This window comes from Musa acuminata, chromosome BXJ1-5 (assembly GCF_036884655.1).
Source record: "Musa acuminata AAA Group cultivar baxijiao chromosome BXJ1-5, Cavendish_Baxijiao_AAA, whole genome shotgun sequence".
Classification (NCBI taxonomy): Eukaryota; Viridiplantae; Streptophyta; class Magnoliopsida; order Zingiberales; family Musaceae; genus Musa; species Musa acuminata.
In genome coordinates, this window is record NC_088331.1 from 2164729 (window position 1) to 2304518 (window position 139790).

Below are 139790 nucleotides of genomic sequence, written 5' to 3' on the forward strand. Positions count from 1 at the left end.
TGTCCTCACTTTGAATAAAATATTGACTTTTTTGAGTTGACATGATTTGACTCTTAAAATTCTTGAGATTCAGCATGTTGGACTTTCACTTATCATTAAAATGAAGAGAAAGAGTATGAGGGGGATGGGAGAGGCCTTATCAAAATGAACATTGCAACTAGAGTCAAAATAGAGTTTTATAGTATTATAAGTGCTTAATCGATTGGATAGTATTTATAGCATTTTTAGAAAAAAAAATTCCTAAAATGCACCAAAAACTAATTGTTGTATGTTTGTTGGATTTTTTTAAATTATATAATAACTAAAATATCTTTACATACCTCAAACAATCGACTATTGGACCGTTAGGCTCAAATAGTCAATCCAAATAGTCCCAAACGATTGGTCAATTTTATTTTAAAAAAAATAAAAATTATTTATTTGAATCAATACCATCGGTTTCATTCAGTTCCCACAAATCATAAACTATAATCAAAACATCTAGGATAGATTTTGATTCTATTTAAAATTGATGAATCATATAATCGATTCACTTTTGATTCAAATGAAACTAAGATTACGAGAGTGTTTGGGGAAGAAAAATGATCTTAATGTGGATAATCTAAATTAATCGCTATATTTTCAATTTGGTTTTATGATGATTATGCTTACTTATTAGAGGTAATGTTACATTTCTACGACTTGAGTCCATCTGATCAAGTTACAAAAATATCATCTTTACTCATAGGTATTGTTGATGAGGTGTCATTTCTTTTTTATAAAGATAAGATTAATTGGATGAGATTTTAAATCACATCATCAAACCAATATTTATATGTATATATATATATATGTATGTATATGTATATGTATACATATGTATATGTATATATATGTATACATATACATTTGTATATACATATACATATACATATACATATATACACATATATGTATATATGTATATATACATATACATACACATCATGTTTTACATAAATTCAACTAAAAATTTTAATCTATATGACATGATTAAAATATAGTTTTAATCAATCTATAATAATTTCAACATCCATGCGCATAAACAATAAGTTTGAAAAGAAGTTTAACAAAATTCCAAAGAGGTAGTATCAAAATCAATCATAGATCGAATAATGTATTCACCACTTATTTTTGTGAAAGTTAAAAAAAAACATAAGCTTGAATTTGAAATAGAAAGTAGAATTCATCAATACTCTGTCCATTATAATTCATAATGATAATAGTCAAAATCAATCATCTTCATCACTTATCATTTTAGAAAAGAATCTAAATTTAAATTTAAAAATGAAATTTTTAATAAATCATCATATTGATAATAATTATTTTTTAAAAATATTTTTAGAATATAATTTAACAAAAAAAGCTATTTGAGCGGAATTTGAATTTGAGTTGGAGTTCAAATACTTAATAGTTACTCAAATTAATCAAAAAATTTTCAGAAATCCATACCAATCGAATATAATTAAATCGAATTAAATTTTGTAATGAGATATAAAATAAATATAGTTATAGCTTAATATCGAATTAGGGTTAAAACACATTAATAGTCTGACATTAACGAATATTTTGTATTATCAAACACAAAAAAAAAACATAAACTCGTATTAAATAAATAAATTTATATTGTCTGTTACAATAATAATGTATATAATTATAAACGAATAAATACACAAGAAATGAAAACACGTCGGTTTCGAGATAAGGGAACAGGAAAGCCCTTGATGTCTCCATACGTATATAATTTGTAGCTTTTAGTAGTTTTCTTTCTCTGCCGTCTCCCTTTTTGCCCTCTTCTCTCCCCTCTCGCCTCCGAACTCCGTCCTCGCCTCCTCTCGCTCGCCGTCGGAGCCGAGTGGGTGAAGGTTTTTTTCCCACCGCCCTTCTCTCTATCTCTCTCCCGAATTCCGGCTCCTTCTACTGCCGCACCGCGCGCCCGCGCCCCACAAGGTAGTCGATTTAGATCCGTGTATCGGCTCGGGCTTCCCGTGGATTCGTTCCTTTAGCCGGCCGATTGGCCCAGGGCGTGCCTATTAGGGCTGATTTATCGAATCGATGGGGTTCTTCACTCGTTTCCGATGTGGGTTTCCCTCGTTCGTTCCTGGGCCGGCGGCGCAGCTGGGGACGTCGGCTTGCGGTCGATTTTGGTTAGAATTTGGTTAGTGGAGGCTTACGATCGGGGAAGAACGAGAAAAAAGGAGAGATCGGATAGAGGTTTAGTGGTCTAATTGGATTCCGTGGGCGTGATTGGGGTTTTTTTAGGAGTCCTTTCTTACGGGCGTGGACTTTAGAAGAATAGGGGATTTTTTCACGGACCTTGTTTTATCGTTTAATTTTTTGAGCTGCGTGTTGGGTGATTTTGTGCTTAATGCTTCAGTTCTGTTTTGTATTTTCAACCTATTGTTTGTGGGTCACACGAAAACTTCGACTGCTTGTTTATATCCTTTTGTCTTGTTCTCTTGCATGTTCCTAACCTGTCTCTATTCTTTTGGCTCGCAGGGGAAGAAGAGGACGGTTTCATAATTTACATCAGAAATAATCTGATTGGTTTGGGCAATGGCCGGAACTATTACAGAGGATCATGGGATGAGCCTTAGGTATTCAGCCACAGAGGGAATGTTGAGCGAGCAGCGTTGCCTGTCGGGTGATTCAATTACAGAATGGCGGTCTCGTGAGCAGTTCGAGAACGGGGCACCTTCCACTTCACCCCCTTATTGGGATACTGACGATGATGATGATTGTGGTGTGCTATCTTCCCCTTTCAACTGGTTTATTTTTTTTTAAATTTGAAGTATTCTTTTTGCAATTATATCATTTTGTTTAGATTCTTTAAACTAATCAGTTTAGAAGTAAATGTACTTGTTGATGGACTTGTGTTGTCATTCACTAAAAAGTTATAGTGCATTGTAAATGCTGATTTGTATTGCTTTGGAGCTGAATTAAACTAGTCATTTGGAACTAAAAATACTGAATTGAATTAGTCACTTAGAATTGAATTTCCATCATTGCTTTTGTGATTTCAAAGGATGAACATGATTTATTTTTGTTGGTGTTGACGACACATTGTCAAATGAGAAGGAATAGCGAACTCTTCGTTTTCTGTTCCATTAACACCCTTTTGTGCCAACTGTAAATTTTACATACTTTTCTCCCGACCATGCATATCGGTCAATTGATCAGTACACATCGAATGTTTGGAAAAATGGTTGAAAATTTATTTGAAAACGAAAAAAAACTATTTTCTCGTACTTTCTTGGTATTTAAGTTTAAATGCAAAAAGAATCAATAGAAATTCTAGGCTATAAGGATCAAATATAGAAATTGTTATTTTTTTTATTCATGAAGAATTCTACCATATGATCCTTGGTCAAAGAAAGTTACTTCCATTGATCGAAGTGTCCCCTTACCTACAATGAAAAGAAAGAGTTGGAATATTAGATTAGGTATCGAAACTCCAAGATTTTGAGCAAAATAAAATATCATGATAAGATTAATATATACATGATTCTACCACAAAATTAAATGACGAGACTCCAAAACAGTAGATCGGGGTCCTCAATGTTTTGAAGTAGTATCTTAATATTGTATGTCTATCGGACCCAAACTTGGAACTGCTCTTATGATAGATTATACTTGTAAATTGTGTGCCTTTAACGCATCAACATGGTATTGATGATTACCTTATTATTATTAACTACACGTGTAGTAGGAGCCTCCTCAGGCATGTATGACAATGGTTTGTACGGCTATGGAGGTTGGAGCACATTGGAGTCTGAACGATTTGACTCCCAAAAGATTGATCATGTTCATACATCTGTTGGCTATGAGATCCTTCATAATAGATGAGCTCCTATTGATGTCAACACTACGGAGGGCTCCATCATATCTGTCAAAGTTGCCGAATGCCTTCGTTTTTTAATCCTTCTGAGTATAAATGAGAGGCACTGATCTTTGAACTCCTTGATATGAATCCTATGTAACATGCATAAAACATTGCTCCTTCATTCATGCCCATCAAGCTTGAGTAGGCAGAATAATTGATTGACCATCGTTGTTGCCACCGTCAGTTGATGCACTATTGTACCCATTGCCATTATCTCCTTGGACCTCACAAAGCCCTGAACTGCTAGGGAGATGATGTCTCGTTACTGAATTGAAACCGTTGTTCATCAGTCATATCCAAATTCAATCAGTGCGACTGTCGTCCCCTTCCCCTTTGCGCGTTGGCTGGACAACAATGATTGTGATATGCCACGCCATTCACTAGACTGAACTCTAGATGTGCGATTGCCGAGACAAGGTGCTCATCTTCCTATGTGCCATGTCGTTTCTCTTTTTAAAAAGTCTTGATGTTGAGATGGATGTAGGGGGCTTCGTGCCTCATTGAGCAAAGGATTACCTAGGTTCTCTGTTATGTGGATCCAATCCAACATTGGTTTAAAATCTTTATTTTATAATTAGAAGTCAGAAGGATCAATTTCTGGTTCCTCTGCTTGTTGACGTAGGAACAATGCACCCCAAACACATGTTGTAGTGCAAATAGACAAGCTTCTTTATTGGGCGGTTGCAGCCCTTTATGTGAATTAAGGCGAACATCCAGTTGTATTATTATCCTTTCATTATGCGTTATTCCGATGACATTCTTCTTCCAGTAAAGTTACCATGTTTCTTGTTAGTTCATCTTGTGATGCAACTTTTCGTTCAGGGCCAAAGCCGTCTGAGCTCTATGGAAAACATACATGGAAGATTGAGAATTTCTCAACAATAAACAAAAGAGAATTGCGAGGTGATGCATTTGAAATTGGTGGTTACAAGTGGTAAGAATTTAACTATCAATATTTATGTCTCTTCCAATTGATTATTTCATTTACTATAGGCATTTGCATTGTTTTGCTATATTCCTTTCTTACAATTGTTGGGAGTGTATTTAGAAAAGTTTTATTGTTATTGATGTATTGTCAACCCTTAGAATTCTTGTGCTGGAGTTTCCAGCCGAGTTTAGGAAAAGTAGAAATTTGTTAAAGGATACAAGAGCCAATCGAGCCAGCGAACAGAATTCCAAAATCAAATAGAGCAAAGTGAAAATAATTTATCCTAATTAAAATAAAAATCAATTACTGTTTTATAGTTATCATCAAAATTTTGTCATATATAGTTTCCATGGCCAATATAATGTTTTATATCACATATTACTGCACATCTTAGGTGCCTAGGAAGATCTGTTGAGTTTTTCTGATGACCTATGATTTGTGAAAGTAATTTAATTTTGGTTAGCCACCTTTTAATATGATATTTGAATGTTCTTTTTATCTTGGGATTCATATGCTTTTATTTTGAGAAAAATATTCCAAAAAGATGCTCTCTTCAAAATTAATTCTTTTATTATGTTTAGGTACATATAATATAAGTATACTATACATGTTTCGAGTAATCAGTTGGTACTGACCGAATACCTGGTCATATAGGTTGGTGCCAATCAGTATATGTTCTCTTATTATTTTTTCTAGTGATATTAGGCAGTGTCAGTTGGTCTACTGCCTGGTTTACAGGTACCGTATTGGTTCTCCCGTTTATGGAAACGGGTATTGGACTGACATTTAAATCCTTTATGTATTGTGTTAAATATGATGTTGTTTATATCTATGAATTATTGGAGAAATTTATTACTACCAGACCATATAAGCCTGTTCTGATGATTTTTTTGTAATATATTTTTTGGTGACATTGGGTGGCATGGTTTGGTCAACTCCGATCAGATTTTTACCTAAACCAGCATACGATTTTCAAATCCTTGACGTGTTGTATCAAATATGTTCATGTTTATATCTGTAAATATAGAGAAAGTTTATGTGCTCTGACACATTTTATCATCTCTTACTGTAACGGAGTGAAAAGATGCTTATGAGTGGCTTTATTTTATCAATCTGACATAGCGATATTGTTGCTTCTACACTTTGGAGAGTAGCAATTCAGACCCAAATTCCTTCCTTATTTTTCCTTCCAAAAGAATAGAGGAATCTATTACGATTTCAAACATCTACCGAAAGACCTGTGTAGGTCATCATACAAAATGTCAGCGAGACTTGGGTTAAAGTTTTCCTCCCACAAAAAGTTAGATCTGGTCTCTCTTGCTTTAGTGGCAGCTCAGTGTGCTGCACGATTACATTCCTTGAAGTAAAAAGACACAAAACTTTGAAGTGTATCGATTAGTCTGTGTGTGTCCGCAAGTATATGCCAAATTCTCCATGGTGGATTTTTTCCATGATCCAACACCTCTTGGATGGTAAGTGCGTCAGTTTCCAACTGGATCCTGAAATGTCCAAGTCGGATGGCAGCATGTAGGCCTTCCCAAATTGCTAATGCTTCACATTGAATTGGGGGATGGAAGGGTGATATGAGTGACCGGCCAGCAAGCAATGTCGTATAGTGATATCTTAAAAAGAAGCCTGGGCCAGAATCCTGCAAGAGACATGCCCCATCAGTATTAACCATTAAGCTTGGTCCAGCCTGGGGGAGGTGGCTGCCAATTCGGCCTGGGGAAGGGAAGCTACTTGATATGCTTAGTTGAACATCCTTTGGTTCTTTTCAAATTCTCCTAATGAGATGCCTAAATGAAGAAGATAATCAACCATATGTCTTTTCTATCAATAACATTAATCTTGCTGAAAAATTTCATAAATCTGCAAATTCTGTTTCTTTTAAACATAAGTGACACAATTTTTAGTATTCTGCTGTATGATTGTTTTGTTGGTCTGTACATTGTTCCTTGATAAATATTTCTAGGTGTTTTCAAAACATTTTTTTGTCAATTTGGCATGAAGAAATGTTTTATTATTGGTCTCCCTAGGAAAGTGTTGCACAAGGTTCAAGTCATGTCAACAGCCTTGTTCATTTGGCTGCCCCTTGTAGGCAAAAATGCTGCATAATGGTTATACTCATAGGAAGTTCACTTTTTTTTTCATAAGATGATGAAATTTCCATTTTGTGGTGGTACGGAAGGATATAGCCTGCAGTGAATTTAGATCTCATCCTTGGTAGCTGAAAACAGCTAAGATCCTCATCTAAGATGTTTCAATATGTTCAAAGGAGACCGGTAGATGTTGTGGCTAGATAAGATGAATCAATTAATACTAGTGGTATTGAGGAAAGGTAATGGGAGACCTAAGCAATCTTTACTAGAAACTTTAAAAAGAGATCTAATGCTAGACATGCCCTTGTACAAAGCTCAATGGTAGGAGAAGATCCATGTGGCTGACTAAAATTTGGAACGGCTTGTTGTTGTTGTTGTATCCTTGGCAGCTGAAATGACATGGCTATTATGACATCCACAATCTTGAATCACTACAATCTATTGAGTATTATTGACATGCTTGCTTATACAAGACATATCTGATAGAGTCTGTCTTCTAAGTAAATTTATCTGTAGTTATCAAGTTTTAATATTTGCTTAAAATTTTGCAGGTTCATTTTGGTCTACCCACAGGGTTGTGATGTCTGCAATCATCTTTCTTTGTTTCTTTCTGTTGCTAATCACGAGAAACTTCTGCCAGGTTTGCAGCCTGTTGTATTGCTATTCTCATTGGTTCATACAACTTATGTTGTAATTTTCAATGACAAACATCACAATGCTTTTATAAATTTATAAAATTGGCAGGTTGGAGTCATTTTGCACAGTTTACGATAGCTGTAGTTAACAAAGACCCAAAAAAATCAAAGTACTCTGGTCAGTCAAATAGCAGAGAATGTTAATTTAAAAATGCTCTCCTTAGCATCCACTAAGCTGTTTTAGGAGCTTATGCTGTTGAGGAAATTTGCAGATACATTACACAGGTTTTGGAAGAAGGAACATGATTGGGGTTGGAAAAAATTCATGGAGTTGTCAAAAGTTTATGATGGCTTTGTTGTCGCTGACACTCTTGTTATCAAAGCCCAAGTTCAAGTTATTAGGTACCTTTGTCCTATGTTAGTTTCATATAATGCTTCTAATAATAATTTCTAACTTGATTATTTTAGTTGACTGAATCTCATTGTTGAAATTAGGAATCTGCAATTGACATGGATAATGTGGACTATCTAAATTTCTGTGACACACAATTGTTGTGGTGGAAGTGGCTTTGAGTGATACTTGGCTATATAATATCGACCTTAGATTGCACATTTGTTTTATCTGTTGTACTTGTGAACTTAGTGATTTGGTTAACTGCCTTTTTAAATATGAATCTGCTCCACTCTTGCTAGTCCCATATGGGTATTTATATATTCTGTCTTATTTTCATAATTTTTTTTTATAATATTGTTACTCTGGCTTATTCAAACTCTTCATCTGGTCTTATGACCGAGCATGAAGTAAAAAGGTTCTTTCTGGTAATTAGTAAGGCCAAATTGGGCTTTTGGTTTCAAACTTATTGAAAGTGGGTGGAAAGTGGCAGGGTAGTGTATCGGAAAGTGATGTGGATGAGATTTAGGAAGAGCCAACCACATCTATGCAATTTCTAAATAGTTATCGTGACAGCAATTTAGCCAAGGAGTGTGATTTTGAGCATAGTGTGGAAGTGTTTGAGAGCAATGAAGCTTCATGGTCTGTTCTTATCAAAATTAAGGATGAATCTTCACGTTCATAGGAACAATGATTAAGTAGATGAGAATAAGGCTTTAGAACAATTTAACACTTTCACTCAAATAGTCTGTCAAACTTTAAAATTGCAGCTGATTGGATTTTAAAGTGGTCTAACTTCTAGAAAAAAGAGTCCTTTGAACATTGCTTTCAGATGATGCTTTTCCCCTGAGAAAATAAATAGAGAAAACAAATAATTAACACTTGGTGAGGAATTAAAATGATATGTTGATGATCGAAATACAAATCATGTATAAATGGTATTTAGTTGTATAAGTTCTAAGTAATTAGAAACAGTAAAGTTCTAACTGACTACTATGATATAATCATAGCATGAGTATTTCAAGGTGACAATAACAGTTTAATGAGGAAGAAGGAAACAACATATATGACTATCTAACTGGTGGACTTGGCTGTATACTTTGCTCAACTATATGCAGCTGCTTGAGTATCTGTGGCTGTATGTATTTCATATATAATTATGCCGCATGGTACAGCAGATTAGTTCTTGTTGCAGGCATCCACACAATTTGCACAGGATATGTGGCAACAAGGACTGCTTTTTAAAAAACACTAATAGTCATCTCCTTTGGTGCTTTATTTTTATGCTTCCATATTATTCCTTGAATCAAAGGCTCTATGTCTTTGTGAACCAATGTCTCTTTGGCTTGTCCATGCAATTAGAGTTTCTTTGAAAGGTCTGGTTTATCCTGTTTTGGCAGTCTTGCAGATCCTTTGGTCCTGATTTCAGTTGTTAGATGTGGTTTAATGATCATTTTTCCTGCAAAGTTGCTTGAGACATGTTTAGTAATGGTATACTTCTTGACATTACCATGCTGCTATTGAAATCCAAATAAACCAACTGAACTGAAGTACTGGTCGGTATGGACCTGTTGTAATTTTTGAGTATCTACCTGGAGACTCTAATGTCGTGTCACATAGGGCTGCCAGTTCTGGGAGAACAGCAGGCTCTCCATTTTTTGGTTCTCTGATCATCCTTCTGTTACACATTTTGTAGTTTCCTTTTAATTTAACCTCGTTTTCCTTCTGAAAAGAATTGGGTCGTGATGCATATTTTGGTCCATATGCCTTGAATTGTCATAGGACACTGTGTTTAGTATTTAATTAAGACGGGTACACAGGTCCCTTTTTACATCAGAGTTCAAAATCAAAAGCAGATTGAATGGCCAATCCCTTTTCAGATCTGGTTAGACTAGACCTATAGTGTCTGGCATGTTTTGCCAGCTAGTTTGCAACTCTATTCTATCCTCCAAAAACATGAGAAATTTTATATTTCCCATAATGGTTAAGTAGAAAGAAAAAAGATATAACTACAATCAAAATAGTCCAAGGTGGATTAGTTTTCACTGTTTAACAGGTGACACTGATTCTTCAAATCAATCTCAGTATGAGTCCTTTGGATGCCCTCCTCCAATTGCAGTCTTTAAAGTTTAAACCCTTTCTAACTGTAACTGCTTTGCAGTATAAAATAGACATGTTCTCCTCATACTTGCATCCACAGAACAAGCACTTAGCAGTAACATCTCTGATGATAAAGCCTGGCCTTCCCTCCACCTGGTTCCAACTTCCAACAACCTTCTCCATTTAGTTTGCACCAGCCAACAGATGGTTTAACCCAATAAGGTGACAGTTGCATATAACAACTTGTTGTTAGCTTTGCAACATAGTTTTGCTCTGTATATCTAATGGCAGTCATACTATCAAGTTCCTCGTTGAATTGTGACTTGAGTTTGAATAGGTCATATATTGCATCTTTTTCATTCATAGTTGATAAATTTATTTGAAAATACTCATAACCATAGATTTTCTTTGTCCTTGAAGTTTTGCAATCATGGTTATCAGTTATCACTACCAGTTCAATAAAGATGTTCAAAATTAGGTGAGTGGCACACTTTGTCACATTTGCCACATTGTTTTCCATTTAATTTTTAATAAACATCATGTGGTGTTTATAAGCATGTATATCTTTTTGATGAAAAGAGAGCCAAGAGGTTATTGAATTAAAAAGACAAAGGTTAGCGGCATAAATTTTTTTGTACCTGTATGTGGGGTCATGTTTTTATAGTTTGCTTGGTGCATTATGTTACATTTACATTGGTATATATTCTGGGAGTGTTGTATTTTGAGGATTAGCACCATTTGGATTTTTTTTTTAAATCTCTTGATAGGGATGCAAAACCAAGTATAAGACTCTTACATGATGTTCCATTTAGGTACTCTGGGTTATGACTAAGTAAATTAGACAGGAAACATTATCGTGCTAAAAATTTCTTCGTTCAATGTTTTTGACCTTGGATACAGAGATGTCCTAATGCTTGTGTCTGTTCTAATATGCACAAATATGGATAATTGGTCTTCATCTGGTTTCTGTTGAGAACAATACCAACTTTTCCATGTTAAATGTGACAATATGTTGTTTTAGTGATTTCATTTTTATTATTGTACATCCATCTGCTTGGGTTTCTTTTAACATCTTTTTGAATGGAAATTTGTATTATTCCTGCTTATAATATAATAAATTTACCTGTTCATTAGTACCCACTGTTGATATTTTCATATTCTTTCTTAACTTTTGCATTTGCTACTTCAGGGAGAAAGCAGATCGACCTTTCCGTTGTCTTGATTGCCAATACAGAAGGGAACTGGTTCGAGTGTATTTGTCAAATGTAGAGCAAATTTGCCGTCATTTTCTGGAAGAAAGAATAGGCAAGCTTAGCAAATTTGTTGAAGATAAAGTCAGGTGGCCCAGGTTGGAACTTTACTGGATTTTTGTTTTGATATGAGGCAACGATTACCTTTTAATTTTATCATAATTTTGCTACATGTGGTTCTACTACCTGCAAATTCCTTTTTTAGTGGGTGCAAACTTGTGATGAATATTGTCTGGGTTTTGTAGTTTTCGTGCTTTTTGGTCAGAAACCGATCCAAATGCGAGGCAGCACATGTCAAGAGACAAAACAGATGCTATATTGAAAGTTGCTGTCAAGCATTTTTTCATAGAGAAAGAAGTTACATCAACTTTAATTATGGATTCTCTATACAGTGGGCTGAAAGCTCTTGAATTCCAGAGCAAGAACATGAATGGAAGAGATAAATCAGTAGACTTAGAGGAATTACCAGCTCCTATGGTACATGTTGATAAAGATTTGTTTGTGTTGGCTGATGATGTAATCGTTTTGATCGAAAGAGTCGTATCAGATTCATTGTCTCATCAGCCTTTGCCTTCAAAAGATGACAAGTGTTTGCAGAACCGTATAAAGGTAGGTAAAAAGAAACTATTTAATGTGCAATTCTAGGTGAATTCATTGTTCTCCTTGAAATGCTTGATTTTTTTATGTTAGTGGCGGTGCCAAAGAAGTTTTTCTATGTAATACCATGTGATATATCTAGGTTCATGCGTTCAGATTCCCCTTTTAGTATATATATGTACTTTTGGCTTAGAGAAGTTTCTCGACTTATCTGACATGTTTATCTCCTATCTTATATTCCAGACTATTGTGTAAGGTGTTTGGGTTTGATTCTCACAATCTGACCACATGAACTGCATGACCTCTGTATTCTTCCCAATGGTGGCAATACAAAATAGACGTATCTTAATTTGGAAGGCTTTCAATTGATTTATGAGATTCTAATATTTAGTTTCAGTATCATAGAGATTTTTAAGTTATATGGATTGAAAGATCTCAAGGGATTTTTTGGCACTTAAGTTAAGCCAATATAGCATTTAGATTAGGCCCTCAATAGTTGTGATCACCAAATGAGAGGAGAAATGAGTGTCTGGTTTTGTTCAGAACACCTTCTAACTAGGTAACTAGGGCTTCTCTCCTTCGAGGCATATAAGTTCCAATACTTGATATCTTGTGCTGTTGCAAATAGTATTAAAGGGAACCATTGACATTGACTTGGCAATCTAATTCAGGTTGCAGTCATCAGCAGTAGAATTTAGGATCTGGTGCTCGTATTCAATTGATCTGCAGATATCTCTGGTCTGCCAAACCACTCGTTTCTTTATTAATGAAATATAGTTGTATTTGACAGTTTTGACCCGACAGTCAAATAAGAACTTTGCTATATAATGCTTCCAATTTCCCCTTTTTCTTGTGATACATATAATCAGTAGCTTCACATTCATGTTACCCTGTTCCTTTTCTCACTTCTGGCTTTTTCTTCTTTTTCATCCTTTCTAGGTTGAAAATTTTTGCTGTTTGGTTTCCATTGCAACTAGATCTAATTTAACAAAATTAACATCATTGTCTCTAATCATCATTGTTGGAAGTTGAAATTTGGTGCTTGTAGTCAGTTGATCTGCCAAAACACGTGGCTTTGTTAATGGACTCCAGAAGGTTGTGTCTTGCAACTGTGACCTTGTAGATGAATTATTGCTTTTCCATATAATATGTACCATATTTTTTTCCTTTTCATTTTGTTTGGTATATACTCAATAGCTGCACGTTTGAGTCACTTCTGTTCCTAATCATGATTCTTGATGTTTCTTTTTATGACCTACCTGTTTGAAATCTTTTGCTATTCAGTGTTTGATTGTAACTATCTTCTTATATATGATGCAATTAACAACATTATCCATCTTATTTTTAGTTCCTTTAGTTTATGCTTTACAAAAACAAAGAAACCTATTTGATTCACAATATCAGACTAATGTGTACACCCATTCAATTTACATGGTTGTGCATTTTGTCATACATTAGATTTTGGCTTTCTCTTTTCACAGTATCTTGCTTTAGGATATGTTTCACAAAATATTAATTTCTCTTGTTCATGAAGACCCATCTTTCAGATCTCTATTGCTGAATATATTTCAATCATCTTGCATATGTAGGATGGAAGTTCTGGAGATGAATTTAACAAGGCTTCTATTGAGCGAGATGAAAGGCGACTTATGGAGCTGGGTCGCAGGACTATTGAAATTTTTGTCCTGGTTCACATATTCAGGTATCACTTATCTTCGGCATTATTGACTAACATTTTTTAAGAAAGTTTCAAAGCAACCTTAACTTTGGTACACTAAAGATTCTTTATGCAATTACACATTGGCTGCATATGGCATTGACATTCCTAGCCGGTTTCAGATCAATTTAATCAAATGGCTATGGCAAGTCGGTCAACTGGAGTTTAAGCATGTAACTGCAAGCGATCCTAATACTTCTCTAACTTAAGTCATGAATTTCAAATTTTATGGCCTATATTCTTGTTCAGGATTTACAGTTTGGTGTTGTTTGATGATGTCCATAGTTTGTGCTTTCCATCTATGCAGATTGTCTGTGGACTAATCCTACAGTATCCTTGTTGTCCTTTTAAGTATCTTTGTTCCTCGCATGTTGTTGTCAGCAGTAGGATCGAAGTTTCCTACCAGGAGGCTGTTGCTTTAAAGAGGCAGGAGGAGCTTATTCGGGAGGAAGAAGCAGCTGGCCAAGCTGAAAATGAGCTTAAGTCTAAGCGTGGTGTTACTGAAAAGGAAAAGCGTGCAAAGAAAAAACAGGTTTACTATTGAATATTAATTCATCAAAGTTTAACACAATTGATCTTGTACAAATTAACTTTTCATCTATCTTGGATTGGGTGACTACTCTTGGGTTTCCCACCTGGGGTTATGGGGTATCTCATTGGGGTCTGTTGCTAAGTTCTATATTTGGCATCCAGGTCACGTGCTTTGAGTTTGATGTATGTTTTAACATCTTTCATTGATTGTTTGTTTTATAAGGTATCATCTAGGATACAGTACGAGGTATCATTTAGGTTTTTCTATCTTGGTTCAGATGAATTTCGTAGCTGATTGTCTTAACTTCAGGTTATGCTTATTCTTTTGCAACTGGACCGCAATCTGATTTTACTTTACATGTGATGTGTTTTCACATTTGGTAGGTGGAGTAAGCTTAATTATATTAACATGAAACTAACTGCATCTCCAGTCCACTTCTGTAATTGTTGTGTTTAGCTTTATTTGTTGTGTTGCAATTGCTTCCTTAAAAATTCTTATAGACATTGGTTCTTTTTTTTTTATGTTCGTGCTGTTAATTTTTGCAGTGGAATGGACATATAATAGTTTGTTGCTTTTTTTTTAAACTGATGTTTACCTTTTTTTAGTTATCTGTAACAAATTAAATTAGATGAGGTTGTAGTGCACTTAATTTTGTTGTTTTGCTTATTCTTCTTTCAGGCTAAACAGAAGCGTAATAGTCGCAAAGGTAAAGAGAGAGGAAAGGATGAGAGGTGTAATCAAGTACCGGAAAGACTTCAACAGGAAACTCCATCGGAAGAAAGGATTTCAGATAGCTTCCTCCAACAGGAAATTCCATCAGTAGAAAGGATTTCAGATAGCTTCCCTTCTGAGCGGGTAGAATTGGTTACTGAAAAGATTGGTACCCTGGAAGATGCATCTGACGTGTCTGACACTGGAGATGATGTCATTGAGGTTCTGCAACCGGGATCAAATGACAGAGATTCCAGTCCTAGTAATTGGGATATAGATACATCAGAAACTCATCTGGCCGCTGAAGCTAGTGTCAGTGATGTACAAAATGGGCAAAGTGAAAAGAGGAGCCAATCTGCAATGGACGACAGCTCCTCAACATGCTCAACTGATTCAGTCCCCTCTGTTACCATGAGTGGACCATACAAAGGAATCACTTTACAAAGCAACAACAATATCCAGTCTCGCAACAGGTAATTTGCATATGATGCATATGAGCATATTTTGTAGTGACTAACTCCTGGAGTTTTTAATGAGTAATGAGCCGTATCTTCAGAGGAAAAGGTCGGAATGAGGAAACACATGAACGGATGGGTTTAACTAATGGTGGGCATATTCCACGATCTGAAACAACTCTTGTTGATGGCCATTCACATGATGTCACTGGCAGCAAGGTCTCACGACCTGAATCAGAGGCCAGTGTATTCTCCCTAAAGGGTGAGATGCAGCGGCTTGAGAAAAATCTAGCTGAAAAGGTGAAGTTTATTCTTATATTGAAGTTTTACCTTTATTTAGTGGGTTTTATGATCATAACAAACTTAAATATGTTTCATAGGTTAGATGCTGCTTCCTGGATAGTTTTAGATTGTGATATGCTATGCTACGTCTTCTTGATCTAGTTTGCTAAATAATTCCTAGAGGCATGCACAAAATATGTGTCTTGGAGCTTTATTATGGATAGATTGGTTCTTCTGGAATCTGGTATATTGTGGTATACTTGCTAATATTTCTATTATGACCTATAATTTCTTTTTCAAAAGATAGGCCATAAATGTTCTATGGTTGTCCTACTATGCATGCAGTAGTTTTCTTGTCTGTTTTATTGCTTCCATGACTATAGTCTGCATCTGTGCTTGTTATTTACATTTATTTATGGGTGTCAAGTTTCTCATTTGTTTTTTAAGATGGATCATTTTTTTTTTAACTCCTATTGCTTGGTGCGGCTTTAAGTTTAACTAGTATTCTTTATTGTGTCATTCTGAATTTGCATGAGAACATCTGGGTCATTGTCTCTTCATGAGTTGGTTTTCTCTCGTTGCCTTTTTGACGAGTCTTCTTGAAGCTATTCAACTGGGGTAATATTTTTCATTCGAGCAATTGCCATATACATTTTTATCGGTTCTCTCAGCTGACCATTCTTCATCTTGGTTGGTGGTTTTGTTTGCCCTTTTTTATTAGGATTTACATGATGAGGATGTTTGTTATCTGCACAATTCTCTTATTTAGAGTTTACATTCGGTCATATAACTCTGTACCATACTTGAAGTGTATGCCTCTGTATGAACTTGTGGAACATTGGGCATTTTTGGAGTAGAATCATGTTAACTGGATTTGACTGGAATCAAGTTAATTTAAGCTATATCTTATTGTCTCAGGAGGAAGTTGCTTCTCTTCAAAAGAAACTAACTCCCAATGATCAGGTTGATTCAGAGAAACATTCTTCTTCACCTAGCCTTGGTAAAAAGATATCCAACATTCCACAGCAGCCTAAGCAGTTGTCTGTGATAACCACCTCCGTGGCTGTTTCCACCACTGCCACCATCTCAGTGGAGCCAACATCTTCTAAAGAGCAACCATCAAGCAGCACTGCACAAACTGATAAGGTTCCAGCTATTGCATCAAGATCACCCCCAATTGTGTCCAGTATTCAGTCTGAAGCTCCGAAGCAAAACACACAAGCAAAGATTAATGGTCCACACCAATTCAATGCAACATCAAGGCCTTATAGTGCTCCTCTCATCCCAGCACCAAGGCCTACTGTGCCCATTCCTTCCACAGTTCAAGCAGTACCTCTACTTTCACGCTCTGTGAGTGCAGCTGGTCGATTAGGCAATGATCCTTCTCCAACTGCCCCAAGTTTCGTTCCACAGTCATATAGAAATGCCATAATTGGTAAAAGCACAAGTGCAAGGGGATCTTGTTTAAATGATGATACTACATCCTGCAGCCAAAGTGTTGCTTATTCGCATTCTCCATCAATGTTTTTATCATCTACATCTATGCTTCCACCTCAGACTCCTACAAGGATGGAGCATCCATCACTTCGGCATGGATTGACCTTTGGTTGCCTTAAGCCTGAAGTAGTCCACAGCCAGCACCTTGGGAGAGATGACAGCTACCATGAATCCAGCAGCAGCAGCAGTCAGAGTTTTGGCTCAAGTCTCGGGGATAGCATGGGGAAGCTCAATGTTTATGGAAAATCACTTGCACAGAAATATCCAGCTGAGAGTGCCTCCAGGGTTACCCCATATCATGTCCAAGGGACGACGGTAGGGGATGAGTTCCCCCACCTTGACATCATCAATGATTTGCTAGATGATGAACAGAACGTTGGAAGGACAGCAAGAAGTCCCCAGTATGCCTTCAGTCGGCAGTTCTCCTTTCCGGGTAATTTGTCTTCCGCCGACACCGGGTCACTAGGTAGCTCTGGCCAGTTTGAACAACTGGATCAGTACTATGATGAGGGCTTCCATAGGGGCTACGGTGCATCCAATAACCCTCCCGAAGGGCTGAGGGATGGACGAATGCAGCAGATGGATCTTTTGGCCTATGCTAATCGACAGTTTGATGGACTGATGCGGAACCAGCAGCCTTATGGAATTACTGATCTATCGATGCTCGGCCTGAGGGATGCAGATGTGAATGGATACTCTTACCAGCTTCAAGACTATTTTGCAAGAGGCGGGAACGGATACTTGTACCGTCCTTGAGGTAGGTAACCTGAGAGCACATATGATCATGTGGTCTTAGTAATGGTTATAATTTGAGGTAATTTATTCTTCTGAGCTTTGTTGTGCTGTAATCCTCACCTTTATCTTTTTTTGTTCATCTCCTTAAAGAATATTTGGTAGAGGAAGATTCTGCATTTCCTCTTTTGTAGTAGTGCATCTGCTTTTGTACCTCTCACGAGTCTTTTCTCTCACACCCTTAGAGAAGACAAAACCTGAACTAATCTGCTTGGGTAGAATGCTGGGTTTTGGGCATGCAAGTTAATGTGGTTAGATTTTTAACGATCATCAGTGGGTGTGAAAAGGCCAAGGATATGGGTTGAGACATCTCCATGGTTAGCATAATGTCCTATTGTGTAGTTGATGGGTTTTAGATTTGAGATCAGGAAAGAGGGACTTGCAGAATTAATAGTAGACAACTCACATTATATTTTTCTTTAATCGTGAAATTTTGTGGCCGGTTGGACAAACTTTACAGTAAATGAGTTGTGGTACACTCGGATTCCAGAATTAATAGTAGAATGTACTCAATTAGACTATAAAATCTTTTGAAAAAAAAAATTGAGTAATTATTTGTGTTATATTTTCTTTTGATGTTTTTGAAGTTAGTTGGCCAAATTTTATGTTGCTACATTCGTCAATAAATTGTGTTGCACTTGATTGTAGCATCAATTATGGTATAGTTCATTTGTATCATAATCCCGTATACTAGTGTTGTGCAGTGCGGTGCAGAGCATTTACCGAGTGTAATATCATGAAGTTCATTCGACGTATCTCAATCTTTTGACGTGAGGTGTTTTTTTTTTATATTATTTTATTTTAATTTTTATGTGATTTTAAAGTCAAATTTGATGTATTTACATGTTAATTTATATTTGTAATATTATAAAATTTGTTAAACTCATCTTTATATGTTAATATAGCAAGCAAATGTGATATAAATAACGATTTGACTAGTTTTAGGATATTTAGATAATTTTTGAGATTTTTTAAGTCACATTTGGGGGTTCACATTCAAATACTATAAAATCATGTAATAATCCTTGAGTGAAGCTTTTCTAGGTAACTTGTCCTTTATTGTGAAATATGTACAAATCTTTTAAGTAACATTCAAACTCACATGCAAATTATTTTATAATATCTCGAGACCTTTAATAATGTTGATAATTATGGTAAGTGGACATTGTAATTTGTTGAAACTTAGGTACAATAATTTTCAATGGAATTACAACGTTTTATTTTATAATAAATAAAAAAAAATAAAAATATTAATGTTTTATTAAAAAATATGATAACAATAATAATTTGTAAAGTCTAATTATTAGGAATCCACTATAAGGATCTTTTATTGTAAATATATATATATATATATATATAGTTAAATTATAATTTTTATGAAAGTTACTATTTTATTAAATACGTAGGCCTAAAATTTAAGATAATATGAAAATAAATAGCTATCATTATTTACTTTTAAATAGAGCAAAACCATTCGGAAACTTTCAAATAAATTATTTCATGAAATCTCAAAGTAAATAATAAAATTAATAATTAAGTATTTAAAACTCGTTCGTGATATCTGGTTTTGAATAAAGCTGTAGTGTTTTGTTTTAGTGATAAAACAAATCGTTTGTCTATTCAAAAAAAATATTGGACTTTTTTTTATCATCATTCTTCCTTCGTCTATCACCATATAATCCATGAAGACCTCTGATGGTCGACACAATTTACTCACAGTAAGAGTTTTGAATGAGTGATAATAACCCGACTTAGGCTTACATCAATTGAAAAGTACAAAGACCTTGTCAGCAAGCGTCAATAATCTCTTCTCTCGTAGACATCATCTATATTTGGGGATCCATCGGAAACTAATCAAATGTCTCCCATATAGGATTCTAATTACTAAAGGAATATTATATGCAATTGGATCATTGATTTAATCTTAAACTATCACGTGAGAAGTAATTAGTCAAGAATAAAATCTAATGATGTGTACTGATAGTGATGATTGATAATGATGGGATGTGTGTTGACATCAGTTCTTCTATAATAGTGATCCATGCCTTGATTTGACTTGACGCGCCTGACCGAGGGTGACCAAGACGATGATCGGGCCACGCCACGCAAACGCCCACATTGGTGTCGAACGCTATCGAAAGTACGGGCTTGCCCTCTGCAAGCGAGCACATCATGAAACAGTAAGCTTCCTTATAAAAACCCTCGTGTTCTGCTCAGGGGAGAGAGAAAACAAAGATAAAAAAATCCGGGAGAGAAAACAAAGATAAAAAAAATCCCCTGTGACTATCTATTAACTGGATCGTCGGAAGGGTCGGGTTGAGCTTCCCGACCTGACCCGTGTGTAGGGACGAAGACGAAGTATCTCCCACTACGTGCCCAGGCGAGGAGTACATTTTTAGAGGAAACGACCTTCCCGTCCCGATCGGACTGTCGCAGTCGGCCACCCCAATAGTCCCAAGGGTCGCTCGATCCCCGATCATTCGGACTCGAACCCAACCACGTTGGCCCCGAGGCTACGGCATCATGTTGTTTCCCACAACATATACATTTTTTACAATATTATTAATAAGATATTTCAACATCGTATATGTTATATAGGCGGGAACAAATGATGAAAATGTCAATCAATAACTCTTATTAGAATTCAATCAAAATTTTAATATATTTTATCCTTAAAATAAAATGAATAAAGCGAAGAGATTGATTGAAATTTATGTTATACGTTTAGTTATACCATATAAATCATTATATATATATATATATATATATATATATATACGCCGCGGACGTCCGCATCGTAAATTTTACGTTCGCAGGCCGCACGTATGTCTCGTACGTGCGCCCGTCACCCAACCCCAAACTCAAACCCAAACCCCAAAACCCAACGCCACAGAGATAAATACGACCGTGCCCTCTCTCTCTAATCCTTCGTTTCTTCGCCGCCGCCCGAGTCCTTTCTCTCTCTCTCTCTTTCTCTTACTCTCGAATTCGTCCGCCTCGCCGTCGGATCTGTTACGGCCGTTCCTCCATCGGAAGAATCTCACCGCTGGAAGCCGTAAGCCCTCTTTTTCTCGTTTTCATTTAGGCGGTTTTCTTCTTCTGGCAGAGTAGTTTCTTTGCCCGTGTAAGTATCCTAGATGGAGATATCTAGGGTTTTATTGATTGTTAGTTGAGGTTATTCTAGGTTTCGATGAACTCATTGCTTTCTCTGTGTTGTACCGTCTGTTATGGAATATGTGAAAGGTAGTGCTGCGTGGATGCTTGGTCTTTTATCAGAGTTTACTGGTTTCGCTTGTCATGGTTTTTAGCTCACCAGAGGGCAACAGATAATACACTTCGCAGTGTATAACTTCTTGTTTGCAGCAGCTGACGCTTCTTGAATTGTGCATGGCTCAAAAATCGCCGTAGATCTTCGGTTAGAGGAAAAGAAATCATCATAGTTGCATGTTTGATTAGTTAGATTTTCTAAATTGGTTTTTGGGGGTGCTTAAAGTTTTGATGTTTGTGATGTCTTTGCTTGACAATACGTGATACACTTGCAGCTGATCCCACATTCTAAACTGTAGAGACTAATTTCTGAATCAACAAGGACAGTGTCTAGGTTCTGATTGCATCTGCTGGCACCTCTTGAATTGTGCATCGTTTAGAAATTTCCATTAGCCCTCTTGTTAGATGAAAAGAAAAATCATAGAAGCTGCATGCTTGGTAAGTTGGAAGTTCTAAATTGGTTTCCAAGAAGCTTAAAATTTTGATTTTCGTGGTGTCTTTTTCTTGCTTGGGCTTTTAGCTTCCTGACATGCAAATGGTAGTGTTGGGCATCTTAAGTTATGGAAACCTAGCTACCATACAACCTTAGGCACTCTGAACTCATGCGCAAAGGTAGTGCATTTTAAGGTCAAATATTAATATATTTTAGGTGGGCAGGCAAAGAAAATCCAGTGTTTCTTATACTGTAGTTTTGTTCGTTATCAATCAACGTGTTCTAAATTTTGGAGGCTTGCTGTTAAACCTTTGCAGATCGGTAAAGGTTGCAGAATTGATATATTGATGAAATGTTTCTTGTTTTTCTCATGAATGTTTAATGTTGACTTGTATCTTTTTTGCCTGATGGCCATACGTAGAAACATACACTTCTGTATCTGGCTATGACTATGTATACAATTGGAAAGTTGAGAAATATAAGGATTTGGGGCAGATAAAGAACTGAAACATTTGCCATGATGAATGTGAAAAAATATGGAAAAGGTCATATTTGACATATTTATCTGGGACCACTAGTTTCAGCTACTTTATATGATATGCTTGTGCATCATCTATTTTTTACTAGTTAGTATCTTAACTAATTCTGAAGATTGGAATGTGGTCCCTATTTTATGCTTTCGCCTTCGGTGGTGAAACAATTTCTATATATTGAAGAAAACTCTGATACCCCGTTACATCAGTATAAATTGAAAATTTGAAATTTGAAACTGAGGAATATTATAGTGGAATGCCCATTGTGTTTGTAACATCTCTTTGAAGTATTAACTAGAAATAATGCATTTTACTTTCTTCGAGATGCTTGTTCATCTTGATTTGCTTTTGTTTTTGTTTCGAATGTGAAATTCCACAATATTTTTCATAGGATTGCTGCTTCGTTTATAATTTGTTAGATTGTAGATGTTGTCTGCATTTTTCTTGATCTTCGTTTCCTGCTATAGTCTGATTCTGTAAATATGTTATTTGTGGATACACCATCAATGCTGTCTTCGGCACATCTTTGTTGTTGCTTTCTTATTCTTGATTAAATTTTCCTTTGCTACTTTTTGACTCCTCATACACATTTGTCATGTATGATTATTTTAGTTAATACAACACACTATGGATGGCCTTCCGGAGAATATTGTGGAAGAAGAGGTGGCTGTAGAGACTGAGAACTCACATGAAACCAAACAAGAGCATGACGATTTGACGGCAACTGAAGCTGGTGAAAAGAAGTGGCCTGGATGGCCTGGAGAGAGTGTTTTTCGTATATTGGTTCCTGCTCATAAGGTAGGTGGTCTCATTGGCCGCAAAGGAGAGTTCATCAAAAAATTGTGCGAGGAATCAAGAGCTCGGATTAAGATCCTTGAAGGACCTCCTGGAGTGGCAGAAAGAGCAGTAAGTATACTGTTAATTTGGTGGTCCCCCCCTTTAATGTGGGCACTATAGCCAAGTATCTGTTATTAGATACTTTGAAGTCCTTAGCCTTTAAGAATCCTTTAATCGTGACAGATTTTCTATATCTTGCCCTTTTCTTTTTGCTGAAACATAGAATTTGTTATGCTGTTCATATATATCAAGCTTTTCTTATCCCGGACATGTGAAAGCATTTCCTCATTAAATTATTGTGTCAGTGTATATTTGTTATTAGGTGTTTCCCTTTTTTTTGTTCATTTGGCTTGCGGAATTGTTGATTTGTAAAGCTTTGACTGCTTGTGGGTTTTGCTTCTTCATCAAGCTATTGATGGTTGGTTCTTTGTTTTACAATATGAGCCATTAATACTAATTTTTCAAGCTAATTAAAATCTCAGATTATCAATGAGGCTGCATGATCAAATGGTCCATATGTGTATCTGAACTTTAAGTTCAATTTATTCAGTCGTTCATTGATTTTTTTTCTGAATGACTGAATTATTAATTCATTGGTTGGGTGAGTTCATAATTGTTTGAATATTTGTGATGCACACAAGTAACCTGTAGCTTTTGATATTTTAGGCACAACTTCCATGGATCATTTTTATGAAAGGTTCAACAATTGAAGCTAACTTTTTGGAAGTATTTGATAGTTTAATTCTGTCTTTTATCCCCAAGTGCATGTCATCAATTCCTTGGGATCGGTATGGTTATGCTTGCTATTCTAAAACATCGAGTTTATGCTATTCCACATATATCTTATTCAGCATGTGAAATTTTGAATTATTATTTTTTTGTCCTTGCCATCAGAAGGAAGCTAGGTTTCGATTTCCTGAGGAAATTGGTTTAGGTACATCTGCGGTTTTAGTTGAGAACTTGATAGTTGTCCTAATAAAATAAATTTGATATTAAACAAGCAAAAAAGCCTGCTGAAAATAAAAAGATCTGAGATAGCCATGATTTTAATTGCCAAATAATACTTTTTGTTGACGATCTAGCACATTTCACTATAGTGTCAGCTTATGTTGATTAAAATTGACTCAAAAGCCCTGTCATTTGAGCATAAGCTGCATGTTGTTAATTTATTAAGCACATGTGTTGTTAATATAGTAATCTCAACCTTATCAGGTCGATTTTAAGAAATATAATTATCTAACATCTATTGCAAATAAGAATGGAGTTTTAGAAGATTCTCACTACTAGTGAATAGAATCTGCTAAACATTGTGTCCATTAGATCTTCTTGCTTTCTGATATGTTTCTTAGAATTTAAAGTTTGTAAAGCGTACAGAATCTTTCATCGATAAATTTGTGAATTTTTAAATATTCAATTTCTCTTAGTTTATATCATCGACAGAAAGTTTATATTGAATTGATTACTTGAATCTGAATTTGATGGTGTAAAGGATCTAGCCATCTTGGTCATACTTGCTAAGTTGTGAACTTAAATCTTTTCGTCAAATTTCATGGGTAGTAACTCCTTAAAATACTTCCAAGAACATGTAGGTTGGATCTTGTCAACAAGCTTGTTGGGACATTTCATATTACGGCTCTGTTGTTGATGTAGTATCTTATCAACAACCTTAAAGGCTTCATAAAAAGGCAAATAGACTGTTTGTCACTCAGGAACAAGAGTCATTATGAGATGACCTCAATATGGCTTTCCAAGCTTTTGATCTGAACTGGGTGAATTAATTCTAGTGTATAATCAGATTGCCTTTTGATTTTTGTATTTATCCCAGCTGGATGTAAAAAAAATGGCGAGGGGTTGTTATATTGCGAGAACTATCAAATAAAATTTTGTTATGATCTTTAATCTTTTTTAATCTTAATGCTCATCTTTTCTTTCTGCAAGTACTTCAAATATAGACTAATTAAATAATATTTTCTGAGAGAATAATCCAATATAATACAGTGAAAATATTACCTTAGATAAACACTTAAGATTCCCAGATTCGAACCTTTAGCCAATGATAATTAGATTAATCTTGCAGGTTATTTCTTCAGACTTAAGGCAACAAAATCATCCTTGTGAACCAAAATAGAAGAACAAAGATCCAGTTTGCAAAGATCAGTTGTTGAGCATCTGTGCTGGATTTTATCTAAGCCTACACATGTTGGATGACCATCAAGCTTCACTTTGTTTCTGGTAATTTCACAACCCGCTTGGTTGTCATTTTAAGAGGAGATGAATGCATTCTTAATAAGTGAAAAAATGTGTGATGTGAAGACTACTATAGGTATTTTTCAGAGCCAAAATATGTATTAGTTGAGAATGGGAATGTTACATGTTCAAAGCAATATTAATATTAATCTAATATTTTAAGAAAAGGAATCAGATGTTCATCGGTAGTACTAATTAACATGTTGATACTTGTAGATGCAAATCTTCAGATTGGTGGAATATTTAGAAAACAAACGTTTGATGCTTGGTTTACATTTAAATATAATGTTAGTATCAAGTTGGAAAGGATATGAAACGATGTCAAAATAAGAAAATGGGTAAAGATCTATGTTTCTAATGTTATATTCTCATGAGCCATATAGTATGATGCAAAAATAACAGTAACACAGTTAGTACTTAGTAGTAATCAGGTGGAAACATTAACTGCATATGAATCACATTTTTATGCTTATGTGAAAAGGATATGCAGCTCACATGGTACTCTGCTCCTTGTGACACAGTAGGTTGTTTTTTTTCAACACACATGAAATTGTGGAGTCGCATAAACTTTTCTGATTTATAGGGGTGAGCCTACAAATACACTGACCCTCCCTAGACTTAGTATTGGCAAGAATGTCATGCATGAGGCTACCCTGCTTAATTCATATGGTTTTATGCTCATAGACGACTGCATACATTCCATAAACAAAATTGTGGAACACTGATGTGTTCTCTTGACGAGGGTTGGACGGAATTGCTGTAGCATTATTGATGTTTCTTTCTTGACTTGTAAGCCTGTAAAACTTGTAACTGTATGGAAATGCATGAATCATTTTCTGTTGGTTTAAAATATGTGGATTTAAAACTAAATGACCTAGTTCTTCTAGAGGACATATTAATGTTCCGTAGTATAACCATTCTATTTCATCATGTCTCTTGTTGATCTTGGTCCTTGGGGACATAGTATAATTAATTTGCATGTGCATTGCCTTCTTAATAGAACTGAAATGATTTTCCATCTTGTTTCATTAGTTGAATGGATTATGTTTCTTATCTGATTGTATTATGTACTCAGAGTGTGTCAGTTGGAGGCATTATGTTTCTTATCTGATTGTATTATGTACTCAGAATGTGTCAGTTGGAAGGTCTTTTGCATAATTTATTGTTTTTACTCAATATAACTTGTTTCTTGAAATTTGTGAAGGTAATGATTTCAGCAAAGGAGGAACCTGATGCTTCCATTCCTCCTGCTATGGATGCTCTTCTCAGAGTTCATAAATGGATAATTGATGGTTTAGACGGGGAGTCTGGTCGTGCTCCACCAGGTTCTGATAACACAGTGTCCACAAGATTGCTTGTGTCTGCTACACAAGCAGGAAGTCTCATTGGTAAACAGGGAGCAACCATAAAAGCCATTCAGGAAGCTTCTAGTGCTACTGCTCGTGTCCTTGGTATGACCGTGCAAACCTTTTTGTATTTAAAATCTTTTTTTTAAGCATCGTCTACTGCATCTAGCTAGTAGGTCCATAATTGTTTCCTTTGCAACTTATTCTTATTTATGCTTGTTGTTCTTGTGTTGTCCGAGCTTGTCTCATTAGTAATTAAGGTTTTGGATTTTTGAGGGGCTCTTCAAATTTAAAGATGTAGAACAAATTTAAAATCTGATTTGAATCTGTTGTGCCATATTTAGCTAGTAGGTCTTTAATTGCTATGTTATTGTTCTTTATCACTGAGAATATATTAGTTTCATTTTTTTTATGTTTGTTAGTTTCTCAGCATAATTCCTATTGGTTCAGCTACTCTAAAATTTCTCTTATGTTTTCTTGTGCTTGACAGCTGAGAGAAATAACTTGTTCAGAGCCTTATGTTTACTTGTCTTGTTTACACCATAATATCAGATCTTGCTTGTTTGAAACATTTCTATCTTGGAATGGTATTGATTCTATGTCTTATCTAGAATAGAGATCACAACTGATAAGGAATAATAAAACCTATTGAGAAATTATGGATGCACAACTTACACACTGAATTGATTTACTAGTTAAAGGAGTGATGAAGCCTGGACTGGTTCAGTTATGTATGATATGGTTTGCGGTCATATCACTTATAATGGGAAAAGTACAATTGATTAGGAAAATCTTAATCAGAAAGCCACATTTATCTAGTTTGTCTATGTATATTCTATAAAGAACCTATTTGGCATGATGTAATATCATTTTCAGAGCCAGTGCCATGCTCCGGGACTACATATTCTGAGACCGATGGTCTCTTCTGCAATGACTTAACAATTTAGGGCATGAAACAGGAACATTGATTGTAGACATTTTCATATTAAATGACAGATCCAGTGCAGTTGGCAGAAGTTTGGTGCAGCTGTAGTGGTATAAATCCAATGTCAAAAGATAAAAAACTTTTGAATAATTAGTCACTATAGATTTTAGATTCTAATTCAGGGTTCTGATTAAGGTTTTTGGGTTCATACTTTGAAGTGCTTAGCTACATCCAACATCGGAATGACAATTCATAATGACTAGTGTTTGCAATATTGTTTGATGTACCTTTCAACTACGGTTGATTTTTCTGCATCTTTTTAACAAATTATCAAAAATTTATGCCTGATTAGCCTTTGAGTTGGACTTGAGAGTACATTGACACAATTCTGTGAGTGGTGAGCTCATTGGGTAGCGTAGTTCTCAATTTTACTCATGGTTCGTTTTACTGGTCCCTACTGATGTAGTCGTCGATATGATACATATTGATGTACTGACATACGGTACAGTGAGGCATACCAACAGACCAGTATGTACTGCCCATATTGGTCTTTTATCGGATCGGTATGTACCGCTCGTATTGAGCGATACGTCATGGTATGGTGAACCTTGATTTGACCCATACTAATCTTTGGTTGGAGTAGTATGGGTCCAGTTCGTACCAGCATACATACACGATTTGCCGATACATGCTGTGGTACAAAAAGGAAAGAGGAGGAAGGAGGGGGGATACATAGGGCTGACACATGGTATGACGTTAAATGTTTTGGTACTAAAAGAAAGGGGAGAGTATCGGGTGGGCTAGCGACATTAGGTGGGCAATGAAAAGAGGCATGAGGAGCAAAGCATGTGTGATAGCATTTATTCCGTAGCCAGCTGCTCTTTGTAAAATATTGCATGCGTTTCTTCCTAAGCCCATTGTTCCTTGAAAAAGTGACCCAGACTACCCGCATCAGAGGGGTCTGCATCAGTGCTCAAGCCCAAAACAATGAATACGGCCTCGTAATTAAGGTGATAACTACCTATCTGGGCAAAACCAGGAACCTTGCTAGGTGGTATTCGATTGGCCCTCAATTGTTTAATTCACCAATTCAGATAGACACAATATTGCTTTTAAATTAAATATAAAGTTGCAAGCTGCTGACTTTGATCCTGAAATGAAGAGTAGAATATTCCTTGAGACCTTAATTGTGTAAAATCAAACTTTGACAGTTGGCTTGGATCGGTATGAAATGGGTGATACATACCGGTCAGGGCGTGACCCGATATACAGACCGCCTACGTCTCAGGTGGTTTGGTCTGAATCTTAAAAAATAAAAGACATAACATGAGCCCACATGGCTCCAAACACGAGCCCATCCTGTTTCGTCTCGCCCATTGCCCATCGTGCACCGTTGGCAGGTAGGCTTCCTCATCCTCTTATCCTCTACCTCCTCTCCATCCTCCTCTTTCTCTTTCGTCCTCTTCCTCTATCGTCTCTTCTTCTTCCTCTTTCTCCTTCCTCCTCTTCCTCCTCTTCCTCCTTTGCCTCCTCTCCTTCCTCTTGCTCTTCTTTCTTCATTGCCTCCTCTTCTTCCTTTCTCTTCCTCCTCCTTGTTTTTCTCCGCCTCCTTTTCTACCTTCCTCCATCCTCTTGCTCCACTGCCCTTCCACTTCTTCTTCATACATGAAACAGCATTCCTGACGTGAAATAATAATTTTTTTGGCATATTGAAACCCTCAACTCATCAATTCATGTATGATTGTGTTAATATTTTTTCAGTCTTATCTAATGGTAGGCACAACTCACATAAGGTCACTTGGTAACATTTATAGGGTAATACAACATGCAATAAGACTTGTAGGATTCTGGTTTAGATATAATGAGAACACAGAAGCTTTTGAATCCATATTAGGCTAAATATTGGTCCTTTAATGCTAGAATGTAGATTTAGTTATGTATATTGTCTTGTATGTTTATGATCTATAAACTGCACTTTAAGGGTTCGCTTGATCCTAGTCACCAATTTTTCTTTACTCTCGAGGAATCACAATTTTGTTTTTCTTTTCCTGATATTTTTGTATGATGACCATGATATGTGTTCCGGAAGGCTCAAATTGTGGATCCAATCCCATTAACGTTATTTAGTTCTATAGATATAAGTGAATAGAACATAATATCTCTTGAAGTTTCTACTTCGGAATTCTTCAACCAAAGCAAAAACAACAAATATACTTTGCAACAAATAGAAAGTGAGTTCATAATATCCCTGTTTTCTGCTACCATTGTTAGTAGTAGCATGGTTGATTATGAGATCATAATATTAATTCTGATATAGCAAAGAACTTAAATAAGTAATTTAATGTGGGTCATGATGCAAAATAATGAACCTATTAAATGTTATCTATCCCATTTACCACTTTGCCCTCCAGGGTGCACACCACATGACATTGCATACAATGATCCAAAGTGTTTCTTGTCCCTGGGTAATATTCTTTTGATACAGTGAAATTTTGTCACCAATATGTGACATCTTTTAAATATGTGAATGGAGTTATACATGAATTGACATTGACCATATTGAACGACACAGACAGGCTGTCAGATTGTAAGCAATATCAGCAGAATTTGAATTAGGATTGGCTTATATATGAGACAAATAAAAGTATGAGTAGTGTGCTTCTAGAAATTGATAAAATTATGCATGCTGAATATTGCTTTTCACCCAAATTGCATGTTGAAATATATCATGAGATGATTAAGAAAATTTTGATGTATATATATTTTTTGAAGTTGTAATAAGACAGAAAAATAGTATATTGCAGTGCCAGTTTATTTGGGTAATAATCTTATATATGAAAAAATATATTGTTCAGCAAATGTATCATTGGTTAGTCGAAAATAGACATGCAAATTTGGTGTCATTATTTTTGTTTGTACATGATGTTTGACGTCTTCTTAGATTCATGAACCCATGTCCCTTGTTTATTTGCCTGCAGACAATCTTCCTCCTGTTGCGCTGCCAGATGATAGAGTTGTTGAGATACAAGGAGAACCAAACGGAACACATAAAGCAGTTGAACTAATTGCAACTCATTTAAGGAAGTATCTAGTAGATCGCAGTGTTCTTCCTTTGTTTGAAAAGCGTGTAAGTTGATTTTCTCTAGCATGGTACTGAAAAAATTCTAATTGTGCAATTTAACGAACTTGTTCAAGTTTTACTTTTCTTTTGATGTCTTGTGACTTCAAACTTGTTGTCTAGTTGTCATTGTCAAATGTGCACATGGAACAGAACATGCCCGCCGCTCAAACTTGGAGCCAACCCCAAGGTCTCCCCCCTAATTCTGGTGGCTTAGGCTATGGTGGCAACCCTCAGTTCATTCCTCCACGGCCACATCATAATTTTTACCCTCCACCGGAACGTCCCCTTTTAGAAAAGCAACCCCATCATGGTATATCTTTGTATGGGCAAAACACATCTCCAATGGGCATTCACTCGGCAGCAAATCAACATGCACCAACAATGATTTCTCAGGTAGTCTATGTTCTTCAGGCATTACCAAAAGCATGGGCAATTGTAACTGCTCTTTTTGTGAATATATTTCAATTACATATTTCTGATGGATTCTTTACAGGTTACACAGCATATGCAGATTTCACTTTCATATGCTGATGCTGTAATTGGAGAAGCTGGTGCAAATATTAGCTACATCCGTCGTTCTAGTGGGGCAACCATAACCATACAAGAATCAAGGGGGGTCCCAGGAGAGATGACTGTTGAGATTACTGGCAGTGCTACACAAGTTCAAACTGCTCAGCAGTTGATACAGGTACAGTCCATAACCCTATATCCTGGATAATCTATTTTTTTTATGTTAGATATATTTAATTATTTTAATGAAAAACTCAAGGCATGCCTTGTTACCATGTGCTTTTGCTTTGCAACATGGGTCACCAAGGTTTGAATCATGAGCATATTTTTTTTATATGTAGGGGGTTGGCTGCATGTATTACTCCCTAGACCCTGCAGGGACAGAGCCTCATGCTTTAGGCTGTATGCATTTGTTGTTAAAGAACTTTCTTATTTCCTTGGTATTTCATGTTGGAATTTCACCAACTCAAGCTTTATTATTTCTTCTAGGTTTCAGTCAGCGGTCTGCTTATTTTTTGTTTGCTACTTGCTATTTTTTAAATCGAAAGAAAGTATATGGCTATTTTGTAATTTTATTCATTTTTAAACTTTTTATAGTATATAGTTTTTTTGGTCCCATGTATGTCTATCCAGTACATTTTTTTGTGTATTTTATGCATGTATTTAAGGTGGCTTCTGTCTTCTAAAGAACTTCTGCTATTTTGGAAGATATATATCATAAATCTGAAGAAAATATGTTACTAGCACAATATATGGCTATTGTTTGCTACTTGCTATTTTTTAAATCGAAAGAAAGTATATGGCTATTTTGTAATTTTATTCATTTTTTAAAACTTTTATAGTATAAAGTTTTTTTTCCCCATGTATGTCTATCCAGTACAATTTTTGTGTATTTTATGCATGTATTTAAGGTGTCTTCTGTCTCTAAATAACTTACAATGCTTCTGCTATTGTGGAAGATACATACCATAAATCTGAAGAAAAGATCTTACTAGCACAATTGGCTGAAAAGAGGTGGGAGAAACATGAAATTAATCTATCCTAGAAAAGAAGCTTGGGGCTGCCATTTCATGCAGATTATAAGCAAATTTTTATCATCGGTACTTCTAATATTTATGTGATTGACCATTGGGTCTATTGTACCCTTATCTGCAAGTAGCACAACTAAACATGCCTATCATTCGTCATCCTTACAACCAGGGCAGTTTTCTTTTCTAGTTGTAACCCATGTACCACATGAATTTTTTATGATATACCTCGTAACCTTTGCTCTTGTTTTTACTGTTTGAGGCCTGTGACACTATATCTTTGCTTACATTGGGAAGTTGGATCTAGCTTTCAACTTTGACAGTGTTTAAACTTAATCCTATTAGGTTGAACCATTCATTGGCATGGAGTAACTTTGTACAGTGCGTGCACACAATTCTCCATGTTGGCCCCATGAATCTTATTGCAGTGTGCTTGAATCATCCATGATTTTTTTTTTATTTTTGTGGTTTGTGAAGTCCAGATGAAAATAAGTGTAGATTTTGGATTCACCTTTCGGAGAAAACTAGAACTGAATTGTATGCAATTGTTGTATGTAAGACAACTCAACAATGAATGTCTTACATGACGTTTAGAACTCATGATTAGAAAGTATCCTGCTAGCATATTGGAGATGGGAATTTGATTGTTATTGGTGGACTTGTCTCACTAACAAAACTAGTATAATTGCATATGAGGGTTTTTCCTCACTTCTGTTGATTGTCTTTTACCTCATAAATTTTTTTTACCTCTAGCGGGCTAAATCATCTGTTTATGTTGCAGAATTTCATGGCTGCAGCTGCAGCTCCCCAGCCGAGCACAGTAGGTTCCAGCGATCATGGTTACAGTTCATATCAAGCTCATGGCCCGATGTACGGATCTCCGGCCAATGCTGGACCCTATGGTTCCTCAACCTATGGAGCAAACTATGGGTATTAGGGAATATTTGGAAGGTTTAAAGAGTCGACAAGCATGTCCGGTCCACTTACCCTATAAAAAGACGGAGTCTGTAGATGGGGATTTAGTTTTGGATTTTTATTATGGTCCTCTTGTTTGTTTTGTGCCAAGAGATAATTTGATGACATTCTTGCTGTATCGTCGTGTGCTACAGTGTCAACTGGTCGGGCCATCGGTTGCAATGAAAGCACATTGCAGGTTGTGAATCTTTGATGGATCAATCATTTGGTGGCTGATTGGATTTGTAGGGTAGAGAAACGGAGCGAAAATAAAAATTATTTGGTGTCGTCGTAGTGACTGTTGCTTTCTTTATCGGTAGTGCAAATTTGGGAAAAAGAAAGAAAAACTAGTGCTCGGTAGGGACGGGAAGAACCCGTTTTTCGCCTGTGGCTTGTTAAGCCTATTGTGTGTCTCGACTAAAGTTATATGGACGTGTTGTTTCATATGCCAAAAACGATTAGTTTCTTTGGGTTTCGAAGCACCAGTATGACTTGGTTAATGCACAAATGCTAGCCGGAGCCTGGAGCTTTGGAGAACGTCGATGCTTAAGTATCAACGTTGATATGGTCGGATCCGGATGTTGTCGGGTTGAAGAATGTAAAGTCCGAACTAGTTTGCTGTGTTGGGTGGGTGACGGCAACCCAAACAAACACAAGGATAGCACGTAACAACTTAATTTATGGGTACTGATAAATAAAATAAAATAAAATTCCCATGGCATTGGTGGGATCAGAAATTAATTTAAGATCAAATTTTCCCGCTCCCTTTCCGGCCTCGTCAGGTTTGCCACTCCATATAAACCCCCAACCCCAACACCACCACCAATCCCCCCTCCATTCTTTCTCTCTCTCTCTCTCTCTCTCCATGTTCGTTGGATTTGGAAGCCGACGGCGGACGATTCTGAAAGCGGATCACGCAAGGTGAAGGTCTCGTTTCTCGCCTTTTCGCCAGTTCTTGATCTGACCGGTTGATTTCTTCATTTTGTCTTGGAACCAACGATTTCAGGAGGAGGAGGAAGAGGAGCCTACCACGCGGTCTGCCTCGTCGATGCCTCCATTGCCGCTGCCCTGATGACCTCTCTCTCTCTCTCTCTGCCTCTCTCTCTCTCTCCATGTTCGTTGGATTTGGAAGCCGACGGCGGACGATTCTGAAAGCGGATCACGCAAGGTGAAGGTCTCGTTTCTCGCCTTTTCGCCAGTTCTTGATCTGACCGGTTGATTTCTTCATTTTGTATTGGAACCAACGATTTCAGGAGGAGGAGGAAGAGGAGCCCACCACGCGGTCTGCCTCGTCGATGCCTCCATTGCCGCTGCCCTGGTGACCTCTCTCTCTCTCTCTCTCTGACTCCTATTTCTTTTTCTGTACGCCACAAATTATTTAGGGCTCGTACATGAATATAACAATTTGATGCAAAGATAGCCGCCCCTCTTTTTTCATGGGACGCAAAAGCATGAAAGGTTTTCATTTTCGATGTCATGGACAATTTCTGACAAGTACAAAACCATCGCTGCTACAGATTAACATAGCTATTGTGGATCTGACATGGTAAAAAAGACATCAGAGAGATCAGCTGTCTTTTTAACATAGCTGCAATTTAGATTATAGTTTCGCTTAGGGTAGATTAGTCACCAAGCATGGTGGGACCGTTTAATACACGTGGATGTAGAGTTGTTATGGCGTCCAAACAGATCCAAATCGGTATCAGATAAGAAATACAAGGATTTGAATTCGTAATATCCCATATATATGTATAAGTCTTTATAGTCAATTGGTCATTTTGATAAAATAAAAATAGTTTATTTTTTTACATTAATGCCGTCAAAAAGCTCTCTAACATGATATAAGCTCTGTCACACCACAAAATAATGTTCCAAAGGTGTAAAATTATCTTAAATAAAAAAATATATAATTATCCGTAATTCAGGATCCAAGATATAATATTTGAGAACACTAAACATATTAAATTCTCATTTGTATCTATAGAATTTGTATAATTTATAATCATTCAATATATCACATCACTCGATAACTCCGTAAAATCTAAGATCAACTAAAAAATCATTAATAATCCATTTATAAACTCATGAGAGTAAGAATTAATATAATCATAAAATTAATCATTTATCATAAGTTTATATCAACAAAGAATTTCAAAACTTAATATTTTAAACATTTAAATATGAGGTCTTTTAACCTTTACTACAAGATATATCGATTTGGATTTGTTTGAAAATACATTATAAACAAAAGTGTACTTTTACACTGAAATCATGTTAAGTCACCAAAGATTTGTCAAAATCTTTTGGCATTCCTTTGTCTTAATCCAATCCTTAACATTTCAATGAGTAACAAATTAATCTGAAAATTTTATGTCTCATTTAATACAAATGAGAATTTGACACATTTAGTATCCTCAAATGGTATATCTTAGATCCAAGTTTAGATTATGTATGAATCATAATTTCTTGATTAAAAATAAATTTATATTTCTTTAATGTTATTTTAAGAGTGTGACAGTAACACATAACGATGAACCAAACAACCCAAATTGGTTTGGAGTCCACGATACACATGTTGGGCAATTAAAATTCACGTCTAACCAAAATCTATCTTAATAAAACACTTAAAACTCTAATCAGAATCTCGAGTACATGTGGATGATCTAAACGTGTGAGAGAACATTCATATGTTACGTTACAAATTTATAACTTTGTCCCGCTGGACAATCATTTATTCGTGAGACCAACAAAGAGAAAGTCATGGTGATAACTTGAGAGTCACACTTACCATAGCATGACGACAGTTTCAAGGGTGTCCTCACAACCCAAATCCACAACTCATTCTGGAAGATTGTGACGCGGCTGCTGCTCACAACACCATAAGTTGGCATTTCAGCCAATCTATGCACCAATCAAGGCTTGACCTGTACAGAGTCAGTTTACATTTAGGCGACATCAATACATTAACACCCATAGATTCATACCAGATGTCAGGAGGTGGTGGGGTAAAAGGATTGACCGTCTCAAGCTCTCTCCAATGATCTGATTATGGGGTAGCAGTCTAATAAACAACCTATCAAAAAGAAAATCAAGAACGAAATTATATGTAATAACAAAAGATCGAGGATGATATATATATATATATATATATATATACAAGTCAATATCGATCAGTAATTTTGTTGTTCTTTTTCAGATATATATATATTAGAAAAAAATAATAATTAAAATTTGACTGTTTTACGTACCTTTATCCTTTCCTCTTTTTTTTTTTTCATCTTATGATGCAGCGCTGACCTCAAAAGCTATTCTCATTTTGCCTGCTCCCACCACCCGTTTTTTTCTGTTACACATTCAACACCGTCTCCTACAGCTTCGGATCTCAAGCTCCATGTGATCCTCAGGCCACCATTCCCAAAGGCATGCATCCTCTCATTAGCTTGACCAGTCTTGTGGATCTCCTTTCCTCTTGACCTCTCCCTGATGCTTCCTTTCTCGTTGAAACTTCTCTAACTAAATCACCTCCGGCTCCACCTATCAGATGGGAGCTCCAAACCTGTCCTCTAGCTCATTGCCATCCCAACTGCCAGTACCATCTCTGCAGCGCAGCGCTACTGGCGACGGAGGAGGCAGCCGCAGATGAGGGATCCGCAGCCGGTGCTTGTGCTGGCCGAGTCCGGGCGGGTGGAGCAGCTGGAAAGCTTCCCCCATTATGTTGGTAACTATAAAATCAGAATTAGATACATGATTTCCTCAGTCACACATACCTTTGAATAACATATCTTCGCATTAAGAAAACTCCATAACACAGTAAACATTATTTAGAACATCAGTAAGAGAACACCCATTATCATACTGGAGCTATATTTTATGATACCCCAATTATGATACTGAAATCTTATGATCTTAAGATACCCATTGTAATATTTTCCTCCCTTAAGCCGACGAGAACCTGAATCCCATCCCATCCTAGAAAAATGACAGGGAAACAGAACAGATGATAAAATGAAAACCATGACTGGTTCATATTCGACGGACCCACGTCCATGCATTGTACCTGTTTGAAAAGCTTTTCACCTGGTCCTCCTCCACATTTTGCATTTTGTTTACTGCATCGTTTGTTGTCTCTTCCAAGGGATGACATGTTCTGATGGTGTAATTGCAGCTAGGCAGATGGGGATCGAGGACGTAAATGAGTGTCCTAACCTGTGCAAGATGGCACATGATTACCTAAGGAGAACCAAGGAGTGCGAGGACAATTTATTTGCCTTCTTTGCAAACGACCCAGACCATGAATCGCTGTATGTGAAGCTAGTCGAGGAGCTGGACAAATGCATTCTTGGTTATTTTGCTTTCCACTGGAATCACACCACTCCCCTGATCAAACAGGTAACAACACAAGATATATTAGGAAAATTTTATAGCACATACTCACCAGACAGTAATGAAGCCCTTTTCACATATGCAGTGTTCTCCATGATAGATTGTTGTATATTGTACAGGTATTAAACGCTGATAGCGAACAGAAAATGAAACTCAAGAATTTTGTTATGGAAGCCACAAGGTAATAATCACTATCTCCCTTAATTCTCGTCCACCTAACTTAACAAGGAAAAAAATACTAATTCATAACTCTTGAGGACTTTCTTGGGACCCAAAGTTATTATTTTCAGTGGAGTACAGAGCAGTTGGGTCGAATGCTCATTTAAAATGGCAGTTTCCTGCTCTGCATCTCCATTGCGCTCTATCACTTCGCTTTTCACACAGTTCTAAGATGCATCATCCAGAGTATCATTCTTTAAAAATTGAATGCTTATCACTGAAACATTTATTTTGTACATTTGTTGTTTGACCCAAAAAAATGTTAGTAGTTTAGATGAACTTGCCAAAGGAAACACTCACCAGCTGAACATGAGGATAATTTTCCGGATTGTATTAAAAACTCTTCTCATCCCATGTTGCGGTGAGGTTGGGCTTGTGGTGGAGCCACATGAGATGCGGAAGCTCAATGGTTCTTTGGTACCTGTACCTGCGCTCATAGAAGAATGATTCATATATTAATATGTCAAGGAGCAAATGTGCTGCTAACTCGCAGTTGCTGGTGGGAGGCCATGGTTGTCAACCAGTTGAAGGCTGACAATCCCTGTTGTGTTGCTTGACGAGACACAGGAGCTATACCTCATGTTAGCTTTTGTGCAGTGACTTACAGCAACATAGCACACAAACAATAATAATAGAAGAAGCAGGAGAGAGAATACCACATGCAAGACTTTTTACCGGACCATGCTCCAATCCATATAGCTCTATTATCAGGACAAGGCGGCCTTCATATGATTCACAAAACACTGTGTCTCTTGTAACTGTACCTGAAAAAGTCTCCTTGCAGTGAGTGTTTCAACTAAGACATATTCTATTAGACACCTACAAAAGAAACCCAAAAAAAGATGACCCCATTCATGGTAAAATGTGGAGGAAAAGTAATGGTAGATCATCTCACCACTGTTTGGTGTTTTTTTGGATGTAAAAGCATTTCTATACTTAGTCCTCATGATGTTATCACAAGAAAGCTATAGTTTTCTGAATCAGTTAACATACTTTTAAGCAAATCAAAACTGATTCACTAACATAGTGGTGGTAATTCTCATGGTTGAACACAGGAAACTAAGATTTGAAAGGGTGACAAAAGACCTGAAGGTCACAAGAGTCATATCGACATTGGTGGAGGAGATGAAGGCCATTCGCATTGGAACCCATGATGAATCCCACTGCACTGATGTGATGGTTCCGGCAGCAGTTGCTGATCGGAGCCCTGTTCTTCTTCTGATGGGTGGTGGGATGGGAGCTGGCAAGAGCACTGTGCTCAAGGAAATACTAAAGGAGTAAGTTCTTCTTTAATTCTTTTAACATCACACTAAATTAAAACAGACCCCAAATGTAATAAGGGAATGATAAAGAACAGAGATTAAAAAGTACAAAAACCATCACCAAGTAAACCAACTTTAAAGAAGCTTTCATTTGATGTTCAGATTATATACAGTATGCATGGCACAAAGTAGCAGTCACCATGTGCATCTTAAGACCAGGGGGAACAGTAAGATCTTGTCGGTTCATGAGGCCTACATATATAAACTAGTAATAATTACTCGTTTCTTGTCACTGAAGCAGTTCATCCTAGCATATTCTGCTAACAGTATAATGCACTAAAACTTGGCGAAATGCCAACTCCTTGACTGTAATTTCAATAAAGTGGTAATAAAAAAATAAATGAAAAAAAGACGTCGGTTAATTAGAGACCAGAAGCAAAATGATACTTGGTGAAAAAAAAAAGGGTAAAATAAATTAAAATTTTTAAATTTTAAATCACTGCATTGACAAGCATCTCCAATGTTGGGTAGCACTATTAGACATACACCAGTATATCAGAAGAGTTGATTATTAAGGTATGGTCTGAGTAGAAGAGTTAAAAACAGCTAAAGATGACAGGTGGGATGCCCAAATGTCCCATGTCCTCCACTCAAACAGCCAAGATCAAAAGGACAGTAATGGTTCTAGGTCACATTCAAACTAAACAAGTTAAAAAACTTCAGATCAACAATGTATCTAGTTAGATATATCTGATCCTGATATGACTGGAAAAAACCATATTTGTATCTGCTTTTCATCAGTTAGATATGCATAGTCTTTTATCATGATACGTTGTTACCCGCATATCAGAGCCTTCTGGTCTGGCGCTGCAGCAAACACAGTGGTGGTTGAAGCTGATGCGTTCAAAGAGACGGATGTCATTTATCGAGCTATCAGCTCCAGAGGTCATCATGATGACATGCTCCAGACTGCTGAACTGGTATTCCTCTCTCTACTGTTCTTTGTTTATAGATTTTATTCCTTAACTCTTCTGCTTTCAGTTATTCTTCTAGAGGAAAACATATATTAAATATACATTAAGATAGTTAAAGCATCAAAATCCCATTTGCTTTGCTTTGAAACATTAGAAACTGTTCCTGAAAAAGATTATGACATCAGCATCAAGAAGAAAAAAAAACTACAATTGATGTAATAATATTTTTCTTATCTATTCTATATCTCGGCCTGTCTGTAATCAATTCATTTGGTCCCCATAGAAAATTCCTATTTTATTAGTCTATTCTTTCGTTATTTCTCTATGCCCTCATTTTCTTGAATTCAAACCTACAGGAAAATTTTATGATTGCTCTTTGTTTGCTTGAACTGCTCTAACAAGATACTTATTATTGCCAGCAAACTAGATTCCACAATGATTTTTTTACTTAGATTTGCCTTAATTAAAAAGTTGACTCAAACTTGAGAGGATTGACTCCCAATTATGAAATTATTAGAAAAAAATAGATTTACTCTAGTGTCATTTCAAAGTTGAGTGATGCTACATAACTAATATCATAACTCTTAGATAACAATGATGATTAACAGAATAATGAACACTTTTGCAGAAATATAAACAAACATGATTTTTTTTTCTAACTAGTCCAGGAGCTAAAGACAAACCTTCCGCTTGGAGCTTAGACACCACATATCACATACTCCATGACTATCAAATCTTCCGAAACAGGGAGGACAGACTTCTGATTCAGCCTAGATGTGTGTAATTTCCTTCGAGTATGGATCTGATTCTCAGTTCATTCAATCTTAGACTAGATTCAGTTCCATTAATCTATGCCTACAATCTAGTTAAACATGGGTTCTCTGAAATCCATATCAGATCAGATATCATCAACAGAGTTTAGAGAATATAGATCAATATCTCTAGATGTGTGTAATTTCCTTCGAGTATGGATCTGATTCTCAGTTCATTCAATCTTAGACTAGATTCAGTTCCATTAATCTATGCCTACAATCTAGTTAAACATGGGTTCTCTGAAATCCATATCAGATCAGATATCATCAACAGAGTTTAGAGAATATAGATCAATATCTCCAACATCAATCAGTAAATAATCTGATGTCATCCTTGTCCTCCTCATGGTCTAAGCTTCCAGAATAAACTGAGCTCACACAACAATTACAAGCAGGTCCATCAGTCATCGACAGACGCAGCTTCCTCTCTACTCGTGACTGCACTGAATGAAGGTCGAGATGTGATCATGGATGGCACTCTCTCCTGGGAACCATTTGTTCAGCAAACCATAGCCATGGCACGGAATGTACATCACCAGCAGTATCGGATGGGAGCTGGATACAAGGTTGCTGATGATGGGACCATCACAGAGAACTACTGGGAACCGGTGGAGGACAACCAAGAGAACAATAAGGGCAGTACAAGGAAGCCTTACAGGATAGAGATGGTTGGAGTTGTTTGTGATGCCTACCTAGCAGTAGTCCGAGGAATCAGGTATGACTCTAAAAAAACCCTACTCTTGAATCAAACCCAAACGTAACAATTTATGCCTTGGGAGGTTCATGCACCTAAATTGAATATATATATATATATATATATATATATATATAGGATTTCTTGGGTCATAAATACCAGATAACTAACAGAGATGAATAGAGACAATCAATGTGGACAGGAGAAGTACATTGGCTAGTTGTTCTATCCTGAAATTTTCGACCATAAGGTCATTGAGCTGAAAGTTTCCAAGCTCAACTCTATGATGTCAATGACAGGAGAGCTATAATAATGGGTAGAGCAGTTAGAGTAAAATCCCAATTGAAGTCTCACCAAAGGTTTGCTAATGCCTTTCCAAGATATTGTCAACTTGTTGACAATGCCAGGCTCTACTCAACCAACTCCATGGGATCTGCTAAGGTTTCTTCCTCTCTCCACTTTTTTCACTTGAAAAAAAGCAACATTCAGCCACCATGATATCTTGATACAGGGTAATATAGTATTGGCTTTCATGCTGTCTGCAGCTGATAGGTTGGAAGGATGGAAGCAGCAACCTATTGGTAGACCCACAGGAGATCATCTGTCTGGAGAAGCTGAGCAAAGTAAATGAGGATGCTAATTCAATCTATCAACTCTACCCACAGGAAGATACTAGCTCCGGGTCTGGTTTCATTTGGGATGATATGGTGATGTCACCAACAAGAGAATCAATCCAGCAAGAGCTTAAGGCAGCTATTAAAAGGATCGAAAGTCCTGCATCATGACGAAAACTGCCAGAAGTCACCACCTCCCCTGTCAACAACGTCGGATATAGATCATCAATATGATTGAAGCAAGTTATAAAAATCATACAGATCAGTGTCAAATCTCTAATTATCAGCCAGAGTTCTATTGTGCAAAACTATCTTCAGATCCTTTACCATAACAACCAAATAACAATAGTAATGAACTGTCTCTATCAAGGAATAGTAGCTCTTCACATTTTGGCTTCTAAATCTTTTTTTCACATTCTGATTCTCATAGCAAATAAGGAAAATCCTAGTGATATCTGACATCAAACCATGAAAGTTCTAATTTAAAAACATTAATCCAAATCCTAAGGACACCTACCAGGTATGTTTTAGTCTATCAAAAATTCTAAAACTGAATAGTCTAAAGTCAGACTCATAATATGCAAATAATAGAACAATGGCATTATAATTCTTCACCCACTAGGGCATGTCAAACTACTTAAATAGAATCCTAAAGTTCAAAACAGCAGCTAACCCTCATGTAATAATGAAAATGAACTGAATAATGTTGCAATATGAGTTCAACAATTGGTATCAATGAAATCAAATTTTCACAAAACTTGCATTTTAAAAGTCAAAAGAAAAATGTAGCTTTCAACCATTTCAAGTAAATATTCAAACTTTTTAAAATGTCATATGTGCCTGAAATATGAAAATAGAAGGGGATATTAGCATTCAGATCTAATAATTTGCATGAGAGCCTTTACCAAATTAAATACCCAAGATGAATGCCAAACAAGAATAATTGTCTCCAAACAGAAGGCAGAAATGCCTAAAAGTTCAATTTCCCAAGCATACTTTTCAAAATACAATATCCAAAATAAACTTCCTTGCACCATAGTATAATCAATAAATTAAATCATCCTGACCTGTATAAACAATAAGTGCAACAACTGACAACAGACTAGAGGACCCAGGAAACTTGCTGCTATATAATTAGCAAAAAAAAGACAATAAATTCAAAAATCAAATATGCTAAATGCTTGCCATGTGCATTCCTTGATACAGATGGGGACTGATTCCAGAATTAGCCAATGAATGATCCTGTATTTTAATGTAATCCCACCAAGATATCGTGCAGTAATGGAGTATGAAGCTGAGATCTCCTCATTGGGAGCCATCTTTTTCTTATCCTCTTTTAAATCAAACTCTACCTTCAACCAGATTACTACAAGAAACTCCCACAGCTGGATGCTAAACTTGATAGATCATAACCATTTCACAATGGCCCTCGTTGTACATTTATCAGAATATCAGCAACTTGCAAGAACCTTAATTGAGACACAAGAAATCCTCTCTCTTTACAGCCATTGCAATTCTCACCTGGGTTCCTAGCCCCAAAGAAAAAGCTGATCTCTCTGTATAGTTAAAATATTCTTGCAAATCATATATTGCTTACCGGAATCATTTTTAACAAACCTAACCCTTTTGTTTTCACTCCAGCAAATGTATGAGCTACCAGATATCCCTTAGAATCAAACTCTCCCAGAAAGAAAAATAACAAAAGCTGACCACAGGGGAATGCATCGTGAGCGTCCTTCAAGCACTTTACAAAAAACAACTAATTGCATATTTTATATGACCACCTTAATTTCATAAGTGCTTCCAGCTCAGCTAGTTTGAGTATATTAATTTAACACTGAAAAAATTGTCACTTAGGTCTTGCTTCTCAGGAACAATAATAATAAACTATGTATTAACAGAACTAAAACATGACTTGTTTAACTGGCCGTAGAACTGGTTCCAACAGTTGAAAGTGCTACTCGTCTAATGCCCACCACAACTAGGTCCAATATAGATCTATTGCAAATTGCATACAAATAGACTTCAGTAGGTTAAATATTGAGATATATTTCAGAAACCATGCTACTTAATGACTAGGTCCAACTGATCATAGAAACCTACAAACAATAAATTTACTTCATTGAGAAATCAAGCAATTGCATATCTGCTTATCAGAATCCACCTGCTAGAAACATCATAGTAACCATCAGCTCTAGTAGATCTAAGATAATTTTACGAACAAGTTTTAACTGACAAGATATTATCTTTCTCCTAGAAATTGTGGGCAATCCATGCTAGGTCAGTGGTTGGCCAAACCAATACATACTGAGTGATGTTTATGGATCCGACCAAGGATTGGTGCCAGATAATGTAAGTTGGTACATATCAGAATTTAATTATTTTATTATTTTTTAATGATACAGGTTGGTGTTCCACCAACTATATTTGGTGATGTATTAATCCGATTGCTGAAACTATGACACTAGCCACTTGGTACCAATCTAATATAAGGCAAGGTAAGGTGAGAATTATAGCGTAATTAGGAGGCAAGATCACAGAACAGTCCAACACAATCAATATGAGCATAAATTTGTATGCTCAGAGAACTAGTACAAGCTTGAGACAACATTTTGATCTTTCTTTCTAAATCGAAAATGAAAAGCCTACCATTTTCATGTAATTGATCCTTCCAGCTAAATGCACTCTTCAATGGTAACCAAAAATCCTGACATTCTCTGACGGTAAACTCTTCCCGGATAAATAAACACCCACCAATAAATAAACCCCTGACATTCCCTGACTGCAAAACTTCTTGAAATGGATATGGCATGAACATGCAATATAAGCCTGCTCCAATAATATCAAAAACAAGAAAAAAGAAAAAAGGGGGCAAAACTTCTTGAATTGGATATGGCATAAACAAGCAATATAAGCGAGCTCCAATAACATCAAAAACAAGAAAAAGAAAAATAATGATGACACGCAAAAAGACCGCTCCATTCCCTTTTAGCTTAAATTCTTAGTATAATAAGCACTCTCATCACATGTAGATGACAATTTTCTACCGCAAGTAACAATCGTACACCCCCATTTCCTCTGCTGCCTGCCGCATCGTCAAAACTCAGGTTCAAGTCAAAACCCCTTGGAACATTATTCACATTATCTGATCCAGTCCGTCGAATACAGAATCCCGATGACCAAGATTACCGTAACATCCAAGTTAATCACCAGAAACAAATGGAGAGAGATTGAATCCACGAGTTTCAAGATAAATCCGCCCTTTACACTCGAGAAAAGGAAAACGACACAAAGTTATCTCGCGTTCGTTGACAACAAACGAAACTGAACTCCGCCGAACTACTCGATCATGTGAAAACGTAAGCGATGATTACCAAACAAATGCACGACGAGATCTAGCCAGATACCTGGTCTTCGCTCTTTATTCCGAGAGCCAAACGAAGAGGACGACCACCGTTCGAGGGAGACGCTCGAAAGAGCGAGACGCTTCTAGAGAAATGACCTCTCGAACTCGAGCCGTCGCCAGCTTTCACCATCAACTGATCGTGTCGTCCCCTCCAAAATGCTCTCCGTGCCTCTTTTTACCTCCTCGGAAGCACTTTTAACTTTGAATTCAACGACCTCAGTCGCGACTTAAAAGTAGAAACCTCTAACGACAAGGACGTACGCCGCGTCCTACAGTGGTGGCCCAAGTAGTGTTTTAAGTCGTCACTCTGTTGGCATCCCTTTCGGTCCACGCGTCATGTGTCTGAGCGACACTTTTCTGGGCCCTTCGGATGGCCCACCATTTGCTTTTCCTGTTTCTTTTCTCTTTTTGGCATTCCAATACTTTTTTCCCAAAATAAAAGACTGTATATTCCAATATTTCATATAAGCTATCGAAAGGTAACAGATAATTATAACTGAAACAATTTCAATAGGAAACGGATTCCAACAAGTCAGTTTCGACGCTCAAATCGTCGTCCACGTCGCCAAACATGCCGTCTCATCACTGACCACGTGCACCCTCAAGCAAACAAAGTGGGCCCAAACCGACCCCGAATATAATTCCAAAGATTATAATATTTCTTAAAAGAAAAAAACATTGGCATAGCTGCTTTGTTAGCACCCTATTCTCTTACCACCTAAAAGCACGCGATTCCACGCGTACACTCACCCACCACACACCGCCCCATTTACATCGACTGCCCCACCACTCCCTCTTCTCCTCCTCCACGTAACAAAGAGGAGTAAGAAAAAAGAAGAAATATTAGTAAAACAAGAGACATTTTCATTACTGGAAGATTTCTACTTCTTCGCCTTCTTAGCCGCCGCCTTCTTGACAGCCGGCTTCACGGTCTTCGGCTTCTTCGCGGCAGAGACCCGCTTCGTCGCAGCGGTGGTCTTCGCCCGAGGCGCGGTCTTCACGGCTTTCTTCCCGGGGACTTCCTTCGCCGTGGTCTTCCTGGCCTTCGCCGGCCGCGCCGCCGATTTCGGCTTCGCTGGGGACTTGCGCTTTCCTGCTACCTTCGGCTTCGCCACGGCCGACTTAGATTTGGTCTTCACCGCCGCAGCGACTGTTCTGGCCTTCGGCTTGGCGGCAGCGGCGGTCTTCGCTTTAGCCTTGGGCTTCGCCGGGGCGGAGGCCGATTTCTTGGGGGCAACCGCGGACTTGGGCTTCGCCGGTGCAGGATGAGCGGCAGTTGAGAGCTTATAGGAGCTCTTCACTTTGGTAAGCTTCCCGGCGGCGGCAAGCTTCTTCAGTTGGACTAGGAGGATCTTGCGGAAGTTGGACGGAAGGTGTGCCTTGTGCTTGTCCTCGATGAACTTCCCGATCGCGTACGGGCTCGACCCCGTTCTCTCCTTGAGGGCCGTGATCGCTTCCTTGATCATCTACAAACACCAAACAAAACAACTTTAGGTCTACAGAAACGGGCAGATCGAAGATAAATTAGGGCTTCGAATTGATGGGATCCTCACCTCAGCATAGGGCGGGTGTGCGGAGGGCTTCCTCGGGGCAACAGTCTTCTTAGCCTTGGCCACCTTGGGGGCCTTCGTCTTCTTCGACTTCGCCGGCTTAGCGGCGTCAGCGGGGGCATCCTCCTCAGCCGGCTGGTCCGCCGGGACAGGATCCACGATGGGCTCTTCAATCGCGGTCGCAGCGGTGGCGGTGGCGGTGGCGGTATCCTCGGTCGCCATCACAAGAATCCCTCAAGCTCGAGCGCAGTGAATTCTAGCGTATCGTAAGCGAGGACGGAAGCTAGTGCGTTTGCAGCGAGGCGAGAGGAGAGGAACGGGAGCGCGGTTTATATACGAGGAGCACGGGCGAACGCTGAATGCTGATTGGTCCGCGGATGCCGCACGCGGATCGATACCGCGGCCTCGGTTCAAACTTGGGCTCTTAGATTCATAATCATCAACGGTCAGAAATGGCCGGTATGTTGAAGCGTGGATGAAACTTAAAGGAAGGGGATAATAGTGACTTGGGTTCGGTTGTGCTTCTCTCCTCACTTTGGATGGGAATAACTTAAGCTATAGTCAATGGATTCCATTGATGTTTGAATCAGGTTATAGCTATGGATCGTAGCTTTCCAATGAGCATAGACTTGCATGAATCAGTTGAGGGATCATGGAGAAATTTAGTTCTGAATGTGTCATGGTCTGAAGTCGGTTTCCATGTGAGCTTGGTTAAGATTTGGAGCTCCAGAGTGAAATGTGTGGAGCTTTGATGGATGCTTGTGATTACAGATGATAGTAACAAAGAAAAGGGATCGATGGTATTTGGAATCACAGAAATTGACCGAGATTTTGATAGGTTAAGATGTCTTCAAAGACTGTGTAACTCACACATCTTTCATATGAGTCCCATGCTTGTGTTTGCATGGATGGAATTGCATTTCTTTCATGCAGGTAATTATTTAGATAATTACCAAATATTTACTAGAGGATTTACCTGAAAAGATGGAATCATTATTTAGTCATTATGGCTTGCTGTATATAACAGTATATCTGCATGATACTGTGATAGCTAATAACTGTGTGTGTGTTCTAAGATATGATCATTGGAATGTATGTTTCATCCTGCAATTGACTTATCTGATTCTAAAAAAAATCCAACATGTTTACAAGTATTGAGTTTTCCTATCACAAAATGGATGGAACTTTCAGATTTGTGTACAATAGTTTGCACTTCCTGATATAGATTTTCATGACTTGTCACAGAGCAAAGCATAAGGTGATGGAAGGTTCTTGTTCATTTTAGCTTTCATAGAGATGGATCAGTAGTGTACTTCTGAATCCACAACTCTAAGAAAACCGAGAAATTTGCTGGTAATGCCTGTGGATTTGCTTCTGAATCATATAAAACCATGATGTTTTTTATGAAGCTGAAATCTGTTTGTACCAGAGGCAGCATTGAAGCTCACTGGTTTTCTCAGCTCATTGTCAATTCTTTCACCTTTGGAACTGTTTCATCTTTACATAGAACTGTCAAAAGTTTCAGAAAGCTTTCATTAAGTATAACTTATGCTGGAGATCATGACTCTAACTGGAATAATGAGTTTAATTAGCCAAAGTATATTAGAATAGCTGATGTCCACTAGGGTAGACGGTTTAGGTATTCGGGTTTTTTGTCAAGAGATCATGAGTTGAAATCCTCTTCTTAACCTGTTTCTGATGAGCAACCAGTAAGAAGATGAAGAAAAAAGAAGTGGTTTTGATTAAATCTGCAACAAATATTGTCTAATTATTTTTGTTCTGATAAAAGATAGGGAGAATATAACCTTAGATGTGAGATAATGAATTCCTTAACAGGTTGACAGAAACATTTTTCATTTAATTACAGATATTATTTTGTATAGAACTCAATTTAAAAAAAGAAAAGAAAAGAGAGAGACAGATCCCAAGGAGTTAAAATTTTACTACTTATTGTTGTTGTATCCACCTTATTAATCTAATCTTGGTTATATTTCTAGGTGTGAGAATGCCAACCAGTCACTCCTCCACAATTAATAAAGCAGCATTCTGGTCTCTTTTCATTTCCAAGAACTCTTTTCAGAAATAGAGATGATAAAACCATGCAGATATACTTGCAATACAATTATAATAATAACAATTGTTTCAATTGATTTTGAAGCAGAAAAAGAAGATAAAATGGTGAATCACACACAGAATATACAGACAATCCAGTAGTAAAACCAAATACTTTTCTCTTCTTCAAAGCTAAAATGACACCATAATGATATGCCACCTCATTTATAACTGCTAAACTGAGGACAAATTGGTGTTTCATGTGAATCAAGAACATACCACCACTTTCACAGCACAAGTTGTATGAACAAGAATACACTCGTCGACTGAAACAGGGTCTGCTACATCGTAAAGCACAGAAGCTGAGTCAGATGCACAAGGAGGGGCACCTCAGACGCAAGAGGTAAGTCCTGAAGAATCAACCGGCAACGGCCAATTCGATGTAAAGGTTGTTTGGGATTGTTGGTATTGCTGTGCATTCACTAGGCTGGAACCCTGCGGCGCCTGTAGCCTAGCACCACAACAAACTCTTTGGCCGAGGTGCCAATAACTGCCTGCAGCTTCTGCAATGAGCCCCTTCGTACCCATTGTTCTACTAAGTTGTGCAGAGACAATGTGGGCTTCACTGGTTCACCGTGACATGTGATTTCCACCTGCAAACACCAGTTAGAGAGTTGAAGACATGCGAGCTTATCGACCATGGCATAGTGAATGCAAGATATGTCGATGTTAAGTTAAATCAGTCGTACTTGTGTTTTTGATGTTGCTTATGATAACCATGTATGTTAAGAAAAGCTAACTATACAGACTAGTAAGGAAAATATACTTCAACAGAACTATAGTGGAATGCAACCTGGGTTGGCTTAAAATTAAGTTTGGTTCTTTAAAACAGCTCGCTATGAACCAAATAAAACTCAAGCCAGAAAATTCAAAATATATGAACATTCTTTCTGTTATGTTGCATTTTTTTTATGTTAAACAGCACAAATAAGTTTGGTTCTTTAAAACAACTCACTATCAACCAAATAAAACTCAACCAGAAAATTCAAAATATATTAACATTCTTTCTGTTATGTTGCATTTTTTTCATATTTTAAACAGCACATATTAATAGAATTGATTCCTCACTATCTCAAAAACATTAACTTTTTCGATATAAGTAATATATATTGGTTTTAGAGAAGACTTACCTCAGCTTCACTGACAAGATTAAGCTTGGTGACAAGATACTTCTGAATGTAAGAAACAGGTACGTTACCATCTCTGGGATCAATTAAAAAAATAGAACAATTAAATGGTTGATATACAAAATGCTTGAAAAGAAACTATTATAGAATCATATCGTGCTAAAAATATGGTACAAGAACTTACACTTTGTTGATAGTTACATTACCTATATTGCATAGGAGTTAACTGGATGACCAAATACAGCTAAAATAGTTAGCCCCTTCATAAATTAATTATGCAATGTTGTGCATGTCACCAATAAAAGATATGGTTATATGCTCCATTAGTTAATCAGGAAAATTTTGATTGTTTGCTTTCTATATCCTTTTATCAGACTATCTTGCTCTGTTCTTTATTACAACTTAAATATTATTGACAAATGTATTCACCAAAAGACTTGGTACACATTTTACATAACTAAAGGAAATATAGCTACATTCCAGCACAATTTTGAAAATATTTAAAATGAAAAAAAGGAAGATTAAACAAGGGCAAATTTGCAATTATTAGAGTCACACAGTTGCATGAGGATAAAATTCACTCACTTTATCCTCAAATAACTAGTTGATATCTGGGGCAATGAGGAATCTCCTGTCCTGAAACCATTTCACATGAGATGAGTAAAAGGACAATCAAATATAAGAAGCATGTGCCCTGCAGACAATGAAATATATAACTGCCAAAAGTCAAGCTTCATAACTGGTCAAAAGTTGCAACTAAGGAAAACCACAAAGGAGTTATCATCCTCCGATCACTTTGAGCATTTGCAGCATGAGGCAAAATTTGCACCGAGTTTTTAAGGTTCCTCCTTTTCTTGCTGACTCCTTGCAACCTTTTGGCTTTTACTGTCACTGGAAGCAATTGATCACTCTCATTCTTCTCATCCTTCACCTCAGACTTGTGAGGATGTTCCTCAACCCTGGTTTTGTTAATATTTACTTCGTTATCAGGAACATGTCTTTGCTCTGCTTTAGAAACAAGATTCTGCATACTGGACCTACAAGATTTTGTTCTATTTGCAGCTTCAACCAAACAATTTAAAGGCTTCCAGAGCTCCGCCTTATCCTGAAGGGGCTTTCCACCATTCTCTACATCCTTTTTAGCAGTGTTGCTGGATATGTCAGCACCCAAAGAAGCCTGAAAATGTAAACATAATTCTACAAAGTGAAAAAAAAAGTTTAAAAAGGACCACTCAAAGTTTAAGCAGCAAATTTATTTAGCCACAAAAGAAAACAAAATAGTATGTCTTTTACCTGTCTTCTGCTGAGGGACAGCCTACTCGGGTTTCCATTTGAGCTTGACTTTTTTGCCAACTTATCAATATCATTATCCTCATTTATATTGGATTCACTAGTAGCAGGACTCCGTCCATGAGATGTGGCAGCCCTACTGCCAACAGCTTTTCTTCGCCTTCCTGTCAGGCCTGTCTGTGCAGCTATTCGGGGAGTGTTCACCACCAATGAGGAAAGTGATATTTCTTTTCTTCTAACAGGCAATGTAATGAAAGGAGAAGGATCAGGAGCTCCAGCCTTTGCTTTTTTGAAAGGAAATATCTTTGCTCTCAGATCTTGCAGATTGTGGTCAGCTCTGTGAATAATCTTAGTATTGAGATATGCATTAACAGATAACTATAGCAGTATGTTACTAAAGTAACAACTCAAACAAGATTGCCCATGTGTTAAGGTTTGACAAGAATCTAAGTCTAACATTCTTCTTCCTATGTCTGGTGGAACAACTAGATATTAGTTTATCAGAAAACTTGACATTATCCAAAAGCATTTTTCATTTCAGTCAATTATTAGAGAAGAAAATGGCTACCTTGTTCAAACTTCAAAGACAACATGCCCAACCATAAAAAATTAAAAACATAAATTTTCAAGGTTTTAGACCAAAATATGAAGCTGAAGTATATATCACAAAATAAAAAAAATTCCCTTGCTTCTCAAAGAAAAGAGCAATTGTGAAAGCTACATCTTAGATGCTAGAAACAACAAGAAACCTGTAGAAAAACTCCAAACACCATCGAGAGTGCTTCATGACTCTTGCCAAAATACAGGTGGATTGTGGACCATTTATATAGCGGTTTTAAGCAATCATGGCAGCTGTCAGTCATAAGAGGGCCATTACTATTCAATACATTAATATCTCTTAGTCCAGTTCAAAAAGTGGTGATATTGAGATGAATGACAGTATTAGTTTTAAAGACAGTGTCTGTAACACAATTGCATATGCACATCATTAAATATGGAACTCAGTTGCTTGGTCTCACCATAGCATAGCAACGAGAGGTAATGGCCTTCCCTTTACCCACAATAAATATCAACTGGATCTAAAATAAATCTGAAAGTCAATGTAAATTTCTTATAATGCCCTTATCTTAATTTGTAGGTCAATTGTTCCTCATATTTTCTATAAGCAAGTCATTTAAGAGAATCTCCTAATGGAAAAAAATATGAGCATTAGTTCGTCATTGTATAGCTAAATGGTCTCATCTATCTTTCCTGATGTTCCATGGTGAATATGGCAGCCAATTGCATGATATATCAGATAAATCATACAATGGGATTAGATATGCTTGATTTCTTATACGAATAACTTAAAGACTTATACAATCTAGTATCTTGGCAAAAGAGTCTATAGACAACAGTTAAGGAATTCAATCAGAACTTTCAAGATATATTGCTACAAGAAATTTCACGTGACATTCTTCATTGCTAGATTTTGCCTCCCAAGCATACCATGATTTATTTAGAAATTTTTCAAAAGATTTCCATGTATTTCAAAATTAAAATTTTAATTTGCATAATCAGGTGGGCAAATTGCAGTTTCCAAATGAAAGAAAGTATCCTATCTTCTGTTGAACCATCAAATATACTGTCTTAACTATAGTGAAATGCTATCTGGTCGAGGCAGGTGAATGGCATCACAATAATCAATACGACACTCTCATCTAAGTCTAACTACCAAAATCTAACCTATACACAAACAACATTCTGAGAGATGTGGTTCTACTTTAATCAACATTTATAAGCTTCACTTGCCAACAGCATCCAATAGGACTTCAGAAATTTGGATTGTTCATTAACAAAGATGTTTTACTTGAAAACAAGACTCTTCTGAGAACTGGTTAAGATAACACTTAAAGATCTCTATAGTTGTGGGCATGTAGGAAGGACCTTCCAAATCAACATACATAGGTACCCACCAGACAAAATTGCAATTTAACGTATAAGAAAAAAAAATCCAATTCTAATGGTAAATAGTAATACATCTATGACCCTTAAACCTAATAAATGAAACAAAAAAAAGATTAAACAAAAGACCTATAAAATAAGTTCACTTTAGTTTGGTGGCATGATGCCTTCATGAGGTATTATCACAATAAACAGAATGCCTCTTCTAAGATGCATGTTCAAGGACTGAAAAAGCCCATTAAATCCTCATTCATGGGTCTATATCATTTGATGGACATATATCAGGTAATCAAGAAATAACAATAAGGCAACAAGTGAAATTTATTGAAGAAGCAATTACTAACAGCAAGATGAACAACAGTGTCCTACACGAAAATTTACTAGAAAGCTCGATGATAAAAGAATTACGTAGTTTGGCAAGTCGTGTTGGCATTAGGAATCCACACCATGCGCATTTATGAAAATCTTCATCCAATGTTAGTAGTACAAAACAAAATTTTCTGACATCTTGCATTGGGACTGGCTCTCTGCGCTCTTTCTTTAGTCTTCAGAGAAGAAAACAAGCAGATATTACTAAGAATCATGCAACTGAAGATCTCATAGGTTCTCCTATACTGTGGCCTTAATGATGAATCCGACCTTCTCTAACATATTCATCATTTCTATCCTTCCCAACTGTTATAATGCATCTATCTAATACTCAGCTTCTTTTGAACTTCACCTTGTTCTCTTAAACCCTTTTCTGCCTTAGATGAATGAACTAGTAATGAGGGCCGTGATCATATGCTGTGGTATAGTCCTAAGAAAAATAATGCAAGGTAAAGGTGCCCAGCATGCAACTTCTTGCTGGTATTCAGGGAATTTAACTCATTTTCTCTTCATGCTAAATTTCCAGACCAATATCCTCTTGATTGTCCTCGATATACATTTTTAGCAAGCATTCACCATCTACAGAACATTCTCTCAACCAAATGAACAGAACAGCACCACATGCATTAAATGTGACCCATGATAAACCCCTTTTATTCAAGACTGAATATGAAGTACATGTTAGTAATTTCCCATCATTGGGACAGTTATCAACCCTGTTATTCAGCATAGTGTGACAAGATTTTATGGTGTTGGGTGCTTCTAGGTTTTCCATTAAAACTCTCCATGACTGTTTAAACTTGTCAACATCCATCAATAATAAAGAAGGGTAAAGTAGTAGCATCGAAGAAAACTTGGGCTATGCCTAATCTCGAAAAGCAAATAATTACACAAACTTATATAAGTTCTACAACTCAAAAAGAGATTAACAAGGCTTCTGGGACAAATAAAAGTAATAAATATAGCAAAGTCAAACTAGGAAACCATGTAACATAAAGTTTTCCAAGAAAACCAAATTTACCTGAGCTTTTCTACAGGTAGGCAACCCAGATGAATACCGCATACAGGGCAGAAATCTGCCTCTTCTTCATTGAGTTTGTCATATATACACTTCCTGCAAACTGTTGACAAGTACAAATATCAAAGTGATTAAATGTATCTCGGAGAAGTCATAAAACAATCTTCTGACTTTGAAAATCTAAAAATCTAGTACACACTTCCAATTTAAGTGACCAACACCAACCAGATGCAATTGCAAAGTGTGGAGGGAGGTTATAATAGATCAACTCGAGGGTGCGAGAGAAAGAGAGGTGTTAGCTCTTTAGTCAGATTGTTACAAAAGGAAGTGGAGGAGAATAGCCAAAGATAACCACACAAAACATAATGCAAACATGTACACAGAGATTGCAGCAAATAATCACATAAAAGAGTATAATGGTCAATCCATTACTCCAACACATATTATGTTTATGAAAAAAAATGATTCGAGGATTCTGTCCCTACTTCCAAGAATATGAACAAGATATACAAACTATAAGCTTCAGCCGTAAAATATTAGCAAAAGACCAAGCATAAAAATCATGAACTGAATGGGATTCAGTTGAGGATATCTAGATATCTTAACCACAAGATCATATTACAGTACTTCTTCAGAGTTGACCAATTAACAGAGAGGATCAAACAAGCAAGTAAGAGAAGTCTATGACCGGCATCTATGATCAGGTAAGAACTCCACGTCAGCTCAATAGTTCAGCACCTCGCATAACAACACAAAACAATCTCAACTTCCCTCCCGGATAAGGAAACATCTAAAATGTTGCAAAAGAAATACTCGTCTATACATTACCAAAGATAAAAACCCAGTTTAAATCACTGCATGCATTGACGTCCCTTGCTTCCTTGCTAAAAAAAATACAACTTTAACCCGGGAAAGCCACTCGATTGGAACTAACGGAGACCAAAAGAAGACAAAGAAAATGCTATGTACTGCATACGAAAACCAGTAATCATTTCTCCTGCCTCATCATGGAAGCAGAGTGGAAGGCACGAAACAACACAGACGCCAGAACTGGCAACCAGTGCATGCGACAACGAAGCCTCATGCCAAAGCGGAAAGGTATTGGAGACCTCGAAAGATACCAAAGATCCGGCCTTTGTTCAGACGCTTGCTTGGTTCCGATATCAAGAACTAATAAGTACGCAAATCATTAACACGAAGAACATCATGGACCCAAAACAATAACGTAGAAGCAAGATCGTAGAAACCCAACACCACGGGGCAACCACGTAGTATCACCGAAGAAAGCCACTGACCGCAACCTCAAAGGATCCGAGGGATAAGAAACCCAAGTAAGTGGAGGCGAAGGGGAGAGGGGCGGGGGTTGACTCACACGTATGGAGGCACTCGGATATGGTGGTGGCGTCGCGGAGGAGCTTGTGGCAGATGGGGCACGTCATGCACGCGACCAGAAGCTTCCGCTTCACCTTCACCACCTGTCCCGGCCCCGCCGCCGTCGCGGCCTCCGCCCCCGTCCCCGAGGTCGTCATCTCCGCCCTCGCCGCCAGCAAACGGCCCCTCGTCACGCCGCCGCGCTCCTACCCTGCATGAGTGCTCATCGCAGCCTAGGTCGCCGTCGACGGTCGTTCCTACAGCTCAAGGCGCAGCATTGACGGACGAATCACGTGCAGCAGCAGGGAGCGGCGGGGATCCGACGAGAAAAGCCAAACAAGATAAGATTTTGATGGGAAATAAGGCACGAGGGGGACGAAGGAGCGGCCTCGAGGAAAGATTCGGGGAGGAGCGACAGGGGTTTGGAGCCACGGAGGAGGATCGAAGGCGGACGAGGAAGAACGCGAGAGAAAGGGGAGAACCGGATGGTATATATGAAAGAGAGAATTAGGAGGAGGTTGCCTCTTTCGTTCCTCGTTCGAGCTTACTTCGCGCAACCCGCATCGCTCACCCTGAGAAGGAGGGGCAGCGTTTCCGTGAGTCTTTTCCATGGGTCCCATCGTCATTTGCAATCATCGAGCGGGTAGCCGAGTTCACGTAAAGTTCAGATTGGTGGGGACAAGCATTGGCTCTGGGCGAAAACAACGTGTCTTGGGGGCTGCCCTCGGGTCTTTGTTGCGCCAGGGGCTAACATACGCTGTGGAGTGCGGTTTTGGAGGAATAACGGGTAGAATACCCGCTAATTTCATGCTACCGGATCCGAAATCCGATTAGCATCCTCGTTATGTAAGTCCGAGTCCGACTCGAATAATTACTTTCCTACCTGAACATACCCGAAACCTAATCAAAGGATGTCGGACTCTAATCTTAAACGGTCGGGTAGATGTAAGTAACCCATACAAACAAACAAAAAAGCGATTTCATTAATAATATTATTTTTAATATCTAATAATAGAATACTCGTGGCCTATTATTCGGTTCGACTCATCAAAAACAAATCAATTTGATTTGAATTTGTTTGGGATTTAGTCTAATTTTCTTAATACATGCATACGTAGATAAATACATACCAAACATATTTTATATATTTAAAATTTATATATTTGATAAATAAATAAATAATAATGTGAGAATAATTATCAATACACCTTAATATTATGTGCTTGATATGTCAATGTTATATTGTTGTGTGGTTGACACGATTGTGTCATATCCTTGGGATATAATAGGAATATATCAAATCACAAAATCACTTTGACATAAGTTACAAAGTTTAAGTAGAACAGTGCAAAACTTATTTCATAATAAAATATTGAGATAGATATAGAGTGTACCATCCTAGTCAGATAATCAAAAAATATATTAATATATATAACCTTATGTTTCTAAGTTTTTCAATCAATCATAAACCTTCACTTTGTTAAGGTGTTATAGATTCATTAGTTATTGATGCTGGATATAGGAAAATTGAGATTGCTATTAACGATCTCCATTTTGTTATTAATTTTTTTATTTTTATACAATTATCTAAAAAATATAAAATAATAATTTTATTGAATACAATCCATTAATTATTAATCATATTCTTATTTCTCATAACCCCTTAATTATCATTAATTATTAATCATATATATATATATATATATATATATATATATATATACTATCGGTCTTATCCAAACCCATCCCGACGTCATCCAACGCAATTCAATGCAGCCCGGCCCAGCTTAGTCCAATACGTGGCTGAATGATATCCGTCGATCCGAGTCTTGAACGGCGGATCTTCAGTCTCCAAGCATACCTTCGGCGGATGATATTTTTATTGGCCTTCCTACGACTCGGCCGGCATCGCCACCGCTGTCTTCTCTAATCGCTTCGCTCGCCCGCTCAAATGGCCCTTCTGTTGTGTCCGCCTCTGTCTTTGAATGCCCAGCGGCCCCTGAGAGACCTGTCATCGCTCTCTCTTCTCTCGAACCCTCGCGTCGTCTCCGTCCGCAGGTTCGCCTCTTTCCAATGTCGATGTTCTTATGCTCTTTGCTTTCTGTCGTCAACGATCCTTGTTTGTCGAGGACAAAATATTTCGTAATGCGTAGCTGACTCTATCGAATCATCATTATGCAATTTGAAATTATCGTGGAGAACCATCGTATTACGCTCATCGTCTTGATTTATTGTCGATGAAACTGTCACAACTTGGCCGGATAACATAATTGATCCAATAATTTTATTAAGCTCGAACTAATGATCCAAAGTCAGTGCTAGGAGACCGATCTAACCCTTATGTCTTCTACTTTCGGTGTAGAATTAAGGGCCTGATATCCTTGGCAACTTAACGTAGTTCAAAATCAAATCCTGACAGGGTGGTTCCATATAATCCTTATGTCTTCTACTGCTTTCGTTGTGACGTCCAATCTAGCGGTGGCTTTGTTTAATCCACGGATAGTCCTTCTCTTCTTGAACCCCTCACCATGTCCAACACATATCACACTGTAACATGCCCTCTAGTCCCGTGCTTTTTACTATATCTAATACTAGGTCTCTCACCATGCTTAATACTAGGTCGGATACCATTTGTCATGACTTGACCAAATGAAACACTGTCCCAGTAACTTTGTTGAGTCTGAATCATAAACTCCAAAAGCTTTTGTCCAAGTTAATGTTAGTACAGGTAGTCCTTATAAGTCCATTCAAGTCATATTCTACTTCGGATGAGGGATTAAATCGGGTATTATAGAAACTGTTGGGATTAGTTTTTTTTTTTTCATATTACATCATCTTCTTGCATGGGTGCTTATCGGTTAAGAAAGAAAATTTTAAATATTAAGGAGATTTCAAGGCACAGGCAGTCCACTTTGTTGTGGATTGGTAGTTTTTTTTCCCTTTCTTTATGGATCAACTTGATTATAGTTAAGAAGAAACTTAGAATTTTGATGAGAATCTCAAAGCACAGGTGGACATAATTTGTTCTCTCCATATGAAACAATTTGATTATAGTTAAGGAAAGAAAAAATTAAAATATTGATGAGAGTTTAAAGGGACACACTGTCCAGTTTCTTGTGCCCAAGTGGTAGTTTTCGTTTCTTATGTGGAATGGCTCGATTTCATGTGTTTTATTTTTTTCTGAAGCCGGATGAGGACTTCTTGAAACTATCATTATATCATTTGTCTGGTGGGAATTATAATGAATCTTCATGTTGCATCCTTGCCTGGGAGGTCAAGTTGCTCGGGTACCTCTGATGTTAAGCAAGGAAGGGACTCAATGATTCATTAGTTGCATAACGTTACTGTGCCTTTCAATTCTTATTATTTTGGTGTTAGTTCACTTTGTGCTTTCGGTTATCCTGTTCTGAATGGTCTGACAATACAATTTTTGGCCCATCTATGCTAGCTCAAATTAAGTTAGGACTGAGCAAACTCATTTGTGCAGTAACCTCATATATTTCCCTGGCACATGATATCCCTCATCCACACCTCATTCAGAATGTAGCCTAAACTACATTACTGGTCAAAACGAAACCTACTTCGTTGTCCTTATATTATCTAACAGAGATCGTTCAAAGTTTCCAATGAACTTGTTAAAAATCATTGTCATGTTGGATCCACGATACCTAAATTGAATTTGCAACTTTCTGAATTCATGGCCAACATCTTTTTACTTCAGACATTCCATGGTTAAGATGAATAATTTGCTTCATCTTGTCAACAAATTAGGATTATACTAGGAGAGTGATACACAACTATTTGCATATTCTATGATTTCTCAATGATTTTAATTGGAACATACTCTTCAACTTAAATTTTGAGATTTTTAGTTTCCCTCCCCCTTGACATATTACAAACACCCTCCTATTTGTTTGTACATAGTCGAATACGGTGATTTGGTGGAACATGATTTCATCAATTGTGCTCCCCCTCAAATCGCTACCAACAGTACTCTTGAATGTGGATCTCACCTCGCCTCTACGATCAAAATATTATGGTAAATTAGTTTTAGCAAAATGTTCAATTGATATGTTTCCAACATTTGTATGTCCTTGTCCATGAAGTGGGTGAGAGAGTTGATGGATTTTGTTTTGTAAGCTCAAGGAACATACTTACCACATAGATAATAGAAAATAGCTTTTACATTAAACGCATATGACTGGAAAATAAAAGCATATATGAGCATTCCTAGATGGTGCTCTCTGAGTAAGTGTGAGCAGCATTGCAAGAGTCTTGTAGAGAATGAGAAAAAAGTATGTCTCCTGATTGTTATAAAACCTGGTCGTCGTTTTTAAGATTTATCATATGGGACCGTCATAGACTCACAAGAAGTGGATTTCTGGATGGTTGAAGCTTTTGTAGGTAGGAACTGGTCCTTGACTTTTAAAATTTATCATATGGGCTAGCCATGGGAAGTGGATGCTGGACAGTTGAAGGCTTTTTAGGTGGGCTGGCACCTTCTCACGTGATATCTTTGTCTGTTTCTGTTTTAAATAGAAATAAACAGAATTATGCAATGTTACATATATCCAATTTTGTTGTCTCATTTTCTCTTTGGCACAATAACTTTGGCCTAAACTGTATTAAATAGCCAAAAATTAAGTTGTTGTATCGAGTCTTCATGCACACCTTTAAGCAGAGGATTTCAAATATTCATGATTATGGGGTTTGAAATATCTCCTCATTCTATTCCATTCCTCTACTTGCCTCTTTTGCAGGTTTAAGCAGTGGAGCTATAGTCCAAAGATCATAGATCATACTGCAATTAACTGTAGATCTACTAGGGTGAAAGAATCCCCTTCAACTGACACTGCTGCACTGATCAGAGAACCACACAAGTATTTCGATCAAGTCATTATTACTGTACGTGCTGGAGATGGAGGCCATGGTGCAGTTCTCAGCATGCCAAACCAAAAGATAAATTCAAAGACACAAGGAAAATATGGCCACGAGAATACTAGGAAGAAAAGCCCGTACAAAAGGGATTCAGATGGCTCACTTATCTTACCAATGGGAGGACATGGGGGTGATGTAATCATATATGCTGATGAGAGTACAGAATCTCTTTTAGAGTTTCACCGAAAGAAACGATATTGTGCAAAGAGAGGGGGAAATGTTGATGCCATGGGTAGTTTGAATTCACAACTCCATGATGGATTTGCTGCACCAACTTTACGAATACCTGTTCCTGTAGGTATGTATTTTTTCTGTATTTGCACAAGTTATCAAGGAATTGCTTCATTAAGATGATTGAGATGTTATTATGGATGCGATAACTTGTAAGTAGCTTGTAACTAGATGCCGTGACAGGTGTTCCGTTTTTGTGTCTTTTGGAATATGAACTTGCATATCTTCTGAGGATCAAGGTTTCTACTTATTTTCTTTAATTGCTAAAATGCATGTGGAATTGATTTTGTACCAGAGATTGCCAATTCTTGGTATAAATCAACAAAAGGAGTTTCTGATTCATTTGGGCATAATTTTATAATAGTCTGGATGGATTTTGTGTATAAACAGGTATGTCTTTGTTTATGACATGCATTGAATATCTTAGATTGCTCAAATCGATAAATTCCCCAATAACCTGATATATTTTATTTTCTTGATGGTTCTAGGATAATGCTACATGGTGAGCCGATGTTGCCTTTTGATGTTACTTATGTACTTAATGCAATTGTAAATGACAACATTTACCATGTTCAGTGGTATATTCATAATGCACCACAAAAACACATAATATTTGCATAATTAACAACACCTCTAGGTTAACATCTAAAAATATCATCAATGGTAGAGCCGTTTAAAGTATAACAAGCTCCAAGCTTTATAATTAACTAGGAATTTAATATTATAAATATGGGTACCTACATTTTACGTATTTGTTTGCGTAACAAAGTATGGATTTCAAATTTTATGAAAACTTATATAAAATTTATCTATCCTCAAAATTGCATCTTTTTTCAACTAATGACATTGTCTTAGATTTTCTTTCTGTGGCACATGCAAGTGGTGCTTCTACAGAGGATGAGTTGCCTTTCTCTCTCAATGTGTCTGTGTATATATTTATTCACATATGTATAAATGAGGAATTTATATAATATTTAGCAAATTGAAACTTATTACTTGTGGATAACACTAGTTGCATGATGCTTGACAATGTTCAGTTAGCTGTAGAACTGTTTCCTTTTCAACATTGATTTATGGTTCTATAACTTTCTGGATATCTAGGTTACTCAATGGTAAAATAATTGTATCTCGCTCTGTATATGTAAATGGATCTTCACAGTATGCAAATGCATACATTTACCTTTAACTGGACATTAATAATGGAAATCTGCATCTGTCTCTAACATCTCAGAAATATGACAGGCACGGTTGTAAAACACAGAAGAGGAAAGATCCTTGCAGATTTGGCACAACCAGGTGATGAAATTCTTGTTGCAAGGGGTGGACAAGGTGGGGTGAGTATTAGATTGACTCTATTTTTCAGAAGTTGTCATGTTGCAGAAGTTTCCAGGCATGTAGTTCTTTTTCTTCTAAATCAACTAGACAACCAATTTATCTTAAACAAGTTTATCCTGTGATTAAAGAGCATACTGTACTAGCAGATATAACTCAAAAAATGAAAATCAAAATAATTGAGGATCTAAACCTCTGTTAAATTGGTCTTCACTTACCATGCCAACCTTAGCCAAAAATTTACTCCAAACTTTCACTATGAAGTCCAAAGCTAGCAGTAATATCCACTTGGCCAACCAAAGTATTAACATTCTGGTTGCGTAGACCATGACATCATACAGAACCATGCCATCAGTTGTCATCGCCAAATGCGAGTGGCACAAATATACAAATATAACTCAAGAAAAGTTTAGTAAAAAAAGAAAGAAAAGAAATGGGTAGGTCCAGTCCGGTGAGATTTAATCTTTACTCAGAGAAAAGGAAAAGGAGAAGGAAAGGGAAAAGGGGAAGATCTAATTGCCAAATAAATTTAAAATTATATTTGTTTTTTAAACTTGTCTCCTTTGCATCGCCCTAGGTCGTGGGTGGCACACACTTATTCCGATCTGCTGAGGCTTGCTGGTCCAATTATTCTGTTGGTCTTTGTATTTTTAATGTTCGTGGGAAAGAATTAAGAATGGGGAGACTGTGTTGAGGACAAGTCAGTAAATAAGTTCCAAAAAATAAATCCATCCTTGCTCTTTTTTCATTTTACACTGTTCCTATAATGGAAACTTATAATACATAGTGCGCGATAAAAAAGCATAAGTGACAAAACCTATCGTTTACCAAAACTAGGCATACCATATACCTTTCCTTTGTCAAAAGGTTACAAGTTGCCAATAATAAAAGCTCAAAATCAGCCAATAATAGTCAGTCTGATGGCTAATAATCATCTTCATTTAACTGGGAATTTATAATGTTAACTGAACATCATTAATTGACATTTTGGCTACTTTCTATTCTGGCCTTATATACACTAATTCTTTTTCTTTTTGTGACAGATTAGTTTGTTAGAGATGCCGGAACACAAAAGGAAAAGGTTGATGGCTTTAACTACTAATGTAATGAGAGATGAAAGCGACAAGGTAAGAACTAATGAGTAGTTCAAGTTGCTTCCTTTTATGTTATGATGACAACATTAATAGTCATCCGGGACTTTTGAACTCTTTTAGTGGTATCATCAAAATGTAGAAGTGAAATTACATGGTGTCAATTCGAATTACTCCAAGAACTTACTTTGGGTTGGGTGCTTGAATGTCCAGGGTGTGCTTATAGAGATATCTTTAGTTTCTAAAAAAAAAATCAGGAGATAGAAAACTTTGAAAAATGAATTTTCTAATTAAAAAATGGAAATTATATTCTTGGGGAATCACGTCTCCTGTTTTCTCAATTTTGTAGACTTTGGAAGGCTACAAAATTATATACCAAATCACTTGATCTTTTGTGCTAGTCTTGTCATTGATATCATTTTCATGTGGCTCATGCCATCTTTATCACCACTTTCACTACCACATTGTTGCAACTTGCAACTACAATCAGTGGCTGACTATCATGTTCACTAAAGTCATTGGAATTTTCACTGCCATCACTGCTATAGCACTACCCTGCTACCAGTATGGTGACCACAATCACCATCCCCACTAGCACCATCCCACTACTATTTTCATTACCATTGTTGCTTTGTCCATCACTATCGTCCCTACTGTTGTAACTATAGTGTCTATATCATTGCCATCTTTATCCCACCGGTGATTGCATTATCAGCTCGTAAATAGCACCATCATAGCACCACCATTAACACTTAAACTATTGCCAGCATCACCATCCTCCTCCACCGCTGCTGCCTCACATCACTAGAACACCAGTATTGCCTCTTCAACCATCATCACTTTCACACCATATCTTCATAACTAACCACTGACCTTACTATTGCTATCACCATTCACTTGCTGTTTATGACTCCTGCAGCCACCTGTGTCACCACCAATGGTACTAGAAATCGAGGGTGAGGTAAACAAATAAGGGAAATAACTTTGGATTTTGAATAGGTCAACTTGTTTCCCATTTTTCTACAGAGAAAAATGAACTAGAAAACTAATATGAAAACTAGAATATTGTTTTATGAAAGTCAACATCATTAATAATTTTGATTTTTGAGTGTTGCAGTTGTCTTGAGCTTTTGTATTTGTTAATAAATGAAGAACATATGTTGAAGCAGGGTTTATTTAAAAGCATAATATACTGTTGTAAAGCAATATCACCATTCAAACCAAGATTTGAATTAACTATAAATATTGCTCACATAGAGCTCAATGAAACCCCAAATAGTTGGGACGTCGCAGCTTGTTCTTTATTTAGCACCTCACCATGTATATCACATGATTTGCTTGCATTAAATTTTCTTTTTATTGTTGTTTTATAATCCAGTAAATGCATATATGTCTTCATTAAGCATATTATTGCCTTCCCCCCAGATTTTAGTTCTTGGACAACCTGGGGAAGAGGTTAGCTTGGAACTTATTCTAAGGGTGGTTGCTGACGTTGCTCTTGTGGTATGTGCAAGGATTATTTAACATGTTTACTTGTGTCCGAACAACAGCAATTCATGTAGAGTAATTCTCTAAAACATATTTGTTGAAATGTATAGAATGTGAAGAGGGATTGTTAATTTGAGTATTATGTTTGATCAACTATTCATGCAGAGTAATACTGTAAAACATATTAGTTGAAATCTATAACTTGAAAGCTCAATGAATGTGAAGATGGGTTGTTATTTTGAGTATTATGTTTGATCAACTATTTCTAAAGACTCAACTTCATATCATGTCTAATTGAAGTCTAAATGTTATGAAACAGATTATGAGTATTACATAGAACCTGATGATAATTATTTGTCAATTATGAAATGCTATCTGTAGAACTGAAGCTAAAGAAATGTGAAACACATTGAGATTCAGTTTAAGTCATTGGGAAATGGTGACTTTGTTATTTGTTTCTAAGAAATTTACAGTGAGAGGACCTAGTAACTGTTTAAATATTCTTTTCAAGACCCCTTAGGTGTAACTGGAATATAATTTCAAGAAAATTATAAGCAAGAATTAGAACCCTTGAATACAGCTCATCAATCTGCCTTCTTTAGAAATGATTTACTTCCAAAATTGTTTCGGAAGATAATCTTCCCTTTTTATGCAATATTTGATTTATAAATGCTTCTTTTTTGTGGATTTTTCAATCAAAATTTGAACTTCTTTATAGGTTTGCAATTCTAAATTAAGCTTTGAAATTCTCGATTGAACCAAATTCTGATTTTTTTAATTTGGTTTTCTTTTCCATCTTAAGCAATATAAGAAAGTAGTTGTGTGACAAATTAAGTTATTTACAAAAAACCCTTTTAAGATATTGAAATCATAAAGAGAGTCAAAGAGATCTGTCTTTCTACCCTTTTCCCCTTGGACAGGCAGGATCACCTTTCCTTTGAAAGGGCAGACAAGCTTGACTCATTGATTAGACAGTGGTACCGGAATGATAGCAAACATCCCTTTTTCTCTTTCCGATTGGTGTAAAAAGAGTGAAGATAAGATGACTGAAAATGAAAAACATGTTCAAGTTATTCATCAATATAAAGGTATTTGATAGATCTTTCTTCTTTTCACATCTAATGTAAATCCAGAAGGTACCTCAACTGATATCATGATAAGGTTGCTTCATTACAATTTAGGTAATGAGGATTCAAGCTCTGAAAACAACCTCTCTTTATAGGGGTAAAGGAACATAGTTTTGAGTCTCTTCAACAAAGTTTTAAGTTTTGATCCTAGACCTGTACTGTTTGCCTGTCGGATTGGTATGGGTTGTATCTATCAGTGTGCCAACATATGGTATGCCAATGTACCGGTCAGCATGGGCCAATGATAAAGACTGAGGAGGGAGGAATAGGAGTAGGGAAGGGGGAAGAAGGGAGGAGGTAGAGGTAGTAGTATTAGAGTAGTCCGAGGAGGGAGGAATAGGAGTAGGGAAGGGGGAAGAAAATGTGGTGGACGTAGAAGAGGAGGAGTACTGGAAAGGGGAGGAATCGACCATCCGATGATGTAGTGGGGTAGCAACAGAGCACTGGCAACAGGTAGGAGGAGGAAGAGTTGCATGGGAGAAATAGAGGAGGGAGAGAGGATCATAGGAGGAAGGGAAAAAAAGAAAAGAATAAAAGAAGAAATAGTTGTGAATGAAGTTATCCAATAAAAGAAGGAAAAACTAGTGGTACCAGGTGATAGGCTTATCCAATACCCCCAATTTAAATAATTGAAACTGGGTGGTAAGCCCAGTTCTCTAAGGTTATCACCCAGCAACCTTTGTTTTGGAGACAGGGCTGGCAATTTTCCCTAAAGGTTACCACTTGGTAACCTCTCTTTAGGATGGAACTGGGCAATTTCACCCTGTGCACTGGCATGAAGCCTTGTGCACTTGTTTACATAAAACAATAGGTTTTGCAACAGTCTAGAACAATAGGTTTTGGAACAAAGTATAAATGTGCAATCACAAAAAGCAATTGTTCAACCCCATTAGATAGATAAACCAACATAAGACTAGTACCAGATGATAAAATCTCAATATATCTTATTTTAAAAAAGAATTAAAGGTTCAATGTGCGATGTTATATTACTTCTGAAGATATCTACTAAGGACAAAGATTATCCGAAAACAAGCATCAGCAAACTATACTTTTGGAAGAATCACCATGTATGAAAGTAACTTGGCTACCATGTTAGCTCACTATTTGTCACTGTCAAATTTGCTTGATATACTTAATCCACATGTTGATCAAAATATTTTGCTTTTTTAGGGACACTATTTGTCACTGTCAAATTTGTTTGATATACACATGTTGATCAAAATATTTTGCTTTTTTAGGGACTTCCAAATGCGGGGAAGTCTACACTTTTAGCAGCCATTACACTTGCAAAACCAGATATTGCTGACTATCCTTTTACAACCTTAATGCCAAATCTTGGTCGTCTTGATGGTGACCCTACTTTAGGGGCACTGAAATATTCTTCTGAAGCAACACTAGCAGATCTGCCTGGTCTAATTGAAGGTGCTCATTTAGGAAAGGTATTACTACACACATGTATTCTATTTCCTGCTTGTATTGGCATTATTATATGCCTTAACAAGGAATTTTTTTTTAATGCAGGGCCTTGGTCGTAATTTCTTAAGACACATAAGGAGAACACAGATGCTTGTTCATGTGGTTGATGCTGCTGCTGAGAACCCTGTGGATGATTATAGGACTGTTAAGGAGGTGATATATGTTAGATTCTTGAGTAATTCTCTATTACCATGTTCAGTATATTGGCCTTGATCACAACAATTCTAATAATTTACTGAAAGGAATGATTGTATTGATAAAACAGGCGAAATAATTTAGGGTGTATTTTTAATTATGTTTGATGAGATGCATGGATTTAGAGTTTAGGAAGGTAAAGTGGTTTACAGTTGATGGACATGGTACGGTCAGAACTTGAGCAAGTGGTAATATTTTGCTGTTGCTTTGAATTTTGAAGTATAATATTCTTAGGACAGATAGTAGTCTGAATCTTCCATAGAGTGTGTATATTTGATCCATCAATTACAACAGTTTAGATGATACAAGTGCAGCAGATATTTACTTGAATTAACATTAGAGGTTTTGGGCCTTCACCTGATGAGAGACTAATCTGAACCCAAAACCATGTAGCTGAAAACTGTTGGGCTTAGGATGGTTTGGCTGTCCACTTAATTAATAAGTAGACAACTTTCAGTCTTTACGAAGTTGTCCTGGATGATTTGTGAAGCAAAACTTATTGTCTGATTGGGTTTATTAAGTAAAATAATCAGGGTAATTCAATGTTTTCACATCACATAGCTGGATATGATGCGTCTTGGTTGAGTTCATAACCAGTAACCCAGTATTGTTTGCCTGTAGAACCCAAATCAGTACACTGAGCTACTCAATAATGTTCCTAGTTGATTTCCGTTGTATTCAGCTAATTATGTTGGACATTCCAGGTTAGTTTTGTATAAAGTTGTCGGAGAATCAAATTTATTTGCAATTTGCTCTTATTGGATATTTTCATGTTTGTTAATATTTTTATTAGATTTTTCAAAAGTTCAATTAGTCAATGCTGATTTCACAGTCTGTAGAATTCATGGCTAATGTAATTCTTTTGCAGGAACTTCGAATGTACAACCCAGAGTATCTTCAACGACCATACATTGTTCTGTTAAACAAGACCGACCTTCCTGAGGTGTATCTTACGTGTTTGATATTTGATTCTCTGAACAAAATCTTTGATTAGTCTTGTTTCCCTTGGTTAATTAGCTACATGCTCTTCTACCCTGCTTTATGTGATTCGTCTTTGCTACATTTGATCAATTTTGTGTTATGCTCATGACTTCTACAGGCTCGAGATAGGTTGCCATATTTGATTCAAGAAATTTCTAATATTGGATGTAAGGCAACACTTGAGTTGGCAATGATCCAAAAGTTGACCACTGTAACTGAAGATGAACATGTACCTACCTCAGGAGTGAAAAGTGAAGAGATGAAGGGGATTGAAGACTATCCACGTCCTCTGGCAGTAGTTGGTGCTAGCGTACTGTAAGAATTTCTCTTTGTACTTGTTTTTTCTGATATACTTTGAAAACTAAGATCCATTAGTTTTCTTCCATTGCTGTGTAGTTCTGTTATCATCTGTAATAATACAACAGCTGGTTTTAAAGAAGTCGCAAACATTTTCTTGGACACTAACAACCTATTCACATTAAACATATGTTCTTTGTGTTCATATCTGAACTCATACTGGGACTCAACCCCTCATTTCAAACACTTCATTTGTTGAAAGACAACTATTAACATTTTATGGGTCAGCAAAACTGCTTTGGTTTTATGTTAATTTTTTTATCTTTTTTTTTGTGGCATAAGATAACTATTTCCAGAGAATCGTTCTCTTAGGAAACCGTTCCAAATTGACCTTCTCTATTTAATGATTATTCATCGGACATTGTTTAGTTCAAGTTTCTGGTTGTTCCTTGTCATTGGTATTGGAGGTACTCTATGATCGAAGATCTCCAATGTATCCATCAAACCCAATCCTTTTGTTGGGCGATAGCATGTGGCTATTCCCAAACTGATCATGGTCTATACTACATTGCATTGCTTGTCATCATCTTCACTACCAAAATATGGCTAAAATACTTGGTCACCTTTGCAGGTATACTGAATATATTCAAAGATAAAGTAGTAAGCTCTTTTTGCAGATAATTCTGATAAGTTCCTGATGGACAGACGTTTTTTACTAGCCTATCAACTTAGATTAAGTCAGAAGCAGTTTTAACTCATTTGTGGACATAAATCAGGAAATGATATGCTAGTATTATAATCATAAAGAGTTTATGCCTCGTGAATCAAAATTTTTATCAAATTATCTAGACTTTCTTGAAGTGGTTTTCCCAAAGCCATTTAATATTTCTACCTGTTTCAAGTATCCTACATTCCTTTACCCTGTTCCAACTATCTTCATTGTTGGTTTCTAGAAGTTAAACCTTATTACTGTGGCAAATTCATGTTCCTCATTGTGGATGATCACCACTGTCCATATGCAAAAGAGACTACAGCTTATGCATTCCAGCTCAAGTTATGGCATGAGAGATTGCAGGAGACTGTTTGCTTTGAGTTAGCTGTCATACAAGTCATATTCTGCATATACAACATTGAATAAAATCATCTATAGTAGCTTCTCATCGTATCCCTTATTCCACATTTTGTTGCTTGGTTCTGATCATTCAAACTGTAGTATAGTGGTAATTGCATTCTCTACTTTTGCAGAAAACACATTGGAGTTGATGAGTTACTGAAGGAGATAAGAGCAGCTCTTAGGAAATGCCGAGATTTAAACAAAGCTCTGGAACCTGAAAACATAAATGTTGTATCAACTGCAGGAGCTAGGATGAGACGATGAACAAGCTGCTCAAATAATCAAGTCATCATCGCCTCCAATTTTCAAGTCTACATTGAGTTTCTCCTGGATGACTGTGGCACAAATAATCAAGTCATCATTGCTTCAGAGAGTGCACATGGCGTTTCTTCTGGCTTCTGCCACCGACCAGTTTGCAGATATTTGGAGTTGCACTTAGAATCACCATGACTGTGAAAAGCTTAAAGAGCTAATTGTTTTCAGCTACGGCATGTATTATCTTCAGAGCTGTTTGCATCCATTTTTCCTGTGTAATCTAATTGTAACATATTAAGCACTAAGATGATGATAAATAACATAGGAACAGTTTCAGTGTCCATCATGGCTATAGACTGAGTTGTCTTCATACATTGGCAAACTTGGAATGTAATATCTGCCATATCCAGTTAAGGGTTCTGCATGTCTGTTCCGTACTAATGGTTCTGATGTTGATGAACAGTAGAGATATTGATTTGTACTCTTCGAGTCTTAGCAAATGTATGGTTCACCAATTAGTGATTTTTTGGGGTGTCTTTTCTCTAATATTTATAATTTTGTGTGCTTTGAAAAATCATTGTTTTCTTGCTATCACAGAGTTATCAACTGAAATATTCATTTTACAAATAGCAAATTTTGGAAATGGGATATTTATCCCTGCAAAATTTAATTAGCATGTATCATTTCAAATATTAAGATCATAACATCCATTCAAACTATTTAGATTACCGTCACTGAATAGTTTAGTTTAAAAATAATAACAATACACAAATATTTTTTTGTCATCATAAAACATTAGGAATATAAAAATATCTAAAATATAATATTAATTTATTTGCCATCATAATTATCAGATTTCAGTTTCTAAAGGATATAAGTATCAATTATGTTTTTATTATTTCTATTCTAATAGTCATGTATTACAAGTTTTCTTATGATATATATTTATATAGGAGAATTCTTGAAAAAAATCAAAATTTCTCAAATAGTGCCTTTTGAGAAATTCTTATAAAGTGATATTTTTATTAAAATGATCATTCTAACCTTGTTAGCAATCGCTCTCCACCTCAAACAGTCATTCATCGTCCGTTGCCCATGGCATAGGCGCGATTGCATGTAGAGGCGACTAACGTTGAAAGTCTTACTCTTGTTGGACCCCACAACTACCTTCGTCGCTTGTAGGCTTGCTTAGTCATCATGGTTTACGAATTCCTCTTATTGTTGGTTGTGGGTGAGGAAGGAGAGGGGCGCCCCACACAATCACAGACTTAACCGGTTTTGCCTAAGTTGTGTGGTACCCTTGAGTGTTTGTCTATAAAGGATTAGCCTTTCCGAAACTTCTTATAATTCCTTAAGGATATACAAAAGAGAAAACAAGTTAAAGGAAACATTTAACTCGAGATCCCATGGGCAGACATTTCAGTAAGCACTTGATAAACAATGCAAATAATACACATAGACTTCGAAAGCTTTGAACGGTCATGCGAAAAAGGTTCCAAAGTGGTCCGTCACGATCAAAAGTCCCCATAAGTGCTCAAATGACACTAATACAGAACAAAACAACGAATTAACCATGTGCCACCCGGGTAGCTCTATAGTGTTATATTGATTGACACTCCACGCCATTCTACGGAGCTAGAAAACACCAAAAATGTCTACATAGATGATTTATTTTTTGGCAGTTTTGCTTCTACGCGATGACTACATGTAACCTACATTTATAAGACTAAAAAAACTATAAAAGCCAATCAAAATGAGGTTACCAAGCTTACTGTAACCTCTATCTACTGTGTTGAAAGATACAAACATATACAAATATTACATCGAATGTCCTATATACTTATTTGTCCATAATATTCTTTCCCACTTATTTATTCGACATCCCCAACAAAGTCTCTACGGACGCTATATCTCCTCACATTTAGTAAATCTTCAATTTATGCTTTAGTTGCAATGCATCTCCCTTGGTTTGTAATTACTCTCCACCGCTATTGTTGAGTGCTCCAACTTTAATATGCTAACACTGCTTCAGCTTGCTAGTAACTTTGACACTAATATGTAGTCGATCAAGTTGTGTTGATCTTTGCCTTGTAAATACCTCAGATGAAGGAAAAGACATTCCTTGTTGTGTATCAATCTCTCAAATGTCTTATACTATTTGAATGAGGTAGATGTCTATTGAAGCTTTAACAAGCATAATCTTGTTGACTTAAAGTTTTTGAGGTCTTTCATTCATGAAATTTATCCATCGATTCCTCTTCGACTTAATTGTTGTCTCTAAGTAGGTTCATATCATATTTACTTTTGATTAATATTTTATTAGGAAATAAAGTGGGTAATATACTCTTGGTAGAATCGATCATCATTGGTAAGGATTTGATAATTTTTGTCTTTCATTAAGTCTCTTTGAATGATTTTTTAACTTATACAAAGCTCCTCTAGTAGATAAATAAGAGAATTGGGGTACTTGATTTCACCCATTCTCTTAAGAGTTGATAAAGCAAAGGTTACATGACTTCGCCTGCCTCCTCGAGGGTTACTTTATATCTCAAGCTAGTTACAAGCCATCGCCTCCTCTTTGCTCACACTTCTGAAGCACCTGAAGTGTTTATATTCTTTGCGTTGAGTTAGCTACTATAATGCACATCTTCGTTGTCATTGAACTTCCAGAATACAATAAGCTTTGCCCGAATAGAATAAAATTTCACCTCGACTTGGAGCAAGCCTTTGATATTTTTGGTTGCATTTGGGATTGTACCATCTTTTCTATCATTTTTATCATATACTCATTTCAGTAAGAAAGGTATAGCACTGTGTATTGCTTACTCCGTTCATTTGTCGAGCACTTCTACATTGACTTGAAGTCACCCACTTTTACCAATCTTAATGAAAAATGCATCGACACTGGTCTTACGATGTTCCTTGATATCTGTCATTTTGCTTTGTCTTGATACCTGGAGTTTGTATTTGTATTCTTCACCTCCTTGGTCCCCTTTCACGACCATGCACTTTCCTTCCATGAGAGACAAAGATTGATGACTCCATAGAAGTCCTGCCTCTGTGGCAATGTGGCATTCCTTTGAGTCCATTTCTCTCTTAATCAATGCATGGTTTTGTGTGGCTATATCCCTCAGGATTCATCATCGCTTCCTCGCTCCTTTTGACCACTTGCTTCAACACATTTATGTTCCTCAAATAATTCCCCTTAGTTGATGAAAAAGATAGATTGTAACTCCCATGCGTGACCTCCGTCATCATGTTGTAAGCCTTACGCCAATTTTATTTTTCTTTGTGTCCTTAGTAACAACATTCACTTATTCGACCTTGTCTTCCAACTTCTCGGGCTCTGGTAAGTGACTATGAGCTTTGGAGTAATCCAACTCTCCAATTGCTTTAATCATATTTCTATATAATCAAGTCCCCTCTCCCATGGGATTCATTAGTACTTGAACTCGGAATCCATCTTACATAGCCCTTGTATACTGATGACTAAGATTTTTATCCAATGTAAAATTTGGTAAACGCACGAAAGACTCGCCTATGTGGTACCATAACATTCACTCATTAAATCAATAGTCCTTCTTGCTATTATATTACTCATTGAAGTGGAGCTTCCAATAGCTCCCGATTATATATCTATATGATCAAGTCCCTCATGGGATTTCTCTCACATGTGTAGCATTGCCTCGAACTATTCCATCATGATCTGTTGTACCATGTCGCATCTTGGTGATATCTCAATTGCATTCTGATATTTGTGGGATGAACTCAGACTATAATCTCTCTATGTGTGGCCTTTGCCAACACATCGCAGGGCTTTCACCACCCTTGATTGTGTTTGCTCTTTTGATAATTGACCTTTATCCACTTGCTCTTGGGTCACACATAGATGAAACACATCTCTAATACAATCTATCACCCAATAACTCTTGATGTCCACTGACTTTATTAAAATTAGTGCACTATTATTTGGATTATAGGCCCTTGCTCCTAGTATAATCAACTACACACAACTTCCTTTATAGTAACTCGAATGGTAGAGCTATAGCATATTCTTCAAGAGTACTTGCCTTTGCATCCTCTTGCCCCATGCTAAGGCTTTCTGACCCTAACTATACCTCTAAAAGTTGAGTCGCCTTAGTCCCTCCATCAATTGTTTCATCGAGATAAAGTGTATATGCCTTGAATCTTCCTTCGACTTTGACATCATGCAAGATGAGTCCACTACATCAGAATAAGGGACATGATCTTACTCTTGCATTTATAAGAGTTTAAGTCATTAACTTTTGTCCAAGGAAAGCTTTGTGCCTCTATTTCATATTTTGTTTTCTATGTCAACTCCCTTCATATAGCTTGAGGACTTCACCAAGTTTCACTCATGTTACTCTACTCCTCGGTTTGCATTGAGTTGATGGTAACCCTCGCGCCCATCATTTCATGGGTCAGCCCTCCATTGGGCTCGATCTTTCACATCAACTCTAAGTGTACCTTTATTTGGTGTTGCCTAGGGTTGCTTCTTCACTTGATCTCGCAATGCATCCACCAACTCATTACTCATACAAGATTATGCGATAACTTCTCATCGCTTATTCAGTCCATTAAACTTTATGGAGCTGTTGTCTTGAGATACCCCCTCAACATGTATAGTCCATTGCATATGATTCTCCCTATAGAGAATTAAGATTTATCCCTCATGAATATCTATCCCATTAGAGTAACTGTTCTCTTTGTATTCTTTCCTCTAGAAATTTTGGAGACTACCATCCTCTTGGACTACTCCGTCTTGTTGAACAATCTATGTATTGTTCCACCATCATGAATGTAATTGCTAGATTGTGACTCGTTGCCAAAATAGCTCTCGTTAAGGCCAATGAACTTATTACACACTTTAGCCTCTTATAAACATATTCTTCACATGTTGAAGAGAAAGTTTTTATGCCCCATGATACTAAGTTTTGATCGCCTTAGGTTGGTAATAGATAGTTTATCGTCCGCATACAAGCTCTTGTATGAGTATTGAATTCTTTAAATTAGCAAACTCTTTCTAACTGAGTAACCCATCTCTCTTTGCATGGTCTCATTCTTTGCCAAGCACCATGCTTGTCTTAAGCACCACCAAGTTTGATTATCAATATCAAGCCATATGTATTCTTCCTACTTGCTTGTCCTCATGATGCTTCTTGCATGAAGGGTTCGTCATTTCTTTGAATGTAAAATTTAGATGTATGTTCCTTTGAGTAATTTTATTCCTTACGTCTTTATGTTTGTTTCCCTCAAACGGTCGTATGTGCTAACTGCCTTCAATGCTGTCTTGTTAAGTTTCTTATGTTTACATGTCAAGTATTTCTAAATGTGTTTGCCCTACTTTGATACAATGTTATAGATTTAGTTGGTTTTGCCTAAATTATACTATTTTCTTATGAGTCCGTCCATAAAGGATTAATCTTCACGAAATCTTTTATGGTCGTTTAACTAAGGATTAATTAACTAAAATTTTAATTCTAACTTTCCGTGATCTGAATGTCCGGACCAGCGATAGTCGATAGCGCGACGGGGGCTTGTAGGCAACGATGAAGGCATGCAACCCCTCTCCTCCTCCTTATGTCGTAAGTCATTTAGTTGTGTTCACGTTTTACATGATATATAGTTCTATTTTGATTATCTTTTATGATTATTTTAGTCCTTTAAATATATGTTGTGTGTAGTTATCATATATAGATAAAATTATCAAAAAATAGATCATCTAAATAGTCATTTTAGGAGTTTTCTAATTTCATAGAGTGGTGCGAAGTGTCAACTAATATAACTCCCTAGAGCTAACCGGTGGGACATGATTGGATGGGTATTTAGAGTATTGTTTAAGGTTGGTTCATTGTTTTAATCTGTAGCAATGTTGAGTGGGCACTTGTAGGGATTTTTTGTCACCGCGGATCACCTAGGACCCTTTGTCGTGCAAACATTCAAAGCTTGTGATATTTATATTTATAATTTATATTATCCATCAAGTGTTTATTGAAATATTTATATATATATATATATATATATATATATATATATATATATATAATATTCTCTGTGGGCCGTGCGTATGCGTCTTTGGGCCTCACAACCGACCCCATCGTTCTCCCCCTTCCCGCTCTCTATTCCGATCTGCACGTGCCTCCACCACGACTCCTCCCTCGCAAATACCTCTCCCTCCTCTCACCGACCGCTAACTTCCCCCTCCCTCCGTTTCCCCCCCCCACCCCTCAGATCCGTCCCCATGCGATCACCTCCGCCGCCGGAGGCTGGCGGCGGTGCCCACGACGCCGAGTCCCTTTTCCGGTCGAAGTCGATCCCTGAGATCCGTGCCGGGGAGGCGGCGACGCGGCGGGAGATCAAGGCTAAGGAGGAGGAGCTCCGCCAACTCGTCGGCGAGAGTTACCGCGACCTCATCGACTCCGCCGACTCCATCCTCCTCATCCGCTCTTCCTGCGAGTCCATTGACTCCAACCTCGCCGCCATCGACGCTGCCGTCGGCTCCCTCTCCGCCCCTGCAGCCGCCCCCGTCCTCAGCCCCAACCCCGCACGCGCCCGCGTCTATGGCATCGCGTCCAGGGTCAAGTACCTCGTCGACACCCCCGAAAACATCTGGGGCTGCCTCGACGAGTCCATGCTCCTCGAGGCCTCCGGGCGGTACCTCCGCGCCAAGGAGGTCCACGGCCTCTTCGCCGACGACGCCGCTGATCGCGAGGTGCTTGCCAAGTTCCCGCTGCTCCGGCACCAGTGGCAGATCGTCGAAGGCTTCAAGGCCCAGATTTCCCAGAGAAGCCGGGAGAGGCTTACGGACCAGGGGCTCACCGTCGCGGCCTATGCTGATGCCCTCGCTGCCGCCGCCACCATTGACGATCTCGACCCAAAGCAGGTGCTCGGCCTGTTTTTGGACTCCAGGAGGTTGTGGATCTCGCAGAAGTTGGCGGGTACCTCCTTGGACCCTGATTCTTCCTCCTGCTTGCTATGTGATGTGGTGAGGACGATTAGATCTAGTCTGGGGCAAGTGGGCGAGCTCTTTCTTCTCGCATTGAATGAAATGCCGTTGTTCTACAAGATGGTGCTCGGATCTCCCCCTGGAACGCAGTTGTTTGGGGCGATTCCCCATCCTGAGGAGGAGGTGAGGCTTTGGAAGTCACATCGGGAGAAATTGGAAGCAGTCATGGTTCTTCTTGAGCCAGAGTTCATTGCTCAGACCTGTTCTTTGTGGTTGAGAAACTGCTGCGATGAGATCTTTGGGGTGCTGGCTGGCGGTGCTTATATAATTGATGCAATTGCAAGCGGACAAGGGCTTTCGACTGTTGAAAAACTGGTCTGCGAAGCCTTGGATGATCGAGGGGACCTGGAGGATAGCTTGGAGCAGTGGCTGAAGAGTGTTTTTGGCTCCGACATTGAGTCTCCATGGAACCAGATTCGAGGCATCATTCTGAAAGATGGGAAGGATATCTTTGAAGATAGGTTGGAAGAGGCATTTGTTAAAAGAATGAAGGAGATCGTGCATTCTGAGTTTGATAACTTGAGCCAGGATATCAACTTGAAGAACTCTATTCAGGCTATTGTGGAGACCACAGATCCAAAAGAAGATCAGGATGATTTCCAAGCTTACTTAAAGAAACCATCTAATGGTTGCGGTATTTGGTTCTCAGAGCCAATTCAAAAGAAAACAGGATTGCTTTATGCACTTAAGCTGACAATTTATGAGAATGACTTCCAGAATAGCCTTAACACATATCTTGGACCTGAAGTTACTCGGATCAGAGATGTGGTGGACAACAAATGCCGGAGCATAATAGAGGATCTCATATGCTTTGTAGAATCTCATAACTCTATTATTAGGTTAAAAGAGTTGGCACCATATCTTCAAGAGAAATGTTACAACATCATATCTGTTTTGTTGAAGGAAATTGGAGATGAACTTGCACAGCTTTCTACTTCTTTAGGCAGCAACAAGCAGGAAAATCATTCTTTACCTCACTCGATGCTTGTTGAGAGATCGCTTTTTCTAGGGCGTCTTTTATTTGCATTGCATAACCATTCAAGTTATATACCACTAGTTCTTGGTTCCCCGCGACAGTGGGTTAATGATATGACAGGTGTAGTCTCTGCTAGCCTACCATCATTTCCTCTGCCAGTGCAATCTAAGGTGGTTTTTGAGTCCCCAATCTCTTCTATCCCTAAAAGGCATACATTTGACAGTTCCAAAAGTCCTAGAAGACAATTTCTTGATAATCCAAGGAAGCAAACAATTTCAGCTGCTGCTGCATTGTTTGCATTGGATGACAGCACAAGCCCAAAACTTGATGAACTCAACAAAATTTTCCGAGAATTATGCATCAGAGCTCATAGCTTGTGGACTATATGGGTGTCTAAGGATCTAGGACTGATTCTTTCCAAGGATCTGAATAGAGATGATGCATTATCTGCATCCACTCCTTTACAGGTATATATTTCTTGTTCAATGTTCTGAACAGTTCTCAATAATAATAATTTCCATGTTATTTTTTTATTTTCCATGACTATATCCCTTGAATCTCATAGTTTGTATTGGTTTTAAATACTTCTCTCAAGAATTATATAGGAAAAAATCTTTGACATTTTAATGATTGCATTCATTTTTTTCCCTGTGGTGACTGAGAATAATTACTGAACATGAACTTGTATACATGCAGTAAACTATTTTAACCAAATGACTTGTTTCAATGAATGATTTCTTTCAAGTGTACATTGTAGTGTGGGAATGTTGTATTAAGTAACTAAAATAGGATAAAAAAGCTGAGACTGATGGCCTTGAAATTGAAAAATTCTAGTTGGCTATGTTGTGCACGCAATTAAATAGGGGTAAAACAGTCAGAACTTGGCATGTTATTGATTCGGTTATATCTGAGTTGAGCCGTGATTCAAATTACTAGGATGTTATGTGATGATATGTACTGTGTTAACAAAGCAAAGAGGCAAAATTGACAAACTCAAAGCTGCCTAGAAAATGAGAAACATCAAAGCAACATAATACATGTGACAGAATGAAGACATTTTTGTAGTTCATAGAGAATATAGTTCACTCAGTATCTTTTATGCTGTTAAAGGTGATATTTTCTTTAACCAACATTGGATGTAATTTGAAAAAAAAAATGCCATCAGACCAATTATTATTATTTTTCCTTTGACAATCTTTTTAAGAGGGAAGTCGTGGCATTTTACACCAGTATTGTATAAGTTTTTGATATTACTTTTAGTTTAGTATATTTTAGAAGCCAAGCATAACAAGCACCATTTTGTCGGTTTTATACATTAATTGCAAAATTTAGATTCATAGCAACTCTGGAAGGTTTTAGCTGGGTGAATTTTATAGTTTGGTATAATTTTACATCTTTTAAAGGTCAATGAAGTTCTTGAACAACTTGCATTTGACACTAGAAGTTTTTCCTTTCTATAGTTGAAGGGTCTTTCTAAATACAAATACTGTTAATTTTAGGTATTTGGAATTTGGAATTCGCATTTCATCACAGTCAGGCTTCCTGTCAGATAAAAATCAGTTCCTTCTATATGAATTATATAAAAGACGCTCTTCTGCTAGCCACATGATTATTGATATGCATCCAGTTAGCTGCTCTCTCATTATTGAATCTTTGAACAGGCATGCATAGAGGGCTACAAGTAGGGTTTCCATATATGCTTAAAACACCTTTAATTTTCAGTACAGCTGGAAAATATCTAAGAACTAAATTAGCATCTAAGCATAAGCACTAAATGTGTCTCTCTTCTTCCATTGTGTCAATGATTGCTTTGCACCTACTTGATCAGCATATTATCTGTAGGTTGCATCTGAACCAGTCCATAATGCTATTTGGTTAATTTCTATTTATACACATGCAAGTGTTTTTGTTACATGATTTTTGATTCTATGCTCTATGCTACCAAATGGAGAGTGCACATTAATTGCCTTTGTATTTATATACAGACATACAAATATTTAATAGAGATTCTTTCATGTAAAAATGTTTGTGTACAAAAGCACAATTTATCAAAGTCATTCAATAAAACTTAGTGTTTTGTGGTAAGGTAGAAAAAAACCTAAGAAGTCTTGTTCAAACAATAGAAAGGATTTTATGGTTGCTAGTTTGACTAATGATGTTCTTGGTAAGGAAGGATCCTTGGAGATAGCCCCAATTAGCTTTTGTACTTTTGTTGCTAGGGAAGTAGGAGGTTACTAAAGAATCCTAAAATGATTTATTCATATCAATTTGGTGCTTAGTCTGCTCATTTTGTATAAGTTCATGTGATGCAACCTGGATAAAGATATATACTTGTGTTTTTAATAGAAGAAATAAAGATAAAGATAAGGAATAATGTAAGAAGACAAGAAAAATTTAAATTTCTTTTTGGGTAGTTTGAAGTTTGAGCAGGAGTAATACGTGTAGTTAAGGGAAAACATTGAAGATCAACTATAACTTAAGAGGAGTAGAAGAAATTGATCAAATGACCTGTACTAGTGACATTGACTAACTCTGCTGGAATCTATTTGGTTGCCTATTATTGCCTTGTATTTGCACATTACATGTTAAAAGTCTCACTGAGAGACACAAGTGGTACCAAAGATTTGTCTAACTATTTCTTCTTGTCGGATATCACACATCGGATGTAACTTGCTCTTGTTTGAGAACTTGATGTTTCTATGTGATGTCATTATTCTTTAGCTAATTCACGAACTAATTGCATTTTTTCTTGTGTTATACTTGTCTATAATACAATTGTTTTCTTATATTTAAACTTCTATAATGTGTTCTGAGAGATAATTAGTCATGCATCTAGTTAAATTATACACAAGAAGCTATTGCCATTGTAGGGTTGGGAAGTAACAATCATCAAACAAGACGAATCCAATGAGGGACCATTGGAGATGACAATCGCTCTTCCTTCTGTGCCTTCACTCTATATCACCTCCTTTCTCTTTCAAGCATGCCTAGAAATTCATAAAATTGGAGGTCATGTTCTTGACAGATATACACTGCAAATGTTTGCATGGAAACTTTTAGAGAAGGTATGTTTCTTTTCGTCATGTTAAATATGTAAATTAATAGGTTGGTACTATTTGTTCTGTCAGTAGCTGCCTGATATTTATATCTGCATCTACATAAAATGTTTTCCTTTCCATGTGTAGTTTGTATTTGTTTCTATAGCTTTTAACATGTTCTAACCTGGGATGGTCAATAAAATCTGCTTTTATACTCCAATTTTGAATCAAGGATGTCATGTTGATATTTGTGCTTAGTGCATAGAAGATTCACATACACCTTAGTGCATAGAAGATACACATACACCTTAGAAGATGCACATATGTATATCTTAACAGATCGACTAAGATAGGCTGATTTTTGTTGTTGATTCAATAAGATTTCCTGTGATGTGGCCTCTTTATATGGAGACTATAATGTATAGGGAAAACAAGAAGAAAGTAAAAAGAGAAAAGAAAAAAGTGTTGGAAGGAAGTGATTAAGAAAGAGAATAGATAAATATCTTTGGTCTATCACAGGAGTTTATTTATAGTTGCCCAACAGTTTCTTAATGGATTTGTCACTCCTGAAATGTAAAAGTTACTATATGGCTGAAGGAGTTTAGTGGATATTAGTTGCTCAAGGTTGGACTCCAGATCGACTACTGGACATTAGTTGCTGATTTGGACTCCCAATCAATATAAAACTTGATGAAGTCAAAATTAGAGAGTTTCTCACTACATGTAAAATGTATATTTTTCACTTAATCATGTAAATGTAGCATTTTAGGACTCTAAAAAAAGGAAATGATAAATCCAAAATCCTATAGTGAGTTGAGTTGATGCTTGCCAAATACCACTCCAGCATAACATGTTTCAGACCATACCAACAATCCCTGCTCATGCCATCCAATTGCAAAACATGCATAGAAATATCTTGGCAGGTTAAGCACATACAAGCAGGAAGTAAGCATTTAAATCTCCCTTAGAGCTGACATAGTCTAGAAAATATTTGGACATTATCAATAGAAGTTTCAAATGAAATTAGCTCTATAGCAAGTTTGCTCCAAGACATCAGTTCCAAATTGTTGAAGTTGTTTATTGCAATGAATTAAACCTCGATATGTACCACACATTGTCCTCTTTTTGGTCCTCTATGTTAGTATGTTACAGTATACACTGAGATCACTGAAGAAAAAGTTGTTGTTTGTACCTTGATATATGGTAAGCTATGCTATTACCACTTAGATCGGCTTGATATTAACACTTTTAATTAGGGTTTTTAATACCATTCCATATCGCCCGGTACGAGCGGTATGCACCAATCCGCCAGCTGACCGGCACACGGAACGCCTGCTATTGGGCGTTATCAACCTAGCTATAGCTAGGCAGGGTGAGGAAGAAGAGGGCGTTCGAAGAAGAGGGAGAAGCGTCAAGAAAGAGTACCACGGAGTCATCGATGTGTCATCACTAGCGTCTCGATGAACTTGAGCCCGTCAAACCTCGACGCGAACTTGTCTTCCACGCCCTTTCTCGATCTCGATCTCGATCCGACGCTGCCCTCCCTCGATGATCCCGATCCAAGAGGTAACGACGAGGAGAGTCGTGCCTCCTTGGAGGGGGAGTTGGAGGCGCTAGGATCAGGGGAGGTGGCGACGAGAGCAGCGAAAGAGGCGGCCTCGAGGAAGGCGACGAAGACCCCGACATTTTTCATCTCCGAATGGTCTCCTTCGTCCACTATCGTCGCATGGAGAACCTTCCGATGTTGATGTCGTCTTTCTTCTCCCCACCTCCTTGACATTGAAGGTTGCAGACGAGGCGATTGCTCAGTATGCCGTATCTATATCTTTTTATATCTTTATATATTGATTTTTCATTTTTATATCTTTTTTATATATATTAAATATATTTTTTATATATTTTTAGTGATCCTGAGTGCCTAACTTCACATTTAGGCATTGTCTACGCTTGAGTTAGATGGATTGTCTTCATCAATACATATAGGATGGGGATAGGGTGGAATAATGCCATCGAAGGTTTATATATATATATTTATATATTTAGTATTGCTTGGTACTAAAATTGATTTTTATATTTTTTTTCTAGGTATACTGTTCAGTATGCCATATCGTACCGTACCGAGCAAAGTTCGGTACATCAGTACAGTACGAAATTTCAATCCTTGCTTTTAATAGACTATGATAGTTGAATCAAGGTTTCAAATCTCGATTTGGTAATCATGACAGTCCTCGGTGAACTGATCCAGTACTGATTGGGTATATACTGTGTTGGTATGCTCATTGGCCAGAGGAGGTGGTGGGGAGGAGGTGGAGAGGAAGAGGAGAACGTGGTGGGGGAGGAGAAGGTGGTGACTTGTATGATAAGAGGAGAAAGAGGTGGCAATGCTGACAGAGGAGGATGTGGCATCAACATGATAGGAAGGAGGTGATCATAGTGAGAGAGAGAGAGAGAGAGAGAGAGAGTGTACCAAGTTCAAATGTGTTAGTTTTCAATATTGTCAACCGTAACATACCTTAATTGACAAGGATGCTTTCTTATCTATAAGGTTGATTTATTTTGACAAAGGCATTTGTCGGAGACTGGAAATGCATTGGGCACATATATATATATATATATATATATATATATATATATATATATATGACTTAAAGACACAAATACTCAGATAAATAAATGCTTTACTCTTGTATCATGCATATAGTATTGTCATTTTGAAACTCAAGAGCCATTTTTATTTGAAGGCTTATCATTAAGGTTTATAGCAAAATGCCCCATGTAGTTTGAGTGAGGGACAAAATCTATTGGGTGCTCGTTTATAAGTTATTTTTGTGTATCATCTTGATAGTAGAGCCACTTTACATGCATCATACATCTGAGAATCATTAGTTATGTAATATCTACTAGCATGATCATATAATGATCTACGAGAAAGAGTTAATATTGGTCGAAACAAATCCAAAAATTCATTTAGAATTAAAAACTTTCATTGATGAATGATCATGATTTTTTAATTGTCTTCATTTTTGCTTGAAATGAAGAGAAGTTTATGTGATGCCTTTTGATGAAGAATCAAGGAATAACTTAAAAGAAAATGACATATTTTGTTATCATTTGAGCCAGTGAACGTTACAAGATGATATATTTCATTTAGTGTACCTGCTAGCCTTTTAATATAAAGTTCTTGACCATTAGTTTACTGTGGTTTCTCATGTCACATGAGCCCCTTGCTTATCTATGTCTATATCAGTTTTTAATAAGGTTTGGCTGCACTCCCTGAGAGAAGAAACTAGTGGTTTTTTTATCATCAAGGAATGGATCATGGAAGGGATATGCAAGGGAAAGTGTAAGGTACATACAGAATGGTGCAGATGTTGCCTGGAGTGGGTTTGGTGTAATTTTGATCTGGTCTATTAAAAGCTACCAAATCTATTTATTTAGTCCAATTTATGTTTATTATAAGACACTTCTTACTTCGTATTGCTGAAATGAAGATGACTAAAGTTAACTTTATTAGGTAATAAATATCTTGTTTAACAGTTGACTACTAGTTTAAATTATAATTTAAATTAAGTATAGCACTCTGAACTTAATGATTAATAGAAAATAACTCCTTTTCTGAAAAATAATTCCTTCCCTTCTTCTACTTGAATTTTAGACAAAGGAGGGTAAGGTCCCATTGTGTTCTTACTCTTTCATATCTACAATCCGGTTCATTCGATTACTAGAGAGATGGACCCAACCCAGAATACGAACTGTAAAAGAATACACCTATTAAACTGATCAACGATCACAGGAATATTGTGATACTGGTTACAGTACCAACCAGCCAGCCAAAGAGTAATCCTTTCTATGGTATATCGGCCATTTCCCCTAGCCAGTTTCTTTTAAGAGGCCAAATTGGAACTAAACCAAGAGAACCAAAAAACTGAAGAACATATAAAATATGGACCATGATTGAAACAGCCAGTCAGTTTTCCACTTTGGTTAGTTTGGTTTTTAACACCTAGACAGTTGTCAAACTAGCCAATAGTCTCTTCCGTTGGGATCTTTTGCCCATCCATAGAATTGTGCATGGTACAACCTTCTCTGATTCTGACATGTCTGAAGAGGATATAGATGTAAATTATCGAGTAGAAGGCATGTGGTGAGAGATAAATGAGGGCAGACTTACTCGTTTCTAGCAGTGATGAAGATTGGATAGGCAGTAGGGTATGTATAGAGTATCAAGCATATGATACTAGGTACTTCTAGCATCTGCTCAATATCATATATATTTAGGTATCTGGTTTATATACAAATGTGAGACACAACTTGTTAGTTCCAGTTGCAACGAGATGAACAGTTGATGAAGTATGGTTTGCATCCTTGAGGTTCACAAGAGTCACATATGTGCTATATATCCTCATACAACCATTTACCAATTATCGCAGGCTGTTTTTTGTTGTAAACACTTGATGCCACTGTTGTTTTGGTCAGATGAAGAGCTCATTCTTTGGTGGAAACAGAATTATGGAGTTATTTTGGAGAGCATAATTTTGCAGTGCCTCCAGACAATTCTAGTTATTTTTTATGCTAATTGACAGATTGACTTACAGGTGGTTGGTATATACGAAAGTTTCTTATCAGCTGTGAAGAGTGGTGAATCTCATGTTTCAGAAAAGGGAATCTTGCAAATTCTGCTAGACCTAAAATTCATTGCTGATGTTCTATCAGGGGGCAAAGATTCCACCACCAGTAGTCCTGAATTAAATGCCGCAGAGAATTCATCAAGAAATGTATCACTGAGTCCTTCGTTGAGATGGAAGCATCCATATGCCCAGTCTGATTCTGCTAATGTTGAGGCTGTTACAAGGCTAATAAATAGCTTCTCACTGAGGCTGGATCCCATTGATTGGGCTACGTAAGTACTTTCTCCAAAAGTTTTGATGCTACACCAACAATTGAAATCCTTATACTGCTTTTGCTACATATGGTAAACTAGTAAACTTGAATTTTGGTTCTGCTTTTATTTGTCTTGATAACATGTATAAGGTTATAGGTAAAAGATGCAGAGATAATGTGCTTTGTTTTTGTTTATATAAAATTTTTACAGGTATGAATCTTACCTTTGGAAAAATGAGCAGCAATCATACAAGCGATATGCTGTCCTGTTTGGCTTCTTGGTCCAACTTAATCGCATGTACACAGACACTATTCAAAAATTGCCTACAAAGTCGAATACAGGCTCAAACATCATGAGATGCTCCACTGTTCCTCGATTTAAATACCTTCCAATCAGGTTGGTGTTTTTTTGCTTAATGTGCAACATTCTATTTTTGAGCCATCTGTATGTTATGCTTTGGATTTTGATCAAGTTGATGTTGAAGTTTAGGAATGCGATCCTTGCAGGATCACCACCTAACACCAACTTTTAAAGCTAAAGTCTTCCATTAAGAAGCAGCCGTTTGGTTCCTTATATTTTTGTCGCTTTTAAATCATTATCTACTTTTCCTTTACTCTTGAATTGTCCCAACTTTTTTGGTAACTAGCTCATAAAATTACAATTGCTGAAGGATACATGTTTACGACTGGTCTTCCATTCTCTAGAATGGTCTTTGTGGGAGGTTAATCACATGTGGATGAAAAGTATGCCAAAAGTTTTGAAGGACTATTAATATCCTAGAATATATTGGTTCAGAAGTGTTGATTTTCAGTGATGCGAGCCTTGTCCTTCCATCACTGTTATATAAAGAAGCTTCTTAGTTCTTAAGACGATGTAGATGTTGGGTATTATTGTCTTCCAAATAATGTGATTACATTTAGTTGCAATAGTTATGAGATATAGACAAAAACATGCTTGATAGGTTGTTAAGGAGAAAAAAGAGATTAGTTTGTAAATCTTCTAAATAGCGAAAAATTATTTAAAAATTCTTCTGTTTAATTTACTGGTTGCCATGCTGATGTTTTGAATGCCTAATAGTCAAACTACAGCAAATTATGGGTGAACAGAATAGGTATTATGTCGTAGTTCTGTCTTTCAATCCATTGATCTAAATATTGGATACAACCAATCCAACTGCACAAAGCCTTGTTTTTACGTATCAGACTTTTACCTGTAGCTGAAGGCATGAAAAAGTAAAGGTGGCATGCCGTTCTTATGGCCTTGGAGTTCTAAGAGGACTTAAAGTTATGTTTTCTTAATTGTATGATGCACCAATGTCTTACACATTCATAATACAGAGTTTGAATTTGTTTTCTTGGCTTAAAAATGTGGATCAAAAGTCTCCTTACTATTAATCTTCTCTTATTTGACAAAGATGAGAAGCTGGGATCTATGGTTAAGTTCTGCATAACTGGTTCAATTTACATGATAAACTTTCCTAGGCCTATTTTTGCTTATTCTTTCAGCTATCTAGTTGCCATATCTTCTACACTTCGTTTACCTCACCAATTCTTTTAGCTTCCTTCAATAGCAACCGAACAATATGGTGTTCTAACCAAGGTCTGTCGTATCGTACTGTACCGGCGTTTCGATCCGGGCTCGGTACCGGTATGGTACGGTGTATCGAGTACTGTAACACTTTAGCCTCTTATCGAGTACTACAGTGCTCGGTACAGGGCGGTCCGCGTACCGCTGGCCTGTCAGACCGGTATGTACCGCCCGTGCCGGGCGGTACGGTCCAGTACGGCAGACCTTGGTTCTAACAAAAGAACCAATAATTTTATTATGGCTATTTTTTTTATTATCACTATGCTAATACGATGTCATGTAAATCAGGATTAGTTATGTGTCATTATGGTTAATGGCGATCAGAATTTTATTGTCGCTGTGCTAATATGATGTCATGTAAATCAGGATTAAATATGTGTCATTATGGGAAATGAAGATCACAAATTTGCATTTCCTCAACTAATCAGATTTCTATATCTTCATTTTCCAGGAGGGTACAACTCACAACTCTTTTAGCTTCATTTTAGGACTTCCAATTTTGCTAGTGTTTGTGCAAGAATCCAACTGTTCCTCTATGGTTATTCTAGCAAGAACTGGTTGCAACATAAAGTAATGAAAGTGGTGTTTCAGTAACGTTCAATATAATATATGAGTAATTGAGGATCACAAACCTGGAAAGATGGAATGAAATTTTGGGAAAAATGATTTCTAATTAACTTCATCACTTTAGAGGATTCTTGATTGACGATAATCTCTGTGCTGCTGGATCTTAACTAGCACTTCATGTGACAGATGACTTGCTAGATCAACCAAGTATGATTAATCGAACTAGAAGTATAAATATGAGAAGACAAATTCATATTTCATCTCTTTCGAGATTGCAAAAAAATGAGTGCACTACCATAAGTGTGAACCTGGAGGGAGGGTTTGAGTGAAAAAAAAAGTGAAAATGAAATGTGCAAGGACCATGTCACATGGTTTTCTCAACAGAAATATAATCTATCATGTCATAGTGGTGGGAAGCCTAAATTAGAAGTTTTAGGTTTAATGAGAAAACGAGATCATGTTCCTTGGTGCCTGATCATTGCAATATTATCTGTTGGTAGTATGGATTGCTTGAAAAGGTTTTATGGTAATTTATTTGCAAGGGTTTGACCTATTATCTGATGAGACACCACTAATTCAGGAGCATATAATGAAAGTTGGTATTGTTTAGATGGTCTGTTTCTTTTAAAGAGAAATGAAGTTGACAAAGTAGTATTAAAAGATCCCAATGAACTTACAAAGTAGTTTATGCTAGTCTGAGTTGACAAAGTGCATGTTTTGGAGTATCGCATGTAGAATTTGTAGGCCTTGTCTTCTACAGCAAGAGGAGAGGTACTTCCTGGTACAGATGCTATGGGACACTAGAATTGTTTTAAAGTGTCAGGACACTGTGGTAAGCTCAGTGTGTATAAGACCAACACCTATTTATATGATCATTACGAAATGATTTCAATCTATAGTTTTAGCATCTTCTTCATGGCTACTAAAAGATCTTGTCTAGTTGTATCATCCACTTTGTTGCAAAAATTATATAGCTAAATTTGAAGCTTTATATGTGTTTGCTATATGTGAAAAAAGTAGTTCTAGATAACATGCACCAGTTGGTTAATGTTGCAGCCAGTGGTGGAGCAAAAGAAGATTAAATTTATAATTAGATTGGTAAATTATTGCTTGAAAAAATGTTTGTTTTCATCTTAGATTTTTGAAAGTATCACTCTCATTCAATTAACCGTACCCCAACTTACTAATTATGATGTGATTATGATATTAACTTTTTTCCCCTCCAGTGCTCCTGCCTTGTCTTCAAGAGGTGCACATAAATCAGCTCTGCAGGCAGCTGATGATTCCACAATGAGGAGTTCTTGGAAAGCAAACACAAATGGAGAACAATTGTCAAAGTTCGAGTTTGATGATGGTACAAATTTTGGAGTTGCAGCACCATTGCTTAAGTCCATAATGACACAGGTACATTAATTTTGACAATATTACATAATTCTTTCATGAGTGACTTGGTGACTTTATTTAGATTGTTTATAACTTTATGCAAGATATATTTAGGCAATGACAAAGGCATGCTTGAACATTCAGCATAGACGGGTTTTATATTGGATTATTGATTGCAATTCAAGTTTACGATATCAAAAGACTGTATTATTGATTAATTGTTCTGTGGATTGTGCTCATGATTTCTGAGTGGACTTAATCTTCAAAGGCCTTTGTATTATTTATTCAGCACTCCAGCCCCACAATACCATAATCGCCTAGCCATGATGTGCTTATGTTTCCAAATATGTTGCATAATAGATCAGGCCTATGGAACTTTGGGGGGTTAGTCAGTTGCACAAAATTATACTGTAATTGATCAGGTAAATGTTTTCACCCACCAAATAGCCTGTTGGGCTTTAGGAGACCTCTCTATATTGGCATCATGTTTCTAGGATGATGTTAGGTTGACTAAAATTGTTGAATAAGCTTTCAGCATTCTCTAGTTGCGTCGTCCTTGTAGACAACTGCATATGGATGGAAATGGCTTGGATTTCAGCCACAAACATCAATTCCACAACTGTGTTCATCAATTTTTTGTAGTACTAGTACTCGAATTAATATTGATTTATCTTCCTGTACTGCAGGTCCTCTAGATTATGTGCTTTGACTTCTTTTGGTGCCTTAGGAAAGACTAGCTACCCAGTCTGAAAATTTTCCAACTCAATCACTTCTTTGCTGAATTACTAGTCTCCCATATGAATGTCATACATCATCTTTGTGGTAATTTAGAAAATGTTAAATCCATGTCAATATCTTCCCATAGACTTAAGCAAGTTGGCATGCGCTCCATCAGCTTGATTTTTGGCCTATATGTATAACCTCACTGTTGGAATTGATCTGCAACAGTGCTTTATCTCCTAATATTTCTGATATAGCTTGCTTTGATGTTTGTCTAATTTTTTTTAATTATGACATTTTGCTGTGTTCCAGCTACCTGGAAACTTAGAACTGGGTCTCTGCTTTAACTTTATTGTCCAAAATAAATAGGTTGGCAGCAAATTTGGGGAGAGTACCTCTAGGTGGGGCTCCATGCTGTCTGATGCACAAGTCGGTAAGCTCAAGGACAGATCTGCAGCTGCCATGTCAACATTTGGTGACATTCTTCCTGGCCCAGCAGCCGGACTATTGTCGTCTCTTACATCAGGGGCTGCCATGTTTGACACTTGAATGCTGGTGGATCTGTGTTTGTTCCATAGTGATTTTGAAAATTGATCAAAACCCATCTTATACTTCATGAACTGGAGAGTAATAGAGGCAGATGTGTACAGCTACACTAGCACGTAATTGGTGCAGTGAAGGTGATAATCCTTCTAACTTACAATTCATGTTCAGTTTTGACACACATTTTATACAGTTAAAGACGTCTCTTATTTGATTTTTCTCACAAGGTTTCTATTCTTGAAGATATTGGAACTTCTCGGACCTGCGAATCTCTCGGAATGTTTGTAGTAGAAATTGGACTGCAGCGTTGTATATGGTCCTGCATCTACATAGCACCAAAATAAAAGAAAAAGGCGGCATATCCAGAAGGGTCCGAACCATTTAATCTTGTTTGGTAAGTTGTACGTAGTTAATTCAAGGTATGTTGGTATCTGTTTTTCATGATTATATCGTCACCTATGTCATCACCTGAATACATATTAGTCTCTTTTCGTTGGTCATTCAGAATGGTAGAGACGGCTTCCCATGTAATTTGTTCACAGATTTTGTATGTGATTTTTGAAATAATACAGAGGTTTCATAGTTATAAAATCCGAATTGGATGGGTGGATCAGATCCGAAAAATCAGGAACTGAACCGCTTATTGGTTCGATTCGATTTGAAAATATCCTCAACTATTTATTTAATATCAAAGGTCTTTAAATTTTTTTCATGGGCATATAAGTGTTTTCTAATTATGAATATGTTTATATTCTTTATAACATGATATTTATATTTTATTCTTAAAATTTTATCAAATTTATGATGGCATCAGTTGACCCAACATTTGACCAGATTCATGTTGGGTTGGGTCCACATTCGATAAATATGCTTGTTTGTTTATGCATTTATAACAATTATTTCTTTTTATTTTTTTGCATATAATAGCATGCATGTTTACCATTTTACACATATATACGCGTGCCTGTCTGTCGCTCGCTGCCGTTGACATGCTTTCTTAATTCCTTCCAATTTGCCCGACTTGATGTGTCTGTCTTGGGCCTCAATTTTTCTCGGCATCTAACCTCAACTTATACGCTACGACAAATTAAATGTACTTGGGGTTTCGTGAAACGTAGATAAATGTCAATGTATCCTTGTAGCTCAATCACATTAATAATGTAAATAAATTGATTAAAAAGATCTTGGATCTTAAAGTTGCTGTAAGTTTTAATGTTAATATGTATAAAAATTTTCATATTTTATTACTAAATGGTTCGATCAAAGATAAATTCCTTTTAATCACAGTTATAATTGTCACTGAGGGTGAATTTTTTTTTCCGGCTTATGTCATAAATCTTAATATTCACATTTTAATTTTAATTTTTTTTATTTGTATAATAATTTTATTATATTATACTTTATATAAAAAATTTAAATATTTTATAATTAAAATATTATGTCGTAGCCGACCTCAAATTATCTAAAGTTTCACGTTTTCTTCCTCGAAGACAAACGGCAATGTAATGTAATAACGAAAATCCCTTCCGAGATCTGAGGCAGCGGCCAATCACCGTTGACGACCAATTGCCGAAGCCGTCCCTTCTTCTTCTCCGGCTTCCTCTTCCTCCTCCTCTTCTCAGGGAGAGGGGAGGGAAAAAGAAGGATGTCATCTTGGGATCCAATCAACCTGGCCGTCCATGTGGCCCGCGGACGCTGGTTCACCCTCTTCGCCTCCTTCCTCATCATGACTGCCTCCGGCGCCACCTACATCTTCTCCGCCTACTCCGCCGCCATCAAGTCCTCCCTCGCCTACGACCAACGCACCCTCAACACCATCTCCTTCTTCAAGGACCTCGGTTCCAGCGTCGGCGTCCTCCCCGGCCTCGTCAACGAAGTCGCCCCGCCCTCCGTCGTCCTCGCCACCGGCGCTGCCATGAACTTCTTCGGTTACCTCATGATCTACCTCGCCATCACTGGCCGCACGCCTCGCCCCCGCCTCTGGCAGATGTGCCTCTACATCTGCGTGGGCGCCAACTCGCAGGCCTTCGCCAACACCGGCGCCCTCGTCGCCTGCGTCCGCAACTTCCCCGATAGCCGCGGCGCCGTGCTCGGCCTCCTCAAGGGCTTCGTCGGCCTCAGCGGCGCGATCTTCACCCAGCTCTACCTCGCCTTCTACGGCCACGGCGGTGACCCTAGGTCGCTCGTCCTCCTCGTTGCCTGGCTCCCCGCCGCCGTCTCCCTCGTCTTCCTGCACACCATCCGCTACATGAAGCCTCCTCCTCATCGTCATCAATCCCACGAGTTCAAGGTCCTGTGCTCCTTGCTCTACATCACCCTCGCTCTCGCCGGATTCCTCATGGCCGTGATCATCCTGCAAAGCCGCTTCGAGTTCTCCCAGCGCGCTTACACGGCCGGCTCTGTCGTCGTCCTCATCCTCCTCTTCCTCCCTCTCGTCGTGGTCGCGAGAGAGGAGGCATCGAATTGGAAGCGCGGCAAGCCACCTATCGGAGGTCCTCCGCTGGAATCCAAACCGATCGATCCGAAAGCATCGATCACAACACCAAAGAAAAACTCAGTTACATCTTCCTCAGCCCTAGCCGACGTCTTCAGGACCCCAAAGAGAGGCGAGGACTACTCCATCCTGCAAGCCATCGCGAGCGTCGACATGCTCATCATCGTCATCGCCACCATCTGCGGCGTTGGCGGAACCCTGACCGCCATCGACAACATGGGCCAGATCGGCCAGTCCCTCGGCTACGATGCCCAGAGCGTTGCCACCCTGGTCTCCCTTATCAGCATCTGGAACTACGCCGGCCGCGTCGTCGCGGGGTTCGCCTCCGAGATCCTGCTAGTCAAGTACAGGCTTCCCCGCCCCCTTCTGCTCACTCTGGTCTTCCTCCTATCCTGCGCCGGCCACCTCCTCATCGCCTTCGGGAGCATCCCGGCCTCGCTATACGCCGCATCGGTGATCACCGGATTCTGCTTCGGGGCGCAGGTGCCGCTGTTCTTCGCCATCATATCGGAGGTGTTCGGGCTGAAGCACTACTCGACGCTGCACAACTTCGGCGGCGCAGCGAGCCCTATCGGGTCATACATACTGAACGTGAAGGTGGCCGGGCAGTTGTACGACCGCGCGGCTGTGCGGCAGAACGCTGTCGGCAACATGTCAAACTCTTCCTTTTCCTCTTCTTCCTCGGAGTCATCGTTGGCGACATGCGTCGGAGAGGAGTGCTTCAAGCTTTCATTCATCATCATTACGGCGGTGACCATGGCAGGGGCTGCGGTGATGCTGGTGTTGGTTTGGAGGACATGGGAATTCTATAGAGGAGATATATATAGCAGGCACAGAGGAGGAGGAGAGGCAAAGAAGGAATTGGAGGTGAAAGAGGAGGAGATGGTGCCAATGCTTGAGCAAAGGCTTGACTGAGAGATGCATACACAATAAATTGAAAGAGAATTGCTGGAGAAATAGAACAACAGGACAAGAGTTTCTAAGAGTCTTAGGTTTCAAGCTCCAAATTTGGCCATTAAATTGTAAGTCTCCAAACTTTGAGTTATTTTTTCCTTAATCCAAACAAGATAAATATTTTGAATTTGCTTGATAGATTTTTATTGCAAGCTATTGTACTAAATTGATCTTGCTCGGTGAGGAGAAATTTATTTTGAGCATGCATGACATCTTGATGAACAGGACTTGCCTTTGCCTCAATATTTTGTGTACCCCTCTCTGATCCCCAAGAATGTTGTTTAAACATGCAAATAGACTATTAGAGAATTGTATCAGCCAAGTGTTTAGAGCAGGTTGATCCATAGCATAACTGAGAGTATCAACCTTCAGTCCACCAACTATTTCTCAGGTCTGAACCTGGGTGTTCTTCCTCTTCTCCCACCTCCCCCATCAAGTAATTCCATTCAATTTATTGGTTCTCAAAGTGGAACCAATTTTCTCACTTTTTTGTTCAAAGACATCTTTCAGATTTTTATCTATCTGGCACTTGTATCTATCTGGCACATCATACACTTGAATCAGATTAGGATATCAATTGATCAAGAACAGATAAATATGAAAATATGGCTACTTTGAGTCAAACTAGGAATGGGTTTAGATGCCTAGATAGCTAATTCAGGTAATAAATTGTTTTTTCAGACTATCTGCACCTAATTGACTTATTTAAACTGAATTAGGATATCCAACAATCAAGTTTGTATAATTATCGTTAGAAAAGTAAGTTCAATTGAGCCCAGGTTGGATTAACAATAAAATGAAGAACCTAATCAAACAACACATTCCACAACAATTCCTTAGCTCGGACCCTAACGGAGAATCATAAGAACAAAAACCACAGTGGCAATAATTTTTCTTCAGACAGAGATCAAGTGCCTACAACATGCGGGCAACCTGTCTTTGATCATTCATATTTGTTATTTAAAATGCTAAAGCCAACCTGTGTTTTGGATAACAATGTAATGGAAAGGTTAAAGAAACATGCACTTTGGATTTGTGAAGTGCATTTCCCTTCACCACGACTTCACTGGAAATCAATTCTGAATTAAGTCCTCAGAATTATATATGTTTGAACAATGAATTCTGTTGGTTTCACTGGATAATACTTGTAATCTCTGTGATAAGAATGCATGGTTTAGATTTTAGAGGTTTTGCCATTTGGGTGAGGGGAGCTGCAGGCATTCTGCTGCTAGCCTTTATTCAGCTTAGTTATAGTACCGGCTGGGTTGTCTTTAAGTTGGCTGGTTATTTCAGTGAGATCTTTCTTAACCCAAATCTCTTCCAATTTTTATCAGCTTGGAGAAGGCCATTTTGTTCCTTCTCTTATCTTTTATCCTTGTTTGTTTATGTGTGTTCTATTACCCAAAGCAAAAGCAACTTGAATTCCAAACCCCTTTTGGAGGGAAACCAACCTCAAGAGGTGGCTCAGAAGGTGCACAAAAAGGTAGTAGTCCCTTGAGGCAAGACAAGGATGAAGCATGCACAAGACTTCCAATAGGTTATTCAATTGCATGGAGAACAAGGCACCATCAGCTCTCTATGAATGGAGAAGGAAAGGAATAGGAGAGAGGAAATTAAGACTCTTCTCCTAAAGCTTGCCATTCCATTATCTCGTCCCTTGGCTGGCTTCACCTTCTCCATCATCGCCAAAAAGAGTAGAACAAGTAGCAAATCTCCCTCTAGTACATCAAGCCAAGTAGATCACCTCATGGATTCCTCCCCTTGCATTTCTCTCTCTGAATTTGAGGATGAGGTGAGCTTGCAAGGCCAGGAATCATCTTCCATGTACCTACAAGAAGAAGAAGAAGAAGAAGAAGAAGAAGAAGAAGAAGAAGAAATCATGAGGGTGCAATGTCCAGAGAACCCATGTGAGGTCTCCATCATCAATTTCCAAGATGCACATAGCTTGGAAGAAGAGGTTGAAAGCTTGAAGTGCCTTGTAGATTCAATCAACGGCAGATCATGCGAGGTCGAATCGCAATTCTGGGACTACTGTGATGCAAAAGAGCAGGAATCACTGTTGCAGAATCTGAAGCTCGAGTGTCTGGGTTTGAAGCTCGAGTGCCTGGAAGCCCAGAATCAGAGGCTTGAGGCCACCATTTCCAAACAACAACGAGCTCTTGAAAGCCTCGAGTCTATGAGAACAGAGCTCAAATGTCTACGGTGGAAGGCCAAAAAGTTGTCCAAACTAAATAGGCTTCATTTGCATGAAGCTCGTCGGCAGGCTCTGATTCTGGATGCTCGAGATGCCGAGTTATCAAAGATCAATGAGGAGCTGAAAGGAGTAAAAGATATAGCTGATCAACTACTGAAGGGTAAGAAAGTCTTAGATTCAAGGATGGATTCATTTACGGCAAATTATCAATCTGCATCAGAGGTTAGTATTTCAGTCCGCCCCTCATTTGAGTACATTATAATGCTTGTTGTAGCGACTGAATAGTTAGTGTGATGCATGCTCTTACTTTCATGTCCATAGAGTACAGAGGAGACACTCCAGGATGACAGCATCAGGATTTTATCCAACAATGAAATGCCTGATCAGCTAGACCAGTTTCGATACCGGTGGTACCTAGAAATGGAGGAGCTGATTTATCTGGGCTGGGTTGGATCATGCTTGAGGAATGAACTTGAAGTAAAACCAGTGCAGGAAATGGGAGGCCAGTGGATCATGGAGCTCCCAGCAAATGACCAGGTCAAGAGTTGCAGGGTGGAACTCCATGATACAGACCGTTCTTCACCGGTTGCAGGCATTGGCCATGAAGTTTGCTCAGTTGCCACAGCAAGGAAGAATCATTCATGCCCAGAGAAGCCAACATATTGTTCTTCATCAGTTACTGAACTTGGTCATGAAGCTTGCTTGGATGTGGCAGCAAGGAAGAATCATTTAGGTTTGATGAATCAAAAGGAAGAAGAACATGAAGTAAAACCAGTGCAGAGAATTGGAGGCCAGTGGATCATGGAGCTCCCAGCAAATGACAACGTCATGAGTTGCAGGGTGGAACTCCATGACTCAGACTGTTCACCAGTACCAGGCATTGGTCATGAAACTTGCTCAGGTCCAAAGAAGCCTATCTATTGCTCCTCGTCAGTTGCAGAACTTGGTATTGAATCTTGCTTGGATGTCGCAGCAAGGAAGAATCATTCAGGTCTGAAGAAGCCTAAATTGCTTTACAAGCTCAAAGGATGGGCCAGAGGAAAGGGAAAGCCAAAACAGTTTCGCGAGTGAGATGACGGTGGCGGTGGCGGTGGCGGTGGCAGCAGCAGCAGCTGCTAGAGTTGGTGTGTCTGAGATTGAAGTGTGAAGGTTATGCAAGGAGAAAGACAGCAGTTTGATATGGTTACGAGTGCATGACATTGTATCAGAATTTAACATACAAATCTCTAACGTAATAATCATTTTCCTTCTTTCTTCTCTAATTCTACACTGATAGATACTTCAATTATTTCTTCTTTGACCCAACATTGACATCTAAAACCAATAGAAATCACCCTGCACAAGTGTGTTCAATCTCTATGGAATGTAGTTAGATCACAGCTGGCCTTAACAGGATTTCTATGGTGGCTCTCTTCGAATGAACTCTATCCATATATACTAGCTAATTATTCTATTTAATCTATTATAATCTATGTTGATAGGATAATTGACTTATTAACTTAATGAATCATAAACAAACTCATATTACTTAAATTAATGATAGTATATTCATCAAGAAATTGTAATCTAATTCAATTCCTAGCATCTGAATCTTTCATCCACTTTTCTCTTGTAACATGATATATATACTTGAGGCATACGGGCAAGCCTCCACGGTATAATTGATCTATTAATTTAATGAATTTGGAACCATAAAAATGCATATATGCAATTGATGTCTTATATGAACATCAATTGTGATGCAGTTGTTTGATTAAAGGAGGTAAGTAGAAGAGTTCATAATTTATCATTAGTTGCAGCTCGCAGGTGATGTCTATTGTCACGAACGGTTGTCGCGCACTCACAACAACTCCGTTTAACGAACCGTTCGTCGCTCACACCTACATGTACCTGCTTGACAACATGTTTTGTCTTAGTTTTGGGTCATTTTGCTTGTAAACATGTAAGTTCGAACAAGCTGCACCGTTACAAAACGACCGCTCACCGAACCGAGCAAAATAGTCCCAAAACAGCCCAAAACAGTTCCGTTTTTGTGTGCCGCGAGCTGATTTCTGGAATCCGCCTCCGCTCACCAAAACATCAGCCATCTCAGCCCCTTGGAACCCCCCAGGTGACACAGGGTTGGATGGGGCTTTGGTATAGTATTGAGCGTTGAACACTCCTTCGCAAGTTCGCACGTTGCCTTAATGGGAATTTGTTGTCGCGCTCGAGACTCGGTAAGCAGCTGTTCGTTCAACCTTCTAAAGCCCTTGTTTTCCCCCTCTCCCTCTTTTCTCTTGTGTACGCAAGGTGCTCGCTGAATTGCTTGTAAAGCTTTCTCTCTTTTCGCGAGACGTCGAAACTTGTCTGTCGCTCGTTCTTTCGAACTAATCAACTTTCTCTTTTACAGATCATTCGGGACTTGCGAGAGGTTACAAGTGGGCTGATCTTTGCGGAGCAATATTGCAAGGGTGAAGCACGACTTAGGCAATGCAAGCTAAGTTCGCGTCTTAACCGCAAAAGTGCCTTACGCCTTAGGCAAATCCAGCTAAGGCCGTGACACTATGGTAGGTATTGTGTTGTATTTCGTCCATCATGAAAATGGAACCACTATATGATCAACTCAAAAGCTTGGGCTCCCAAGACAACCATAATCAGATATCCGAACTCAATCCCATGCTGTAGATTATAAGTTTATAGTCAGGCAAGAAACTTGAGAAAAGATTAAAAATAATCTTAGACTGCACCATGTTCAATGCCTCCAAGTCAGATTTTCCCTTGTACAGCAGTGTTGATTGGAAACCTCGTAAGCTGCAAATGATCATGAGTGAAAAATATTTGTGATTGAATTCTTGGATTCTTGGGCATAAAACCTTGCTTTTGGATGAAAGAACTTCTACATACCTACATTTGGCAGCTTTCTATGGTAGGAAGCGCAGCAAAGGGACTGATGCACCCAAAGAATCTCCGAGCGAGACTCAAAACCCACCACCACTGAGAACAAAAGGATAAAAACTAGAAGCAAAATTCACAGTATGAGTAAATGCAGTTTGACCTCAGTCTCTGCATGGAAATGCTCAAAAAAGTAAGAGGAAACATCACTGAACAGTTACCTTCCTCTAAAAACATGAGCATGAATAGACAGACTTGCTAAGGTGGTGATCATTCACAGGGATGCAAAACAGATGCAGAGGGCTCCTCCTGTTCATGATTCTTGATGGCTTAGAAAAGCTTTGCTCTTAGCACTTGCAAAAGGTTGGAGCATAGGCAGCTTCCTGTTCATCAATTAAGGACCTGATTAACTAGTTGCATGAAATGAGAAGCACAATGTACTGTCACGTTAACCAGGAAGGTACAGCTTCCAAACCTGAGATAGTACTGAGGGGTCGCACGATTACCGACCATCTTTCTCCAGGCTTTCTTTGCTACCTCATTCGAGTCACATCGCTCGTCCATTGAGGTGGATGCGACCCTGATGGATGGCAGATCCTGGATTAGATACTCCTGAAACAGAGACAAAAACAATAAACAAGCTTCCAACGCCATGTGATGATAAAAGAGAATGTATCTAATTCAGAGTGTACTCTATTTCTACCTCGAAGGAGATTTCTGAGACTCAGTGGATTTGTCATTGCAGTTGCATTATTCAGAAGGCTTACAAAATCAAATCTCTTTTCATAGAGCACCCATTTCAGAAATCAGTGAATGAAGTTCCTAGATTTAATATGAAGATCAGGAACACCATAACCCAATTTAATCCTAGGAATCCAGTACAATAAATAGGATGCATAATTTAGAAGAAAATGAGACTGAAAGAAGCAAAAAGACATCAAAGCTCAGAAAATAACAATGAATTGCCATTCCCCTCTTTATGTGAGAGCAATGATGATTTTCCAACACTTTCTATAACTAAAGAAAGCTAGGAATTCTTCCTTTCTTAATTAATAAGAGACTATTCATACAGTATCTGTGTACAAGGTAATAGCTAGAAGTTACAACAGAAAAGAATGAGGACTCCCAAGAAGTATGTATGATGTTTAAAATGGACAAAGGTCATCCCAAGGAGACCAGCGAGCCTGGAGATGAAGAGTCTGATTCTTAGTTTCTGTGACTACCACGCGCTCATATCAATTTTAATTTGCCTTCCCCTCTATACTGATCTAAATGATCAGCATGGTTTTGTTCTTCTTCCTCCTAGTCTTCATCTTCACAGTGCATGTTGGTTTATGCAATATAAGAGGCATCGAGGACTAAAATGGGCTCCCTTCATCAGCTTCTGTTGGAAATTAATCATCTGAGAAAATACAATAGCAGTATTATGAGTATAAATATCATATTCGCTGCAACATCAAATTATCAAGAATTTTCAGGCAACTACGGGAAGAAAATGATACTTTGTATTAGAAGCAGGGATGATTTGATGATTTGGTACTGGCAACAAAGAATCATTAAAATGTTATGCGGCCTGAGGTAATTCCTAAATATTGTTTTATAGCTTTGGCAGTCATAATGCCATGATATATGGCTACTTCAAGAGTCAAGAATGAGTTAGATACGAAAGTTCAACATAATCTCTAGAAATGTGGGTAACGAAGTACATACTCAGATGAAATGGTTCTCATTATATGATAAATATGCTCTCTGTCCTGCTCATGAAAAAGAAGTATTCTTATCCTCATGGAAAAGAAGTAATGGGCATGTAAATTGTTCTAAAATCTGTGTTGCTGCTTTTAATCGATGAAAAGAAATCCTACTAGGAAATTTTGATATGGGTGAGTCCAATGATTGTCTTGCTCCGAAGGAGTAGCTTAAAAGTGATTACAGAAGAATTTCCCTTAAGAGGAAAACTGACACCCAGCATGGAGGGATCACATTTTGGCAGTACTCATTTATAAACTTGACACATTGTTTTGCTCACGTCTAGGGAGTAAACCTAAACAAAGGTCCTCCAAAGCATCATTTGATGCCATCAGTCACCTTCAAGTTGACTGATCAATAAGCTTGATTTCTGCAGCATGTCATATTTCCTAAAGTATGTATCTTGCCTCCCTTAGTCTCCATTTCATGATATCAAACTAATTTGAAGGTCAAGTCCATAAAACAAGTAATCCTCATAAACAATTAGGATTTCACCAAGCCTTTAACCTTTTCTAGTCAATAAACACATGCATAGACATGTATACATATGAAAGAGGAAGAGAGAGTTTGGAGCTAAATAGCAACTCCATGCATTCAGAGTAAAGCCACAGAATTTACGTCCATGAATCAGCATATATACATCTTAACAAAAGACAGGACCATACTAGTAAAGATGCACATTACAGATTAAACAAGTAAAGCAATTCTATCTCAGATAGACATCATAAGCTGATATCAGGAACCATCAATTGGTTGGTAGAATCATGTATTTGGAACATTTGTTTCGGTCGGACCAAACTGAAATAAGATAAACACAGCTCATTAACATCTCTCCTAGCAGAAAGAAACGTACAAATGTAGAAAAGAGTGAGTTTGAACTCAGTGATAGACAAGTAATGCAAGCTCATGCTCGACCATGAATACCCAAAGCATCAATCAACCACCGTCCGGCCCGGTGTTCGACGGGATCAAAGGAGTCGTGGACGAGGTTGCGAAAGGCAGAGGCGGCAAGCTGGAGGGTTGGCGCCCTCGATCCAGTTGAATGGCCACCTTGCGGGTTCCTGTGGGCCTTCTCCCTCTCTGCTCCATATCAAAAGGAATTAGAACCACATCGACGACTAATAAGAAGAAGAGCACGGAAACGGCGATAAGCGATTACGAAACCGTTTACAAGAGAGGATCGGAGACCTTGGAGGAACTTGGCCGGCGACCCGCGACTGCTGCCCCAAAAAACACAGGCTTTCGGGCCTTCGGTGGGCTTCCGGCCAAGTCGATCGGACTTGAGTCGAACAAACTGAATGAAATGTAACGCACGATTTTAAAACAAACTGAACAAACTATATATATATATATATATATATATATATATATATATATATATATATATATATATATATATATATATATATATATATATATATATATATATATATATATAGTTTAAATTTAATAAATTAATGGAACAATTACCTCTTAATAATTATTATTAGAGTTGATTTAATGTCAAAATATGATGAAAGATTAAGTACATACGTCATATTAAGATTTCATTTTTATTATGAGCTATATTAATGTTTGAGAAGCATAGTATCATTCATTTAGATTTAATTATTTTAATCAGGAGTTCAGATTCAATGAGAATGGATTAATTATTCTATCAGATCGAATCAGGATAAATTTACGAGTTCAAAATACTTAAACACAATTTAATAATAATAATAATATTATTATTATCAATTAAATTGTTGTTCACTTTTGATAGACTAAAGATGTTGGATAATATCAGTCAAAAAGATTCAGCAAGAATATTTGTCATTATTATTATTATTATTATTATTATTATTATTATTATTATTATTATTATTATTATTATTATTATTATTATATGCTGATCAGTAATAGAAGAATTGTCTTCGACCATCTCATTTTAGGTAAGAATTGCTGCTGGTGTAGGACTTGGTTCCTATACTATCTCTTCTTCTTCTATCATCTCTGTCAGAGATGATACGAGACTGACGCAGCTCAGGTCCGGTTACGAATTGAATGAACTACCACAATAAGATAAAACAAGCTGTGAAATCAAAGAGTTAGATCTCAAGTTATCTTCTGCAACCCGCAACCTTATTGCCGGTCTGGTCCCGGAGCAGTCCAGTAGGTCTTCACCACCAAAAGGAACTTCTCCCTCTGCAGAGGGCCATCTTCATGGTCTGCGATCCGACTGTTCCATCTCATTCCATCTGCAATGCTCTTGATCTTGACCAAGATGTCGACATCATCTCTGATGATCACCGTGCCCTCGGGTCTCAAGATCCTATCCATCTCCAGCAGAATGTCCTCCATTTCGCATCTGGATTAGCAGAATTAATAATGCACCAACATGAGCTACATGATCTCGACGCAGAAGCAGAATCGATCCTTCTTACCTGTCCTTGTAAAGGTTGAACACCGAGTCGGCATGGAGGAGATCGTAAGTCCTTGGATACGTAGACATTGCCTCGCACCTGCAACGAATGGCACTGTGAGGACAGAGAAGCAGAAACAGTGGTGGTGGTGGTAGCAGCACCAGCAGATCTGTGGAGTGAGTCACTCACCAGTCCTGATAGGTTCCAATTAGCCCACGCTCATAGATGACTCCCAGGGTGTTAACTTGAGAAGTTGTTGGGACGATGTTCATCACCCAGAGAGGATCATCGATCAGGGCGGCAGCAAAGCCACCAAAATTAGCGTTCATGTCGAGCAGGTTGCGGTATCTGCCCGCCTGACCCAGTTGGCCGATCACCTTCTTGTAGTATCCAACCCTCTTCTTCCACAGCTCGGTGTCTTGCAAGAACATCTCCGCTGTGACTCCAACAACGCTTCCACAAGCGATCCGTGGCGGCACCGCCGTAAGTCTCTCGGGCCACCTCTTCGGTGCCCCACCGGCAGTCTCTTCGGGACTGGCCACCTTAGGCAGAGGAACGATGCAAGTCTCCATTTTTGTGTACCTGATTCGAGATTTCTAGCAGATCATTACAGGAAAAGATGATCCTTTTGTCAGGCGGGTAGTGCAGGTGCTACGTAGAAGCGCATACCAAGCGGAGTCTGGATCTTGCGATTGGCAGAACTGAGGTGATCGAATGATCTTGCGATTGGCTTTGCAGCTGATGTGATCGACAGGCTTCTGCCAGATCGCAATGTCTCCTTTCTCCTTCAGTTTGTTCCAGCAGAGGCTCCTGGCAACAGCTTCAATGGCAGACTGCACCTCACTTAAATCCTCCTCTGTTCTGTTCCAACCCTTCCAGTGCTGCTTCCAGTTGATCGGTGGCCCGGAGAGAATCCAATAGCCACCGGGCCTGAGAATGCGGTCGATCTCCATCAAGTATTGCCCATCTTTTCACAAGAACATGACAGAGTAAGACGGGAGAGGAGGTGATACAAGAAGATGAACCAGAAGCGACAGAAGCAGAGAAGTACCATAGAGGTGCCACTGAATGAGGCACCTTGAGCAATGGGCCATGTCGAAGGCCCTCGACGGATAGGGGAGGCGGATGGATGCAAGCACGCCGATCATGGCAGGGACGCCACGCTCGAGCGCGAATTGGACTTGCGCCTCGTGCGAGTCCTTCGGCGCGAACGACATGGTTAGGACATTCCGAGAGAGAAGGTAAGCTCCCCAGCTCGCCACCTGCATCCAATCAGAGGGATCGAAGCATTCACCGATTTGTGAGAGAAAGATAGTCAACGAATCCAAGAATTCACTCAAAGAGTTTTCTCCGACATGCAGGTTCATGGTCAAAAGAGCGTTGACTTTGACCAGAATCTATCAGGCTAATCCAGATTTTTCTGACGATTTGTCGTAGAAAGAAGGAAAAATTCGTGTTGTTAATCAACCCTGTTCCATCAACAGGGAAACCTAATTTGAACCGACGCCGGGAATTTCAGCAGATCAAAGGGGGAAGAATCCAATCTTAGTACTTTCCAAAATCGAATTTTTTGCCCGGAACCCCATTGACCGCCGTCATTAAGCACGGAAAAGCAAGTAGGGTCAACAGGAACAGGGGAAAGAAGAACAAAGAAGGAACCACTCACCCCGCAGCCGGTGTCGACGGCCGTCCGGATCGACCCATCACTTAGAGAAATAAGCTGGTCGATGTCATCGATGTAGGTGTCGGCGCCGTTGGGGAACATGGTACCGCCACCCGGGAACCGGAACTTGTCCCCGTCGACGCGGATCCAATTCTGTCCCGCCTTCCCCACTGCGAGCTCCTTGTGCGGCACGTTGGCGAACCACGCCGTATCCCGGCTCGCTGGCCATGGGAAGGGGCTCTTGTACCCGGGCGGCGCCGGGATCAGGCACTTGAGGAGCTCTCCTTTCTCCGGGCAGTGCCGCTCCCGGTAGACGAGTCGCTTCCGGTCGAACCGCAACGACCGGGTCCGGTCCTCGCACGGCGTGTACTCCGAGTATTTGACGTCGCACGCCGGAAATTCCCGGACAACCGGAAACCCTGTCGACGACTGGTCCGCCCCGTGGTGGACGGCGAAGTCCAGCGTCCCGGCGCCAATAGTTGTTGTCGTGACAGGGGGGTTCCGGTCGCAAGAGACGGCGCTGAGAACGGTGGAGTTGAAGGAGGCGGAATCCCCTCCGTGATGGCAGATTCCGAGGAAGTAAGACGCGGAACAGAGGAGGGCGACGACGCCGAGTTGCAGCAAATTCGTCCGCTTCCAATACGGCTGGTACAACTTCCAAACGCCCGAGGAAGGGGTGGTAGCGCCGGCCATGCTCACACTCCACGGAAAGGCGTCACCTTTAGCGCTTTATATTGCCAAACGCGTCGCCTTTAGTGGTTTCTATGGTAAAAAGGCCACCAAAAGAATTACATATTATCTTTGTAATTAAAAGGATAATTTTATAGAATTTTATACAAAATTTTAAAAATAATTTTATAATATTAAAAATAAAATAATAAAATAATAGAATTAAATAATATTACAAAGTTATTAAAGCTGGCCTAAAAAGATTCCCAAGTGTATGTTCTTTGTTTCCTACTTGTATGCACTTTTAATCTTTGTTCATGGCTAGTTATCCAAGTATAGTTACTTAATTCATAGATATAGTTACTTAGCTAGTTCTATTTATGTTCTAATTAGTTTTACTTAGTGTTTCATAATCTAAAAAGTTATTGTTATATGATTTTTATGCTTACCTTAATCATGGGTGAGATAATGGTGAAGTAGTTATCATGAGTTCTATGAATAAAATATTGGTTCACATAACAAAAAGTACTTGCCAGTTTGTTTCCAAGTATTTTAATATTTTACCTCTTGGTACTCTCTTTTTTTTATTTGGAAGTATTTTTTCTTAATTGTATTGTAGTTTTTTGTTTTAAGTTGTCTTACTCCTTCGTCCTCAATATTTATCGTATTAGAGTCAAGTTCCATCTAAATTAGATATTTAAAAATATTATGACATCTAATGATAATTCTATGTGTCAACACCATATATTTATCTTCGCTAATAAATATTATAAATTTTGAAGTATTAAGATGAAAACTTTATTCAAGTCTTAAGATCTTTGAAACTTAATAGTATATCAAAATGGTGAAACTATACTAAGAGAGAATAAAAAAAAGAATTCAAAGATATTATTTTTTATTTAACAAACCGTACATGAGATGATCTTCTCAATAATTCTAGCAACTACTACCTCAAGAAAACTTTGTTAATATTTCAAAATGAATCTTAAGACTTATTGAAGGTGATTATGATAAAACTTTAAATCTTTCTTCGTAAGTTTATAAATTTATTTTTTTGAGGTAATAAATGGATATTAGATTTTCTTTCTAGAGTGATTGTAATTATTAATAAAAAAAATCTTATTGTGAACATATTCATAATAATACTATTTGTTATGGTAAATAACTTTTTTAGCCGTGGCCTCGGGGGTCGACGCGGCTTGGTCCGGGTCCGGAAGGCGGGGATCTCCCTGGGGGCGCTCCTCGGGGTCTCCCGGCGGCCGTGCATGGCGGTTCGGGTCGACAGATCGGGTCGGGAGGAAGCTCCGCCGCAGCGCCGGGAAGAGGCGACACCGTCTCGCACCTGCACACAGGTCGGGCCGGGGGCTCGGCCCGACCCCTCCGACGATCAAGTTAGCGATGATGTGGAGAGGGTTTCGGAGGAAGAGAAGTAGAAGTTCCTCCAAGTGTGTTGTGCTTCTCCTCCAAAGTGTCCCCCTCTATTCGTTTAGAACTCTGGGGTATTTATAGATGAGTTTTGATGTTACCTGATGTGCCCGCTTGCAGGGGCAGGACAATATCTCACGTGGTGTCTGACATTGCCACTGGGGTTGCGTGGAGAACCGGGCTACCGTAGGGTATGGGCGAGCCTCGGTCGATGTGCTCCTGTGCCTCGGTCGAGCGCACGGGGTCAAAGCTCCTCGAGCAGTGTGTTGTTTGGGCATGGCTGACGTCATGGCGTGTCACGTCGTCATTTTTGCCCTTATCATATTCCCCCCCGAAAGGAGCTATGCGTCGGTTGTCACGCAAGGGGAGTCTGATGCATGGCTTCTGTCTCCAGGTAGGCTGGTCGTGCGGACGCAGTTTCGGGGAGATCGAAGCCGATGGGCCGAGGAGCACGACGCAGGCGGGCTAGCTGCGCAGGTGTGGTCTTGGGTGGCATAAAGCCGAAGAGCCGAGGAGCACGACGCAGTCAGGCTGGCCGCGCAGGTGTGTCTCGGGTGGCGTAAAGCCGAAGAGCCGAGGAGCACGACGCAGGCGGGCTAGCCGCGCAGGTGTGTCTCAAGTGACGTAAAGCCAAAGAGTCGAGGAGCACGATGCAGGCGGGCTAGCCGCGCAGGTGTGGTCGCGAGGGCCATGCGGCCGAGTAGCACGACGCAGGCCGAAGAGGTAGGTTCGGGTCGAGAGATAACTCAGGCGGGGAGGCCGCGCTGAGGTGAACTCGATAGTGTATGGTCGAGAAGCTCAGTGCAGGCAGGCTGCGACCGAGTGACACCGCTCAGGCGGGCATGACGCTATGAGGGGAGCTCGGCAGCGTGTGGCCGAGGGGTTCGACGCAGGAGGGCCGACCGCGCCGGTGTGTCTTGGGAACATGGGGCCAAGGAACATGACGCAGGCGGGCAAGCCGCGCAGGTCTGTCTCGGGAACATGGGGCCAAGGAACACGGCCAGGTGGTCGATCACGACTACAAAGTTCTTGGCCTTGACTCGCTTAGGGTCATCGACGGCTCCACGTTCAACTTCTCCCCTGGAACGAATCCTCAAGAGACCGTCAGGATGTTGGGAAGGTAGCCAAACTTGGCGTCATATTTCTTAATATTAATCCATCGAACGCATTATTAGTCAAAGCAGTTTCTCTCTCTCACCAGTATTGCTCCAAAACGAACATAAAGTGCCACCTTTACATGGCATAGTTTTCCTACCTTAACATGTACCTATATCTGAAATTTTACCTCGTTCATGGTGTAGGTACATGGGAGTCAAGATACAAAACCAGAGGTGGTGAGGAGGGGTTTAGAACTTGTGCTAGGAGGACATCATACACGCTGTGCTTTTATAGTCGATTATTGTGCCTCGTGTGTTTTATTAGAACTTTCATGCGTTGCGGTGTTAAAAGATGACGTATGAAATAGTTGTCTAAGGGCGATTCATGACGCTTAATAGCATTTATTTTCTTCTTCTAGCTCCATGGAGAGCAAAGGGTTTAGATAGGGTTAACAAAGTGTCTCTCCCATCAAATCAAAACGATCTCCCAATATTAGAATCTCTATTATATCGACCAATAATTTTGATCAAAAGCTAATTAAATTTATAATATATTTTATTTCATATTATTGGACCACATAATTTAAGAAATAGATCATCGTTTCGATGGGTCTGGTCCTCGAAAGGAAGCAGCAAATCTACAAGAGGATCTCATTGATACTGTTGGGCTGCAGTGGAATGAAGCTTGCAGTACAATGAACTCGTGGCTTCTCTCTTCACCTAATGATTAATGACCATCTTCCCTACAGATTTTATTCTATTAACTAACGAAAGGACGAATCTATGTTTCTTGTACATATACTGTATAACTTCGGCCTTAAAATATGGAAGCATTCCTCTCCCTTTGTTGTCTTTTAGAATTGAGAAAAGTACGAAGGAGATCCATTGTTGCAACTCGTAGTTTTGCTGTCAGTGTCATTGATGATTGATTGGTCCATGTGATCAGCCACCACATGTCTTCGAAATAACATATCAGAGAAGAGAAAAGAACTATGACCTTAAACACACTAAACAGGGGAACACCAAAGGCCTGGAAAGGAGAAACTGATGCATGGTTTTGTGGGCAAAAGTATGCTGCCAAATGAAATATGTAAGTGCCTAAGTGGATGTTCTTTTTCCCTACTTGTCTGCACTTTTAATCCTTGTTCATGGCTTGTTATCCAAGTAAGAAGAACCCTACCGTCTTCCCTCGGACATGGGTGATGCAGTGGTTTGCAAGTGCTGTTCCTTGTTGCTCGTGTGATCTTTGGTACAACGGCATCTGATTACCCTACCCTGTGGTCTACACGTGGCGCAGCAATCCGTCGGAAGCAAACAATGACCGGGGAAGAAGACACAGATTGCCGTCAAACGAACACAGTTTCCTGGCTGTTTGTCGCTGGCTCTTTCCCCCACTTGACGTGTGATCTCCGGGTCTACGTACGATGTCCAATGACAGCTCGAGTGGCTGAGTGAGTCGTGGATTTTTGGTAAGTAAGCAAAACATAAGTCTTTTGCCAACCTGTAAACACTACTTTCGCCAGTACACGTCGCACCGCCGCCACGGCACGCCGTGGATTCCGTCGTCTTCCTTCCGGCTTCCGAATCCGACGTGGCATGCCGTGGATTCTGTCGTCTTTATCCTGGCTTTCACACTAGACTAGAGTAGGGGCGGCCCCGCCACTGGGTGTTCGGGCTGCCCGCCAGCATTTCAATAGATAGATGCGCTATTCTTCTGACAGTCACAGCTCGTAGCCTTAAATCCCTTCGGCTTCTTTCGGCGTTTCAAAGCAAAGCATCGAATCGAACAACAAAGCAACGGCGACTGATAGATCGCGAATCGATTCCGGTTCCTGCCTCCTTGCTCTTGTCCTCGAAAGCCCTCGTCTTTCCGTGAGCGCCCTGCTCGGACCGCTGCCATTGGGGTTGGGAATTGGTCGGATTTGTTTGCTTCGTGTGTTTCTTCTCTCTTGGAGGTGGTGCCACTGATCTGGCTGATGGGTTCGTGGATTTCGAGCATCATGGGCCCGGAGAGGGAGGCGGAAGGCCACGACACGGGGCTCGGGTACCTGCCGGAGAACTGCGTCGCGGAGGTGATGCTTCACCTCGACCCGCTGGAGATATGCCGCGCCGCGCGGCTCAGCCGAGCGTTCCGAGGGGCGGCGTCGGCGGACTTCGTGTGGGAGACGAAGTTACCCAAGAACTACGGGCATTTGATGGAATTGGCCTCCGATGAGAAGAGCCCGTGCAAGAAGACGAGTCTTTGCAAGAAGGAGATCTACGCGCGGTTGTGCCGGCCGAACCCCTTCGATGGGGGCACCAAGGTATCTCCTTTTCTTCGAATTATATGAACAGGATATTAAGAATCGGTGTTTTTGATGTTAAAGATGGCATTTTCGTGCTCAGATCATTCAATTTTAAGATCGAGATGAAATAATCTTTAGGATTCGGGTGGGGTTACCCTGTTTAACTCTGGAAAGAAATGGAGATAATTAGTAGTGGAACGAGCTATGGTGCTTTCTTGGGAATTCATCTAACGTTAGCTTCGAAACGTGGTGAATTAGGAATTCTGGCTGGAGAAGAGCAGCGGCGGAATTTGCTTGTCCATTTCCTCAAAGGCATTGCTGATCACGGGAATTGATGACAGGAGATACTGGAAATACCTTCCCACCGAAGAATCTAGGTATTAGATCTTGTCTATATACTTACAGTAGTATTTTTGGTGTGTTGGCCTTTACTGCAGAATAGAGTTTTAACTTTGCTTAACATGTGTGATTTTTCTCATCCAAAAGACCCACAATTTGGGTGGCACAAATCAACGGTCTTTAAATCATTGACAGGCAAATGTTCTAGATCTCTTAAATGTTAAGAATTGTACATAGGTCTGCAGTTGTCATTTGATATCACTGTAATGTGCCAAGATGCTTGTTGTGGATTTTTGTTTTTGCTCTTGAAGTTTTTGTGTCTCAAGCAATCTTAGCAAGGTTCTGTAGAATTTAAATCTGTTGATACAGGTTCTTTAGGACTCTTTAAACATGGCAGTGGTTTCTTGCAAAGGAATAACAGGCCTTGTTGATTGGCTTTGGAGGTATAGCATTTGTAACATCTCGATTAGTTTGGAAGTGGACAAGACTATGATATACTTATAGGGTCTTATGGGTGCATTATTATTAATTTTAACCTGAGCATTTTGGTTGATGGTTTAAGTTCGATAAATTTGATAAGCTAATTAACCCATCAGATTCTATTTTTCACATCGAGCCACATTTTTCATAGTCATGCGGCACTTATAATTGTGGGAGTGAGGCCCAACTTGTTTGTAACATTTCCCTCTTTGACTAATCCTTTAAATTTTATATGTTTATTTGCTTGTAAGTGTTTTGTATCTTCACTGCACAGCTCCTTCCTTTTTCTTGTTTACACATTCATTTGAGCTTTTTTATCGGGCTTGTTTCTTGATTTTGTTCTTAATGAAGTGAGACAGTGATAGGAAGGTTCTTCATCGATACAGCAATCTGCTGCAGACAATTACCTTTTTGCTGAAAAGTAAAAGAGAGGAGTTTTGAAGCCATTGCAAATAGCTTCCATGAAATCAGATCCTAAAGCAGTTTTTAGACTGCATTTTTGCAACCACACTCTAGCTATCCTGAAAAATGGAGTGGGTATTGTTGTCTTTGACTTAAGAGATATTTGAAATTTGGCCTCTACCTTTTCATAATGCTAAGTCCTCTCATGACATACTGCTGCATCATTTAATTCTCGAGTAAGATGATCAGCTGAATGGTTTTTTGTTCTGTTGAATCCCGACTATTTTGCAGTAAGTTTTTGATTGCCTGATCAGTCCTTGTCACGATGTAACTATTAAACTTAATAATTCTCTAACGATGTAGATATGTCATAAATTGTAAGTTGTTAACGCGTCAACACTGATTTGACATGATCAAGGTCCCTCTCAACTGTGTCATGCAGTCATCTACTATTTACTATTTTTAGAGAAAGAACTGTGAATTTAATGACTCTCTGTAGATGAAGATGTAAATTGAAGGTTTAAGGACTGTTTGGCCAAGCAATAGAGGGTTAGGAGAGCAGTGTTAGTTGGAGTGTTGGCATCCATTTTTATCATACTTTTGATGTTAAGCATAGACAGATTAAGATGTGGCATCATAACATGTAAATATTAGTTGATAGTAGCCTCTTCACCCTTCTCATCTTCTCTTAGAGGTCACCACCCTCCGACCGAGAAGAGTAGTGTCCGATAGGTGGCACATATCCCATCTTCACATTGAATTGACATAGTCGAAGTCCTTCTCAGCTCCGTGATACATGTAGTTCATTTTTAGTCAGGTATGTGCTGTAGCTATTTGGAATCGGTTTACTAGTTTTGAATCAATACTTGATTATCTATAGCTCAACAAGTTTTTGATTTCTGATATTGGTTGGTGTTCAAATGTCTAAACGTAGTTTCAATCTTTGTAGGGACTTGCATTCGGAAACATTTATAATCTTTAGAAATCAAATAATAATACAATTGTAAACACATTGAGCTAAAGAAAAGAAAAAGGAAGTGACCATCGTATCGAATGTTTTCATTTGCAGGTTCCACATGATTGCATACCTTCAGCAAATTTGGTGGTTTGAGGTGGATGGGGAAATTGACTTCTGCTTCCCGGCCGGTACCTACAGCCTCTTCTTTCGGCTCCACCTGGGTCGAGCTTCCAAGCGTTTTGGTCGTCGGATTTGTAGCTCCGAGCACATTCATGGCTGGGACAAGAAACCGGTGCGATTCCAGCTATCGACATCGAACAGTCAGCAGACTCTATCTCAGTGCTATTTAGGCGATCCTGGGAGCTGGATCCTTTACTATGCAGGAGACTTTGTTGCAGACAGATGCAATGTTGCAACTAAACTCAAGTTCTCGATGACACAAATCGATTGCACGCATACAAAAGGTGGCCTTTGCATCGACTCTGTGTTGATATGTCCCAAGGGTTTTAGGCAGGGAAAGGTCTGTAGCACCAGGGTTTAAACTTGTAGATTAAAATATGGAAAGATATGGATGGCCATTCGAATTTGATGCAGTGTCCATAAATCTCTTTCTTTTTCCATCAATCTTTAGTTAAAATGAGGAGCTTTTGTATGGACTTCTTTAGATTAAGGTATTTGAATCTGTGATTGCTAGAGGCAGAAGAATGATCAGGGATGTAAGAGATCAAAACATTTGAAGCCTTTTTTTTTTGGGAACTCTCTTCTTTCGCCATGGATTGTCTACTGTTTTCATTGTAACCTTCTTGTCATGCGAACAATTACGTGTAATTATTTTAAATTATATGGTACTTTACCTCTTACCAACATTTAGTAAAATAAATATTCAAAAAATTTTTTTTTTTCTTATCACACATCTTTGGAGGGGTCAGTAAGAGTCCCATGATTGTTACTACAGTGATAAGTGAGTTGGGTATTGTAACACTTGAAGCGTAGTCCACATGGAAAGTGGATAATTTTTTTCCAGTATTTGAGAATTTGTCTCTAAGATATGGTGGTGGACTTAAAGAAAGCGGAGATGAGAGGGCATGAAGAAGAAGAGTAAGACACCGAAACTAAAAACACATTTGACCAGTACAGGGCTTATAAGCACCAACGTGTTGTGTGATCTGTGATCTGGTGGATACAATTACGTGGTAGTGAAGAAAGTTGCGTTCCACCTATAGCTGAAACGGAACGTTCAACAAAATCCCAGTGGCATGCATTAATTGCGCTGCTAGTCCTTGCTCCCTCCTTCTCGTATCATAGCATGACGTAGCAGCGTTGTGGCCATGGCGTTGTGGCACTTGCATGGTGGCCAGCAGGAGACGAACTGATAAGAACAAGGAGTAGAGTACTCTCTCTCTCTCTCCACCAACTTTCCATGCACAAGTGTCTGAAGATATTCATATGTGATATCAGGATAGAGATGGGCGAGAAGATTAACCTCATATTCATCATAAGCATAGGAAGATTCAGGTAATAACTAATCCTTCCAAGTCACAGTATCTATAGGAATCATGAACTCTTTAGGTAATCGGGATCTGTTGCTTTCCAAGAGACCTCCAGAACTCGATGGATTCCACTTGGTAAGTCCGAGCATGAAGACGGTCGTCACAAGTTGGAGGTGTGTGTGGATCCCATCATTTACGTACCAAATGCGTTGACTTGTATTCGGCTTTCCTCGTCATCAATGAACGACCTGTGGTTCTGAAAGCTCTGTCGGACCTTCCTTTGCTGTTAGACTTATTGGACAACCAAACTGAGCCAGTCGTGAGATGCAATTCTGTCTCTCTCGATCGACTGGACGACAGGCATGAACGTGAGCTACATCAACACCCTTCCTCGTGTTAGACCTGTTGCATGTCATGGCCACATCATGGCGTACGTAGTTAACTTCAGTTCGGCGGTTCCATGGAGAACCAAGAGGCATTTCTCTTGTGCAGCGCTGTCCATCCAACTCGCTATGCCGTATATTTTGTCTGTTGACAGTGACCTCACTGCCCGAAATATCTTCTACACTTGATTGCAGAGATCGCATTGCAGTTGGTTCGTGCGAATTAATAGAGGTGGTTGACTTCTGCTCCCCGGCGAAGTAGTCATGAGATTGACTTCTGTGTCCGATGGCGATGGTTCTGAAGTGGGAGAACAATATTTCATTTAACTAAAGCTGTACTTAGTTATCTGCTCAAGAAAACGTGTCATCAGCGCGAAAACGGATGTATATAAGGAATCCCTCCTTTTGTCCCTTACAAGTACACAAGGGAGATTAAGTTTTTTCTTGCAGAACCATCTTGTGAAGTCTTTAGTGCTTCTTCCCGAACGAAGATACTTCAAATTCTATGACGAGCCTCTCTTGGATGATTATTATTCGAGTTTTTTATATTTCAATGCCATCCACCAATCTAAATTACAACATACATAGGACAGGATTCTGTATCCAGAATTTTCTTCTCGTCTGATGTGGCATGCCGGCCTGCACTTATTGGACTCGCGAGACAAGTGTGTAGGAGGAGAGCACGAGATAATTTTTGATAGAGACGACTTGCCTGTATTTGGTCGCCTACTTCTGTCCCAGTCAGACACTCCTGTCTTGCATTAATGAATTGGCCATGCTTCTTATCACGTGAATGTGTGTGGTTTAGAATAAGAAAGGAACTTTACGAGGAGATAGCCACGCTATTATAATTTGATAGCGGATAAGACTTTTTTTATTTTTTTTACTGTACGAAAAAATTGTTAGACAGTTAAAGAAAAACCTTTTCTTTCGACATATATAAATAAAATATTATATCCAACATGTGCTTTCTAATATTCTATTTTGATATAATTTACTAGGCTACGTCGATGGTTCTCTCTATTCCAACAACGAAGAACATCTCACGAGACCCCATAGTATTAAATCTAGCTTACAAACTATGGCTATGCCAAGATTGTCTCATCCATCAAGCTATTCAAGTCTCCGTCGCTTGGTACAAGTTGCAAACCATATTGGCAAATCACTCATGTACTTGCATGCTTGGTCTTCTATCAAATCTAATAAAAATGAAACAAGAGAGAAGTACTATTGCTGATTATCTATAACATATTAAAGTTATCATCGATGACTTGGCTTTGATAGGTCATTCGCTTAGTGATGAAGAAGTCCTAGTTCATACCCTGAATGGTTTAGAAGATGAGTATAAGGAACTAGCAACAACAATTCGAATATACGACTCATCGAATATACGACTCACCAATATCATTCGAAGAACTCTATGATAAACTGATAGACTATGAGATGTATTTAAAGCATGAGGATAAGTTGTCAGACCAACCATCACAACCCAAGTCAGTCAAAAATATAAGAGGAAGAGTAACTAATACAATAAAAACGTCAACAAAGGTTTGGCTATGTCGTCTCTTAAACCTATGGGTCTCAAACAAACCCCCCCTTATCTATGTCATCAACATTTCAATCATAACTATCAAGGTGGCAACTTCATTTATCATCAGATTTAGCATTTTGACCTCATAAGTTAACAAAGAATCGTTTGCCAATTATATTATAAAGTTAGACATTCCACGAAAGTCTGTTAGTCTCGACCTAGACTCCATGCTCCATCACGGTGGCCTCAAGTGAATCTCATGACTACTTCGATTAAGAGCCAACCTAATTGGATTATGGACTATGGCGCATCTTATCACATCACTTCCGATCTTCAAAACTTATATATCCATAACAACTATGGTGAAAATAAAGATATTATCATCGGTGACGATAAAGGAATTCTCATTACTCATACTGGTTTCATAATACTTAATTCACTTACCACAATCTTTACACTCGATGATGTTTTGTATGCATATTACATTAAATGAAACCTTATTTCTATTTCTTAATTTTATAAATAAAATAATATCTCAATTGAATTCTTTTCTAATTTTTTTCTTGTCAAGGATTTGAGCACAAGGTATCCTTAGTCCAAGGCCAGAACAAAGACAACATTTATAGGTGGTCATCGGCTTTGTAAATAACCCAACCCATTATTCACTCTTCAGTTGCAGCTCCAGTTGATGTGTGGCATCGTCATCTTGGTCACCCCTCGTCCTTTATCTAGCAAAAATTACTTTCTCGTTATTCTCTTTCTACCTTTAAAACCAATAATATTATAACATATTGTGATGCTTGTCGTAGCAATAAAAGTCATAGACTACCTTTGGAACATCCTCCATATCTTGCTCTAAGCCATTTGAAATTATTATACCGATGTTTGAGGCCCCGACCCAACCCTTTCCTTTGACAAGTTTAGATTTTATGTTATTTTTGTAGACTATTTCACTAAGTATATATGGTTATATCATCTCTACTATAAATTTGAAGTTTTAACAATCTTTATCAATTTTAGAAAGTTGGTTAAGAATTTCTTTTAATTTTCTATTAGAACACTTTACTCTGATAGTAAAGGCGAATATCAAGCCCTTACATCTTGCCTTATAGCTTGTAGTATATAACACCTCAAGTTACCCTCCCATACTCTTCAATTAGTTAGTTCTGCCGAACGCAAGCATCGGCATATAATTAAAATTAGTCTCACACTTCTACATCACACATCCATGCCACCAACTTTTTAGTCAGTAGTATTTCAAACTGAAATCTATCTCATTAATCGTATGCTCACTCCAGTCTTACAATACCAGTCATCATTTGAAAAACTATTCCACAAGCTTCCAAACCTTTATAATTTCAAATTATTTGGTTGCCTATGTTATCCATGGCTACGTTCTTATGCTTCACATAAGCTAACGCTATAATCTAAGCCTTGCATTTTTATAGGATACTCTCTCGAACATAATGCTTTCCAATGCTACGAACCTTAAACTCAAAAAGTCTTTATATCACGTTATATTATTTTTGTAGAGTCTTCTTTACCTTTTAAAAACCATGAGTATCCTACCATAAAAGATACTTCGATAAACATACATTACTGGAGTATCTCTCTAATCCCATCACATGAAGCTCCCACAACACCGTCTAATCCGTACCCTCAAGATCAGCACACTCCTCCAGTTCAACAGCTCCTCACTCCCTCTATTATTTCTCTATTCCCTTCTTCATAAGTTTCCTCTATTGATGATGGAATGCCCTCATCAATATTGTCACTGACTTTGTCTTCTCCTAGATCTTGTGATATTGAAGTGCCATAAACTGGCTTGGCTAATGTTAGTGACTCACATCGGCTATGCCAACAATACAACCTACCACTTCCATAGCCCCTAGATATCTAATGACAACATGCTTCAAAAGTGATATTTTTAAACTACGTCAAGTTCTTGACCTACATACTATAACGAACTCCTCCTATAAGGCCAGTGAACCTACCACAATTACTCAAGCTCAAAAATCTCTTCACTAGCATAAAGCCACATGTGAAGAATATGATGCTCTCATATATAACTCTACATGGACCCTAGTACCCTTTCAGCATATACAAAATATCATCAAGTGTAAATGAGTCTTTCAAATTAGGTGAAACCTAGATAGATCTGTTGCTAGATATAAAGCATGTTTGGTAGCCAAAGGGTTTCATCAACAACCTGGTGTTGACTTCATATGGATATTCAGTCCCATTATTAAATCCACAATAATCCAGCTTATCTTGAGTTTGACAATCTCAAAAGGTTGACACCTATGACAACTGGATGTTAACAATATCTTCTTATAAGAGACTCTAACTAAAGATGTTTTCATGTAGTAACCTCGTAGCTTCGTTTATCTACATTATCCGAGGCATATCTACAAACTACAAAAAGCTATTTATGGACTTCGTTAAGCTCCAAGGGCTTGGTATACTGAACTTAGCTGATTTTTTACATCCATGAGTTTCGTTAACTCCAAGTCTGATACCTCGTTATTTCTATAATAATAAAATGGAAGCACAATATATCTTCTAGTGTATGTGGATGATATTATTATCATAGGTAATGATCCATTGGAGATTTAAACATTCCTAAAGCAACTGACCGATCAATTCTCCCTCAAAGATCTAGGAACTTTGAGTTACTTTCTGGGAGTGGAAGCAACATTCATATCTTCAAGTCTCCTCCTATCACAAAGAAAGTATCATTGAAGTTATTCTCTCCCTATTTATATAGTAGAGAGATTTCTTAGAATCTTGGATATATGATTTAATAACATGCAGGATACGAGGTAAAGTTGAATGAATGATTTACTGCTTAGATAAATGTGGATGAGTTTGACAATATATTCTTGATACATGTCGCACTTAATGCGATATCCAGCAAGCAGGCTAATATACTTTCCAGTATCCTGTGAGAGAATTGAAGCTAATATCATAAAATTTTATTGCGCACGATGGATTCTAAATGATTAAGTTTGTTCATGAAAATAATGAGATTACTACTACTACTACTAGAAGATACTCGTATTTTATATCTTGCATAGATGAACATTTTACTTGATAATAGAAGATACTCGTATTTTATATCTTGCTTCAATCCGGTTGTAGAAAAGGCATCTATCTCATATCCCGTATTCCTTTCAATAGAAGGATAAAAAAATATATAAATAATATAAGACCTAAGTTAAATTCAATAATTTTAGAATAAAAATATGTATATATATAATTTCTTTGAATGAAATCTATCTTGTAATTATTAGTTTAAAGAGATAATATTCCATTAGGTAATGTGGCAATAGAGTCCAATCATGTGTAAAGTCTGGATTGACGAGAAATAATGAACATGATAATAAATAAATCGTTGTAACATCAATTTCTCTCAACCGGACATCTTCTTCCTTTTCGCATAACAAATGGTTGAATAGTCAATCTTCCAAATCAGAAGAGTCAACAGGAAGGACGTGTCACATCTTACTGTTGACATGGACGTCAACTTTGTGATTGAATTGGTGCGTGACTGATATTTTTCACATAAAATATATAATAACAAAAATACCAACACCCAAAGGTATATAGGTTTTGGTCAACTAATAATGTCCAAATCAAAATCCTTATTTATTACGAATCAATGCGTGGAGGATAGTCACGGGACATTGTTTGACTCAAATCCATCCATGGACTTATCACAATTTAGATAGTGCATACAAGACTTGTCAAAGTCAAATCATGATGATATACCTTGCAACATCCAACTTGGACACTTGCGTTTATTTTTATTTTGAATTTGGTATTCCATGAATGACTTGGTACACCTTCGTCAACTATATATATATATATATATAGGGAGAGAGAGAGAGAGAGAGAGATGAAAGAAACGCTGGCTTGTTAATGTGATCATCTGATGACAGTTGGTGCGTAAAAATTAATGGAGGTGGTTGAACCCCCACCAGAGATTTGATGCACGAGTCGATATCACTATGATGCATGCATCTCAATTGGGAAATAGTACTTCAGTTGGTGAATTATCATAATAATATAAAATAAAAGAAAGACATATCAATAAATCCAAGGCGCGGCAAGCAAAAGCTTCAGTGCACGCGCGTGTTCTACTCGAGACGCAACCCCGCGGGCGGAGGGCGATCCCTTGAGATAAGTGGGGGCCAGCATCCACGCGAATCGCAACGGATTTAGGGCCGTGTAGTAAACCCGCGTGTATGTAGAGCGTCCCTCAAATCTTCCTGTGCTGCCCAAGTGTGTTCAACATGACGTGGCGCCATCGTCCCCATGAGAACACTATATATAATACATACGACCCTTAGCCGACCCCAAAGCTCTTCCTATAGCTCCTAACCAAAGATGGAGACTGCACCACTGCGATTACTCGCTTCAGCTGCTGTCTTCCTTTGCTCCCATTGCTTCTTCTGCTACGCAGACAACCGTCTCTCTCTCTCTCTCTCTCTCTATATATATATATATGTGTGTGTGTGTGTGTGTACTTGGACTGTGAGTCCAAAGTCATCTGTGTTATGAAGAAGCTTTCAGTCTAGCTGGACTTGGACTGTGAGTGTACCTCTTGCACTTTGTGCTGACCATATGTTCCGTCTCTATCCTCTCTAAATTAACAGGCGGCCGCAACTACACATTCGTGAAGCATGCAACGCAAGCCCCACGTGTGTCGTACCATGACTACATCATCGTCGGCGGGGGAACCGCCGGCTGCCCTTTAGCCGCGACTCTGTCGCAGATCTCCAACGTGCTGTTGCTCGAAAGAGGAGGCTCCCCGTACGGCAACCGCAACATATCGCGCATGGAGCTCCAGGTAGAGAACCTCGCCGACCGATCCCTGACCTCGCCAGCCCAGCGCTTCGTCTCCGAGGACGGCGTCATCAATGTGCGAGCCCGCGTCCTTGGCGGGGGCACCTGCGTCAACTCTGGGTTCTACTCCCGCGCGAGTACCCAGGAGGTGAGGGACATGGACTGGGACGCGCGGTTGGTGAACGAGTCATACCAGTGGTTGGAGAAGGTGGTGGCGTTCGAGCCAAAGCTGATTCCGTGGACTTCGGCGCTCAAGGACGGGCTGCTGGAGGCCGGCGTCACGCCGTACAACGGGTTCACGTACGATCACATGTATGGCACGAAGACCGGGGGGTCGACGTTCGATCAAACTGGTCGTCGCCACACCGCGGCCGACCTGCTCCAGTATGCCGATCCCGACACGCTCACCGTTCTTTTGCGCGCGACGGTACAGAGGATCTTGTTCAAGAAAGGAGGTGGGAATTGCGTGTGTGTGTGTGTGTATGTAGAACTAATGGTTAGTAATTGACGCTGCTGTTACAAATACTTGTGCAGGAAGGAGGCCACAGGCATACGGTGTGATATATAAGGATGAGATGGGCAACATGCACAAGGCCTACCTGAAGCATGGCTCGGCCAGCGGTATAATAGTGTCAGCGGGAGCCCTTGGGAGCCCGCAACTGCTGATGTTGAGCGGCGTCGGCCCTGCCGACCACCTCAGATCTCTTGGCATTGAGGTAGTTCTGGACCAGCCGGCTGTGGGCCAAGGCATGTCGGACAACCCGATGAACGCCGTCATCTTCCCCTCGCAGCAGCCAGTGGAGATTACCTCCGTGCAAGTCGTCGGGATCACTCGGTCGGGCAGCTACATCGAGTCCTTCACCGGCTATAACTACCTCCCTGCTCTAGCCGGCAACTCCTCTGGTGGCGACGGCGATCAGCAAGCATCCCAGGTTCTCTCCAGACTCTGGTCAACTACACTAACAATATCTAAACTATATCCACTTCTTGGATGACCGAGAACTGGCATTCACCATGATAACACACAAGTAACCAAATCTTACTGAAACAGCGGCGTCTTGGCGTCTTCCGCTCTCCTCGCAAGCAAAGAACTCAACAAAACATGGTTGAGGGTGCCGACCAAGTAAGCATTCCCGACGAGTTTTCATTTCAAGGGGGACTGCTATTCGAAAAAGTGGCGCGCCCTCTCTCTCAGGGTCATCTTCGACTCAAGAACCGTAACCCGGACGAGAACCCCTCCGTCACCTTCAACTACTTCATGAAACCTGAGGACGTTCAGGCGTGCGTCGAGGGCATGAAGACGATCAACAGAGTGATCGAGTCCAAATCATTCTCGGACTTCCGGTACTCTATCCTCTCAGTAGATGATCTCCTAGGTGTTTCTGCAAACTTCATCGTGAACAACAGGCCAAGACACGGCAGCTATGACTCCACCACCCTGGAGCAGTACTGCAAGGACCTTGTGCTGACCATGTACCATTACCATGGGGGGTGCCAAGTTGGCCGGGTGGTCGACCATGACTATAATGTTCATGGCGTTGACTCGCTCAGGGTCATCGACGGCTCGACCTTCAACTTCTCTCCTGGAACCAATCCTCAAGCTACCGTCATGATGTTAGGAAGGTAGTAAACCGTCTTCTTCTTCTTCTTCTTCTTCTTCTTCTTCTTCTTCTTCTTCAGCTGACCACTGCATCTATTATTATGGTGTAGGTACATGGGAGTTAAAATACAAAACCAGAGGTTGGAGCAGAAGAAGATGAAGAAGCCTTAGCATGGTAGTCGAACCAGTTTGCCATTGAATTCTTTCTCACAATAATTGTACTCCGTTCATAGTACATGACGCAAACTTTGTATTCTTGAATGCTCCCATGCCTTCGAACGCTTTATTATGCTTCAATATTTCGATTATTTTGTACGAAGCCATGGAAGATAAGAGTCACAGTAGATATTGTCGAGTGGGCTACTTAATGATGGACATTAATAAAATTAAAATAAGATACCAAAGACCAGCACGAAAAGCTGCTGGCCACTGGTGACAAGAGTTACGACTAAGATAATGTATCTTATCCTATAAATTTTATACTTAAAATGTCACTGGCACCTGATCATCGGATAACACCCTTATAAAATGTAATCATTCCAAAATTCTTAAGTCTAAATTAATGTTAATATTACTATTCTTATAAATCAATTCAAATCTTTACCATTATTATAATTTTTGCACTTGGAGATTTACGTTCTCATCTAGATCAAAACATAATATGATACGTACCATACCTAGTTCAATAGTAACTCAACATCTTGATGTGCCTATTGATCTTTTTTAAGATAGTCCTCGTATATCATATTTAATGTAGCTCTCATACTATTTATCATGACTTATCCTAATAGGATAATTGAACCATTAACTATGTTTAGCGTAACACCCCCCATATGATTAATATTGTCGTCTTATAGGTTTCCCGTAGGAATACAACGTTAGAACCAAAACAAAATAATATTCATAATATAATTATGATATGATCTAGTTCATAATTATATTACACAATTAAAAGATAATTATATGAGCAAACCATAGTTCAATAAGCATTGTCACTCACATATAAGTCAAAAAAATTTAAAAATATATAAAATCATATGCATTTAACATATACTTTCAAAATATGCATGGATATTAAATACTTTCTTCTCTTTATATGTATTTTAAAATCACATAAAATGTTTATGATACTTTTCAAATCAAGATATATTTAATGCATCTTTATGATGAAAACATAAGTATAACTAATTTCATATATCAAAACACAAAATATTGCAGTGCAAAGAATATTATTCATATAAATATAGCCAAGGATTTATAAATATAAATATAACTAAGATGTACATGTCTAAACAAAAGTCATAATAATATTATATCCTTAGCCTCATCGTATACATAACACATATCACTCTATGTTAAGGTTGAGAAAAACTAGTTTCTAAATATATTACCAACGTATAACTCGCATGGGTAGAATTCAAATCATAGTCATACTGATCATATATCTGTCATGTTACAAAAAATAACATATCAATTACCTTTTACCCATCTGAGAGCTTAAACGGATCGTTTTGCAAATCAGTTTAGAATTATATATATTTTAGCCTTTTCAAATATAGTGGTGACTAGTCATTTTCATATACATCAGATAACATAAATATTCTCTTTTTCCTCTTCTTCTATTCCTCTTTCTTCTTCTTCTTCTTCTTCTTCTTTTCCTTTCTTTCCTTCTTCTCTGTTTTCTTTTATTTCTCTCACTCACGGCCACTCACAGCCTCTGTTTTCCTCGCAAGAGAGGCGGTGGGTGAAAAGCTTTTTCTTTTATTTCGATATTTTTATATTTTAGTCTCTGTATTTTTATACTTTCAGTTAAGTCCTTAGAAAAAATAGGGATTAAATTCTTTTCCCTAAATAAGAAGTTTAATCCTCTAAATTTCACATCTCTAATTGAAAAATAAAATTGGTATATATTTTTATGACATTAATTATATCATAATATCATGTCTCACTTTATCTATTAAGACATAAATAATTCAAGACATCATATATATTCAAAATTGATTGTGGAACACATATATTTTAGTTTTATACTTAATATCACGATAACTTAAATTATCAAGAATCCTCAAACTATTTTTGAAACTCATACTTCTCAAAAGATCTCCAACTATATGCTTTGATACAATTAAATTATAATACCCTCAATCCAATGAAAAGCTGGGGATGGATGATGAAAACCCAAACAATTAACTTTCACAGAACATTTATCATATAATTAAATTAATAATTAATTTATCCATAGGATATTTAATAGATTCAACAACTCTTTAAAAATTTATATCATTTCAATCCAAATAATATGTATGCAAAACAATCTCAAAAGATTAATTACATAATTCTATAAGTAATTGATCCATAATGCTTCTGTAGTGCAATTCTAAAAACTTATTATAAGTAAATATTTTCAAAAATAATATGATTTTTTTATTCATTTAATATATGTTTTCAAAATGTACATAATCTTTTTTTTTTGTTTATGCAGTTTACAAAATATTAATTTCATATACATTTCAAATCTAGCTTGCTAATAATATTTTTCAAAGCTAACGGTGACATGAGTACGATGGACTGACAAGCGGTTGGTTTATTACTGAATATGCAAGCTCATCCAAATACCTCTTTTTAGACTTGCTGAGGTGACCACATGGGCGATCGATTGAAAGTGGTCTTGTTAGTGAGGACCCAGTTTGGGATGACCAGGTAGATGGTCTAGGATCTTTCTGGCTACAAGGTTCCCTTATAGGCTGGTTCATCTAGGTGTCCCCGAGAGATAGTTTGTCTCATGGTTGCATGGCTGCATCCTGACAATGGGGTCACCTCCTGACCACCGATGATCTTACATGATAGATTGGCACTAGGGGTTGCCTGACGTGATCCCTCCGATGCTTAAGTCAGCAAAGAGGAGAAGACAGTAGTGTAAACTATACGAAGGTTAGTGTGTCTAGAGTTCTTTTTTATCCCTCAGCGTGAGCTGATAAGTTCCTTTTTATACCTGATCCTTAGGCCTTCTTATTGACCGGTCTAGGATATGATTAGTTGAACCGCCTTATCATTCTCTGATCTTAATAAGGTAGGGCGGTTATCACCAATCATTGATGCGATGCACATTGGGATGCCCTATGGCACCATTTTGGGGTTGGTGACCTAGAGCCCTGCTTAGGTGTTGGCCTTAATGACATATGAGTTAGCATGGGGCAAAATAGTCTCTATCATTTGCCCCCCTCTCAGAAGGGCATCCCTCGGGGCCTTTCTCTAGAGAGCGCACTTGCGTGCTCTTCTATTGGGTGCGTGTTCTGATGGAAGTTTGCTGGCTAGAGTATTGCATTGGTCTAGTTAAGATACAATACTCGGGTCTTCATGTCGAGTGCATGGTTAGAGAGCATGTAAGCTCAGCTTAGGTGCATCCCTTGGGTCTTCACATCGAGACGCATGGCTCAGGAGCGAGTCCTTTTTAACTCTTACTCATTCGAGGTACCACTCTCAAGTCTTCAAACCAAGTGCATGGCTAAAAAGCATATAAGCTTAGCCTAGGTACTGGCCTAGGGTCTTTAGGCCAAGGTGCACATCTAGATAGTGCAGGGACTCTTCCTAAGTACAGCCCTTGGGGCTTTATACCGAGGTGCATGGCTCGGGAGCGAGTCCTTTTAACTCTTACTCATCCAAGGTGTCACTCTTGGATCTTTAAACTAGTAGAATTACGATATTGTACCATCGCCGGTCTTCCACTGGGTTAGGAGCATTATATCACAGTGTTCATTTGGATTAAGTTTACCTTAGGGTAAAAGCACGCAATGATATTGAAGCCGTGGTTGAATTTTATTGCATGGAAACCCTTGTGTATCTAAGCCAGGCTACTGAACCATCTCGCACTTCCTCCGAACAAGGAAACGAAGACATTTCAAGGCGGTCTAATCGGTGAGAAGTTGTCATGCCGTCTGTCTAAGGGTTATCTTCGGCTCAAGAATTGTAACCCAGGCGACAACCCCTCCGTCACCTTTAACTACTTCATGGAGCCCGAGGACCTCCAGACCTGCTTCGAGGACATGAAGACGATCGATAGAGTGATCGAGTCCAGAGAATTCTCGAAATGTGGGTACCCTAATCAGTCGGGTGGCGGATCTGATGGCCCTTTCTGCATCTTTAATTATCGACAACCGAGAAAGACATGACGACGACTCCACCTCCTTGGAGCGGTACTGCAGGGACGTTGTACTGACGATATGGCATTTCCATTGCGGATGCCAAGTGGGACAGGTGGTGGACGATGAGAAGAAAGTTCATAGCGTGGATGCGCTCAGAGTCATCGATGGCTCTACCTTCATCTTCTCCCCTGGAACGAATTCTCAAGCTACTGTCATGAAGCTGGGAAGACAAGTAACCTTTTGTCCTGAACTTATCCTCAACCTGCCATGGCCTGTTCATGGTAGATTCTCTTCTGGCTTTAATTGGAATGTTATCTCTGTAGGTACAAGGGAGTTAAGATACAAAACCAGAGGTTGAAGGCAGATACCCTAATACGTGACAAGGTAGCAGGAGATGCTGGTCGTTGGATTGATTTGTGTCAATAACTGTGCTCCAAAGGACTTGATTTGCTTTATTTCTCACTCATTTGGCGGTTGTCGAACAGTTATGTTCCCATGGGACAACAATAATGGACGTCCTCATGATAAGGACAACTAAACTAAGAATTGAATGACACTCTTTATGAGTCCTTTTTCCATCCATTAGGCATCTCAAAGTTTTTGCATGAAATTTCTCTTCTCCAGCAAATAAGTGTTTGTGGTTAATGAACAGATATACCGTGACTGATGAGTCAACAAGGCTTAGTTCACGGGTCGATATTGGAAGTCTTTTGTTGGCTGAGCTGGACGCCTAGGTTGATCGGGCCCTCGCGACGGGGTATTGATCAGCGTTCCTCAGTCTGTCGATCCGGGTGCCGTTTATGATGAGCCATGACTTTTTTTTATCTTCGGGGTGGTTGACAGCTCGTCCTCGTACACTGGATGGTGATTCCCAGGTTGAGACGCTCGTCGCTCGCGGGCGGTCGTCCGCTTGCAAAAAATAGCCCTCGTCGGGTGATCCACGGTTGTGGCCCCTCCGACGAACAAGTCAGTGTGGGGTGAATTATTTTTTTTATGTCTATCCCCCCTTGGTCGGAGGTCGACCAGGGGTTTTATACTATTGTATAAAGGTCGATAGCGTGTGGTCGTTGACCCTCGAGGGGTGGGACGGGACTTCTGACCGATCGTGTCCGGGATGTGCATAACAACGTCAGATGGCATCGCTTGAGCTTTCGGGACGGGATATGTGGAACAGCTTCTCGATACAATTCTGACTTGGCGTGTGATGTCAGCGGTGACCTGTCCGGTTCCAAAAACATGCCGTATCAAAGGCCATTAATCTAAACGCTTGCTTGGTTAACCTCGAAGCTCATTTGTCCTCATTGCACAGCCTACCCACCCTTTTCATCAAATCCAAACGTTCCCTTTATGCGGGACGCACCGAAGGCAAATTTAACGTGCCCAATATCAAACTGGACCCCAGCTTCTGACGCCGATGATGGTGGAGGCCCAATCCAATTCTATATCGGACGGTGGTCGCATACCCGGTTGGCTCCAGGTGTTTGTACCCACCGTCCTCGACCGACCGATCGCGGATGTTGACGCCCTCACCGACGCGTACCCCTCGCGGGGATGGGACCCGGCTCTGCGTCCCGCCCCTGGTCCACCGCGCCTTTAAATCCCACGATCGACGTCGCCCCTGACGCGCGTCCTCCGCTCAAGTGGGGGCCGCCTCGGTCCACCCGCCCGCGTGAGCGATGCCTGGAGCCGGGGACCACCGCGGGAGGGGCTCCGCGAACCCGACGGCGATGGCCGACGAGCCACGCGCTCCACGGGTGGAACCCACCACGGCTCGTGGGACCCTCCTCTCTGGCTGTCGACTGAGAGCACCACGACAAGGGACCCGGCCTCACGAGCCTCCCAACAGCTTTCGTCACGCGAGATGTCTCGTGACCAACCATTCCCGATGGATTGCCCATGCTGGAAAACGCGGAACCCACTGGTGGGCCACGCTTAAATCCAATAAAAGGTGGGTACGTTCTGGGGTCGATGTGACAGGAGATTAAGTGTATTCCAGTTGCAGTTTTAACAAGGGACGGGGCCCAAATTCCCGGAAAGGGGGCCCCATGCCCGCGTAAATGAGACGAGATGTATTCAAGAGGGCAGCAGTGGGGCCAGCCCTATGGATCCAAGAAGGGAAGGAGTGGCACGGATGCATTACAGGAATTGCGGAGCCTGGGAAAGGACCGACGGTGCCAAATCCCAGAACTAACCCTTTCGGGCGAAGACCGAGACAACACGCGTGGGCCAGATCGCGATCCGACGGTGGAAGGTGCAATAGAAGCGGGGTCCAGTTGGAATAGGACTCGGATTCGCCGTTTAGTGGTGGTGGATGATAAGATAAAGAGGCGCGGTGGGTTTCTTAGGGTTTTGTTGGTATCGTGATTGATTCTTTGGACAGCGCGGAGGGGAAAAGAGGACGAGCTCTCCGTGTGCAGGGACGGTGACGAGGAAGTATGGATTCCCGGAAGCTAGAAGGGAAGACCGACTCCCGGCCTAGCGGTGGCGGAAGCGTTAGCGGTCGACCGGTGGCATCTGCGCCGCCGCCCGGTATTATACCCGTCCATCGGTTCATCGTTCCCAAACCCGAGCCGATGGAGATGATGGGGTTGGGGGCGTTCCAGATCCTTCGGCGACCAGCATCACGGAATAAGGACCGGCACACCAAGGTGGAGGGCCGGGGCCGGCGGGTCCGGATGCCGGCGGCCTGCGCCGCTCGGATCTTCCAGTTGACGCGCGAGCTTGGTCACAAATCCGATGGCGAGACCATAAAATGGCTCCTCGAGCAGGCGGAGCCGGCGATCATTGCCGCCACCGGCACCGGTACCGTCCCCGCCATCGCTACCAACGTCGGCGGGACGCTCCAGATTCCCACCGAGGCGTCGTCCTCTGCGCCGCTGACCTCTACATCCGCCCCCGCAGCGGACGGCGGAGATGCGCCCAACAAGCGGCGGAAGAAGCTTCAACCGTCGCGAAGCGAGGGCAGCGTCGCCGGTTACTTCCCCCTCCAAGACCCGCTGCTGCCGGGTGGCGGCACCATCTCGATACCGGCGGGACTGGCCCCCTTGGGCGCGAGCGGGACGCAAGCGGTGATCCCGGTCTGGGCGATGGGGGGAGGCGGCGGTGCAACGGGATCGATGGCGATACAGCCGGGGGCGCTGTGGATGGTGCCACCCTCGGCTGCCGTGGCGGCGGCGCCATCGAACCAGGCGCAGATCTGGGCGCTTCCGCAGGGGCCTCAGATTATCAATCTGGCGTCGGCCCAGCCAATTTCCACAGCCACGGTGCTCCCTATGGACTTAGCGGGCACACCGGCCGCAGGAGGGAAGCAGGAGTTACAGTTGATGTCGGGGGCCGGCGTGCAGTGCCCCCGACATCAACAATCAGTAGAGGACGATGAAGAGGAGGAAGACGACGACGACGACGAGGACGACAGCAGTCACGACGATTAGTATCAGGATTAGGATTAGACTCTTTAACATTGAAGGGGTGCAATTCTCTTTTGGTTAATTGTATTTTTCGTAACTCTTTGGATAAAACCCTTCTTTAATTACTCGTCTTACTTGTGGGACCGTCGCGACTGCCGTCAATTACCAAGCAGACTGGTGAGGCGTGTAGTTATGCGAGCTGGTTGACGAACGAACGTACGTAAATCCAATTTGGTTCTGTAAGATTCGCTCGTGGAGGGAACAGTCAAAGTCAAACAGCAAAGCTAAGGGATGGGCGGGCGTCTGGCGGTCGGTCGGATCCTGGTCTTGCCCCGTATGGTGGTCCCCCATCTGGGATAGGTCCGGTACGCTCGACCTGACCTTGCACGTATCGTCATCGTTGTGACATACGTGGTTGGTCGATCGCGGTGGGCTCCACCCACTGCGAGTCTCAATCTCATGGGCGGTCCAGCTGTTTTGAGAACATACGATACACGTAATTTTTTGTCCTGCTATTTGCACCCCACAGTTCTGGTGGAACGATTTCTATGGATCTTTTAAACTCCTGTTGCTCGATATTACATGGCTACGCAATTACTTCTATGGATCTTTTCCTATTATCTTCTCTCTCACTGTTACTTATAATTGTTGGTCCAAATACTCTAAAATTTTCATGAAAGCTTTAAATTGGACATAGATAAAGATATATTAATTTTTTTTATATTTTTAGAGATTTTCTTTATTTTATATAATTTATTTAAAATCTGAATAGTTTGTGATTTTTTTTTTTCCAAATCCAAAACATGATGGATCTTTAGAATTTTTTTAGCTTTTAAACTTTTCAATCGATAACTTATCGTAAAAAATTGGTTCGAAAAAATTACACCCTGATATCCGATACACTATTTTCGAATCAAACCAAAAACAATGTGTCACATATAAGAATGAGTCCAAATGTTTTAAATTTTTTAAGAAAATATTGCATTAGAATATTTATTATATTTTTAATTTTAAAGATTTTTTTCGAAATTTTTTAGATTTATTCAGAATCTAAACAATTTATTAATTTTTTTTTTATTTTCTAAGTATTTTTTTTATTTTCATCAAAATATATTCGATCTATGTAATATTTCTCGATATTTAATCTTCTAAATAGAAAGACAAAAAAAAAAAAAATTAATGCATCGCATATAAGGATCGGTCTAAATAATTTAAAATTTTTATAATAGGTTTGACTTAGACTTAGATGGACATATATCACTCTTTTTCTATTTTATAATTTTTTTCATTTATTCAAATTCTAAACCATCTTTAGTTTTCCTATTTACTTTTATTTTATTTTCACTAAAATATGATGGATCCAAATAATAATTGAAAAATAGTGCTAGAAGGAGGGTTCGAGCCTAAAAAAAAATTAAGAAATATTGATGTATGATCAAAAAATTTAATGAATAATTAGACTCTCAAAGATTATGTTTAATAATGTATGGTTAAAAAAATTAATGGATAATTATACTTTGAGTAATTAGACTAAAAATGAAAATAATGCTAAAAGGAAGGCTTGAACCTCAAAAAAAAAAAAATCAAGAAATATGGATGTATGGTTAAAAAATTGAATGAAAAATTAGATTCTCAATAAACAAAATGGATAAGACAAATTACAATTTTCATGCATGGCATTCGTCATGTTATTATAGGGCTTGCATCGATTATATTCTTTTTTGCATCTAATATTCATTTGTTCAATCTTACTCATTATATTAATGTTTTAGACTATTGTTCAATAAATTTTGTAATCATTCATCATATTTCTTAAAATTTTGGAGGTTCAACCCTCCTAGCATGATTTATCTACAAAATCATATTTCTTAATTATTTCTTTTTGGGGTGGGGGGGGGGGGGGGGGGAGGAGGTTCATGCCCTCCTTGTAGCTTTATTCTTCGATTTTTATTTATTTTTTATAGTCATTATCTAATTGTACATTTAATTTTGTAATCATACACCATTGACCATAATCTTTGATCGGCTAATTGTTCATTAGGTTTATAATCTTTTTCCTAATTTTTCAGAGGTTCGAGCCATCCTCCTAGCGTTATTTTCTTACTTTTCTTACAATTTTTTTTTATAACCGTAGTCTAATTGTCCTCTAAATTTGGACAAACTTTGATTTTTGAGGCCAGAAATTGTGAAGATGTCAATTAAATTGGTCTGATAGGATCATATTTATAATTGACAAACTTTAATTTCTAAAACCAAACAGTACCACTTCAAAGGCAAAAAGGACTCCTCATTCCGCAATATTCTAAAAGAAGAGCAGTTTCAATAGGGCAATCAGATGTCAATCTTTCTGAAGACATGCAATTAATCTCACGGGCCCTTCAACCAATATTTCTATCACAATGGTTATAGGAAACTACTCTCATTCTTGAGTCCATACATCTGTAAAGCAACAACCAACATAATGATCATTAGAAGAAGAAATTATATAGCTTGCTGGGTTAGGAGAGTCCAAATTACTGTTAAATGCTTTCTGTGATGGCTATGAGGAAAAAAGAGAGAAGAACCTCAAATCAACTATATATATACCATATGGAAACTTTGACAAGCACGACAGCTAGATTATTTGCTTTCTGATCATAGATCATAGAGTTTTACTCCATTAATGGCTTACATACTATAAGGGAAGAAACTTGAGATAATGGACCATGTATTGTCAGTACCTGCCTACCAGTATAAAGTCGTCTTCATCAAGAAACTCAACATCTTTTTCGCCAATGAAATTCTCACGACCAAGCGACTCCACGATGCGTACAAATTCACGTCTCCTTGCACGAGGAAGAGGGACATAGGGCAACCTGAACACAGGCCTAATTACTCCCAGCTGCGCAAGGGCAGTGTTAAGGCCGATGGGATTCGGCTCCTGGAACAGCCATTTGATCAGAGGCATCAGCTTTGCGTTCAATGAAGGATTTTTCCCTTGAAACATGAGCTCATGCATCAACCCTGGAACAAGATTGCTAGCAACAGATATGACTCCAGTTGCTCCAAATGCCCACCTAGAATCATGACATTCGTCATCATTCCCACTCCATATCACAATCCCTTTATCTACATAACCTTTGATCCTATCATTTCCCATGCACTCCTTGACACCTGCCATGTTAGGATTCTGCGAGATCGTGTGTATCACCGAGGGTGGAATATCCTGTCCAGTCCTTGAGGGCACATTATATATGATAGTTGGGCCCATAGAAAGAACTGCCTCAAAATGTGAGACCATTCCCTCCAAGGATGTCTTCCCATAATAAGGATTGATATGAAGAGCTGCATGCATCCCTACAGCAAAACCTTGTTCAGTTGCATGGATTGCTTCTCCTGTTGAGTTACTTCCAGTGTTCCCGATAACTCTTATTGAGGTACCAAAGCAGTTGACAGTGTGACCAATGAGCATGATATGTTCATCCCAGCTCATTAAATGGCCTTCTCCAGTGGTGCCCCCAACTATGACACCTTCAGCACCGTTGATGATTTGCATGTGGATAAGGGAGTCATAAGCTTCAAGGTCAAATCTCCCATCAGGCAAATATGGGGTCTTGACAGCTGTGATCAATCGCAAGCTTTTAATGTCATCAACTGATGTCCTACAATAACAGAAATAGTGTCAAAACAAATTAGAGATGGCAGTGGAACAGTATTTAGCTTATTGCATTTAACCAAAAAAGAAAGTAATAGAACAAAATTAGTGTAGTAATAGACAAGAAAATGTTATTGTTGACCAAAACAGAAAATGATGAAAAAGAGGAGGGTATCACATTGGAGTTTTGTGATGGGTGTAAGAATAACTCAATTCAAACAAGGGGAAAAGTTAAAAGGTTGGATAGAAAAAGAAAAATAATAAAAAAGACAATGACATGGACATAGAGAATATAGCATTACTGGAGTTTCTTCTTGTCTTGACAATGCTTATTGCAAAACACATGTCAATACAAGACTTTCCATTCTCAAGTTGTTCCACAGGTTTACAGTTAGCCACTGTAAGAGATAAAAGAAAATTCATCGAAACAACTACAGAGAAAAACAAAAAAGGGAAACTAAAATATACTTCTACCATGTTATGGTGTAGGCTTCAAACTTCCTGGTGCAAAACCAACCTGTTTTTAACTTCTAGGCTGCGCATTGGAAGATGAATATTTGGAATCATAGCTGATATCAGAGATCTCCATCTTCTAGCCCTGGATATAGATAACTCAGAAATTAGCACATAATGGTCAGTTTACACAAAGCTTATCTCAAAACAAGCAAAGCATGGGATCCCAATGGCATTTGGCCACACAAGATTTCAGATTCTCTCAATTGGCAGATGAAATCCCCCAAGAATGAGACTCGGAGTCCCATTACCCAACAAAACACTAGAAATGGGAATCACTGAATCTAAATGCCATTCTGATGACCAAATCCTGTGATACAAATGTCATTTTATCAGTCTCACATATATTTATACAGCACTGTATTCATATGCACCATGGTGTTAGATTAAAGATGCCATAATCTTACAAAAAATTGGTGTTCCAGGAACAAGTTTATGTGTTTGCAATAGCAGATAAAACAGCAACATAATCACATATATAGCAGTGACTCAATGATCCGAAAGGATCAGCATGCATGAGCATTTGCAAACTGCAATTTTGAATAATTAAATAAAATTATAAATAAATCTACATCCACGCATCTAACTGATCATAAAAAGAGAAAAAAGATCCCAGCTATTGGCCTCAGGCTAAAGGGTGTTGACCAAAAATCCAGTCCAAAAATTAACTAAACATCAAGGAATCCAGTTCGATGGCGAGCAAGAATAGAAGGGCATAACCAGTAGCAGGCACCGGCTGGAGGACAGAAAGACTTGACATTAAACCTCAGCGCCGCCGTTGCCTCTGTGTCGGTCCACGAAAGGGCCGGATTCATCAGCAATAAAGACGGCGTCATCCTGTTCTTTCAATTCGATTAAGGTCTTCTCGTAGGTGGAAAAGGAGACCCCCAAGAAGAGGAGCTCGGGATCTGGATCGGATTCCTGCCTCGCAGCCAGACGATTCAGCAAGCTGTGGTGGGAGTGGTGACTGCGATCGAAATCGGAACCGCGATAGTGGCGGCAGCGGCGGGGAGCGAGGCGAGCGGGGCGGGAAGAAGGACAGCGGAGGCGAACTCCATGGAAGAAGTTTCGTTGCGAGGGCAGATAGGTTTTGGAAGGCTCCCGATGAAGCGGCACGAGTCTTCTCAGGCCGCCTCGCCCGTTCTCGACCCCGTAACAGTTCCAAAATTAGATCCGGCTATCGAGAATTGCACGTGCCCCGATCTTGGACGGTTCAGATTCGTTGTCCAAAACCCTGATCTCCGTCACATCTGTCAGACATTTGCGACGCAACAAAACTGATCTAACCATTTAAACCAAACCCCTTTGCACTACCGCCATTGCCGCTCTCCTCATCTTCTTCAACACGAATGAAGCACACTGCCCTCACTGTTGCAAATGGGGTGAATACTCTCAGCCGGAAGAGTTGGTGATTCGCAATGCAAAACGCATCTTTGTTGCACTCAAATGATACACTTCTTCATCTACTAATCTCATATTGGCTCTCTATAAACATCCTACATCGTTCCACATGAATGAGAAACCACCACTCCAGCAACTGCAGAAAAACTCAAGCCCAGATTTAGACAATGATCAAGTAGAACTAACTTACTGCAAGCAGGGATTTCTGAATCAATAAACTTCCTGAATAAATTGTATAGAATTGATGTAAAAGTAGAAATCAATTACAGTTCCTCATGCTTATAGAAAAACCTAATGATTAATTTGAATACTAAAGAAATTCCATCTAATACACCTGCATTAAACCTCAAGCTTTCATTGGTCAGTTAAGAAGTAATGGAGATTAAGAATGCATATAAACATCTGCAGCAGACAGTAGTAGACCACTAAACTACAGTTCAAAGACCTTTCACCTTACATACCACCTGAAAAGAAGTTTCTGATGCTTTAGCATTACTTTGACTCGCCATCTATCAACTGATAGACCAGGTTAGAGCATCAGGAAGATAGTTCTCCATGGTAACTAGTTTTCAATCATATCATGTTCCTCTGGAGATAGGAAGACTAAGATACCACAATTAGTATCAATAGCACAAGCTATATACATAAGATGATGCAGTATAATCCATCAGGAAACAGAATCCATTTAGAAAAATCTCCTTCCAGGATAGGCAGATACAATTGAGCTCTCAAGCATCAGAAGACTGCACCTCTTAGTACTAGACCTGAATCATACACTATAATTTCAATATAAGGGAAAAGAAAGACCAACCAGAGGCTATTTCAAGTTATAAATGTGTTTGGCATCTTTCCCTTCCCTTCTCCAACAGTCTTCCTCACTTGATAGTAATGTACCGATTTGTGCCATGCTTGGCCCAGTGTTCCCTCAGGTCCACTGGTAGAGATAGATCATGGCCCTCTGATGCAAGCCTGCTTAGAAGCTTTCTGAATGCACTTCCACTCATCTTGCGCCCCCCAACACGGGCATGCCGCTTGTTGGGCATCACCGGTAGTGGGTACATGGAAAGTGTCATTGTGCAACAGGCAGACTGCCATCCTCCATTCCCCCATTTGTAGCATTGGCGGTATTTCCCAGTGCATGAGCAAACAGGAACCGGCATCGTCGTGTCATCATATGCCACCTGGTTCAGGCCCAGGTCTTGACTCTTCCACTCATGATGCTTTGCCATCGAAACCTGCTTTGTCAGATCCTCCCCTATTCCAACTTCACCTCTCCACTCCCCAGCTTTCTTTGCAATCGTGACCTGCTTGCTCAAATTGTCACCTCCACCCCTTTTACTCTTCCTAGGTTTCTTTAATGAAGACGATTGGACTTTGGTCCCCTTCCCTCCCCTTTTGGCCTTCAGGGCCTTCACTCCAGTCTCTGAAGCAGCTGATATGGGAAACATCTCACCTTGTGCATCCTTTTTTTGGCCAGAGGCATCTACCAACTGTTGTGATGGAGGATGGATATGCTGAAGATGCTGCTGGTGGTGGTAGTGGTACGTGTGTTTAGATCCATGGTGACCAGAAGGGCATCCAGGTCCACAGCTAGCACTCATGCCATTCTCACGTGCATATTCAAGAGATGCAATAGCATTGTCACGTTCTACAATGGCATTATTCCTCTCAGCAATTGCAGCATCCCGCTGGAGATATGCCATGTCCTGTTCAACCAAAGCAGTTTTTTTCTCAGAAATGGCAAGATCACGTTCTTGAAGAGCTTTGTCGCGTTCGGCCATGATGAGTTTTATGGTCTGGTTTTCCTTCAGGTGATGCTGAGGTGCCATCCACTAGGACATCATCCAAAAACCATAATAATAAGAGAAATTTAAGCCACCAAGGAGTGATGCGATCGAATGTCTATTAGGCATACTTCAATATGATATGTATAAAAAATCTTCATCACAATTTAGCAGAGAAGAAAAATTAAAAATTTCTGCCTTTAATTTGATAAATAAAACTAGAGAAACGAAAATTTAGGAAAGGCAAGCACAAAATGGCATGTACATTTGAAGTTCGGGAGAACAAAGGAAGCTCTTAAAAGGAAGAGTTTAACCTTAGTTTTCTAGAACCAAGCACCTAAAACAGATCAATCTCATGACCCAGATGAAAATGGTAGAAACTTTGATGAAGCTTTAGTATAGGGAAGACACAAAAAAATAGAAATTATAGTTTAATTTGTTTATAATTACAATAGAGGAACATGCCTTTTCAGTAACTTTATCTCTTGACAGAGAAACAACAAAAAAATGGCAGCTTTTTTCTCAAAGGTTTCAGACAAATTGGCATTAAGGAGGAAAACATGTCATTGTGCTGTCTAACATGACATCCCCTTATAGTAATAACAGGATAAAATGTCCTGTGCTTCAGATGATGTTGTTAAAAGATAAATCAATCACTAAAATGAAAGCACATTTTCTGCTATTTGATCAGTACAAAAATTCATCAGGCAGCTTGAAAAGAACAAAGTTGGGAACATACATACATACATACATACATATATATAAATAAATATCTATATATATGCAAAGTTTCTGCAGTACCTGTGCATGAGATGGTTTGTATTGGTCAGTCTTGTATCTCCCATTCCCCCTCTGCCCACCCTCATCCATAATAATCACTAAACTGCAAAATGTAAGCTTCTAATATGTGCTACATATTATAATGAGAATGTTTGTTGAGCAAGATATCATGAAGAAAAAAATGGCGATTGCTTGCATAGATTAGAGGAAGCAAATTAGGGAAATGGAACTCATGATGAAATTAACACTGGCAATATAGAGAATAAATACTGCAAGAAATAAGCGCTCCCAAATGGACTCAAAACCATCCACTTCAATCAGAAACCTAAGATGGCATCCTTCAAATAAGACATTGTCCAATGGAACAAGAAAAATATATTTATGGAGCAGAATCTGTTTTGAATATTGAAGAACCATGGTATTTTAGCTTCAAATTAACATAGTACCATATGAATCAGGAGTGTTGCTATCCCACCATATCTTAACCGCAGAGGAAGATAGCAAAGTGAGCATAAAACAAAACAGAAAAAACACACACACCTGTGTTAATTTTATAATCTTAAATATAAAGGATTTACCAGCATGATTTCCTTAACATGGTAAACATGCTGAATGCATAATTTTCTGGACATGGGAGAGTCAATTCAGAACACAATAGCCAGAAGAGAGGAAGATCAAAGAAGACTTGAGTAGATTTAATATTAAAAAAGCATTTAATAGTATGGAAACATAGTTTCATTTGACCAACACATAATAATTAAAACAAGATAAATCTGTGTAGTCATGCATATAACAATTCTTATCACTAATTGGAATG

General features: G+C 38.8%; 15 protein-coding genes and 2 long non-coding RNA genes across 30 annotated transcripts in view; 10 read left to right on the plus strand and 7 right to left on the minus strand.

Moving 5' to 3' along the window:
* Positions 1–1765: 1765 nt before the first annotated feature.
* On the plus strand, positions 1766–18040 carry LOC103983807 (TNF receptor-associated factor homolog 1a). Of its 3 annotated transcripts, none has more exons than XM_065181508.1 (13): positions 1766–1883; positions 2518–2761; positions 4724–4835; positions 7480–7568; positions 7673–7741; positions 7836–7965; positions 11244–11402; positions 11550–11913; positions 13491–13603; positions 14000–14150; positions 14829–15334; positions 15418–15616; positions 16517–18040. In XM_065181508.1, the coding sequence occupies exons 2-13, from the start codon at positions 2575–2577 to the stop codon at positions 17849–17851; spliced, it is 3414 nt and encodes a 1137-aa protein (XP_065037580.1). In that variant the 5' UTR covers positions 1766–1883; positions 2518–2574; the 3' UTR covers positions 17852–18040. The 3 variants fall into 3 exon arrangements, with proteins under 3 accessions (XP_065037580.1, XP_065037579.1, XP_065037581.1); XM_065181507.1 differs by having other exon boundaries at positions 1777–1968; XM_065181509.1 differs by having other exon boundaries at positions 1778–1968; positions 14003–14150.
* Positions 18041–20781: 2741 nt separating this feature from the next.
* On the plus strand, positions 20782–33297 carry LOC135581296 (flowering locus K homology domain-like). 2 transcript variants are annotated; one of them, XM_065181513.1, is made up of 7 exons: positions 20782–20942; positions 22733–23026; positions 26409–26655; positions 30454–30602; positions 30717–30989; positions 31090–31284; positions 32916–33297. In XM_065181513.1, exons 2-7 carry the CDS (start codon positions 22748–22750, stop codon positions 33069–33071), a joined length of 1299 nt encoding a protein of 432 aa, XP_065037585.1. In that variant the 5' UTR covers positions 20782–20942; positions 22733–22747; the 3' UTR covers positions 33072–33297. The 2 variants fall into 2 exon arrangements, with proteins under 2 accessions (XP_065037585.1, XP_009399371.1); XM_009401096.3 differs by having other exon boundaries at positions 30747–30989.
* Positions 33298–35670: 2373 nt separating this feature from the next.
* LOC108952783 (uncharacterized) lies at positions 35671–38930 on the minus strand. Of its 4 annotated transcripts, none has more exons than XR_010513189.1 (7): positions 38777–38930; positions 37991–38454; positions 37379–37465; positions 37146–37294; positions 36337–36810; positions 36108–36161; positions 35671–36012 (listed from the first exon to the last, which is right to left on the minus strand). It is a non-coding gene; the product is annotated as an uncharacterized LOC108952783 (long non-coding RNA). The 4 variants fall into 4 exon arrangements; XR_010513188.1 differs by having other exon boundaries at positions 35672–36161; positions 37991–38117; positions 38347–38454; XR_010513186.1 differs by having other exon boundaries at positions 35671–36161.
* LOC135672945 (calmodulin calcium-dependent NAD kinase-like) lies at positions 36668–42432 on the plus strand. 2 transcript variants are annotated; one of them, XM_065181511.1, is made up of 8 exons: positions 36668–36802; positions 37254–37477; positions 37591–37652; positions 38746–38967; positions 39803–39932; positions 41134–41453; positions 41732–41873; positions 41978–42432. In XM_065181511.1, the coding sequence occupies exons 2-8, from the start codon at positions 37262–37264 to the stop codon at positions 42215–42217; spliced, it is 1332 nt and encodes a 443-aa protein (XP_065037583.1). In that variant the 5' UTR covers positions 36668–36802; positions 37254–37261; the 3' UTR covers positions 42218–42432. The 2 variants fall into 2 exon arrangements, with proteins under 2 accessions (XP_065037583.1, XP_065037582.1); XM_065181510.1 differs by having other exon boundaries at positions 36673–36806.
* Positions 42433–46090: 3658 nt separating this feature from the next.
* On the minus strand, positions 46091–47311 carry LOC135672946 (histone H1-like). Its single transcript, XM_065181514.1, has 2 exons — positions 47006–47311; positions 46091–46918 (listed from the first exon to the last, which is right to left on the minus strand). Exons 1-2 carry the CDS (start codon positions 47222–47224, stop codon positions 46334–46336), a joined length of 804 nt encoding a protein of 267 aa, XP_065037586.1. The 5' UTR covers positions 47225–47311; the 3' UTR covers positions 46091–46333.
* Positions 47312–49216: 1905 nt separating this feature from the next.
* Positions 49217–56780, minus strand: LOC135672947 (E3 ubiquitin protein ligase DRIP2-like). The gene is made up of 7 exons (XM_065181515.1): positions 56235–56780; positions 54866–54965; positions 51535–51868; positions 50982–51418; positions 50827–50877; positions 50245–50317; positions 49217–49707 (listed from the first exon to the last, which is right to left on the minus strand). The coding sequence occupies exons 1-7, from the start codon at positions 56389–56391 to the stop codon at positions 49537–49539; spliced, it is 1323 nt and encodes a 440-aa protein (XP_065037587.1). The 5' UTR covers positions 56392–56780; the 3' UTR covers positions 49217–49536.
* A 1367-nt stretch (positions 56781–58147) lies between these two features.
* On the plus strand, positions 58148–71282 carry LOC135672948 (probable GTP-binding protein OBGC2). Its single transcript, XM_065181516.1, has 10 exons — positions 58148–58291; positions 60994–61469; positions 62645–62736; positions 63778–63861; positions 65251–65328; positions 67679–67879; positions 67962–68069; positions 68980–69054; positions 69211–69407; positions 70635–71282. The coding sequence occupies exons 1-10, from the start codon at positions 58185–58187 to the stop codon at positions 70765–70767; spliced, it is 1551 nt and encodes a 516-aa protein (XP_065037588.1). The 5' UTR covers positions 58148–58184; the 3' UTR covers positions 70768–71282.
* A 5686-nt stretch (positions 71283–76968) lies between these two features.
* On the plus strand, positions 76969–92072 carry LOC103983812 (conserved oligomeric Golgi complex subunit 1). 2 transcript variants are annotated; one of them, XM_009401102.3, is made up of 7 exons: positions 76969–79228; positions 81632–81826; positions 86395–86699; positions 86892–87077; positions 90062–90239; positions 91308–91618; positions 91709–92072. In XM_009401102.3, the coding sequence occupies exons 1-6, from the start codon at positions 77021–77023 to the stop codon at positions 91485–91487; spliced, it is 3252 nt and encodes a 1083-aa protein (XP_009399377.2). In that variant the 5' UTR covers positions 76969–77020; the 3' UTR covers positions 91488–91618; positions 91709–92072. The 2 variants fall into 2 exon arrangements, with proteins under 2 accessions (XP_009399377.2, XP_009399375.2); XM_009401100.3 differs by having other exon boundaries at positions 91725–92072.
* An 886-nt stretch (positions 92073–92958) lies between these two features.
* On the plus strand, positions 92959–96489 carry LOC135581358 (protein NUCLEAR FUSION DEFECTIVE 4-like). Of its 2 annotated transcripts, XR_010513190.1 has the most exons (2): positions 92959–94997; positions 96337–96489. XR_010513190.1 is itself a non-coding variant. In XM_065181518.1 (1 exon), exon 1 carries the CDS (start codon positions 93127–93129, stop codon positions 94888–94890), a length of 1764 nt encoding a protein of 587 aa, XP_065037590.1. In that variant the 5' UTR covers positions 92959–93126; the 3' UTR covers positions 94891–95139. The 2 variants fall into 2 exon arrangements, 1 of the variants encoding a protein (XP_065037590.1); XM_065181518.1 differs by lacking the exon at positions 96337–96489 and having other exon boundaries at positions 92959–95139.
* A 22-nt stretch (positions 96490–96511) lies between these two features.
* LOC108951146 (uncharacterized) lies at positions 96512–98385 on the plus strand. Its single transcript, XM_065181520.1, has 2 exons — positions 96512–97345; positions 97445–98385. Exons 1-2 carry the CDS (start codon positions 96512–96514, stop codon positions 98192–98194), a joined length of 1584 nt encoding a protein of 527 aa, XP_065037592.1. The 3' UTR covers positions 98195–98385.
* A 1836-nt stretch (positions 98386–100221) lies between these two features.
* LOC108952920 (uncharacterized) lies at positions 100222–103049 on the minus strand. The gene is made up of 4 exons (XR_001978140.2): positions 102929–103049; positions 102594–102820; positions 100470–101396; positions 100222–100377 (listed from the first exon to the last, which is right to left on the minus strand). It is a non-coding gene; the product is annotated as an uncharacterized LOC108952920 (long non-coding RNA).
* Positions 103050–103762: 713 nt separating this feature from the next.
* Positions 103763–106498, minus strand: LOC135672950 (probable methyltransferase PMT15). The gene is made up of 6 exons (XM_065181517.1): positions 105809–106498; positions 105194–105404; positions 104812–105109; positions 104332–104724; positions 104164–104241; positions 103763–104087 (listed from the first exon to the last, which is right to left on the minus strand). The coding sequence occupies exons 1-6, from the start codon at positions 106496–106498 to the stop codon at positions 103862–103864; spliced, it is 1896 nt and encodes a 631-aa protein (XP_065037589.1). The 3' UTR covers positions 103763–103861.
* Positions 106499–110393: 3895 nt separating this feature from the next.
* Positions 110394–114044, plus strand: LOC135672951 (F-box protein PP2-A13-like). Its single transcript, XM_065181521.1, has 3 exons — positions 110394–111299; positions 111540–111658; positions 113572–114044. The coding sequence occupies exons 1-3, from the start codon at positions 110973–110975 to the stop codon at positions 113999–114001; spliced, it is 876 nt and encodes a 291-aa protein (XP_065037593.1). The 5' UTR covers positions 110394–110972; the 3' UTR covers positions 114002–114044.
* A 7189-nt stretch (positions 114045–121233) lies between these two features.
* On the plus strand, positions 121234–123595 carry LOC135674898 (protein HOTHEAD-like). Its single transcript, XM_065185156.1, has 5 exons — positions 121234–121335; positions 121523–122167; positions 122247–122644; positions 122764–123335; positions 123423–123595. The coding sequence occupies exons 1-5, from the start codon at positions 121254–121256 to the stop codon at positions 123481–123483; spliced, it is 1758 nt and encodes a 585-aa protein (XP_065041228.1). The 5' UTR covers positions 121234–121253; the 3' UTR covers positions 123484–123595.
* A 6199-nt stretch (positions 123596–129794) lies between these two features.
* LOC135672952 (transcription factor PCF2-like) lies at positions 129795–130986 on the plus strand. Its single transcript, XM_065181522.1, has one exon. It carries the CDS (start codon positions 129890–129892, stop codon positions 130883–130885), a length of 996 nt encoding a protein of 331 aa, XP_065037594.1. The 5' UTR covers positions 129795–129889; the 3' UTR covers positions 130886–130986.
* A 2435-nt stretch (positions 130987–133421) lies between these two features.
* On the minus strand, positions 133422–136867 carry LOC135672953 (4-hydroxy-tetrahydrodipicolinate synthase, chloroplastic-like). Of its 2 annotated transcripts, none has more exons than XM_065181524.1 (3): positions 135774–136867; positions 135013–135093; positions 133422–134502 (listed from the first exon to the last, which is right to left on the minus strand). In XM_065181524.1, exons 1-3 carry the CDS (start codon positions 135842–135844, stop codon positions 133575–133577), a joined length of 1080 nt encoding a protein of 359 aa, XP_065037596.1. In that variant the 5' UTR covers positions 135845–136867; the 3' UTR covers positions 133422–133574. The 2 variants fall into 2 exon arrangements, with proteins under 2 accessions (XP_065037596.1, XP_065037595.1); XM_065181523.1 differs by having other exon boundaries at positions 135729–136867.
* Positions 136868–137018: 151 nt separating this feature from the next.
* LOC135581431 (barley B recombinant-like protein D) overlaps positions 137019–139790 on the minus strand; it is a 4013-nt gene continuing 1241 nt past the window's right edge. For 2 of the 4 annotated variants that reach the window (XM_065181525.1, XM_065181526.1), the window contains exons 2-3: positions 138995–139076; positions 137019–138241 (exon numbers count right to left, since the gene is read on the minus strand). In XM_065181525.1, coding sequence (XP_065037597.1) covers positions 137285–138241; positions 138995–139063 — 1026 coding nt within the window. In that variant the 5' untranslated portion in view covers positions 139064–139076 and the 3' untranslated portion in view covers positions 137019–137284. The remainder of the gene's footprint in view (positions 138242–138994; positions 139077–139790) is intronic. The other 2 variants (XM_065181527.1, XM_065181528.1) reach the window with 2 other exon arrangements.

What these genes read in the sequence shown, in the direction of transcription:
- LOC135672950 (XM_065181517.1), bottom strand. Translation starts at nt 106,498, where the DNA reads ATGGCCGGCGCTACCACCCCTTCCTCGGGCGTTTGGAAGTTGTACCAG. An exon ending in CATTCAGTGGCACCTCTATG is followed by an intron (nt 105,110 to 105,193) that starts GTACTTCTCTGC and finishes TCTTGTGAAAAG; the next exon opens with ATGGGCAATACTTGATGGAG. An exon ending in TTCAACCTTTACAAGGACAG is followed by an intron (nt 104,088 to 104,163) that starts GTAAGAAGGATC and finishes CTGCTAATCCAG; the next exon opens with ATGCGAAATGGAGGACATTC.
- LOC103983807 (XM_065181508.1), top strand. Translation starts at nt 2,575, where the DNA reads ATGGCCGGAACTATTACAGAGGATCATGGGATGAGCCTTAGGTATTCA. An exon ending in GCCCAAGTTCAAGTTATTAG is followed by an intron (nt 7,966 to 11,243) that starts GTACCTTTGTCC and finishes TTGCTACTTCAG; the next exon opens with GGAGAAAGCAGATCGACCTT. An exon ending in GTTTGCAGAACCGTATAAAG is followed by an intron (nt 11,914 to 13,490) that starts GTAGGTAAAAAG and finishes TTGCATATGTAG; the next exon opens with GATGGAAGTTCTGGAGATGA.
- LOC135672948 (XM_065181516.1), top strand. Translation starts at nt 58,185, where the DNA reads ATGGCCCTTCTGTTGTGTCCGCCTCTGTCTTTGAATGCCCAGCGGCCC. An exon ending in TGAGAGATGAAAGCGACAAG is followed by an intron (nt 63,862 to 65,250) that starts GTAAGAACTAAT and finishes CCTTCCCCCCAG; the next exon opens with ATTTTAGTTCTTGGACAACC. An exon ending in GTAGTTGGTGCTAGCGTACT is followed by an intron (nt 69,408 to 70,634) that starts GTAAGAATTTCT and finishes CTACTTTTGCAG; the next exon opens with AAAACACATTGGAGTTGATG.
- LOC135672945 (XM_065181510.1), top strand. Translation starts at nt 36,728, where the DNA reads ATGAGGGATCCGCAGCCGGTGCTTGTGCTGGCCGAGTCCGGGCGGGTG. An exon ending in TTTGTTATGGAAGCCACAAG is followed by an intron (nt 37,653 to 38,745) that starts GTAATAATCACT and finishes GGTTGAACACAG; the next exon opens with GAAACTAAGATTTGAAAGGG. An exon ending in CTCAAGGAAATACTAAAGGA is followed by an intron (nt 38,968 to 39,802) that starts GTAAGTTCTTCT and finishes CCCGCATATCAG; the next exon opens with AGCCTTCTGGTCTGGCGCTG.
- LOC135672947 (XM_065181515.1), bottom strand. Translation starts at nt 56,391, where the DNA reads ATGACGACCTCGGGGACGGGGGCGGAGGCCGCGACGGCGGCGGGGCCG. An exon ending in CTACCTGTAGAAAAGCTCAG is followed by an intron (nt 51,869 to 54,865) that starts GTAAATTTGGTT and finishes GATTATTCACAG; the next exon opens with AGCTGACCACAATCTGCAAG. An exon ending in ACTAGTTATTTGAGGATAAA is followed by an intron (nt 50,318 to 50,826) that starts GTGAGTGAATTT and finishes AATTGATCCCAG; the next exon opens with AGATGGTAACGTACCTGTTT.
- LOC108951146 (XM_065181520.1), top strand. Translation starts at nt 96,512, where the DNA reads ATGGAGAAGGAAAGGAATAGGAGAGAGGAAATTAAGACTCTTCTCCTA. An exon ending in ATTATCAATCTGCATCAGAG is followed by an intron (nt 97,346 to 97,444) that starts GTTAGTATTTCA and finishes TCATGTCCATAG; the next exon opens with AGTACAGAGGAGACACTCCA.
- LOC135581296 (XM_065181513.1), top strand. Translation starts at nt 22,748, where the DNA reads ATGGATGGCCTTCCGGAGAATATTGTGGAAGAAGAGGTGGCTGTAGAG. An exon ending in TGCTACTGCTCGTGTCCTTG is followed by an intron (nt 26,656 to 30,453) that starts GTATGACCGTGC and finishes ATTTGCCTGCAG; the next exon opens with ACAATCTTCCTCCTGTTGCG. An exon ending in TTCCTTTGTTTGAAAAGCGT is followed by an intron (nt 30,603 to 30,716) that starts GTAAGTTGATTT and finishes CTTGTTGTCTAG; the next exon opens with TTGTCATTGTCAAATGTGCA.
- LOC135581358 (XM_065181518.1), top strand. Translation starts at nt 93,127, where the DNA reads ATGTCATCTTGGGATCCAATCAACCTGGCCGTCCATGTGGCCCGCGGA.
- LOC135672946 (XM_065181514.1), bottom strand. Translation starts at nt 47,224, where the DNA reads ATGGCGACCGAGGATACCGCCACCGCCACCGCCACCGCTGCGACCGCG. An exon ending in CACACCCGCCCTATGCTGAG is followed by an intron (nt 46,919 to 47,005) that starts GTGAGGATCCCA and finishes TGGTGTTTGTAG; the next exon opens with ATGATCAAGGAAGCGATCAC.
- LOC103983812 (XM_009401102.3), top strand. Translation starts at nt 77,021, where the DNA reads ATGCGATCACCTCCGCCGCCGGAGGCTGGCGGCGGTGCCCACGACGCC. An exon ending in TTTAAATACCTTCCAATCAG is followed by an intron (nt 87,078 to 90,061) that starts GTTGGTGTTTTT and finishes TTTCCCCTCCAG; the next exon opens with TGCTCCTGCCTTGTCTTCAA. An exon ending in TTAAGTCCATAATGACACAG is followed by an intron (nt 90,240 to 91,307) that starts GTACATTAATTT and finishes CAAAATAAATAG; the next exon opens with GTTGGCAGCAAATTTGGGGA.
- LOC135674898 (XM_065185156.1), top strand. Translation starts at nt 121,254, where the DNA reads ATGGAGACTGCACCACTGCGATTACTCGCTTCAGCTGCTGTCTTCCTT. An exon ending in CTTCTGCTACGCAGACAACC is followed by an intron (nt 121,336 to 121,522) that starts GTCTCTCTCTCT and finishes CTAAATTAACAG; the next exon opens with GCGGCCGCAACTACACATTC. An exon ending in GCGATCAGCAAGCATCCCAG is followed by an intron (nt 122,645 to 122,763) that starts GTTCTCTCCAGA and finishes TTACTGAAACAG; the next exon opens with CGGCGTCTTGGCGTCTTCCG.
- LOC135672953 (XM_065181523.1), bottom strand. Translation starts at nt 135,844, where the DNA reads ATGACGCCGTCTTTATTGCTGATGAATCCGGCCCTTTCGTGGACCGAC. An exon ending in CCAGCCGGTGCCTGCTACTG is followed by an intron (nt 135,094 to 135,728) that starts GTTATGCCCTTC and finishes ATCTATATCCAG; the next exon opens with GGCTAGAAGATGGAGATCTC. An exon ending in AGCCTAGAAGTTAAAAACAG is followed by an intron (nt 134,503 to 135,012) that starts GTTGGTTTTGCA and finishes CTGTTATTGTAG; the next exon opens with GACATCAGTTGATGACATTA.
- LOC135672951 (XM_065181521.1), top strand. Translation starts at nt 110,973, where the DNA reads ATGGGTTCGTGGATTTCGAGCATCATGGGCCCGGAGAGGGAGGCGGAA. An exon ending in CCTTCGATGGGGGCACCAAG is followed by an intron (nt 111,300 to 111,539) that starts GTATCTCCTTTT and finishes GTGGTGAATTAG; the next exon opens with GAATTCTGGCTGGAGAAGAG. An exon ending in CTTCCCACCGAAGAATCTAG is followed by an intron (nt 111,659 to 113,571) that starts GTATTAGATCTT and finishes TTTCATTTGCAG; the next exon opens with GTTCCACATGATTGCATACC.
- LOC135672952 (XM_065181522.1), top strand. Translation starts at nt 129,890, where the DNA reads ATGGATTCCCGGAAGCTAGAAGGGAAGACCGACTCCCGGCCTAGCGGT.